Source organism: Vicugna pacos, chromosome 20 (assembly GCF_048564905.1).
Source record: "Vicugna pacos chromosome 20, VicPac4, whole genome shotgun sequence".
Taxonomy (NCBI): domain Eukaryota; kingdom Metazoa; phylum Chordata; class Mammalia; order Artiodactyla; family Camelidae; genus Vicugna; species Vicugna pacos.
In genome coordinates, this window is record NC_133006.1 from 1,630,819 (window position 1) to 1,774,997 (window position 144,179).

At 43.9% G+C, this 144,179-nt stretch overlaps 1 protein-coding gene and 2 long non-coding RNA genes across 3 annotated transcripts; 2 read left to right on the plus strand and 1 right to left on the minus strand.

Moving 5' to 3' along the window:
• Nucleotides 1-5,595: 5,595 nt before the first annotated feature.
• Nucleotides 5,596-9,189, minus strand: LOC140687561 (uncharacterized). The gene is made up of 3 exons (XR_012061946.1): nucleotides 8,939-9,189; nucleotides 8,584-8,791; nucleotides 5,596-5,818 (listed from the first exon to the last, which is right to left on the minus strand). It is a non-coding gene; the product is annotated as an uncharacterized lncRNA (long non-coding RNA).
• A 4,296-nt stretch (nucleotides 9,190-13,485) lies between these two features.
• On the plus strand, nucleotides 13,486-27,978 carry LOC140687549 (uncharacterized). The gene is made up of 13 exons (XR_012061930.1): nucleotides 13,486-13,684; nucleotides 15,277-15,393; nucleotides 15,812-15,990; nucleotides 16,105-16,196; nucleotides 19,421-19,507; nucleotides 19,842-20,001; nucleotides 21,096-21,183; nucleotides 22,914-23,042; nucleotides 23,386-23,518; nucleotides 23,906-23,959; nucleotides 24,234-24,430; nucleotides 26,199-26,308; nucleotides 27,704-27,978. It is a non-coding gene; the product is annotated as an uncharacterized lncRNA (long non-coding RNA).
• Nucleotide 27,979: 1 nt separating this feature from the next.
• On the plus strand, nucleotides 27,980-73,980 carry LOC140687537 (uncharacterized). The gene is made up of 15 exons (XM_072944654.1): nucleotides 27,980-28,256; nucleotides 35,526-35,685; nucleotides 36,090-36,366; nucleotides 38,763-39,043; nucleotides 39,570-39,648; nucleotides 39,889-39,957; nucleotides 62,433-62,491; nucleotides 62,689-62,841; nucleotides 63,378-63,501; nucleotides 64,929-65,041; nucleotides 66,941-67,152; nucleotides 68,074-68,133; nucleotides 68,232-68,389; nucleotides 68,668-68,788; nucleotides 73,885-73,980. Exons 3-8 carry the CDS (start codon nucleotides 36,294-36,296, stop codon nucleotides 62,782-62,784), a joined length of 657 nt encoding a protein of 218 aa, XP_072800755.1. The 5' UTR covers nucleotides 27,980-28,256; nucleotides 35,526-35,685; nucleotides 36,090-36,293; the 3' UTR covers nucleotides 62,785-62,841; nucleotides 63,378-63,501; nucleotides 64,929-65,041; nucleotides 66,941-67,152; nucleotides 68,074-68,133; nucleotides 68,232-68,389; nucleotides 68,668-68,788; nucleotides 73,885-73,980.
• The last annotated feature ends 70,199 nt before the right edge of the window (nucleotides 73,981-144,179 follow it).

Consider the following 144,179-nt stretch of genomic DNA (forward strand, 5'->3'; position numbering starts at 1 on the left):
CCTTGCCTTGCCACCTCAATACCAAGGCTCCTGGGCCTCCTACTGCCATCACAAAGGATGTCCACCAGGAGGCGACATTTCCTTCCTCTGCTCCTACTGCAGAGCCAGTCCTGAGCAGTCCTTTTCCAGGTGTTGGCAGGCAGCTCCCAGAAGTGCTCTCGTGGACCTTGGTCCCTTTTGGCCACCAGCAAAGGGACCAAGGATGAGCAGTGAGCCTCCTTCCTCATCCAAGACCTAGGAAACTATCTGACTTCTGAGCAGCCCTTCACTCTTGTCTGCTGTCTGGTACTCTCCACCCGGCTTCCCGAGTCCCCGGCACGGGCAGCCTGCACACTGGCCATAGCCCATCAGAATCTGTTCCCCCGCCAAGAGGCCACGCATGATCATGAGCAGGGCTCCAGGCCTCTGGAGCAGTGCGGCTTGGACTGGGTCCTGGCCCTGGGCGCGCGAGCTCCATGCCCTTGGTTGAGTCAGTCAACATCTCTAAGCTACAGTTTCCTCATCAGTAAAATGAGGACATAATCAATATGGAAAAAAAAACAGAATCTGAGGGGGACTAAATTTCTGGTGATTGAAGATAATTTTAATTTTGATTTATACAGCAAAGGACATCATACAATTTTTACTACATCGTATTTCTAAAGGACAGCTTCTACTATTAAAAGTAATGCATGCACGTACACACAAACACACGTGCAGACACACTGGCTCTAGTCCACATACATCCCCACGGGCACACACACATGGAGTCATGTACCACCCACACACCCATAACATAAGCACAACCACACACATCCTCAGGCGCACACACACACATAACATACAGAACCACATACATCCCCAGGTGCACGTGAGCACACACAAACACACAGTCATGTACAACACACGTCCCCAGGTGCGCGCGTGCACACACACACGTCTTACACACTTTGGCGTTATTCTAAATCAATTTACAATTGAGGGTCACAGTGTCCATTGTTTTATCCACTCAGAAGGTCCTGACTTTGGAGCGTGAAGCAGGAGCTCTCCTCTCTGGAGATGGTCTTTACCAATTACAGTCTCAGTAGAGCCAACATAACTGCTCTGGACCTTTGGAAGTGCAGGCCAGAGCATACCTGGGAGCTCACATCCTGTACATGTAAACATGTTAAGTGCAGTAGGTTCTAAAGTCCTGCCTTTACAAATATACGTTCATTATAAGGGGGAAGACCAGGTTCAAATTTAGAATTCCAAGACACAGGGGAGTCCGGCAAAGAAAGTGAGCGTGTGGGGAGAGCTGATTCCCAGTCTCTGACCACTAGCCTGATCCTTTTCTTCCCAATGCTGGGTCCATCCCTTGCCACAAGTGGCCTTGGATGTTCACAGGGGGACACTCAAAACTCACATTCGGGATCTGCTCATACCCTCCATACATACAGCTGCCCTTTGGCCTCTCTGTGAGTCCTGGGAATCTGAGCTTCCGGGAGAGCCGGTGCAGGCACTAGGAATGGGTCAGGGGCTGCTGAGACAGGGCATCTGGGGTCCTGGGCTTCTAGAGCATGGGATGGAGCCAATGACCCTGCCCCCTTGGCCCTGCTGACTCCACCCCATGGAGGGCATGGCCAGAGGAAGTGTCAGGGCCAGAGGGACCCTCTGCAGTGCAGGACCCAGGGCAGCGGGCCCCCTTGCCGGGGTCTAAGAGCAGAAGGCCTAAGGAAAGATCTGAAGAGGCTGTAAGGTATCTTCATTCCCATTAATTAAACAAAAATAAAAGCATACCACAGGCGTGAGTGGAAAGGGATTTGTTAGAACAAGGGAAGGCACTTGCCAAGGTCTGGCCATAGAGGGCTGGTGGGTTTGTCAGGTTGATGAGGAACCAAGAGGCTGTTAGTCCCTTCTGGGTCTAAACACCTCTTGAATTCCTCCGGGTGACACTGAAATGCAGTGAGACACGGAACTCTCTTAAGTTGTTAAAATCTTCATGGTGAACCATTCAACTCTCTCCTCATTCTTGGCTGCGAAAGCACGATAAACACAGGCCAGAAACTCATCAGCCTGTTGGTTGGTTCACTATCCGTCTGGCGCCTCCTCTTGTAGGAGCCTTTATCACATCACCCAGGGCTGACCCGGCTCAGGATTATAGCTGATTTTCCGCAGGTGGCATCACTTGCTAGTGACATGAAGCAGGCACATTAGCCACCTCCCAAACACTGAGGCTCCTCCTGGGAGGAGCCTTCAGACCCCCAATCCAGCCTCTGCACCACGATGTTCCTTAGTGTCACTACCGGTTTGCTGCCTTGGCCTCTAGCTTTGACCAGATCCTCGCCAGATTGTCGATAAATATCACCCATATACCACATCTAAGCTTGCGGTCCAGATGTGACCATGGTTCTTATTTTCTTCCCATCGATGGATTGTTTGATCTTTGTGTAATCATGTCGACAGCAAGGCCAGTACAGCCCTCTTGAGGCCTCCCCGAGCCGCCTCTGTGTATAACTGTCCTAGCACCCCAGGGGATCGGGTCTGAAGCCTGGCACTCAGACACGAGGATGTCAGCTGGAGAGACAGGAATCCACTCCTGCTGTGGCTTCTGCTGTGGCTCAATGTGGCCATAAAAACGGATCCCACAGGCCCTGACGTCACTTGACTCACTGCAGGGATGCTCCCACACTGCCGCGTTCCCCAAGAGACTGAGGGCTTTCTGCTTGTTCCGGAAGGCCCCACCCCCGAGGGGACACTGGGTCCAGTGGAGCGTCCAGCCTGCTTCCCCGCCAGCCCTTAGGGCCTTTGTGGGGCCTGGAACATCAACTAACCTCCCCTTAGGGACCCCTTTGTCCTTTGCAGCCAACAGACCTAGGTCATAAGCACTTTAACTCACCTGAGGGTGTTTTCCTCACTTCAGGGGCAGTGAGGACTGGGCTTCTTCACACTCCAAGTGCCCCCGGTCTGGATGCAGACAGTCTGGCTCTCCCCCCAGTCCTGCAGGTTCCGGCCACACCTCCTGCTGGTCACGGAGTCTGTGCTGTATTCTCTTCCAGGACAACAGGTGCACTCTGCCCCCCGCCGTGTCCCCACCAGCAGTGGCAGAGGTGGAGGACAGGCGGGTGAGCTTGGGCCTGAGACACTGCCCTGAAATCAGTGCCCCAGAGGCCGCTGGTGACTAGAGGGACCACGGGGAAGAAGGCAGCATGGGATGGGAGGGGGAGGAAGGTTCAGGATAACGAGATGAAAAGGGGAACAGATAGCACCGTGAGGACCTCGACCATGAAAGGGAAGAAGATAGACAGTGACAGCTGGAGCGGTGTTGGCGTTAAAAGCTGCGGGCATTTTCATTTAATTTTATTAATTACCATTACATATAGTGACATATTTTTATTTGATTAAAGATTAGGTGCCATGTCATATAACAGGATATAGTATATTATTTATTAAATAATACATAATAGTAGATATACTAGCATGTTATGTTCTGTTTATTTATTATCAGATAGTATATAATACATATGTAGTTATTTATATACATAATATATAATTCATGCATCTATATAATATATAACACATAACAATGTAGGATTATGAATATTATATTTTATAACAAGATTACATAACAATAATGATGTAATATTATCCATTGTATATCTTGGCTCATGACACATTCTCACCTTAGGTGCCTGTCAGAAGTATTTATGTATTAAAATTAATATTATAAGAAACAGTTGTGAACCTGTCACCCAGCACCAGAACAGGACTATTGACAGTGACATACTGTGTCCTATCCTGCCCTAGGCCTCTTCTCACAGGAAGTAACCAGCATCCTGAATCCTGGCTTACACTTGCCTTGTGTTACTGTCACACACACAACATTTAAGATCAGTTAAAACAAATGAACTGCAGGTACATGCAACGAAGTGGATGCATCATACACCCTATGTTAAATTGAAAAAGTAAGCCCAAGAAGGTAGCCTATAGTGTGCTAAGCTTTTAACTGTGTATATATATGTCAACTAAACTCACTAAATTAAGAACAACTACAGCTAGAGTCCAGGTGGGAGAGGGACAGATAAAAGGTGAGGTGAGCAGATTTGCTGCAGGTGAGCGAGTTCCCTTCAAGTAACATGTCATTCTCTCTGAAGCAGGAGGCAAGGCCATCTGCTGGGAGTCAGGGAAGAGACAGAGGGAAGCTTAGAGGTGTGCAGAGAGCATAGAATGTTGACACCACTGTGTGGCAAGTGGGGAAATGTGCTCACTAGAGAAATCCTGGAGGATTGCCTGGCAGTGGCAACATGCTGGGCATTGATTTGTAGTCTTAGAAATCTGTGCTGGGAGAGCCTGCTGCCTGCAGGCTCAGAACAAATAGAGCTGGGTGAACCGAGATGGAAGTCATCCTGGTGAGGAAATGAAAAGATCAAGGGTCAAGGGAGTTTTGTTTGTCATAAAGAGAGTGCTGACTGTGGATGCAGAGCTGGAAGGTGGGGAAGTGGAAGTAAGAGGAACGTGGACAGGTAGGAAAGCAGAGGAGTCAGTGCATGATGCCCCAGTGAGGGTGAAGGAGGGCCAACGAGGCTGGTGGAGAAGCAGCTGGATGGCTAGAGTTGGGCACATAAAGGAGAGAGGCTGGACCTGGGGTGGAGACACGCCCGGGTATGAGCCCGGGGGTAGGGTGAATGGGAGGTGTCTGGCTCAGGCTGACGGAGAAGAAGACCCTACAATGACCATACTGGGTGGTGGAGGGAGAATCAACATTGACGTCTTGATGGTAGGCGGTGAGGCAATACAGAGTTGGTGGTCCAGCTGCTCCTGACTGAGGCAGATGAGCAGGGAGGCCAGGGTGGCAGGCACTGCTAGGAATGGACTGGGTTTTCCAGGTGTTCCCAAGAGAGGAGGAGAAATCACCTCATGGGGGAAAGTGAGCACAAGGAGGTCAACCCAGGCTCCTGATCAAACGGAGAGTGTGAGGGGGCAAATCGTCAACTCCAGAGATGGTGGCCTAGGAAGCAGGGACCATGGGTGAAGTGAGGGGACACTCAGAGAAGAGAGAGAGATGAGTCTTCTGGGTGTAGGGGGAAGAGAGGCCCCAGGACAAAGGAGCACAGGGGCACAGTGATGAGGATGGACTGGCTCTGTTGTGACACTGCAGGAATGGCTGGATCTTTGTCCTGAGGGCTTAGTTTGGGGGGGCTACTGGCCTCATGAGGGCCCCCCTCTCAGCAGCCTGGACAGATGCTCCCGCTCCTGATAGCTCTGTGGCCACCACTGTTCCCGGAAGGGCTCTGCCTCCATCTTCTATCAGACATTCCTGCCCAGTCCCCGACTGCCAGTGAGGGAGCCTGGGCCTCAAAGCCGTTTGCCGTGGAGGGACACAGGCTCCTTGGAGAAGCAGGCTGATCTTATTTTTCTCCGTAACCCACGGCCTAGCAAAGCGCCAGCCTATGGGTGGGCCATTCAGGGGCTCGGATACTTCTTAAATTAACTCAAAGCAGTAGAATAGCAGAGCTGGAGGAAGTGACCACTGAGCTCACAGAGTTCACTGCCCACACCCCCATTCTACAGATGAAGAAACAGAGGCCAAGCAGCCAAGGTCATGCTGCTCTTTAATGCTGGCCTCTGTTGGGCATACCAAGTGATGAGCTGCACTGAAGGGCCTGAGAGGGGGCTCTGGGGTCAGACAGCTTGGGTTCAAGTCCCACCCCTGCCATTTACTAGCTGTGTGATTAATGACTGTCCTTCCTGTAAAGTGCCACCTCATTTGTTTGTCATGAACACAGAGTTCCTTGAACAGCAGGACAGAATTCTTTAAAGGTTTGCTGTTGCTTTTGTTACTATTATCACCAAGTGAACCCTGAAATGAAGAACAAAGACAGCAAGATTTTTTATTTTAAAAGATTTTAAAATACGATGATGACTGTTTGATTTAATCTATTCAAGTTTGCATTTGACCATTATTAACAACTGCACAATGGATGACTTTTGAGGAAATGTTACTTCATGTCTTTAATTCTCACTAACTACACAGGCTATTCAACAGGAAGCAATTTTTTTTCCAGGAAGAGGGACAAAAAGTTAACAATATCTCTGTACCTCTCGGTTCCCAGTGAGTTGGTTGTGATCTGTCAACCCAACTTTGGGGAAATGCCCTCTCCTCCTGGGCTCGCTGCACTGCCACGTGGCCTCCAGGGGGCGATTTACCCCCACACGAATCCAGTATCTTGGTTCATATCTTTGCTTCAGATCCCTCAAGGACTGCCCATGCACCAGGGCCCCATCTGCCCCGCCAGTCTCACCTGCTGGCCTCCAGGAAACTATCCTGGGTCTCAACCATCCTCTGTTCCTATGCCCACCCCACTACTCTTCATTTTGTCCTTCAAGTGTGGGCTCCTGTGGCTTGCCACCAAGCAGGGGTCTCCCAGTCCTCCACCTTGGGGAACTGCATCGTCCTGCACAGTGCCTAGCGAAACTGTGTGGAGGCCGGAAGAATACAGAACAACAGGTGCTCAGAGGGGCTGCCTTTCCCACTGCAGGGGCCCTGGAGAGCTTTCTCCCAGCTGGTTATTCACAGGCGCTGAAGCTGTGGAATCTCGATCTTACCAATTTAAAGGGCATCATCACTAATTACAAAAGAAATCATTTTTTCAGTAGCAAAAGGAGAAAAGACTTTGTGCCCCATGCCCCCATCTTTCTTCCTCCGCCTTCAGAGGTGATTCTCACTCTCTGGGCAAGGGTAGAAAGCAACAAACAGAATATTATTTTTCAATGATTCTTCTTTCCCACTCTGAAGATTGCATCCCAAGACTGATGAAGGCTAGGATGGTTTGGCTTCCCTGTACTGAGTATTCAGAGGCTCAGGGTGGAGGGGGTTAGGGAGATAATTCAGCATTATGGAACCAAACAGAGACATTAAAAGGTTCTACTCTAAACAGAAAGGAAGCAGGATGCTATAGAAATGGGAAAACCATCATTGGAAATGAAATAACGAGTTACAATACAATAAACATGAAGATGTAAAAAAGAAAAAGTATATCAAAATACAAAAAGGTGGGAAAGGGAGATGGTAGCAAGAAAAGATAGATTTTTTCTCTTTCTTTTTCCTTTTTCTCATTATTCTTAGGATGTGTTGGAGCCTACGTGATTATCAGTCTAAAGGAAATAGATATGATAATGGGTTGATATACTTGAAAAATAGGGTAACCACAAATCGAAAGCATATAATAGAGTTGAAAAAAAAAAACCAAAAAAGAAACAAACTCTAAATGGCTTAAAGACTTAAACATTAGACAAGACGCTAAAAAACTCTCAGAAGAAAACATAGGCAAAACATTATTTGACATATATCTCAGCAGTGTTTTCCTAGGGCAATCCACCCAAGCAACAGAAAATAAAAGCCAAAATAAACAAATGGGACCTAGTTACACCTATCAGCTATTTCAAAGCAATAGAAACCATAAGCAAAATGAAAAGACAACCTATGGAATGTGAGAAAATATTTGCAAAAGATGAGACTGAACATGGCTTAACTTGTAGACTATAAAAATAGTTCATACAACTTAATAAGAAAAAAAAATAAACAACCCAATCCAAAAATGGGCAGAACAACTAAACAAGCAATTCTCCAATGAAGATATACAAATGGCCAATAGGCATATGAAAAAAAGGCACAATATCGCTAATTATCTTAGAAATGCAAATCAAAACTACAATAAGTTATCATCTCACACTACTCAGAATGGCCACCATTCAAACATCCACTCACCATAGATGCTGGAGAGGCTTGGAGAAAAGGGAACCCTCCTACATTATTGCTGGGAATGTAGTTTGGTGAAGCCAATGTGGAAAACAATATGGAGATACCACAAAAGACTAAAAAAAGACATCATTTGATCCAGCAATCCCACTCCTGGGCATATATCCAGAGGGAACCTTAATTTCAAAATATACCTGCACCCCAATGTTCACAGCAGCATTGTTTTCAATGACCAAGACATAGAAGCAACCTAAACACCCACTGACAAATGACTGGATAAAGATGTAGTATTTAGATATAAAAGAATATTACACAGTTGTAACAAAGAAGGAAATAATGCCATTTACAGCAACATGGATGGACTTGGAGATTATCACACTAAAGTGAAATAACTCAGACAGAGAAAGACAAGTAACATATGATACCACTTATATGTGGAATTTTTAAAAAAGATACAAATAAACTTATTTACCAAACAAAAACAGACTCACAGACTTAGGAAACAAACTTAGGAGTTTGGGATTAACAATTACAAACTACTATATGTAAAACAGACAAACAGCAAGGATTCACTGTAGAACACAGGGGAAAATGTTCAGTATCTTGCAACCTATAATGGAAAAGAACCTGAAAAAGAATAGACTATGTATATGTACAACTGAATCACTATGCTGTATACCTGAAACTAACAAAACAGCTGTATATCTGAAACTAACTAAACATTGTAAATCAACCACATTTCAATTAAAAAAAAGATAAGCTCTAAATAGCTGTATTCAAAGAAAATCTTCAAATCTTACCTCCTACAAAAAGTAAAATGGGAAGCTTGAGCAGGACCAAATTATACTGAATGAGAGGTTACATACCTTCTCCAGCACGTGGCCCATGGTACACATACATCGTGTTTTCCTTCAGGTAAGAATGGCCCTTACTGCCCAGGGAGCGAGTCCTGCTGGGACAAGGCCTCTGTGGCAGTGGCCTCCTTGTCACCGCTCCATCTCACCAGAAGGCCAGGGTTTTCAGAGGGGAGGGAACACAGAGCTCATACACTTCAGATATATTTCCTGAGAAAAACTGTGGAAAGACCAAATTCACCTGCAGTGCAGGAAACATGAGCACGGCCCCTAAGCAGACTGACAAACCCGAAGCAAGACGGCCCGATGTTCACTTCGGAACCAGAACAAAAACCGTCTGGCCCCAGTTAAACGATCACCATCTCACCTGCAATGAACTGTTCGTACTCATTGTCAGGGATGTTTCTGTTGAGACTTGAGAGATCAAAAAAGTCAGACCAGGGAATCCGGACCTGGTGGATGTCCAGGCTCTGCTAATGGTAGAGGCGGCCCCAAGGGGGTATCACCAGCACCGACTCTTCCATTTTCAGCAGGGTCTTCAGGAGGAAGGCGATGTGGATACAGACGCCCCTACGGAGGCTGAAGCCCTCCGGAGGGTTGACATAACACAGAAGGTACCTGGCAGGGAGCAAAGGAGAGCGGGTCTTCAGAGCCAGGTCTCTGCACAGGAATCCCGGCTTAGATAGAACAGATACAATGGGAATCTCTGCACAGCACATGGCCTAGACTCAAGACACGTTCAGCAGCTTCTGGTTTGTATAGTGGAGGCACTGCCCACCGATCTCTGTGTGGCCAATTATTTCGAGTCCGGGAGCACATGCAGAAGACATCTTGGCATCTGTCTATCAACGCTAAGCACCTGACTAGTACCTGAGCACCCGTTCTCCAGGGAATCTCAAACTTCTTGGCCTAAAGACCCCTGTACACTCTTAAATACTGAGGACTTCAAAAGGCTGCTGTTTATGTGGGTTAAATCTATCAATAGTTCCTGTGTTAGAAGTTAAATAAGAACTTTAAAAAATGCTTATGAGTTCACTTAAAAATAATAACAACCTACTACATGATACCATTAATACTCTTAAGCAAAAAATAAGTATATTTTTCTAAACAAAAATCATTAATGAGAGGAATAGCAGTGATTTTAATTTCTGAGAATCTCTTTTGGACTGGTGAGAGCTTAATTCTATCTGCCTCTACATTACCTGTTTTGTGATATCACAGACTAGGTTTTCCCTGGAAAACCCCACAGGAAACTCGGGAGTGCAAGAGTGTGCAAAAGGCAGGTGACTTCCCGGCGTTCCTACGAAAATAGTCTTGCATCTCAGGGGCCTCGGACTCACTTTGATAACTGCTGCCCTACCCTAGGCGAGACTCTCCTACACAAGAGCCAGGCAAGTGTCCTGGCTTCTTTAATGAGTTACCGCAGCAACACCCCTCCCTTCTCTGTGTTAATGTTTCCCACAACCTCCATTACTGCAGATGAGGATGTAATCCTCAACTGAGGCCTCTAATCCCAGAAGACTACCAACCTTGAAAGGGAGGGCCCATCTACCATCTCTACACCCCGCACAGTCTATTTTGAGTCAAGCCCTAGATAACTGCTAATTGACACTGACCCTTGTCTTATTCCTGAGTTTTAGCGAAGGAGCCAACATCTGGATGGAACTGAAATTTCCCTGCTGATATACAAGGCTGATAAACCACCCTATTCCAACATCTGATTCTGGGGCTCTTCAAAACGCGGGTAAGGCCCCGCTTCATAAAAGACGGGTCCTCCACCTGCCCTTCCCAGGGGTTCTGGGAGGCCGCGGCCACGCAGGGCTACCCGGAGTCGCGGTCCAAGCCCCAGAGCCCGAGGGGGAGGAAAGCCGGAGGCTGTGCCCCAGCCCTGTCCCCCCCGCCCCAACCCGCTCCCCGGCACCACAGCCCTCCCCGGCCGCCACACCAACCCGGATCCCACCCCGGTCCATGTCCACTGGCCCCGCCAACGGCGCTGCCGTACGTTTACCGTCTGTGAGACGCCGCCCCAGAAAGGATGTCGGCCGCCGACTGACGCGGCCAGAACTAGTGGCCCGGCCAAGCAAGCCGCCATCCCCAGCAGCAAACACCGCCATGGTCCCGGGCAGCTGCACACTTCCGGAGCCCGCTGCCTGCCCCAGAAGCGCACGCCAGCCCGCGAGGAGCGCGGCGTCTTTATCCATGGCAACGCCGCGGGGCCCTCCCCTAGCGCTTGCGTCTGCGTCCTCCCGAGGTTAGACGTGCGAGAGCAGAACTTTCGGAGCCAATGGGAGCAAGGGCGCGGCCAGGACGGGGGTGGGGGGAGGCTTATGGGGCAGCTGGGTGGGGCCGGGGCGGGCGGGGCCGCGCGGAGGTCCTCAGCTGCAGGTGGCACCGGCCGGAGGCTGGGGCAATGCTGCCAACAGTGGGCGGGGCGGCGGGGTGGGGGCACCCTCACCTGTCCTTGTGCGGGGCTCAGCCAGGGCTCCGCGGCCTCCGCTTGCACCGGAAGTGGACCCAGGCTACCGGTGGGCAAGATAGAGGACTGAGCCCAGGCAGGCACGGCTGGCCAGGTAGGGCACCTGAAGTGCAGATCCGCCAGGCCGGCTGCCGGCCTTGAATACGCGCTGCTAGGCAGTTTCCAAGAAGACGGGATCTGTCCCAAGAGGGGAGGTAGGGCAGGGTGCCAGATGCCTGGTTGGGTGCGGTCTTACAGGAGAGCCACGTTGAGAGGGTGCAGAGCAGCCCCTGTGTTGGCGGGGCTAGGAATTTGGGGTATAGGGTGGGGATGATGTGTGCCATTCCCTGTGGTCTCCCAAAGAACTCGCACCCCCAAGCAAAGGACCCTGCTCCCTCCACCCTTCACTGCATCCCCTGCCTTCCCCAGCACCACCGCCCCTGCCCCCGGAGGGTCCCATGACCTCTCCCCACACCAGGCACCGTCCCTGTTACAGGTACTTATCTCCTGGTGGTTCCAGCCCAAGGGTGGGGGCTGTATCTGACCAGTTAGGATGCCTGGAGCCTTTGTATGAAACCTCAGACTATAATGCAGGCGTGCACAGAGGCCCCTCAAACAGGATTCCCTGCATTCCCTCCCCACCACGCACCCACAGCGCAGCTGCCACACCAGGCCAAGCCTGCTGGAGGACCGCTGTTCCCTCTCCACCTGTCCCTGATCAAGAGTGCACCGCCCACACTGCTGGGTATTTAGTGGGCCTTAGAAGAGCAGCTGGTATTTTCATGGACAAATATTTGCTCTTTTGGGAAGAGTTGAGTGCAAAGGGATGTAGGGTATGCCTTTTCTGTTGTCCTGGAACTGGTGACTAGGATGCAAACTTAAGTCAAAGCAGTTTTTAGAGAGAGCCGCAATATATCTTACCCAAAGATCACTGTTCCCCTACAAAGGCAACACCACCTGGCGGGTGGGGTCCTGGTCCCTCTTTCTGGAGGTTGGGCTTTGCACCCTCCAGCTGGGACAGAGCCCGAAACAGCTCTGAACACGCTCCAACAGGCTTTCCCAGCACAAACTGCCTTTATTTTGAATCTGGCTGAAGGAAGCAGCTGAGAAATCTGGGTAAATCTTCCTGGGTGTAACCATGCCTTTTGTGCTGAATGAAAGAGCGGCTCTCCACATGCTAACAGCTTAGAACTGAATGTGTGTCGAAGCCTTCATGCATGTAGCATGTTGGGAACAGCGTTTCATGGTGAGGGGAACTCTATAACTTACATGTGTATGGGGAAGCCCTCACTCCAACAGGGTTTTCCTGCACAAACTGCCTTTATTTCGAAATTGGCTCTTGCTGAGAAATCTTGGTAAGTGTTCTTAAGTGTAGCCATGCCCATTATGCAGGATGAAAGAGCGGCTCTACACTTTTTCACATCTCAGAAATGAATGTGTGTTGAAGCCGTCATTCATGTAGCGTGTTGGGAACACAGAATTTAGTGGTGAGAACTATGTAAATTACATGTCTATGATGAAGCACTCTCTCGAGCCAGGTATTCCAGTGCATACTGCCTTTATTTCGAAACTGGCTTCTCAGAAGCCTGTGGTCTCCACTGCAGGTCTGTCTCCAAACCCAGGGCCAGCATGGTAACTCTGCTCCCCCTGTCTATTCTGGAAGTTCTAGGTGTCCTCCATGGCCCTTCCACCATTATGTTTTTGGAAAACCCCGCAGATGGAATGGGCCTGAGAACAGGAGAGCTGGATGCCAGAAGCCACTGCCCAGTGTGAGGCTCCTGGGAGGGGCATCTCCTCTCCGTGGGCCCTGATCTAACCTCCCCTCTCCCCCACCCCCACCCCTCTCCTCCTGCATTTCCTGATTGATCCCTGGATAATGGTCCATACCAGGAATGACCTGGGAGAGGTTTTATGAGTCTTTAAGTGGAAAAAAAAAAGAAATCTTTAGACAAGTTACTGAAAGTAACTTCCAGCTTTACCGGGAAAGACCTCATTCCAATGTTTAAGGCTAGTTGACAGGGTGTCAAATTGCTTAACCACTCACATCTGAGCAAGTGCTACCTCTCTCTCCAGCTCCCCGCAGCATCCACCTGTGGCAACTTGGCCAAAAGAAGGCAAGAAAGCTCTTTCCCCTCGCCAGCACCAGCGTGGCTTTGGAGTCAGTGGAGGCTGAGAGAAAGAGCCCCGCCCTGAGGTTTGAGGGGCCTCCAGCCACAGCCAGAGGAGCGGGGGTTTTCAGAGTGGCCCAGCAGGGAAACCAGGCAAGGCCACCTGGCCCAAGTCTTCCCTGCCCAGAGAGCCCCATGAACTGCTTTGGGCCACACTCCCCGTTTGGGCCCCCTGCAAAAAGATACCACGGGAGCCACACCTGAGAAGGCAGAAGGACAGCCCTTTAGCCTGGGGTCCCAGCAGGTGTGTCCTGTGAGACCTGTGGCCACATAAGTTCCTTGTCTCTCCAGGTCACTGAAGGGACTTTGCTGGGCATCTTGGTGGTCAGGGACATGGGAACACCTCTAAACTCTGAAGAAGGACAGAGAGACTCTTCCTGGAAGCAAGGATTCCAGGGAGACACCTTGCCCAGAACTGGGGGACTGTGTCCTGAGTAGACCCCTGGGAGGCAATGTGGGGCTGTGGGGTCCTCTTCTGAGAAGGGAGCAGGTGAGTTTTCCGGGGGTGGGGTCCTGCTTTGTCCAGATATGTCCTTGTGTAAGACTCATTTACAAACACCTCCAAGTCCACCTAGGGGTGGCCCCAGAGGTGGGGGTAGAGGAGGAGAGTGAAGGGTGCAGACTTAGGGCCCCCTGAGCCACCCAGGGAGCCAAGGGTCAGTGGGAACATCTTGGGAGTCTAGTGCAGGGGTGGAGGACGAGCACTAAGAACATGCCAAGTCATGCAATAAAGTGACCCGTGACCACGAGACACAGGTGGCCGTACACCAAAAGAGGCAGATAGAAATTTAGACCCAGGATCTGAGAACCTTGAGAGGGGCTGGAGGGTCCCAGGAACCCTCAGGAACAGCTCTTCTAGGGGCACAGACATCCCAATACACACATTTCTCATGGAAGCTTTTTGGGGTGCAGAGTGAGTTACCAGGATCCTGAACTTAGTATGGAATCCCACCCCCTTGTTCATCACGGTACCTGGCAATAAATTGCTGTCATTTGTCCCTGGACATGCACAGGGGAGCTGACTGCTGTGGGGGTCACTGCAGGACTAGAATCTTCTGGTGTCTGCTCTGTGACCACAGAAACCCAGGGGGATTTCTCAACGGGAGAACCTGGAGACCATGCCTGCAAGGACCACCCTCATGGGATGGCCAAGGAGCTCGTGGTACCCAGGTCACTAAGTGACGAAGTTGTGAGGTTGCCTGGGGTATCCTGGGGGCATGTAAATTTCTGAGGTCAGCACGTGGGCCCAGCACTGCTGGATGGTCTGCATAAAGAGGGGCCTGCCCTCCTGATGATGGCTCTTAACACCTGCAGGGAAACTGCTCCCAGGGCTCCTGGAGGTCCATATTGAGAGTGTCCTGCCAGCCTTGTGGGGTCACCTTCCCCTGATGCAGAAGCAGACCTCTCTCCCTTGAGGCCCAGGGGACACCTGGCTCAGGTGCCACCTGTGTGCCCTGGACACGCAGAGCCCCAGAGCTCTGGCACAGCCTGGGGTGTGGTGGTGTCCGGGCAAGAAAGGCCCTGGGAAGGGGGTCATTCAAGGGCAGAGGCCACTCTGCAGGGATGCTGGACCTGGCAGCAATGCACTGCTTCAGTACTCCCTTGGGTTGGGTCTCCAACCTGTGGGATGGAAGGACCACTCCTTCCTGCGGTGCAGTCGGGGGAACTAGATCCATCGTCAAGGTCAGCCCTGAAAATGGAGGCTGCGCTACCTCCATTCCTGGAAAGAAAATCAGTCCCCTCCAGTCCAGGTGATTCAGAAAGTCATTCAGCAATGTTCGGGGCCTCCACTTTAGGCTTTGAATTAGAGCTGAGCGGCTTAGGAGGCCAGATCCCTGTCCGTGGCTCCAGGAGCAGGCTTTCTGCTGGGGGACAGGATCCTCACAAACACCTGTGTCTTTGTGGGACACTCCCCTCTGACAAGCTGGGAGGCAGGGTGCAGTTGTGGGAAATCGTGTTTACATGAGCAGAGGGCCACCATGTGGTGGGGGCACAGGAGACTGTGAGAATGAGTCCCACAGCCTTTCTGGAATCAAAAAACTGGCAAATGTGAAAAAGTGCATAATTTGTTTTATTGAACAGGCTGCTTATGTACGTTTGGAGGACCAGGTTCAAGGACTCAGCATCCCTCCAGGACAATAGCCTCAAGAGAAGAACAGACAGAGCAGGAGGAGATCTGGGGTTTCTCCCAGGAATGAGGTGGAACAGGGATTTCTGCAGATTTGCAAGGAGTCCCCGACCACTGAGCATGGGGTTACAGCCCCACGAGCCCCTGTCATGTTTGGCTTGGGCTCTGGTTCTGGCCTGCTCATGTATTCTTCCAGCAGAGTTCCAGAAACTCAGAGGGTGGAATTAGAGGGGCTGCGTTTGGAACCTAGTGAGGAGTTGGAGGGTCCTTTATATTGAGTCCCTTCATCCTAATCACCGTAGCTGAAGCCCAACACCCCCCAGGCCCCCATGGTTGCCGTGGAGGGAGAACAAGCCTGGCAGGCGACCTAGGGGTCCCACTACTGTGTCCTTCCCTTGTCTTCGTTCCCTTTCACCCCGGAAGGTGTGATTGTCTCGTGTCATGGTGGCCTCCACAATGTCCCTCCCAGTAATCTCTCTTCTCCATCAGGTGGGGTTCCCAACCCCGCTCAGCCTTCTCTGCATGGATGCTGAAGGACCAGGCCCACCTGAAGTTCTGAGCTCGAGCAGTAAGGTGGAAACAAAGAAACCAATGGAAAAAAGAAGCAAGTGATTGTGGCAAAGCTCCCCACCACAGAGAAGCTGCCCTGAGTGGAAGGGAGAGTGTGGGCATGCCCGTTTGTTTCCTATCTCCCAGTGCTCTTAGCTTTCTTATTGCCTACCTGCATGGTTACAACAAAATGATCTGCAAAACTGAAAATATTTACTCTCTCGCTTTTACAGAAAAGGCTGGCCAGCCTCTGGTCCGGTACCAGGCAAGAGATTGGAGTTCCTTTCCAGTTTGGAAACATCTTGGCAGGCCCAGGTTTGCAAAGGTCTTTAAGAGTAGTTACGGAGTTTTGCTTTTAAACTTTTTTACGGCTCTATATACTTGTGAGATGTGGTTGTGATGTATAATTCTGAGTCGGGATTTTCTCAAACTGTTTCTCACTTCTTATACCAGACATTCCTAAATTCCAAGTGGAACTGCATATTAAGGAAGCCATGGAATTTAGCAAAAGGATACAGATCTCATTTCCTTTTAAGCATCGATGTACCTCCATCATGGCAGTATTTGTTATGTGTTATTGATAGGGGAACTAAGTAGTAAACAGATTAATAGAAAATAGGGGATTTTAGGTACACAGGTTCATCTTTTCAACATTGTTTGTAATATTTGCAGTTTAAGATGACCATTCCTGAGAAACAGGCAGCCTCTTAGAATGAAATAGCATTTCCTCTGAACCATAATTAATTTTTATTTTGTAGACAGCAGGAAGGGTAATAACACGTCACACATTTGGGGACGTCAAAGAGAAAATGTAACTTTCTGGGAGCGCACTCCCCCGCCTCCCCCTGCCCTTTTTACTGTCCCATTCTCCCTGGAAGGCTCTTTCTTATCTTCTGCTCATGGCTCCAGTAACTCTTTCTTCCTCCTTGTTCCTCAGCTGGTAAGGTTAGTTTTCTACTTTGAACAAGCAAACAAGCCAACAGAAGAGAAATTTCACAAGCAACTCCCAGCACATCCGCTCGCCTTCTGATGTCTGTGACCTCACTCTCGGTGCCCCACCGCTTATTAAAAGTGGCATCGAAAGCCAGTTCCTCCAAAAGTCCCCGAGGCCCCATCCCTCCCATCTTCTCTGGGTTGTCACTCCCAAAACCATCCTCTCTTTCACTGCCTCATCTATTTTGTTCTCCTGCTAGTTGGCACCATCAGTATATAAACGTCCATCCTCTTAAACCAACAGCACTCCTTGACCCTAATTCACCCCCACCAATTGCCACCCTGTGTCTTTGCAGCAAATCTTTAAGGAGTTGTTTAAACTCACTGTCTGCATCTTCTCTTGAGCCATCCCCTTTTACACCCATTCTGGCTTTTCGCCTGATCCCTCGCTCTATGGAAACTGCCCTGTCAAGGCCATCAGTGACCCCATGTTGCTAAATATAGTGGTCAATTTTGACTCCTCATCATGCTTGGCCCCTCGGCAGCATTTGACCCAGCTCTTCCATCCCTCCTACCCCGTGTTCCTGCTTCACTCAACCCCCAGCCCATCTCTCTGTCTGTTTCTGCTTTTGGCCTGCTGGCTGGTCCTTTGCCAATGTCTCCTGTTTTTTCCAAACATATACTGTGGGTGTTCCCCAGGGTGGGTTCCTGGGCCTCTCCTCTCTCTCTCTGCTATTCCTTTGGTGGAAGCAACCCAGCCTTGGAAATTGGCATGCCATCAATTTCTCGATTTCTCCAAAATTCCCTGATTTCCCCTTTCCATCTGAGCCTTTATCCCTGAGACTCACATCACATTCTTTTCCTTTCATTCATCTTGCTTTCACATTCATACATATGTTCTACTATGAAATTACTTTTCCAAATTTTGAATCAGTACATATATATCATGTAAAATGCTCAAATATGTATTATTTCCACTAAGATGCTAATTCTACCTTAGAACATTTCTGCACTTCTGTATTTATGTGAATAAAGCGAATAGTATTTCTACAAGCCTCATAGTTAAACACTGTTAGTTTGGGGCTATTATGTAACATGAAATAATGGTACATCAACATAGTCGTTTTTCATTTATTTTTATGTAACACCGAGATGAGGTTTTTGCCCTGAAGACTGGTTTTATTGAAATTTTACCTACGTTACGGACAGTCAGTTTATGTGAAAGCCCTCATTTCTCCCCTTTTTGATATATGCTCCATTTGGCTATATATAACATATAACTTGGCATGAAACAAAATTCCCAAATCATTCACATAATACAATTAATATGTTTAATTATATTTTTTAAATGTTAAAAAGAAAAAGAAAACAGATTCCTCTACCTATTAGGCACTTCTGTGGCAATATGTAACACACCCCTTAACCATGACATTGAAGAACTGAGCTGATACCAGCCCCTTTCCACCTGCTCAGCCCCACCTTTTCCCATCCCCTTTCCCATCCGGAGAGGACATCCCTCCCATTGTCCAGGCCCAGATGTTGGAACCATGTCCTTTCTCTCTCTTTCTTTTACACTCACAGACAGCAAATCCAGCTTGTTAGAAAATTCTGGATATTCTGTCTTAATTAAATACCTGCTCTCTGCTCCCCGCCCTCCTAAGAGCCACCTTCAGCCTTTCCTGGATACCAATAGCCTTCTGTTTCCATCTTTGCTTTCCTACAATCTCTCATCCACACAGAGTCAGAGGGAGCCTGTAAAAACATACATTGGGGGTGGTGGGTGTTGCTCAGTGGTAGGGCGCATGCTTAGCATGCTTGAGATCCTGGGTTCAATCACCAGCACATTCATTAAAATAAATAAATTACTTCCCCCCAAAAAACACAAACACAAAAGCATAATTTGGACTACATCACCCCTCCCCTCAAAACTCACTAAACGGGTCACCATGTCATTAGGAGCCAAAGTCGTCACAAAGGCCTCAGGACCCGGCGTGCTCTGCCTCTCTGCCCACACTCTCCCCCTCACTCTGGGGGCCTCTGGCTCCGGCTCTTCCTTCTTCCTCCGGATCTATTCTGCTTCAAGTTCATTACTCCGTGAGATCTGCCAGGATTGCCTTATTCTCTCCTGCCTGCCTCCCACCCCACCGCCATCACCCGAGTTTGCTCATATCACTCTTTTTTAAAAATTTTTCCAAACTCTTGCTACCCCAACATGCTGCCTGTTTCCTCTGCTAAAATTCTGAGCCCCCAGTGATGGGGAGTCATGTCTATTTTGTTGACTGATAAAGCCCGAGAGCCTTGGGAACGGTCTAGTTAGGAGATTCCCGTATGTAGTAGGAGCTTATACACATTTGCTGAATGAATGTAGATGCCCTGGTCCAATCCGATGGAGCACTTCTGTGACGTGCTCAAAGAATAACTCTCCTTTCCACCTGAGAGGGGGTGACAACTTCCCTGGTGATTAAAGGCAAGAATTTTTTGCTTTATGCTGTTAACCTTAGGCGGGGAGACTGGGGGATCTTCATATATATTTTTAAATTTGGTTCACTCTGCAGTTGGTCTTTGGTCTCTGTATAATTTTGAGAAACTCTTTATGAGTGATCATTCTTTGATCAGATTGAACAGGTTCCAGGGGGAAGGACCAAGCCTGTCCCATCAGCCATTCTATGTGTCTTGTCCTGGGACCCAGTGGATGCTCAGCATGTAAGTGAACCGACAGGAGTGAGTGAAGAGATGGGAGCATCTCATTATTGTGGCGGATCTCTGTCCAATGCCTTGAGATTTGGGGAAGGGTTTACGAGTGCAGAAGGGAGAGCTCAGGTCCTCTGTGCTTTTCCTGAGTGCCCTGGCCTTACCCATTCCCCCAGCCCCCTCTGGGCAGCCAAGACAAGGAGCTGGGCCACCAGGGGTTGTGCTGATCAATAATCCACCTTCACCCCAATTCCGGGGGTAGGTACACATGGTTGTAGACACTGGAGTCAGGTCCTTGGAGGAATTCCTCACCGAACTATGTTTTGGACCTTTTATTTTTCTCTAGAACCTCCAGCTGAAGAAGATTGTTTTAGACACATGAAAGTTGAGGACACCTTCTGTCCCCTCACAACCCAGGTGGGGCTGGGAGTCTGCTGTTTCTATAGCCGATGGGCTCGTGTTGATTTGGGCATCCCTGTGCCTGAATTCCTGCAGTACACTCGGTGGTAAGGTTGGGGGTGCCTGGCAGGGAGGGAAGCGGGTTGGGAGACTGTACAGCTGGGCTGATGTTAACCTGGGGTGAGCGGGAGCTTGCTGATGCATGGCATCTCGGGGCAGGGAACTCTCCACACTCAAGAGGGGTTCCCACTCCCGCAGGGTCCCTTTGATCAGGGTGCTGGGCTGTCAGGGGACCACAGGGGTCCCAGTGAGGATTAGGGTGCCTTCAGGCAATGGGAAGTGTGGGGTCCAGTGGCAATTGAATTAACTGTGCACCCAAACCCAGCCCCCACCTCTTTCAGCCTGTTTCCTAATCTGCAAAACTGGAATGTTATTAAACATCTCGCGGGGTCATTGATGGGCTGGGACAGACTACACAGTCAGGAGCTGGAATTCTTCTGTCCCCTGATTGTTTGCCTTCTTTCTGACTATTTGCTCTCACAAGCTCAGTCTCTCTGTCTCTCGCTCTTTCACTTCTAAGTTTCTCTCATGCTCTGGTTTCATTTGATTTCCAACCACCGCCCCTCCCCTCCGCCAAACTCCAGATGAGTGAACTTGATTTCTATGTGTCAGTTCCAAATTCCCAGGAAAGATGCTCTGTCACCCTCTGGATCTTCTGTCCAACCCATGAGTTGTGGCCAGATGAGCGAGTCCCTCTGGGACCAGCAGAGGGTCTCTGCCCAGCCCCCAGCCACCACTGTGGGAGCACATAGCTCTCCGTGGAGGAAGTACTGGCTGTGACCTTGTGTCACTAAGTGTGAATTTATGTCTTCTCTTGAACCACCTTCATCCTCCTAAACAAAGATGAAAATTAAACACTCCCGGGATTTGTGTCATGGAACACTCAGGGTGGGGGCTAATGGGGCTGGAATTTCTGCTGTATTTAAGGGGCTACAGTGAATCCCCAACGAGAGCCTGCAAAGGGAACAGCACCAGCCCCACCCGGCACTTAGGGCGCTGAGTCTGCGTGACGTTGAGCCAGGCTTCTGACCACAGCTCAGGGGTCTGGTCTGACCAGTTAGCCTTTGAAACCAACCAGCTTTGGATTCCTCAATCCCACCCTGAGGTTTTACCTGAACCATCAGCTTCTGTATCTCTGAAGACAGATGCTGAGGACCCTTCACGTAAGCCGTTCGCACAGCCCTGTTCAGGCCTTTGTGCTGCACGGTCTGCCCGGCGAGCTGACCGAGGTTGGTATTTTACTGATGTTAGAAGTAGTCTGGTTTCCCGATGTACTGTTTCACTGAACAAGCAACAGAAGCCACTTCTCGCTGATAAAAGCAGAAAAGGGACATAATGAAAAGATACTGGGAGGGTGTGTGGAGTGGCCAGGACCGGAGCCAACCCAGGAGCTGTAGGAGGTGTTAGGGAGCCCCAGGCACCAGGCTGGGAGGGGTGCTACCGGGCCCCCTGCCACCCCAGAAGGGACCCCCCTCCACCCGACCCTCCACCTCACTCACTGCAGGTTCATGTCCCGGCAGGGCCAGGTCACACTGAAGCCACCAGCACACACCTCAGTTGGGGAGCTGGCCCCGTCTGAGCTGCGGGCGTGCCTGGTGTGGGGAGAGGCCCAGTTAGAGGAAGGCAGTTCCCCTACTGTTCCGAGTTAAGGTGCAAGTCAGTGCCCATCACTCAGGAGAGCCAGGCTGGACGGACCTCATTGTGGTGACTAGGCTGTCTGAGTTCACTTATTACTTTCTACGTTTGAAGGCCCTGGAGGGAGAAAAAGTGAAGGTTCTAGTACTTATTTTGTGTTTCCCACGTACCAGGTGTGGTAAGCAAGCCACTTCAGACAAGGCCCGGAGCAACCACGTAAATAGGCCACGGAGCAAGTCGTGCAGTCAGGCCTCTGTGGTCCCGAAACCCGTGTCCCCATCTGCTCCATAGTTACCAGTGGAAACTAGGGGGATTTATGGGACTGTGTGCTCCTGTGGGGGCTGGGATATGTGTGTTTAAGTCCACATCTTCAGAAACTCGGCTAGAACCACAGCCACTGATTGCACGGTGGCAGAGGAAGGGAGGATTCCAGCCTCTGGTCCAGCTCGTGTGGAGCTCAGAAGTTCTTCCTCCTGTCCTGAAAATAACACCAAATCTGAGGGAGCTGCAAACCCACTGCTCTTCTTAGATCCCAGAAGACTGAGGGGGAAAGCTGCTTCCAACCCAGAGAGGTTGCAAAGGGAACAGCGGGCAGGCTTGGAGAGTCACAGCTCCCAAGGCAGAACCTGCTTTTGTAAGAACCCCGGGGGCAGGCAGATTTAACAGGTCCCTGAGGCCAGCAGGAGGCTCAGTGTGGGGAAATCAGAGTGTGACAACTCCAGGGGGCCAGTCAGAGGGGCCCCATGCTCTTTTTCATGTATTTTACATCCAGGACCGTGTCCTGTTCTCAGAATGAAGGTCAGAGGATAACTCCTCATGCTTCCTGCCTGGAGAGGAGAAAATAACTGTATTGAAATACACCCAGAACATTCTGTTTCGTTGGGGGAAGTTGTTTTTTGTTTGTTTTTTTAATGAGAAATTATTTTACCAGAGCCTAACCAACCTGGGAGAAGGGAAATCCCTTCTGTGTCACCCAAATTGGGGTGGGGGGAAAGAGACACACTTGTGGAGGTCACAGCTCAGGGCACAGGCTCAATGAGAACTAATCACAGGACTGCAGATGCCCTGCTCTGTCCCGCTCCCCCAACACCTTACCTCCATGTCAGTAGGGCCCGTGTGTAATAACAGGAATAATACTAACAGAAGTAAATGTCTCAGGAGTGTCTAGGGAAAACCCAAAGACAGCGGGGAGATGAAAACAAGGACACACAGGCTGTTTTAGCCTCTCACACCAATAGCTGTAGCAAACTACACACAGCCCAGCCCCAGTAGATAAACAGACAACCTCACAGAAGAAATTATTTATTTTGGTTCTCTTACCCAGTGCATTCCATGGTGCATCCTCGCCTAGAATTGAGTGGAAGCAAGTCCATCTCAGAAGGGACATAACTGAAGAGGGATGGCTTCCCAGACTCTGAGGGGCAGAGAGAGCACCAGCCTGGGTTAGAGAAAGGTGAGGGGTGGGGTAGGGTGTGGGCTGCCTTCTTCCCCATATAAGGAACCTTCCTGAGGCCAGCACAGTAGGAGGGAGGGCCATGGGGTGGAAGCAGCCAGACTTCATCCTGAGAACTGTTGGGATGCCTCAAAGGGACCATTCAGGTGCCCAAACTGGGCCCTGATTGAGGGAGCCAGTCGGTCTGACTCAGAGCCCAGGACTGAGGTGGGCTCACAGCAGGCCGGTATTACTTGGCCGGATCCATTTCACTTCTCCGAAGCCCTGTGTAAAACATGAAGCGTGGACGGCCTGGTGAGCACAGCTCTGCCCTCAAGACCGGTTTCAACTCCTCTCTTCCCAGAGAACAGCATCTCTGAACCCGTCCTGGGTGACCTCACAGAGATCACCCTAGTGGCCCAGGCTAGTGACCGGGAACATGTACCTTCCTGCAGGCAACCCCTGACGTCCACTGATGCATCATATACTGGCAAAGAGTGAGTCACTGTGCATTGGTCTAACAGCAGAGACTCTGCCAAAGGCCCAAGAGGTGGTGTGTGGGACATGCAGGGGTGCAGGAGTGTAAGCAGTGCAAAAGTGTAACTGGTGACAGGGGTGCAGGGGCTGTGGAGGGCGCAGGCATTTCAGGGGATGTGGGGGTGGAGGGATGCAGAATTGCAGAGAGTAGCAGGGGTGCAGAGGTGCAGGGAGTGTAGGGATGCAGGGAGGTGCTCAGGGACCTGGCCAGGATAAGAAGGCAAGTGCACATCCTTGCAGTCAGCCTGACCCCGGTAGGCTATTGCAATGCTTTTGGGCTGCGGCGGCGGCGGTGGCGGTTGGGAGGCTGCCCGGGCAAGCCGATCGATTTCTTCTCTTCCCTGCAGCCTGGCCTGGGGTGGGGCTTGGCCGCCGGAGATTCGCCAGATGTTGCACTCCAGGTAAGCTTGCTCCTGGGAGGTGGGGCGGTTAGGTCAGAGGGCGGTGGCAGCGGCAGAGGGGCGGAGCGGGCCTACCCCTGGCGAACGGGTGGAATAGCTGCCTTGTCCCGGCTGCTGGGCCTGGGAGCGGCCTCTTCTTCCCCAGGTCGCCGGACACTCCTGTCCCACTCAGCTTGCTGAGTGCGGAGTAGGGGCGGGGCCGTTAAGGTGCGGGACCCACGGGGGGAGGGAGGCTGCCGCGGGGGAGCCGATCAATTCGCTCCGCTCTCCCCAGAGGCGGAGCCAGGGGCGGCTTCTGCTGCCCTAGAGGCGGGACGCGGGTCTCCAGATGAGCTTGCTCCTGGGAGGCGGCGGCGGAGGCGGCAGGGGCAGGGGATGTGTTCCAGGGAGTTGCTCCATTTCTTCTCTCCCCCACGGCCTGGCTTGGGGGCGACGTCTGCCGCCGGAGATTTGCCTGAGGTCCGACTCCAGGTGAGCTTGCTCCTGGGAGATGGGTGCGGTGCGGTCAGGGGGCTGGTAAGGTGGTGGCTGCAGGCATAGGGAGGCTGCCCCGGAGGAGACTGTGGATTAGCTCCATGTCTGCACCGCGTGGCCTGAAGGCGGCCTCTGCTGCTCCAGGTCCCGGGACACCCCTGTCCCACTTTGCCTGCTGGGGGCGGGAGGCAGGGTAGTCAGGGTGCAGGGGTGGCGGTGGTCGGGGGCCTGCAGCGGGGGAGCGGACCATTTGCTCCCATCTTCCCCGCGTCTTGTCCTGGGGGCGGTCGCTGTTGCCCTGTGTTATGAGACGCGTGTATCCTAGTCGGCCTGACCCCGGGAGTTGGACTTGGTACTTTGGGGGTGGTGGCAGCAGCGGCAGGTTTTCCCATGGAACTTGTCCATTTGCTCCCACTTCCCCCCATGGTTTGCCCTGGGGGCGGTCCCTGTTGTCCCAAGTTCGTCGGACGTCCATCTCCAGGTCAGCCTGCTCCCTAGAGAAGGCCACTGTGAGGTCATGGGCAAGAGTGGTGGCTGCTGCGGGGGTAGGGGCTGCCTTGGGGAGCTGGTGGATTGGCTCCCTTCTCCCCAATGGCCTGGTGTGGGAGTGGCCTCTCCTGCCCCAGGTCACCAGACTCACGTGTCCTACTCAGCCTGCTGGGGGAGGGGCGCCCTGGGCGGTGCCTTTAAGGTGCGGGGGTGGCGATGGCGGGGGTAGAAGACCTGCAGCGCGGAGCCTGTCAATTTGCTCTCCTTTTCCCCGCGAACAATCCTGGGGGCGTCCTCTGCTGCCCAAGAAGCCGGATGCCCGTCTCCAGGTCAGCTTGCTCCTGGGAGACGGGCCCGATGCGGTCAAGGGGCAGAGGGAGTTGCGACGGCTGGCTGCCCCGCCTAATGGGGCCACTTCTTCTCCTCTCCCCTGACCTGGCCTGGGGACGTCCTCTCTGGCGCAAGATTCGCCTGACACCCCACACCTGGTCTGATTACTCCTGGAAGGTGGGCGCGGTGAGATCAGGAGGTGGAGAGGACAGGGGCTGCCCCTGGAGAGCTGGAGGATAAGCTCCAATCTCTCTGCAGGCCTGACGTGGGGGCGGCCTCTGCTGCCCCTCGTTCCCAGGTCACACTTCTTCGGGTCATATTTCCCCGGGGTTGCGGTAGGGTGCGGGGGCGTCGGGGTGTTGGCGGGGGTATGGAGCCTGTCACTCGGGAGCTGGGGGTTTAGCGCCCATCTTTTCCGCAGATTGGCCTGTGGGCAGCCTCTGTTGCTCCAGATCGCAAAGCAATTTCCCTGACAGCTTAGCCACCAGAGGTGGGCAGGATGGGCTGAGAGGGCTGAGGCAGCCGCCAAGGCAGCGACGGAGGGGGCTGTCCCTGGCCAGCTGGTCAATTTGTTCCCATCTCAACCTTTGCTGCCCCAGTTTCGCAGAACGCCCTTCTCCAGTTTATTCTTCTCCAGGGAGGTGGGCGCAGTGCATGCAGCCCGAGGTCTGGGCTCTCCCTTGGGAGGGGCAGAACTCTCTTGTTCTCCTTTGTCTTTATTCTTCAGCGAAGTGGTTACTGGACGCAATTCTTAATTCTGAGAAAGTGTAGCCTGTGTTATGGAAGAGCTGCTGGACAGTGAGGTTTCTGGGTGGATTTTCACATCAGCTGATGCCCCAGGCAGGCAGGAAAGCTATTACTCAGAGCTTCTTAGTCTGGGGTTGGGGATGGCCCCGCCATCCTCACCATGCTTTTTAAAAATGTGTTACTCCCCTCTTTTTCCTAGGTGACAGTTTAGGTTATTGGGTCTCAGATTGCTGGCACACTCATCCCTGTTCTCAGACATCTTTTAAACTTGGGTGAAGTGATAAGTAGGGGAAGATGATTTACTGAAAGGTAAGAATACTTAAATTCGCATTAAAGCTACATTCTGTCAATCTTTCTAAAATGATTTTCCTCTGATTCTAAATCCACGACCTAGTGAATGTTGTACTCCTGTGTAAATTATTGATCTTCACATCACATTTGTTGAGTGGTCAACGAGATTTATTAATTAGATTATTCCTGAAAGGAAAAGTTCAGGCTTTTCAGAATTCCTTGTCTGATGTCACCCAGGCAGTCACAGTAGAAGACAGAGCTGATATAAAAATCCCTCAGCTGCCTGAACTGCAAAGCTTCTGGGATTACTGATCCCTGAAATGCAGGTGACTCTTGATGATAATCTGGGGGATGGTTTAAATGATCAGATTCTTCCAGTCCTATAAATGGGTTCCGTGGCCCCAGCCCCGGGAGAACTGGACATAAGGGCCATATCGTGTGTGGTGGGATGGGAAGGCAAGGTGTAAGAGCTGGAATCACTGAGATTCCACACTCGCTAAACACAGTCTCCAGAGCCTAATTGTTGTCAGGTTCTGTTCTGGATTTGAGAGTGTGTTCATACATGATTCTTGCCCTTCTGGAGTCACTGCCTGGGTGGAAGTAACCTTTACATAGATCTGTGGAGGATGACATTTAAGTAGATGGGCTGTTATGGTTCTCAATGTGCCCAGGCTTGCTCTTCCAGGCACTCGTGGGACTAACGCGAGTCATGTTATTCACTCATTCACTGATTTATTACCCTTGAATTGATCACTCGTCCCACAGTAAGTGAAACAAGGTAACAGGAAGCTGAGTTTTGTCCCCTCTCCTATCACTGATTGTTTTTCAGTCGGGCGCCCTGCGTATGCATTGTGAAACGGTGGTATTTCGTGCCCAATGGGGCAGCACTGTCAGTTCTGAGAATCAGGGGAGACACATGGGTAGGACAGCACCCTGACACACATGGCACCCCCCATCCCGTGAGACAGAATTGTCGATGCTCAGGTGACCCGATGTAGACTGCGGTGCTAAACCTGAGCATGTTTAGTTATCCTGGTGGCTATGAAAATACAGACTACCAGTCGCTACCTCTGGAGACTCTGAGGGTGTGCACCCCAGGATTCTGCATTTTAAGAAGCACTTTAACGAATCCTGATGAAGAGATCTGAGTGTCCCACGGAGAAACACTGGTGTGCGAGGCACCAATATTGAGGATTCTCAGGGAACGATGTCTTTTTAGGATGGTCCATGGGCCCTCACTTTAGACTTTTGCCTTGAGTTTAATTGTATGTGTTCAGAAGTGATGTCTTTCAATTCCAGTGTATGTCAGCATGCTCTGTGCAGGGATTTACTCTCAGTAGATGGCAAAAACTATGATTCTTCAGGTCACCGAGCTACACTGTGAACGATATTTTATTTTGGTTTTCTTTGTAGCAATGCAGAGTCTCCCGAGAAGAGATTTAGACTCAACAGCTTTGTGTCAGACTTTGGAAGACCGCTGCTGCCCAAGGTGTTCTCTGGCAGTGCAATGACGAATCTAGGTCCCTCTTTCACTGCTACATCAATGAAGTGGACCACTTGGACAAGGCCAAAGCTGGTATCCCTACCATAGCCCTTTACAGTGTTATTCGGCTCCAGGAAGCCATCAGATGCAGCAGGTGGCCAGAGGAGGAGCCGAACAGACTCATGAAATGTGACATCCCCAACTTTATCAACACGGACCAGAACTCTGCCTTTGTGGAAGATGATTTCCTGATTTTGTAACTACCGATTGTTCTAGAAAATAAGCCAGTTGCCCAGAACTCACACAAAGACTTGAATTGAGAAACGTGCTTTCTCAGGTATCTTTCTGAAGATGTGAAGTCTGTCTTTGTATGGAAGGAAGTCCCCTTTCACAAAACTGAATGTGTTTGTGTCTGAGAGAGGGAAATGGAGACAGAAAGACGAAGAAGCAGAAGAGAGCCCCCTCAGAAGAGATCTAGTTAAGGTGAGTTTTTGTGCCTTTAAAAAACATTTGGGGTTTTAGGGGGAACAAAGTATTTACACTGTCTTATTCTCCTCATTGGAAACCTTGGCCCCGTCGTCAGAGTCAGCGGCCTTGAACGGGGGTTGCACGCTGCGTTTCATCTGGCACTGCCACTTCCACGCTCTGCCTTTAGCACGTTGCTTTGCCTGTCAGGGTTGCCACCCTTTTAACTGTAAGGTGAGGAGTCTGGAGTAGATGATCCACCCCAGCTCTGCTGTTTTGCAAATTTCTGATTTCGTATTCGGATGAGTCTGGGATACACCCAGAGCAGTATAAACCAGGCCCTACCTCCTGCCTATTGCTGGGGCATCCCTCAGGTCTGTGCCTTCTACTCAACCCTTTACTGAGCCCAGCTTTTGTCAGGAGCCCAAGTGCCTACCGGGATGGCAGGGGACTTGTCTTTCGTGGTCACGGTGGCCAAGAATTCTATTGGTGTGCTGAAACAACTCTTCTGAGATCCTCCACCCACCCCTGCTCAAACCTAATGACAGCACTACGGTTCCTTTCCTAGGAGGAGGATCAATCCATGGTGCATTTTATGACAATCCTGTCCCCAGGGATGCACGGAAGTTTATCAGCTGAGTGAGGGGAGGTGCCTCTGTGTCCCTGTATCTCTGTCTGCTGACAGTTCGCTGCCACCGGCTACTGAACAAGAAAAGTGCTATTCACCATGTTGTGTGTTTTCCAAATGTGTAGGTGATGGTCTTGTGGCTCGTGCGTGGGCTTTGATTTGGGATGGTGAAGGGCTTATAAATACCTCATCAACATGTATTCGAGGTGGCCTGGTGCCACACAGATTTGATTCATGAAGGCATCAAGCCTGCACACTGGTTTGGAAACAACTTGGTTTTGATCATTCACACTGCGTGCATGACTCGCTGCTAATCTCTGGGTGGTTTTTTCATTTCAGATTTATTCACCCCATGTCTTGCTTAAGCTGAAAAATACATTTATTTCACCAGAATATTCTCTGATTCTTTGTTTACACACATCCAGTTTTTTTAATTCCTTTAAAAATGATTCTGTGTTTATAATGCCTCCTAATTTCTATCATCTCTATGTTGCCAGTGGCCTGAGACATGCACCAGATTTGATGCCGGAACAGTTCCACCAAAAGAAATCCCTTTGCCGTAATATCTTTTGAGGAAAATATTATTCTTTAAGGCTCTAACAGTAAATCGTAGAAGAAAGCATGGAACATTTCTTGTAGTTAATACATGTTCATGCGAAAAGAAATGATATTTTCATTAAACAATGTTGATTTTAATAACTTTTACAAATGTGAACATTATTATTCATAATTTAAGTAACCAGATAAAACCACAGTTATTTATTATGAAGATTGAAAACTATTTACATGGTCTCTTAATTAGAAGTAGCTTTATTAGAAGACTGAAGGGTATTTAAAAGATGGAAAAATACCCATGATGACACCATCATTTTTATTAACTAAATATCAAGAACTGTGCAGGGATAAGATTTAACCCTCTGCAAACTGCCAAGTTAGCATGAGGTAGTTTGTGGATGCTGCCAGAGGACAGGACACTCCCCCAGGATCAGAGACAAAGGACTTCCTGCCAGCACAGCAGGCAGCCTGTGGTTCAAGTTCATATTGGTTCCTGAGTTCCTTTCCTATTGCTGTTGTAACAAAGGACCACAGACTCAGTGGCTTAAAGCAATACACATTCATCTTCTCACTGTTCTAGGGTGCAGTAGTGCAAAGTCAATGTCAGTGGGCTAAAACCAACGAGTGGCCAAGGCTAAGTTCCACACCGAGGCTCTTGGGAGGCATTCGTCATCCTACCTTTCCCAGCTTGCAGAGGTGCTCACACTCCTTGGCCCAGGGCCCTGTGTCACTGTGACCTCTGCTGCCACTTTACATCTCTGTCTCTGACTATATAGATATAGAGGAAGAGTCTTCTACATCTGGTATGGACCCTTTTTCTTACATGGACATTGTATCCCTATTTATGTGCAGATGAAAACCCCTTCCCTCCAGGGTGCGGTGGCATCAGCTCACAAGATGACCACTCTGGGCTTTAAGTGTCCTCTTTGTATTGTCATCAGGGAACTTCTCTCTCCATAGTTAGCTCTGTGTTAATTTGTTGTTATATTTTACCCAGAATTACTGAAAGTTTTACTTAAAAGGGATCCTAATTAGCTCTGTTTACCTGTTTCCAGAGCTGAAAGCTTCAGTTCTAGAGTATCAGTTTGACTTTTCCTAAAAATACATTCCAGTATATTTCTCTGGTGAAAGTCTCTACCCTGTTATCTATTGTCCCATCATTTCCTTATTTTCTTGAATATATTAAAAGTATTTTATAGCCTTTATTGGTAACTCTGATGCCTACATCACCTGGGGTTTGCATCCTTTGTCTAATGCTCCTTATTCTCATGTTATCTGTCATATAGTCTGGACATGTTGCATGTCTAGAAATTCTTTATTACATGGCAGACATTGCAAATGAAAAATCCATGTTATCTTCCGTGAGAGCTTTTCTACCTTCCCGTTAGGCAGACAGTGTGAGGGACTGATCATGTCACTCCAATCAGGCGCTGAGGTGGATCAGGACTAAAGTGCCTTTTTTCTTAAAACAGCTTTGAGGTATACTTGGCAAAATAATTTTCACACGTTTAAAGTGTACAGCTTAATACGTTTTGACTTAAGTATATCCCCAAGGAACCATGACCACACTCAAGACAGTGAACATACCCATCACCCACAAAGCTTCTCTCCTGACTTTTGTTGTCCCTCCCTCCCTCCCCGTCTCTTCCCCTGGGAACCATTGATCTGCTTTCTATCACAACATAGTGGTTTGCATTTTCAAGATCCTTATATGAATGGATTCATGCAGTATCTACTCTATGTTGTCTGACTTCTTTCATTCAGTGTAATTATTTTGAGAATCATCTGTGTTGCTGTATTAATAGCTTGTTTGTCTTATAGTAGAGTATTGTTTAGTGCTGAGTTTTTACTGCAGAGTTTATTGTGAGCAGTGTTTGTATAGACCATCATTTCTTTCTGCATTTACTTCTTGATGGATGCATGGGTTATTTACAACTTGTGCTATTATAAATAAAATAGCAGTGAATGTTTGGTTACAAGTCTTTGTATGGACATATGCTTTTCCTTTCTAAAGCACCAGATGAGGAATGTCTGGATTATATGGTACACAGGTGTTTACCTTTTTAAAAGAATCTGTTAAAGACTTTTCCAAAATGGTTGTACTATTGTAAATTCCTCGTGGTGTGTATCAGTTCTGGTTGCTCTACTTCCTTGCCAGCACCTTGTAAGGTCAGTCTTTCTAACTGTATTCATTCTAGTATGTATGTGAACTAGTATCTCACTGTGGTTTTTAAAAGCATTTCTCTAATGACTAATGACACCTTTAATCAGCATCTTTTCATATGCTTATTATCCATCTGGATATCTTTACTGAAGTGTGTTTTCTGGCCTCATTCATTCAGGTGTTTGAATTATTATTGAATTTTGAGACCTCTTTATTCTGGATCAGATACAAAGAGAGACCTTTATCAGATATATGATCTGCAAATAGCTTCTGTCTATGGCTTGTCTTTTCATTTGCTTAGCAGTGTTTAGAAGAGCATTGAAGAGTCTTCATGTTCATAAAGTTCACTCTATCAGTTTCTTTTTAAAATAGATGATACTTTTGGTGTCATAGCAAAGAAAAATTTGCCAAACCCAAGGCCATAAACCTTAAGCCTATGCTTGTTCTCCTAGCTGTTTTATAGTTTTAGGTTTCCTATTAAGATCTATGATCCATTTTGAGGTAAATTTTGTATATTTTGTGAGGTGTGGATCAAAGTTCATTTTTTTTTTTTTTTTGCGTATCACGATCTAATTGTTCCAGCACTACATGCTGAAAAGATCCTTTCTCCACAGCATCCTTTTTGAGAATCAATTGTCTGTATAAGTCTTGGTTTAGTTCTGAACATTCTATTGTGTTCCATTATTCTATTTTCCTGTTTTACACCAACACCCTAATTTCTGATTACTGTAGCTTTATAAAAAAAGTTTGAAAATCAGATAGTGCAAGTCTTCCAACTTTGTTTTTCTTGTTCAAAGTTGTTTTGGATTTTTGGGATCCTTTGAATTTTTATATGAATTATAGAATAAGTTTTTAAATTCCTTACATCCTGTTCTGCCAAAATTCCACCCATGTCTTTGGCCGTCTCCAAAGCCACATTTTCTGAAGAAGTCTCTCTAGATCCCAGGTGAAAGGAATTTCTCTTTCGTCTGTGCTCAAATCACATTTGATATTATTTGATTACATTTAATCATATTTGCCTGTATGTACTTGTCTGACCTTTCCAGCCATTTAGTAAATCTCAAAAGATTAGGAATCTTGACTTGGTTCCCTCTGTGTGCTGAGAAACTAGTTCTATGCTTTGCAGGAGTGAGCCCTGCAGTAAGAGGTATCTGCAGCACACATCTAGCTCATTGCTTGAATATTGTCAAGGAATTCTGCAGATTTAGAATTGTTTATTGACTGTTGTCTCCAAGACGGCTCAGTCTTTTTTATTTCTATTGCTACTGCTGCAGTTTCAAAGAACAATGGGCTAGTTATTTTGCAAATATCAAATCATACTCTAATTGTGTTGTCACGCAAATTATGTGCTGCTGTGTCTTAACAACCTGCTTAGTGTTCACAGGCTCCTTCACTCATGGAAAATTTGGGAGAATGTCATATCCTTAGAGATAGCAATGCTGTCTTTGGCGACCTGAGCAGCAGTATCTGAATTCACTCCTGCTGTTTTTCCAGTGTCCCCTCTAGACCTCCTCCAGCCCTCCATGGGGGGCCCTGCAGTTCTGCCCTAGAAAAGCCTGTTGCTTCTCAGGAAGACTTCCCTATGAAACATAACCATGTCCTTCTTGTGGGGACATTCAGTCCAGAGACCTGAAAGCAGGGGAAAATATTTAGCCTGCTTTTGGTAGAACCTAAATTCTTCCATACTTGTTAGAAGCAATTTCAATGAGGAAACTGTTTTGGCATCTAACAAATCAGCATAAATGACTGATGAGGAAGATCAGCTTCCCCATCCCACTCAGTCGTCATGTTGATGTGACACACACATTGGCAAACATTTTCTCCTGTGAGCAACATAAAGTTCAAGACGTTAAGAATGGCTTTTTGTTTTTATTTCTTAGTCTTTCCACATTCACTGTGTCTCGTGAGATTATATGAATCCTGCTTATTTTCAGCCCAGCACTAAACTTTTTAAAAGGATCACGTGTTTAAAAGGCTAGTGGACAATTTTTTAGAAGACAGAAATCCTTAGATTTTGGTCCCAGAGTTGAATCTTGGTTAGTGGTGAATGAAAATTCCCGTTAAAATTTTAAATTCAGTGATATAAAGTCTTAAAAATAGTTAAATATTAGTCAATTTCATTAAACACTATAAGAGTTATTTACCTTTAAGCCTGTTTCTGGGGCAATTTTGCAATGATTCCCTCCCTTTATCGATTCCCTCTTTATCAGAATCCTTGAGAGGCCCCTGTCATCATTGTCAGTATCATCATCATCATCATGGAACTGATTCTTCTGGAAGATTCTAGGAAAATAAAGAGATGGACGGGATTATGTGTAGGTCAGTGTGTGCATATACAATAAGAACAGCTGTCAGACATTAGATGCAAGATACCCATTTCATTCAGGGGAGAATGTGGTCATGAAATCCTGATGTGGTGAATGAAGGAAGCGGTGGGAACAGGATAGTCAATGGAAAGGAGGAGGAAGTGAGTGAATTGGAGAGCATAGATCCTTGGTTAGTTGATCAGCACATTGGTGAGAATGAGGGGAGTGTGATGGCAGAATCATGTCCCTCCCCGGCCACAGGGTAGCCACCTGTGACATGTTACTGTACATGGCAAAAGGGATGACAGATATTTTAGGATTAAAAATCTTAGAGGATTTCTGTCTCCTAAATTGTCTATTAGTTAGCCTTTAAACCCATGATACATTATTATAGATTAGTGCAGGGGCACAAATAAAATGGATTCATATAATCTCACCAGACAAACTGAATGTAGAAAGGATAAGGAAGAAAAACAAAAAGTCACTTATAAGTGCCTTGAACCATAAATTGCTCATGAGGAAATGTTACACAAGGTGAATGTCACAGCCACATACATACTGCCTGAGTGGGATGGGACAAGGGGATCCTGAGATGAGACAATAGGGTGAGTAGTCTGGATTGTCCAGGTGGGCTGAATGTAATCACAGGGGTCCTTAAATTGGAGGATATTTCCCAGCTGAGTTTAAAATCAGAGGGAGGTGTAGCGATGGAGCAATGTTCAGAAAGGCTGCTGACCATGAAAATGGAGGAAGTTGAGGGGCACAAGCTAAGGAAGGTGGGTGACCTCTGTAAACTGGAAAAAAAAAAAGGAAACATTCTCTTCTAGACCCTCTAGAAGGAAGGAACCCTGCTGGTATCTTGAATTTATCCCAATGAGAACTGTGTTGGATCTCTGACATCCACAGCCATAAGCTGATAAGTCTGTGCTGGTTTAAGCTATTAAGCTTATGGGAATTTGTTACAGTGGTAATAGGAAAATAACATAGTGAGCGGTAGTGTAAGGGATTAAAGGTCTAGGATGGGGTGTGGAGAGAATTCTGACATTTACACCTGAAAAACAACCAGGTGAAGTGGGAAGGTGTTTTAAGGAAGTCCTACCTGGCAGGGCTGTCAAGCAGACTGGAGTGAGCGAATCCTTGGAGTTAGAGGAATCAGTTAAACCTCTACAAGGAAAATAAGAAATAAAATGTAGCAGGGCTTCAGTGTTAGTAGATGTAGGAATGGAAATGGGCAGAGAGATATAAACATTATTTTGAAATTAGCTACAGGTTTGATGACTGCATGTTTGGGAGAGTTAGCCGATGTGTGGACTGAATGCATCCCCTCAAAATCCATATGTCGAAACCTCATCTCCCAGGTTGATGATATAAGGATATGGGGCCTTTGGGAGGTGATTAGTAGGATAAAATGAGGTCATGAGAGTATTGCCCTCATGAATGGTATTAGTGTTCTTATACAGGGCCCCAAAGTGCTTGCTTCTCTCTCCTCTCTGGGCCATGAAGATAGTGGGAAGACAGCCATCTTCGAGCTGGCAATCCTCTCCCAGATACATTGACCTTGAAAGCCTCAGCCTCCAAACCATAAGGAATATGCTGGTTGTTTAAGCCACCCGACACACGGTAATTTGTTACAGAATCCCAGACTGACGAAGACAGTGGAGAATGCCACTGCGTTTGGCACTGATTGCCTGGAGAATGCTGAAACCCAGGGAAGTGGGCAGCACAGACGTTTACTCATTTAATCCTGCCGACACTGTAGGGGATAGAGTCTACATTTTCCTCGCTATTTAAAAGGTAAGGAAAAAGAGGCACAAATAATAACAATGACAATGACAACAACAACAACAACAGCAACAATAATTTGTCCAAGATTCACACAGAACTCCCTGGAGGGAGAGTGAGAATTAATACTTATGCAGGCTGGCCCCAGAGCCCCTGCTCATAACTACTAAGTCAGATCACCTTGCTTATTTAGATCAGTTTTTTTTCAACTGTGATATGAGTGTACTGTGTCCAGTAACTTATAATTTCAAAATACCTCACTGTAAGGGAAACATTAGTTGCAGGCATTACAACCCACAGAAAGCTAGACATACAAAAATAACTTGTTAGGGCAAGATAACCAATAATGTTTTTAAATATTATACCTGCTGACCCTTTGCAATAAAGTGTTTATTTATAATTCTGTCTGGCTACAGAATAACATCATAATCCTGCATGTGGCTGGTGGCTCCCGTGTTGGACAGCACGGGTCTAGAGAATTTAAATGACTTGCCCAGCCTTGCCCAGGAAGCTCGTGGTGGGATCAGAGCTATAGTCTGGGACTGTTCCTTCCTATCCAACAATTCCCTCATGGAAGTTTAGAAGCTTCTCCTTTGGTGCCCAGCTGTCTATCCGTACTTATGACATCTTGTCAGGTGCCCCGGCCTGCTCCTGAACATCAGCCAGAACCCACTTCTGCTCTTTTTTGGCCAGGTAATACCTTCTAGCAACTTCCATTGCCTTCTTGGCATCAGTTTTTACATGGAAGGGTAGTGGCTAGAGAAGGAAATGTGTCCACATGACAGGTTTTTCATAAATATAGTAGGAGTGGTCAAGAGAAGAAAACCTCAGGAATACGAGTGGAAGCAGGTCATTTAATATACCAAATGCGTACTTTCAATGTATGTTTGTGTTTCCGAGTCCACGCTTGTTCTACTCGTGCATTATAGGCCAACACATCAGGAGACAAGGATTTGGGGCAAGAAATAGCGGCTTTAATTTGTAAAGCCAGCGGAGAAGATGGTAGACCAATGTCCTGGAGAACCATCATCCCAAGTCAGAATTCAGGCTCTTCTTATATTAAAAAGGGGAAGCGGGAATGCTTGGTTGTTGCAAACTTGGTGTATGAATTCTTTGTTGTTAGAATCCTTTGTTCTTGCAGCTCTTCACCTGGGTCAGATCCGTGTAAACCTCCAACAAGCAAATGTTATTTTCTATTCTGTATCTTGTTATCTTTATACGAATGGAAAAGTGATAATATCCTTCAAAGTCAGAGCCTTGAGAATAGGGTCTCCTGTATATTTCAGGATCTAGGCAACATTGTTTCACAAAAGGTGCAGAAACAGCAAGACTAAGCCTAGGAAACAGGGCACATGTTTAAAGTCAAAGGAACAGATCTAATATGGAGTCAGATTTGTTCTTTCCTATTTCAGTAGTGCCATGGAGAAGGCACTGTGGGCAGCTTTCTGTAGGGTCCTGGAGGCTTTCTCTCTCAGCCTCTGTGCGCCTCTATTGAAAACCCGTCATCGCTATCTGGCCTGCTGGAAAACCAGTCCGCCTGTTTTGCCCTGAAGTTGTGTTCTGTTTATAACTCATCTCTACTCCTTGGAAAACAACTCAATAAAAACTCAGTTGGTTTCCCACCAGCCCTGAGCAGGGGTGAGGGATAGCATGTTATTATTTTATTAAAAAAAAATATAAAAGAGTTTTAAAACAGCACTGGGCACATAGGAGAGAGACAATCAATGCTTCCTGGCTTAAATCGAAAATGATGACTCAGTGAGTCTATGGCTGCTGTATTTGCTGAGCTAGTTACTCCTTTGCTCCATTACACATTTATTTTAACTGAAAAAGAAATATATGCATATGGTTAAAAAAATTCAAACAGAGCAAAAAATACTCAAGTGAAAGAAGTTTTCCCTCATCCTCTGTTCTTACACGCCTCCCTGGAGATGCCAATGTTTACAATCCTTTGTGTGCTTTTCCAGATATGCTATGCAAGTTCCCACCAATGTATGTAAATTCCTTTAAAGTTTTACTTATTTTTAACTTTAAGGGATTTAAATCCTCAAGTGGCTTCTGCCACAGTAATAGAAAAGAAGAAATCTGACTCCATATTAGGTCTGTTCCTTTGACTTTAACCCTGTGCTCTGTCTCCTAGGCTTCTTCTTGCTTGTAAAACAATGTTGCCTAGAGCCTAAAATATACAGGAGAGCCTATTCTGAAGGCTCTGACCTTTAAGGGTATTTAACACTTTTCCAATCATATAAAGATAACACGTTGCAGAATAGAAAATAACGTTTGTTTTGTTGGAGGTTTACAGGGATCTGACCCAGGGAGATAGCTGCAAGAACAAAGGATTCTAACAAGAAGGAATTCCTACACCAAGAAGTTTGCAAAAACCAAGCACATAGGAAAGCTGCCTGAATTCTGACTTGGGGAGATGGTTTTCCAGGACATTAGTTTGCCATCTAGGTCTACAGAAACTTGCTATTCCATGCCCCAACACTTGGTCTCCCAACTTACTGGCCTGTCCTGCACTGAGGAGAATGAATTTGGACTCAATAACACTTCTACCTACCTAGCAAGTTGGACACTGGGACTGAGGGCAGCTCTCCCACACACAGGGGCCTACGGTGAGCCCTTGATTATTCCCCGAGGTTGGGGTGTGGTTTACCCAGGAGGGATGGGGACTCTACACCAACACTCAGGCAGTCTGCTCCTTCTGGGGCTCTGACATTTTACCTCCCGCTCCCTGCCAGCCCAACATTTGGGACAGTGGAGCTAAGGCAGAGATCGTGCCTGCCTGTTTCCCAGCGTGTAAAAGGGGAATATGTACTCTTCCCAAGGTAGTTCTGAGAAACAACACCTGCGGGTGCTTGGTTCCCTGAGCAACAGTAAACCTAGCTCCTTGTGGGGGCAACGGGTATGATACCCGTAGGGTTTCTGCAGAGACCTTAGCTGGAGGGCTGGGCCAGGGACGTAAAAGATGAGCTGTGGGCAATGACGGGTAAGAGAAGGGTGTATAGGCAGGACTGCTGCCTCCTTCGGGGTGCCACAAGAGGTAAAACGCTTTCTCCCCATCTCTGTTACTCCCCTCCCAATTCCAGATAACTGCCTTCCCTCTGCTCCTCCTGTCCATGTGTCTCCCTCCACTTTTCCCCGCCTCCCCTCCTGCTCCCCTATTCTCCCTCCCTCGGTTCCCCTTCTCTCTCAGGACCCAGAGCGGATCGCTGGCCCTCCTGCGCATGCGCAGTTGCTGCCAGCTGGACCGCGGGTTGGAAGCTCCAGCTCCGAGCCGGGGATCGGCCCCAATGGCTTCTCAGCTCTGTCGCCCTGTAGGCCTTTGGCTACTGCCTGGGGCCGGGGCCTCTGGCTGTGGAAGTGCAAGGTGAGGGGATATCGGGAAAGGGGTGAGGCGGCTGCGGGAGGGCGGTCGGCGTGTCACAGCCCCCCAGGGCGCCAGTCAGCGTGTGTTCAGCTGGATTGCTCGGGCCAGACCCCTCTGCCCGCGCCACCTGCCCCGGCGCACCGGCCAAAGCTGCCCAGGGCCAGGTGTGCCCCTGCCGCCTCTTGACCCAGCCGGGCTCCCCTCAGTCCGCGGCTGGCATCCGCTTCCCCTCTCCCGCCGGCGAGTCCTCCCCTCCCGGTCTTCCTCTCCTTGGCCGCCGACCCGTCCCCACCACTGGGCGGGCTGTGTCCCGGGCGGGCGGGGTCTGCACACCCGGACGGGGCGGGCGGCTTGGGCTGGGGCTGGGGCTGGCCTCCGAGCGGGGCTGCAGCCCGCGTCCCCCACCCCGCTCTCCCTGCCCCGCGACCCCGGGGCTGCCTTCCTCTCCCTTTCCCGATCCCTGAGGTCCAGATTAGCGGCGTGGGCGCTGCTCCCCAGGCTGAGAGCCCGCGGCTGTAACTCCCAGCTTCTCCTGGTGGAGTCGGGAAAAGGGAGCGGCAGTGCTGAGGGAGCTTCTGTCTCCTTGATCAGGATTTCTGCCCCAGGTAAGTACCTTGAACACTTTCAGGTGTTATGATGGCGGTGCTTGTTGATGTCACATGTTTTTATACTGAGAGGGATTACAGTGGTGAAAGCAGGGCTTGGTTCAGTTAAAAATGAGCTGAAGGCATGAGGCTGTCTCATCCTCCATCATTCACTCTCCCAGGGTGAAACGTGAGACCGTCGATCTTAAAAAGATACTTATAGTCCGTAACTAGTCCAGCCCAGCTATTGTGTGTTAACAGGAACAGCACAACCTGAGGCGTTGGAGACCCAGGGACATTGCACTCCTAAAGAGCTCCTGGCAAAATCTGGTTTGTTTTGGTTTTTTTTGTTTGTTTGTTTTAATTAAATTGTGGGACAGACTAGTAGTATAGAGGGAAAAATAATTGGCAAGAAGGATTTTTTCATATAACAGCTTTATTGTGATATTGTTCACACACCATGAAGTCCACCCACTTGAATGTTACAATTCAGCAGCTTTTAGCATATTCACATTTGTGCAACCATTATTATTCCAGAACGTTTTCATCACATCAGAAAGACCAGTTGAAATGCATGACCTATCCACCCCTTCCCAGTGGTGGTTCTAAAGAAGTTTCTTGGCTGTTCCTGACCATAAATTAACTTGTTACATTCCATGAAATATCTGGGAGGAATTCTAATCAGAATTGCAATGAATCTGTCTATCAAAGCAGGAAGAATTAATGTCTTTATGGCATAAACTTCTTCTACACATGAATATATCTGGGACCCTATCTTTTCATCTGTCCAGAGCCAGGCCTATGGGAAATCTTGGGTTTGTGAATGATGAGATTCAATACATCATTAGATGCAACTGTAGCCTTTCACTGAAGAGAAAAGTAACCTCGTAGAAGCCAAGTGATTCTCTGATGGTTAGAATGAGTGACCGCCAGTGCTGGAGTATTCGAGTGGACTTGGTGCTTGCAGAGTTCTCCACCACCTACAGCTAAGGGGATTACCGTGTTCTTTTACTTTTTTTTTTTATGGCGTTGCTTTTATTTTTACTTATTATATAAAATTATTTTTTATTGAAGTGTTGTAAATTTACCATGTTAGCTTCAGATGTACAGCAGAGATTCAGTTATAAGCTTATGCATATGTATATAAATGTTTTTCAGATTGTTTTTAGTACAACTCATTACAAGAAATTGAAAATAGTACCCTGTGCTATATAGTAGGTCCTTGTCATTTATTTTATATTTATTAATGTGTATCTGTTAATCCTCCCTTTCCTGCCTGCTAACAACAGTTTGCTTTCTATGTCCATGAGTCTATTTCTAGCAGCACCGTTTTTGCTAGCAATATATGCTGGTTGGCTCTTTTCTGTTTCAGTAGTTCCATCTTATGTGTGGGCGTTTTTCTTCTGGTGGGCCTGTGTGTGGTTTGCACACGTGATAATAGAGATCTGTATTTGGGAGAACTCCAGGCCTCGTGTAGTCCCTCGTATGGAGCGCCCACTGAACTGATGCTTGAACTTGGAAAAAAACAGTAAATGTTGGAATTTCCACTATGGTTGAGACTTCCAGGTTTCTATAACCTCTTTAGCCCACCTAAATTTTGGCTGCACCCAATACTGGATAATTTGGTGGAACTTCATGGTATGGTGGTGTAGAGACAGGGCCTTGTATGCTTCTTCTCTTTCCTTTTTCTAACAATCATTTTCCTGGGCCTTCCAGGTACTCCCCCAGAAGGGCCCAGGGCTGGCTTGGTGCTGCACTGAGGCAATATTTGTTAATAAGTCCCTTTCCTCATCTCTTCTGAGCCTCCATTTCCTTCTCTGCACAATGAGGGCTTAGACTAGATAAGTGCTTTTCAGTTTCTTTTAAAGCCATGTTTCCTTTGAGAAACAGAAAATTCAAATCTCTCCTCCCATCACAACCCTTTAGATTTTGACACGTCCTCCAAGGAGTCACATAGCTCTTTGTGGTAAATTGACGTGATTGTGATTCCACGTGGCACAGAAAAGACTCTTCAGAGATTTATTGCAGGGAGAGGGCAGGAAAGGGGCAGTATGTCACACTTCCTTGTGTGAGCACTGGAGCAAAGGCTTGGGTTTAAATACAGTGTCTGATGTGGCATCTCTCTAATTTTGCACAATGTGATAAACCTCTATCCCTAGTTTCTTAATGTGTCAAGTTGGGGTGGTAATGTTTTAAGGCTTTTGTGAAACATTATACACATAAGCCATTTGTGTCTCAGTAGATACAAGACCTGCTAGAGAGTCGGAATTTCTTTAAAAATACATATATATTGTCCACATCACTCTGTCTGTGTGTATTTTGAAGTTCCTGGAGGGTGAGGGTTGAGTGTAATGTCCATCGTGGGACAGGTGGCCCATGGGTCTGTGTGCCTCAGATTGCCCCCTCCTCCCCAGTCCTCTTCCTCTCAGTCCAGGATGAAGTTCCCTAGTAGATTTACACACAGGTCTTGTGGAAATGGCTTTTCATTTTATTGTTTCACCAAGGAGGGTTGCCATCATGATCTCTGTGGTCAGGTTTTGGTGACCTGAAGGCTATGCAATTGGGGATTTCTATTTTATAAAAAGAAAAAAACTTACAAATACAAAATTAGACCTAGGTTGGTATCAGGGGCTTTTGAAAGTGGGGACCATTAGCTTTTTTAGCTTCAGGTGCAGTGGCCTCTGGCCACGAGGACACATCCTCATGCTCTGAATTTGGAGGGACCAGTGGGTTCAGTGGGAATATGTACTGAGTGCATCTCATGGGCTGCGCATTCTCTTATTTGTACTGTGTGTTCCTTATTTGAGATGGTGAGCTGATTTAAACTCAATAGCCTCTTTAAAATAATAGACTTTTTATTTTTAGATGTAATGTAGATTCCCATGTAGTTGTAAGAGATAATATGGAGAGGGCCTATGGACTCTTTGCCCAATTTTCTTTAATAGTTCCATCTTGCAAAGTTGGGGTACTATTCATTCGTGACTCACTAACCCTTTTAGGTTTGTGTTATTGCCCTCATTTCTATTTATGAATAAACTGGTGTTGAGAGAAGCACACAGGTCTGCCCAGGTCACCCACGTGGTTAGTGAAGATTTGGGTGGAACGTGGGCTTGGCATTTCCAAGCAGTACCATTATGATGGTCTGTGGCAGGGAGCAGCATTCACTTTGCTTGTTTATTCATTCATTCAACAAACATTTATTGAATAAACTCTGTGGGTCAGATGCTTTCATAGGGTTATCTGATTCTTCAGCAGTATGGAGAATCAGGTAATGTTTTCTTTTTCTTTTTTTTTTAATATGAGAAAAATATCTCTGAGAGGTTATAATCTCCCCAAAGGAAAAATAGCTCATAAATGAGGGATAGTACATTTGTACAGTTCCTTCTTCTTATGCAGGTGGTACCCTAGGCATTTTACATTTGCAAACTTCCATAATCCAGATATATTCTTGTAAGGCAAGAAGTTTTTTTTTTAATTGAAGTATAGTCAAGTTTACAATGTTGTGTCAATTGCAAGGTGGTTTTTTTTTGAATTTTGAATGGAGAAAATATTTTTTGAGGGGGTTAATTAAGTTTATTTATTTGTTTCATTTTTCTAAAATGAGGTACTGAGGATTGAGCCTAGGTCCTTGAACATGCTAAGCACGTGCTCTACCACTGAACTGTACCCTCCTCCCCAAAGCAAGTTTTCTTACCCATTATTCTGCACCTTAGGAGTTCAAATAAATTGGCGTTGAAATCCAGATATTTTGATCCTACTATGGTTCTTTGCATTATATCCTGCTGAGGGGTGGGGAAGCAGTTCCTTTATTCATTCATTTATTCAGCAGTTTTGAGCACCGACTTTGCATCAGGGCCTGCCTAGGTGCTTGGAAACAGAAAACAAGAAATGATCCTTTTCTGCAGGGGATGGAAGCCTAGACCAAAAGCTGGGTAATGTGATCTGAGCTTCAGTAGCCATGTGCAGATGCTGAGGACAAAATTATCCCCGATTTGCTTGGACTTCCCTTGCCTTCTGGCTGGTGCACACCAGGTCGCCGCATCCCAGTGAGGCCCGCAGCCCACAGCACAGTATGTACATCGATTTACCCTCCCTTCTCGGCAGGGCCTGCAACATGAACACCCCTGACTACGTGCAGTGTGCTGAGGACCACCAGACTCTCCCGATTGTGGTCCAACCTGTGGGGATCATCTTAGAGAATTTCTTTTGCATCTATAATGGAATCTCCTTGGTGAGCCAGATCAGACCGTGCGGCTCCCAGTGGGCACTCTGTATCTACTATAGGTATCTCTATGCGCCCGAGAATGGATGGAGTGACTTCCAGACCCACCGCAATGTCATGGGCCTTGTCACCATTACTGACTGCCTCTTGGCCAAGACCTTCTAGAAGCTCCACGCACAGAGGAGCTGTATGGCACCACGCTCTACGACTCTCAGCTCTTTGTCTTTATGCTGTATGGGGAGGTGGCCGAGCAGCCGCACACCGACGTGGCCTTCAATCTACGAGGACTGCGGGTGGTGGAGAAGAGGATCGAAGACTTCACTGAGTCACTCTTCATCTTGCCCAAGTCCAAGTGGCTGGATGGGGACCCCGAAAATTCTGGGGAGAAGACCCCCCTCCTCTACATCCTATTTGAGAAGGAGGACTTCGTGGGACTGGACACAGACAGCAGGCAAGTCAACCTGAAGGCCGGGCCACCCTGGCTGTGTGACAGATTGCTTCCTTACATCCAGAATGGGATCATCAAGGAGGAGGGCTTTCTTGTAGCCAAGGCGGGAAGGAGGTGTAGCCCGCCGGTTTTCAGACGTTTAAAACTAAATCCGCCTTTGTTTCAGAGAGATCCTTTTAGGGTTAGTGTGGACACTTACTCCCCCTTTTCAGCCAGGACACTTGGGGGGACCCCTGGAGTTGCTGTCCAATAGAGTAGCCACAGCTACTGATGTTAGTAGTGCTGGGGAGGAGGCCGGTCTGAGCTGAGATGTGCTGTAAGTTAAATGCACATCAGACGCTGAAACTTGTCTAGTAAAAAGAATATAAACTATCTTGTTACTTTCTATATTGATTACACGTCAAAATGATAGTATTTTACATACAGTAGAATAAGTAAGGTCTGTTCTTAAAATCAGTTGCTTGGTTTTTTTTTTGTTACATTTTAAACGTGGCAACTGGGAAACGTTATTTACATGACTCTCATTTCATTCCTGTTGGACAGCCTGTCCTGGGACAGTTTCATCCCTTTGCTTATAAATGAGACTCTGAATCCCGAGACGCAGAATGAGGTGCTGGTTGAGCTCAGGGTGGAGCCGATGTCTCCTGCCTCCCAGGCCCAGCACCAGCACGGCTCAGGCCCTCTCCCCTGCCTGACAGCCACCATGCCAAGTTAGGACATCAGAAACACTGCCAGGGGCTTCCGAATTAGCTCCTTACGCAGGGAAAGGCATGTCACGGTGTATGGGACACAGCAGGGAAAAATTCGTCCTCACTTTGTCCCTGTGATTAGGTCAAAGGCCCCACTCTGCCTTGGAAGTGCAGACGATCACTTCTGGGCTGCCTAACCCCTCACCCTCTACTATGTTTCCCTGTGTATCTTTCAAGCTGTCCCTCGGGCAGAAGAGGGTGAGACGTCTTTGCCGAGAGGTGGTCCCCCTTTACTGGGGAGAGTGAGGTGAGCTGTGTCCCCCCGGCCTACGGCCTCGGGCCTTGAGTCTGGAGAGCGCTCATGGCGGTCCCACAGGTGACGGTCGGAGGACATGGTACGTGCTGCCGGGCCCGCTGTGCAGGAGGGGCTCTGTGATTCTCTGTGATTCTAAGGTCAGATTCTACTTTCTTGTTGTTGGTAAGATGGAGGAGAAGATGCCAGAGAATTGATAAAAAGAAAATCCACACCAGTCCTGTGAATGACAGACACAGGGGATCCGTGTCCCACCTGCGTGTGGTGCCTGGCAGGCTCTGGAATAATTTTCACTTCCTCCCCGGACATTCCTCTATGGCTTAAGGAAGGGGAGAGGCATGTCGTGGCCATGATCTGTACTTGTGCTCACAGGGCCCTGTGATCTACATGCCCACACTACACTTCTGCTCCTTGGAGATGAGGTGTCAGGTTTAGGAAACTGGGCACTGCTGAGGGCATAGCTGACAGAACCGTGCTACACCAAGGCTGGCTCCGTTCACCTCACCTGTCACCTCCTGTTGAGTCCTAAGGCGTCATTCAAGGTAGGTGCATCGGTGCAATGAAAGCAGGAACCTCCTTCACCCCCTGGACAGACTGGTGGGTGATCAGTGGAAGCCTGGAGCCCTGCCCCAGCCCCACGCCAGTGCCTCCTATTTTGTCATAGGAGGCACTGGTGACATTTTTGCTCAGCAACTGCTTGGCTCTGATTCTGCAGAGCCAACAGAGAATGCCAGCTTGTTTTTGCCTTTTGAAGTCTGCCCTTGGGATTTGGCGGAGTAGCTGGATGTGTGCTTAGCCCATAGTGGTTGACACTGTCACCATTGTTTACCCAGAACCTTGTGTACCAGGCATGGCTGCCGGCATCAAAATACAGCAGCGCATTAAACCTCCCTCCTGGTGGGTCTGTCTGTTCTGGTACCATAAGGGCTCAGCCAGCATCTGAACGTCAGTGAGATAACGTGGCCAATGAGCTCGGGTCAAGCACGTTCTCCGCCAGTGACTTTTACTCCATTGTTGCTTTTACTATTACACAGTCATTAATTTTTTAAACAATGCTTTGGTTCAGGAGCAGAACCTAATTCTCCCCTGTTCCTCTTGGTGGGAGTGAGTAAAGTTGTCCAGCTTGAAATGCGACCACATTTTGTAGCTCAAAAGCTGTCTACACGCATCTAGGTGAAGTTTTGGTTTGGGGCGCTGACCACGTTGGGGTCCCCCGGCAGCATCGCTCCCCTCAGGCCCCTGCCTTCCCTGGATCAGGAGGTGAGGGTGGGTCTCACCGTCCCTGCGTCCCTGTCCTCATCACACTGACGTAATTTCTTGTAAATGCTGTCAAAGTCATTTTTGTTCTCGTGTGTTTCTAATTTTGGCTGTTCCTCTATTCCTTTTTCTATTTTCCTTTTTCCCTTATACCACCCCGTGAGCATGTTGTTGGGTCTGAAAATGTGGGCTGTGCACACCCTGCATTGGAATAGCCAGATCGCCCTCTGTGCCGTCTCCATCGCTATAAAAAGCAAAAACTTAACAGTTGCCATGATTCGTATATTATCCTAGTCATCTTATTTTCTACTTTTTTGGAATTTTTGCTATGTTAGCACATCACCCACTGGAGTTTGATATCTGTTAAAGTCCTTGCTTTGAGGAACCTGTTAGTTCGTCCTTATATTTGGTAACAAATGCTCTCTTGCTAATTTTGTTTATTTGTTTTGAAGAAGTGAGATGCGAATTGATTTAGGCGGCTGCTGAGGGATTTTTTTCATGGAGTATTTAAACTTGGAAAGTCAAATTCTGCAGCACCTTGCTTGATTCTGGCTTTTACACAAACGTGCTCGGCACGAGGTTCCTGGCTGTCGCTGTGTGACGTGCGTGACGGCGCTTCCTGGCCGGCGGTCACTGGTGAGGAAGTGGCCGGCTCGGGGGTGAGCAGCTGCAGGGGACGCTGTTGGAGGAAGCAGTCACCGGTTTTTTGTTTTTTGGTTTTTTTTTGCATTCACCTTCCCAGTGCCATTTACTTTACTTTGCATTCATAGAGGGGCAGGAGCGGGCCTAAAACCATGCCACTCTTTTGTTCCCTTTATGAGGCTGGTTTTTCTAAGTATCAGGAAAACATTGCCTTGTCCTAAGTAACTGGTTCACTTGGATCTGGTGGACACAGGGACCGCTAAAGGGGACTGTAGCTTCCTCTCTGCTTCAGCCAGTGGGCATTCAGAGCCAGGTCTGTGGTTTGCCTCAGCAGCCGTGCAGGCCTCCCTGCACCGGCCTTTATTTTTACCCCTTTTTGGCAGTAAATATCTGACTCTGTGTCTGTTGCAGCTGATGTCCACCACTGACGGCCGTGTGGTTATTTTGCGGTAGTGAGTCTCCAACACCCCTGTCAGCCGTGAAGGGACCTTGCATTCTCACCCCGACCCTGGTTCATCTCACCCAGGGAAAGGGCTTGGCCACCACCGTCATGCTGGACATGAGGCCTTGTTTCTCCTTTCATGCTCTGGTCCAAATGTGGACACTTCATCCTTCACTGACTTGGTCTCGCTTGAGACAGTCCAGACTTTCTGAAAGAGTCCATCACATTCTGGGGGGGAACAGAACAGAAGTAAGAGTCGCAAGTAGGAGTCTAGGCTGTCTGGGTTGGCAAATGCAGGCTGGGATCTGTGATGGCCGGTCTGTGCCCTGGAAACTGGCCTTTCCCGTGGCTCCCGAGAGAAAAGGGGTCGGAGCGAGAACAGACTTGCCTGGGTTCCTACCATCCTCATCTGCTCACTGACAGGAGTGTCAGCTAACTAGGAGCTCCCCCAGACCTCGGGCCCTTCAAACCTCAGATCACGGGAGATCCTTGAGTCCTTTTTCTGGTCCTTCTTTGTGAGAATCCAGTGCCTTCTGAGGTGACTGGCAGCAGGAGATGCCTCCCCCTCCAGGGAACTCCCTTCGGAGGACTGTGACTCAGTGCACCTTGCTGTGAGCTTGTGGGTTTCCATCGTGCTCCCTGCAGAACCAGACTTGAGACTGGCTTAGCGACAGAAATAACAAGACTGATTCCAGGGCAGGGCCAGGTGGAGGGAACAGTGGAAATTGAATGTGACCTCAAACACCTAGGTGGGTGCTGGGGCTGTTACTAAAATGGGGAGCCTGGGAGGTACCTGCCAGGAATCGAAGTCTAGAGTAAATGGTGGACATAAGGCCTTTTTTTTTGACATATGGCATTTTAAAGATGCCATTTGTCATCCAAGTTAGGACTTCCAAGGGGCACTCGTGTCTATGAGCCTGGGGCTCAGGTGAAGGAGCCGGACTAGAGATACACATTGGGATTCGTCATTCTTAGCTGGTATTCACAGCCGTGCAAGTGGATCAGCTCATCTCAAGAGGTGCAGACTGTGTCTGAGGGGGGGCAGGGCTGTGCCTGGTTTGGAGGAAAGCCCGGACCATGCAGCTTTGGTGTGTCAGTCAGCGGCGTTTGTGATTTTCAGAGCAATGGCATTTATCCTTAAGGTTCTGGGGGGTGGGCAGGGCCACACAGGAAGAAATCTGAAGAGAGGGTTTTGGCCACGTGTGCGCGTCTTGGGACGATCCAGAAGCTGCAGGGTCCAGAAGGGGAAACTCCTCAGAAGCTGGAGTCGGAGTGGGGAGTTGGGAGAATGTAGTCACACTCTCCTGTGATGAAGGGAGGGAGGCCTAGGGAGTCCGCACCCTAGCGGACTCTCTTTCCCACGAACAAAAGGCAATCAGACAGAAGATTTGAGGTAAGAAGGGATGGGCGTTGGGAGGGGAGCCAACCTGGAGAACGGTGGTTGAACAATTCTTGAATAGTCTCCCTGAAACATAGAGTTAAAAAAACCCAGACTCTTAAGAATATTGATAGTGACTGGGGAGGAGGCAGTTGTTTTTCTGACCTCCTAAGGGTAAGGTATGTATCCGGGGATATACAGAAGAATCGGGCAGTCTGTTCCTGGGGCTTCACCCTTACCAGGGGGAACAGTGCAAGTTTAAAGGGGGAGAAGGGCAGCGGAGGGAAACTAGCCAGGCCCCGTGTCACGTACCAGTCGGCCGCCCTACTTGCGTGTTGCATTCACATCCATGCCTCCCAAGTGGGCGGTGGCAGCCCCGTTTTGAAGATTGGGAAGCCTCCTCAGAGGTTTAAGGAATTGGTTCATTTAGCAGCTAGTAAATGCTGTAGCAGGATTCCAGCAGGGCCTTGTCAGACTTCAAGGGCATGTTCTCTCTACTAATTCCGGTTGTACCTGAAATGGTGAAGTGAGTCAGTTTCGGAGCCTTTCAGAGAAAGTACGCTTTAAGTGCCTCAGGACTGTTGCACAAAGCTCAGTGTTCTTTCATGGTTCAGAACCACCGCAGTGCTTTTTGCCCCACAGATGTAAGGTCTTACTCCTTTGACGATGGCGTGGTTGTAAATGACATACAGGTGCAAAACCACACTTAGCAGCTTCTGAAGGGAAACTCTCCTGTTCTCCCTTGATCGGCTTTCTTCCACGGGATGTAACTGTGCTGCAGCTAAGGCCTGAGCTTTCCGTATGGAGTGAGGGTTTGATATCCAAATTTAGCATAAAACAGTCAGATGGAGAAAATCGAAGATGACAATATATTTTGGGGTTTCATTAGACAAGACATACTATCTGTTAATGGCTCATAAAGCTAATGAGATTGAGTACAGAACATTGCATTTCTTACTTTCTACTGAGAGCTGTCTTCCAACATAAGGTTCTCTGCTTTGGAACTTCAGCTCAGCCACTAGGGCGCCTGTCATTGTGTTGGTGTGATTGCATTTACACAGTGCATGTAATCTGGGCTTCCTTAGCCCCAAACACTCCAGTGCAGAATCATAGGCTGTAGCCATCACTTAGTTATACAAATACTTCTAAAACTATATGATACCAAAAAAAATAAATAAATAAAAATAAAGAGAGAGAGGGAGATTGCCTTTATCAAAGTTCCTTTGGATTTTAACTGCAAAGTGTTGTTGAGCAGCTCTGGTTTCCTTTGGATATGAATATATACATTTCTTTGCATGTAACTTGGATTTCAGGCTTGAACACCAAGCTCTTGTTTTCCATGAGCCACAAAAATCATAGCCAAATGACACACGTATGAAACAGTTTATTCTTTTTATCTGAGACAGAATCCTTGAATTTGGGACTTGAGCTGCGACTTTCCTGTTTGCTCTTCCCACCCCTCTTGTCACCTCACTCCTTTTTCCCACGTGGCCTCCAAGAGGTCATGGTCTCATAAGAGCAGGTGGACAAATACCAGTTGGTCGCCAAGCAGTGCTGCTGTAGATGGAGCCCAGCCAAGAGCTAAAGGACATCATCAGGGAGGACTTCCTGGAAGAAATTGGCTCTACATTCAGTTCTGGGGACAGAGTAAGAGTCAGCCAGGGGAAGGAATCAAGAGGGTGACTCAGGTGGCAGGAGCAGCCCGGGTAGAGGCCTGGAGGCTTGTGGGGTGGGGACTCGGGGAGACTGCCCTGTGTGGTCCAGGGTGGTGGGTGACCCTGCTTTGAAGGACACTGGAGAGGGCCTAGGGGTGGAGGGCTTTGGAGGAGCTTGGTTTTTACTAGAACTGACACAGAAGAGGCAGTGAAGGGTGTCAGCAGGAAGTGACCCTTAGGAGAGCAGCTCTGCCTGTCCTTTTGAGTCCCACCCCTTCATTCTTTTATTCACAAAACACGCAATTCTGAGTGTCTAGGGGAGAGGGGGTGGACCCACAGTAGTAAGCAAAATGTACTTGCTTCTTGAGAGCTTAGAAGTGTCAGAAGTTGACTTAGATTAAAATGTTTTATTAACACAGCAGGGCACCTAATCCAAAGTGCGGAGGTTGGAGGGAAGGAAGACTTCCTTGACAAACAGTTAAAATGAGCCTGGAGGCTAGTGGGAAGTAGCAGCAGGTCACGGGGCCCCTGAGGTCACTGGGGACCTGGTACTGAGGTGAGGATGGACAAGCAGGGTCGGGGGTGGGGCTAGAACTCTACCAGGGAGCCTCTGATGGGTTTGAAGTGGGGGAGATGTAATCAAATTTGTGCTTTGGGAAGGCTGCCTTGGCTGTGTGTGTGTGTGTGTGTGTGTGTGTGTAGCGGGGAAGAGGGGGAGGGTGTGACCAACTGGGAGGGTCATTAGAAGACCATTCACAGGCTCGGAGGCCACCAGTGGGAGAGGGGCGTCGGGACTGCTTGGGGACCGCAGGGGCAGAGTGGATGCCGGGTTTCCTTGTGTGGAGGGCTTGTTAGCGGGGTCGCTCTAGCGACACCTTGTGGCTGGAAGTAAACAGATGGAGGCCGCCAGGTGGACTTACCTCTTCTCTCCTTCCCTGCCTTGTGTGATGATCTTAGCTCTGCCAACATATGGAACAGAAGAGCTAAGTTCCAGAGTAGCCCAGGACTTTGCTGGGCTCGTTCAAGTGAGAGCAGATAGGATTTAGGCTTGTGTTGAGATCTGTAAGTTAACTTAGCTAGAAACGTCCTGTCTTTTGGATTTTCATAGGGGTAGTAATTCTTGATAAAGATTGCTTTCTTGGTGAGAGGAAATTTAATACAACTGATGTCTTTCTCAAAAAATATCTTATCTTTAAGAAATTTAATATTCAAAATAATAGGAATATTTTAAAATGATAAACTAAGGCTTTCGTGTAGTTTCTTTGGTTTCTGAGTTGATGTGTAGGTAGACCCTTTGCATTACATAATAGCACATCTTTGACAGTATTTAAAGAGCTGTTAGTGAGCGCCCCCAATTTGAAAGCATCATTAAAGCTTGCTCTGAAATAGTGAAGTCATATAGGTCTTGTTTGCAGAAGCCAGATATTTGGTTTATAATCTGCAGCATAGCTCCCTTTATAAAATAATAATAGATTCAAAATTAACAAAGTGGAAAATAATTGATTTTTTTTAAAAAATGAAACATAAACTTTCTTGTGCTATTGTTGCAACTGGAAATTTTGAAAAGAAAAATCCTATTGTAATATCATCTAAGTGAAATACATATATGTCTGTCACATTTGAATAGTAACTGCACAGTGGTTTTTGAAGTCAGGATCATTCCAGCTCAGATACTGGCAGTGATGGTTGCTGGTTTTCAATGGAAGAGCCTAAATTTGCTTTCTTAGCTTTATTCTTTTCTTTTCTTTTCTTTTCTTTTCTTTTCTTTTCTTTTCTTTTCTTCTCTTTTCTTTTCTTTTCTCTCTCTCTTTTTTTTTTTTTTTTGGGTAGTGCAAGGGTTGAGTAGTGCTGTGCCAGCATGATTTGGGGGCAATTTGTGGGCAGATGTCGTGCAGCAGCAGTGAGATATTTCCATGCATTTTACTTTCCGGACATCACCAGGGAACATGTGTGGTTTGTGCCTGCAGGATGGGATGCTGCAGGACTCCCTGGTCCATCAATGTTATGTCTTGGAGCTGCTCCGGTCAGTGAATGATTTTCTGTGGCTTGGAGCTAATGTGGTCTGATGCAGATGATCAGATGTGTAACTAAAGTACTGTTACTTGAAATAAGAGAAAAGCTAGCAAAAATGTCTCTAAAATACAGGATGAGGGAGGAGAATTGGCTGAGCTGCTTGCAGTGGGGAATATTCTCAGGTGACTCCCTCACTGTGTCTCCTGTCACTATCCCCCACAGCCCTGCATGGCAGTCCTACTGAAGCAACCATGCACTTTCTCAGAAACGTGCTGAATTTCCTTGTGCCTCTGATTGTTCACTTTTTTTTTTGAAAGCACATCTTGCCCTTTGCTTAAATGCCATCCCTGCTAGCCACCACTTACACTCATTCTTCTGGACCTCGTCCATATATAGCTGCTGAATGAAAGAACAAAATGTAGTATCTCCATTTAGTGGAATATTATTCAGACATAAGAGTGAATAAAAAAGAAAAAATAAATAAAGGGGAATATGAAAAAAGCCATCTGCTCTGGGTAGTCCACCCTGATTGCTCAACCCGGCCTTTTCCCTTTGAAACCCCACCCCTTATACCCCACTCTACTATTTTTGATAGTATTTACCACCTTCTAATAAAGTTTAACATTTTCAAAAAAAAAGAGACATGCTGATACCACTTCAACATGGGAAAGCCTTGACAACAGCACGTTAACTGAAAGGAACCAGACACAAACAGCCACATATTGTTGATTTCAGTGATCTTAGAAATGCCCAGAATTGGCTCATGCAGTGGCAGAGAGCAGATGATGGTTGCAAGGGGCTGGGTGGAGGGGGGTTGTGGAGTGACTGCTAGTGACAGGGGTGTTCTATTGGGGTGATGAAGTGTTCTGGAAATAGATGGTGGTGAGGGCTGCACAACCGTGAGTGTGCAGAAGACTGCTGAGCGCTGTCTCTGGGAGTGCTTGTTGTTGGGGCGGCTTTATTTTGTTCTCATCCTGTAATGTGAAGGGTCATCTTGTGCTGAGACCATTCAACTCCTGTGAGTGGTAAGGCTAAGAGACTTTGCAGAGTCATGTTTCTTTTTTCCCCCTTGCTGAGTGTAGGCAAAAATGGTTTAAGCCTGAGAAAGTGCTCCATATGCAGAAATGTCTTTCAGTTTTGGCTGGTGTAAAAATCTTGTGAGCTTTTTAATCATTTAGGACAGTCTGTAGGGGGAAACAGCCTGTGAAGCCTGGGTGAGACTTGGAAGAGCCGCGCTACCCTCCCAGACACGGGTGGGGATTTCACCCCCATTCAGGCAGTGAAGGGCCAAGACCCGTGAGAGGAGTTGACAGTCATGAATATTTATGTGTATCCGCTGCTTCATCTTGGATATTAATTTCTAGCTGAGTCATTTTGTGGCGGCAGCCTCATCCTACATCAGGAATTTATAGTATCTGCTCTTTGAGGTGAAGAGCTGACAGACTTGATTATTTAACAGTCTATCTTGTATTGATATCTCAGATTCCTTTGTCAACCGCAAAACAGCAGAAATACAGACGTCCTTTAATGCCGATGTGACCTGGAGCAGGTTTAGTTTCTGTACCTCAGTGACCTTATCTGCGTGTGGGGAAGATGATAACAGTGCTTCCCTCAGAGGGGCTGGTGAGAGGAGACTGAGAAGCACAAGTGGAAGACTTACACGAGATGCTCATGAATGACAAAATTTAGTGCTCTCAGCCTGGTGAGGCCTCAGGGGCAGAGATGTCAGAACAGAGCAGTCCTAGCCGGAGTTCGATCCGCATTGTCAGGTTTTATGATCACTATCACCACTGTGGGTTATCAGGTAGTTTTAAGACTTGGTAATATGAATTCATGAATAATGTTAAAGACTAGACAACTCAGATCCGGTTTACATAGTTCTCAAGATTTCCTGTGAGAAATGGATATTTTTTCCCCATCTTAAATCTGAGTGGATTCTCTAAAAAAATTCTGTAGTCCTCCATCTTTTTCCTTTAATTCTCCTTTTTTTTAAATAAAAGTTTTTAAATGGAGTTACTGGGGACTGAACTGAGGGCCTCATGCGTGCTGAGCACATACTCTCTCAACTGAGGTATACTCTCCCCCATAATTTTTTTAAACTTTACTTTCTTAGTATTCAGAGGTTAGAGGCCTCTAATTCTTTTTTTGGAGACTTGTCCATAAACCGGTAAATCTAAAATTAATGGACAAAATTTGGTTTATTAAAAAAATCATTAGAACTTTTATCAATTCATTCAAAAGGAAATGCTTATTGAGTTAAAATGTTTCTCCTTTATGGTGATTTCTAATTTTTGGTGTAGCTTAACTTATTAAAAGTAATCCTCATCATCATAATGACCAAGCTTGCTGTGAGTGGACACCTACCAAAGGCTAAACTGTTTTTCTCATGTTTTACTTCAAAGCAGGTGTTTGACGGTAGGTATCAATGTCTCCTTTTTGCAGCTGAGGGATTGAGAGGTGGGCAGCTTGTCCCAAATCAAACGCAGCTGGCGGTGCCTAGCTCGGTGCTGGAATCCAGGCTGCACAGGATGCATTCTCAATTTCTCCTCTGATCAGCCTCCCGTTGAGTGGTTTCCCGAACTCCTGTGAGTCCATAAATGACCGATTTTGGCGATCTCAGCCTGATGAGGCCTTCAAAGGAGAGACACCAGTGAGAATGTGAGACAGAGCGGCATAAATTAAAATTGTACATTTTCACAAATGTTGCATTCTCAGGTAATGACTTAAATAGTTTATGTTTTCTTTATATTAGTGCTATGTAAGCACTAAAAACAAAACATTAAAAATGATTATAGTGCAAAATAGGAGTGGGCTTTGAAAGTCCAATCATTGCTAATGATGTTGCTTGTTTTTCTCTAGTGGTGCTTATTGACAGAATAATTTACAATGACTGAATTTGTTTTATGTATGTAGTCTTAGTATGGAGGAAAAGTTTGTCAGTGCATATTGAAAGTAAAATCTTTACTCTTTTCTTTCCTGATGATAAATATGTACGTTGTTTCCATGGCTTAAGTATATTTCCTCATTTGTGAAATTTGAGTGATGCCGTTTACCATGTCTGACTGTGAGAGGTAGACGCCTTGTATACAAAGCATCCAAGAGCTGCTTAGTAAAAATGTGCTGTCACAATGACAGATAGTTTAGAAGGATCAACTGTGAATACTAAAGAGGGTGGCTTGTTTCTGATGCATATTCAATATGGATATATATGAATATGGCTTAAAGTAACAAGGATTCAGGGTTTTGTGTGTGTGTGTGCTTGCAGTATGAAGTTTTAATGAAATCTGTATCATTCTATTGAGACAGGGACTAGTTAAATTGACTTAAGCAGACGACCTTGAAGATTATTTACACAGAATGTGTATTGTTACAACTCAGTGTTCATGCTGCCGTGTAACTATACACTCAGACATTTAAATTCGTAGGACTCTGACCAGAAGCATTAAGTTTAGAAAAATCCACATTGATCATTTTCAGGGAATAAGCTTCTCTCTTTTGTGATTAAAGAAAATTTTGATTTATTTTTCTGCACTCTTAATAGGTTTTAAAATATCAAAACATTGATTTGACATGTCAGCTTTTTTAATAGAAAAAAGCTCATGCTGTTTTAATATGTAAATAAATGTTTTTGTATTTCAATACACTTCTATGATTTCCTGGCTCTTTGAGAAGTATTTTGCAAGATACTTAGATTACCTCCTGTTGGAAAAATACAGACATGACTTTTATGAATATAGGCCTAGTACAGGTCTGTTGGTTTTTGCTACAGTGCAAGACATGAGGACTAGGAGAGCAGTATGTGCTACATAAGCTTTTAGTTATCTGATTCTTGTTTCTGATCCACAGGCAATTTTTGTGTTGCACCTTTCCAGGCAACCAGGAAGGCCTTTTAAGCCATAGGTGGCGCTGTTACACCTTCTTACAGTCTTAACTTTCCTGTTTGTAAAGGAAGTCTTAAACAACGTTTTTTTGTTTTTTTTTTTTGATTCCTTTGCTTAGTGCTTCAGGGTAGCACAATGTCCATTATGTCTGACTACCTGGAACTATTATTCTGCTTATGTCTTAGTTTTATTCTATCATCTCGCTGTGAACATTTCAGACTTCCTGTGCAAACAGTTGCAACATCGGACTTTTCTTGCAGTGTTAGAAACCAGTGAGCCGGGATTTTATAAAAGAGCTAGAAGCGGCCTCTGGAGCACCTTAAAGCTGAAAAGTGTACTGAGTTCCCTAAGTATTATCCCCACCGCTGTGTGTCAATGGGTGGTAGGAGATTTGGTACATATACAAAGGGGTGTGGTGTTTTGACTTGGGTTTGCGTGCACGCGCTGCCACTGAGCTACGTGATCCTGAGTCAGTTCTTTCTGAGTTTTTCCCTCGTCTGTGAGATGGGGACACTCATTTCTGCTTTGTAGAATTGTGAGAATTAGAAATTATGTAAAGTGTTTAGCACAGTGTGTATGACAAGAGGGCTCATAATCTTAACTGCTGTTTGGTGTGAAGCCATCATTTGATAGTCTTTGGCAATTACTGAGAAACAGGAAAATAAGAAAAGCTGGTTTTATGATGAAAGATATTTGAGGAGGTTCCATAGTTCCTATACACATAATTTAGCATCAGCAGAGTCAGGACAGTTACACAGTCGCCCTGAACCAATGTTAAGCCACAGAATTTTTGTTACTTCATATATGTTGGGGCTTAAGGGGACCCAATACTTATACACATGTTGTGTCCAGCAGCCAACTGAGAGATGACAAAGAAGAACAGGCAGGCGATAAATGTCTCCTTTATTACTGATGAAGCCACGTTCTCCATGAAATTCAGGGCTGTGGGAGAGTGAGTGTCATGACACTATGTCCCAGAATTAGAGACTTACGCAGTCCCAGGTAACTCTGGTCCACAGCGAGCATTCCCTTGAGAGATTCTGACCCATAATGCACAGGACTGTCTTGCCATGGAACTGAGCATCCCGGCTGCTTCCTAAGGGTGGCCAACACTGGAGGGGAAGGAAAGCTTTCATATGCCCTGCTTGTCTCCCCGGACTCACACCTCAATCTGTTAGTGTGAGGAGGGCTAGCCGTGGGCCAGTGGTCAGGGGTGTGAAGGGAGAAGCAGTCTCCCATGGACCAGAGGAGTGGGGAGGAGGGAATCCCCCATCAGATTAAACAGGTGGTGGCTTGAAACAGAAGGGTGCTCCTCAAGAGTTTATAAGAGGGGAAATAAGGATTTCCTTTGGGACTCAGAATAGTCATGAAACACAGAAGATGATTAGATGGGAGACTTGTAAATCACTTTCTTATTAAATTGAAATTTGTTGGGCACCAAAAATGTGCTACATTCTTTTCTGAGAGTTTTACAGAAATGAATCCTCCAATTTTCAGAACAAGTGAGTAAGAAAGATTTGATTGTTATCCCAGGTTTACAGTGTGGAAATTGAGGCACACAGAGGGTAAGTAATTTGGCCAAGGTAACAGAGCTAGTAAGTGGCAGAGCTGGGATTTAAATCCTGGCTATCTGGTTTCCAGGCTCCCAGGGATGGGCTTTGGGTGTTTACAGGTATCTGCATCCCTGGATCTCTGTACCTCTGCATCAGTTAGACCAGAAAGGACAGGGAAAGTGGAGTTATACAGGTACTCACAGTCGTGTTTCAGCCACTGTCCATGGAGTGTGCCCCGTGATTGGCATTAATTGTTTTCCAGGCAGTAGATCTGTTCTTATAACAGAAATTTAGTCCATTGAGTTAATCTAGAAACCCTTCCTGCTCTGCTTCTGTCCACGCTTGCCATGTGACTGCCTGCCCGAGATTGGGCCGTGGAGGAGAATCTGTACTCATGGTTGAACTCTGATATTTCAATCTGGTTTGTAGTTTCACATCTCCTGTTACATTAATAAATTAAATTTCTGGTTTTCTTGCATCAGTGTGTCATAAGTTTGCTTAATGTGAAACCAGTCCATGGGAGCCCAGGGGTGCTGACGGTATAATTTCTGAGCATGTGGCATTTCTACCCGTGCAGAAATGGCTGGAGGATGTCCACCTTCCTCACTGATTTCTCCCAGCAGCAGGGTCCTCTCCCACCCCCGGATGTGAGGATGGGATCTCTCTGAGTAGGCCATTCAGAGGCCGAGTCCACCAATCAGATGAAGTACCTGGAAGTGGGTTTAATAGAAGAAAAGGGCTTCCAGGTAGTCCGATGGGCTGTTTGAGTCCGTTTGGTGAAAAGATGTCCACTGTCTGTGGTTGAGCTGCTTCTTTGCTGTTTAAAAGTCTGTATTACATGAAGGGATTTTAAAAAGCAGAAAGGTGTGATTTCAGGTGGTACATCCGCACCGGTGAGTAGTGCTGGATGACCGCCTGTGTGAGGAATAGACAGAGTCTTACAAACTTCATAAAACAGCTTTTAAAGCTCTTCCATCTGAGTGCACTTCGTATGGGGTCCAGTTCATGACTGGTCGCGCTGAGAGGGCACGTAACTGATGATGGCAGAAAGGACACGGAGGCATCAAAAAGGTCCCAGACATGTTCTGTGTTTAGAGGATGGGGCACAGAGTAACATATTTGAGCTGGTTTTTCATTGAACACTTTTGAGTATTTTCTAGGACTCCCCAATCCCCCATGGTTCCATGCAGCTGGGTGTCCCCTCAGTGCAGCTCTGTCAGCGCTTGCCCTGGGCTGACGCGGTGTCACGGGGAGCAGGACGGTCAGTGTCCCCGGCTCCTCCGAGCTCCGTCTCCTCATCCGCAGAGCCGGGTTTCTCATCCGTGTCTACTTAGTAGGATTGCTGAGAATCACACGTGATGGTTGTCAGGTGTGACTTTTGGTTGTCTCTGTGATTGGCGTATAGTCAATATTTGATAGAAACACTTGTTTTTTATTATAATTGTGGCTCCTAGATTGCAGTGGTTTTTAGTCTGCATTTATTTTTTTATATAAATTTATTCTTATTTTTAAGTAAGCACTTGTATTTATTTATTTTCATGAAGGTACAGGGGATTGAAGCCAGGAACATGTGCGTGCACAAAAGGTGCTCTACAATGGAGTAATACCCACCCTCCTTGTCTGCACTTAAAAATAAATATTTCAATACACAAAATATTTCTTAAACACCATCATGGGTCCTATTTACTGCATAGACAATTGAATACATATGCCATCTCAATAAGAATAAATGTCATGGGGACATACCTTTCTAAATCTGTTTACGTGTTTTAAAACGATCATAGCTAGTGAAAAACACGAGTCTTGGATCCACTACTTCTTAGGGTCTGCTTTGCCATCATGGGGAATTACATTCTACAGAGAAGGCTTATTGGATCTCATTGATATTTGGATGATTTTGCAATGTTCAAGGCTTTCAAAAGCTGACCGTTTTGTATTTTAAACTAACTACAAAGTTATCTTCTAGAAGTTGTAAGTCCTTAGCTTGTGAAGTGCCCAGTAATTCAGTTTGTATATGTCTGTGTCTCTGTGAACGTGTATGTGTGTGATTTCAGGAATATAGCAATAAGTTCCATATAGCCTTCTGAAATCTTTCTCCTCCAGTTCAAGGTGTAGGTATATATTTACACAAATAAATTGATACTCTTTTGTGATTTGGCATATTGGTGGGAATAAGAGGTTCTCATAATTGTTTCAGAAGGGTTGGGGAGCATGAGCTTAGAAAATGGGAGGAGATAGAGGCAGGGAGGTTCCTTAAACTTTGTGCAAGATGAGAAACAGTAGCTTTTCTTTTTTCTTCTAAAGCAAACTGGCACTGAATTGTAACATACTAATACTCAGAATTGCTTTTCTGATCAGAGACAAGTGCCTCAGATTTTTCAAGGCAACATGAATGATGAAATGTGTTTTAGCAGTTATCTTTAAAAGTAGTTTTATTTTTCAAGTATAAGTCTATAGACTGTTCTTTTTTTCCCAGCTGCACAAGAATTTCTCATTGACCCAGGTACGTGATCAATGTGTTTAGTTTCTTTGGGTTATTTATTTTTTTTAAGTGCTTGATTCATTCTGGTGTGAATGAATGTTTAAAATTTCTGGATTTTGATCTTTAAAACTTGCTGATTTATCAGAACTGCAAAAAACCTGATGTTTGTTCCTTGTTTGGTGGGGCAACCTATTGATTTATGTTGTCTGTTATAGAGGGAAATTCTTCCTCTAGCCTGTAGATAATTAAGTGAATGGTTTGCAGTGTGCCTTAAAAATTATTTGAATGCATTGAGCATGTTTGTCCAGTGAATTTTGGATTGAGTCATAATAATGACTTTGCTTTGATTCTGTGGCTTTTGTCCTCTCCACAAGAATTTGAATTCTCTGTTGCATTTTGTATTCGTGTTCTTAACAGGGGAAGGAATTTTGCATTTTTTACAGAGGTGGGTTTTCCTATCCCCTCTGAATTCCTTCTGTAATTGATACAGCGAAAATCTGTTATTGCAGTGCTTAATTATTTCATAAAAAATTTTTTGGCTTAATCAGAAACAATGACAAAGAATGATAATAAAAAATACGAAAACCTTCCTTCCTTTGAAGAATAGAAATGAGGTGGTCAGGCTCACGCATGCTTTGTACCTGACACACTTACTCTCATGTCATTGTGTATCATGAGTCGGAGATGGAGTTGCTTCAGGTTTATAGATTTTTGTTTTAACATTTGTGTTGAATTCATTCTCTAGGCATGATGATTCCTGTTGCCTTTGTGGAAAGTGTAGATGAAGGGAAACAAATGCTTTGTTTTGTTTTCAGGAGGCCTGAGATGCTGATGAGAAAAGAGTAGAGGGTGGGCTGAGGAAAATAGTGATAGACCCTCACCTCCAGGCTGAAATTGATGAACAAAGAAATCAATTAAGTGTATTGGTATTTGACTAATAGAAGTCAGACAGCCCAGACTGTCTAGTTATGCCCAAAGGAAAGTACTGAATTCACCTGCAGAATTAGGTGCTTTACCATGTAGAAGCAGCTTAGAGCAATCAGAAAAATCAGTCTTATGATGAGATATAAAAAGAATATAATATCTTTTATTTCTGAAACTTTTCTACATTAAGTTGTGTAGAGCTAAAATTAAGTTTCAAGCACCAGGAGTTAAGAGTTTAGGTGGTTCTGAGGGATCGTTATTCAGGGATGTGTCTAGACCCTGCTGGAGTGGCCGAAGCTGGCAGGAAAAGATCCAGAGTCAGGATTTGTCATCCTAGGATGTCCTCCATAATGGTTCCATGTGGGAGCCCATGATTGAGTTAACAAGTTGTAACACATCCCAGCCGCCTGTCAACTTTAAGAAAAAAAATGTGCTTATTAACTGCTTTAAAGCAAACACCTGTGCATCCTCACTCCTGTCTCCTTGCCATAAAAAGCAGAGACAATGCCTTGCTTGCATATTTGAGGTTATAGATAGCACACTGCTTATTGCAGAGCAATGACCCAGGCCCTCAGCTATAAACGCCAGGCCTGCGTGGTGTTAGATAGTCTATTATCCCCAAAACAGGGACCAGGCTGGTCTGGTGGTCTGCTTTGTAATGAACATGTCTAAAAAATGTATCTTGTTCCCCTCAGCCCATGACTTCCCTAAAGGTAAACTAAGCCTTAGTACTCATGGTGGAGTCTACAATCTCTGTCTCATCCCTTCTTTCCCCAAGTTCCTGCCTACTATCTCACAACTGTTATTGACTTTTTACTTTGATTATACACAATAAATATGGGAGCATTTGAGAGACTCGTGGATTTGGCTCCCTAATCCCTCTCGCTTTCTTTCCTTTTTCCGCAGTCTTGAGAAATTCATTCCGTGTCGGTAAGACTTCCGCCAGCCAGAACCCACAGTTCCAGGTGAGAAGGATGCAGGCTTTATCCCTCCTACCCGAGGGAGAGAGAGGAGATAATTGAGATATGCTCCCCTGTGGTCCCTTCCTGCCCCAGGGCCACTCCAGTTCACCTGCAGCCTTCTGGCCTCTGCTCACAGGGCCTCTGTCCCAGGATTGACCGCAGCCTTTTATTCCCTTGTCAACATTCCCTGTGCCTTTCAGAGGTTGCTCTCTTCTCTGCAATTCAACCCTGGCACGTGTGATGGTGGTCAGCGTGCTGATGGGCAGTTACTTGGGGACTCCCAGGAGCCATGCTGATTCTCCTGAGTCATTCGGGGTTACAGAACTGTCAAGCACTGCAGGAAGCCCATTCACGTGAGTTCAACACAGCATTACATCACTTTCATTTTATTTTTGAATTTTCAGTGGAGAAATTATTTGTAGCACACTGTTCCAGATTTTAGGCCGCCTGCTTTCCTCACCATCATTTCCTTGTTGGCTCTGGTGCTTGTTTTAAGAACCAGGTTTCTTCTCTGGTCATTTGTAGCAGCTGGGCTTGCCGAATCCTTGATTTGCATTTGAAGCAGAATGCTTCTTCGTGATGTCAAACTGATTTTCCTTGTCATGTCTGAATATTTCTTGTACACTCAGCAACAGTTTCAAGTGAAATGCTCTTGTCCAATTTCGGTTAACTAATATTTGCTGATCTCCTGCTTTCATGCTGAGGGCAGTTTCTTCTTCCTGTAATAAATGTTAGCAATTTGCATTTACTATGGAAGGTACTAATCCGAGGTGCTTTTGTTCTTAACAGTTTTAATACAAATCACCCATTAAAATGTACAGCGGATTTTACTCTATGCCCAGAAATGTGCATCCCAGTCAATCTTAGAATATTTTCTTCCCCCCAACAGGAAACCCAGTACGCATAAGCAGACATTATCAACTTCCCCATCCTCCCCAAGCCCCAGGGAGCCACTCTTCTGTCTCTGTGGATTTGCCTGTGCTGAACATTTCATGCAAATCGAGTCACTTCATGTAAGTGGAACCGTCTATTTTGACTGACTTCTTTCACACTGAGTAACGTTTTCAATGTTTGTCCATGTTGTGGCCTGAGTCAGTACTCTATGCTTTGCTATTGCTGAATAATATTTCACTGTATGGCTGGGCCCCTTTATTTACCCATTCATCACGTGATAGTCATTTGGGTTGTTTCTGTTTTTTGGCTCTGAAAATTAATGGCGAAAAGTAATGGTGAATATTCCTGTAGGAGTTTTTATGTTAACATTTGTTTTCAGTTCTCTTACTTGTGTGCCCAGGAAGCAGAATTGCTGGATCATTCAGAAGCCAAATGTTCAACTCTCTGAGGACGTGCCAGGATGTTTTCCAAAGTGGTCACGCTGTGTTACATCCTCACCAGCAATGGCTGCGGGCTCTGCTTCCTCTGTGTCCTCATTAGTGCTTGTAAAACTTTTTTTGATTTTAACCTATTGTAGTGAATGTGAAGCGGTTTCTCCTAGTTGTTTTGACTTGATTTCCTTTAGAGCTAATGTTATTGAACACCGTTTCATTGTGCTTATTGGCCATTTGTATATTTTCCTTGAAAAATATCTTTTCAGATTCTTTTTTCATTTTTTAATTGAGTTGCCTTTTTATTGTTGAGCTGTGGAATTTTTTTTTTGATACACAAATTCCTTATCAGATAAATGATTTGAAAAAATTTTCTCCTGAGTGTTGTTTTTTCACTTTCTGGATGGTGTCTTTTGAAGGAAAGTTTTAAAGTTTAATGAACTCCAATTTATCTCTGTTTTCATTTTTCCTTGTGCTTTTGGGGTAATATTTAATATCTGATGTATTTTATTAAAACTTGTATATATAAAATAACTTAATTCTTAGGACCGTTCTAGGAGATGGGTGCGGTTGTTGTCCCCAGTCTATGCATCGGAGACTGAGGTGCAGAGAATTTGACTGACATATTAGTGTCAAAGCTACCCAGTGCTGTGGGAATTCAGACCCTCATGTTTTTCCCTAGCATCTGAGCTCAACACCACCATGCTCCAATCTTTCCAGGAAACGTTAATGAAACAATCTTTACTTTTTTGATTTCTTGTTAGATTTTTTTCTTATTGGGGACCTCAAATTCTCATTTTCTTTTCGGATATCAGTGTCGATTTATTTTAGGTCTCATGTAGGGAGAAGCATTGCTATCAGTTAACTTCTTTATTACTCACTCTCCAGTGATGATTGTTGCTAGTTGATCTAATCAAGTCATGCTTAAGTCTTTCCTGCTCATGACACTAACAGCAGAGTCATGACTTATAGAATGCTCAAAGAAGAAAGTACTTGATTGATTTTATTTTGCCAACAAATCAAACCAATCAAATAAAACCCTGGTGTTGACAAAGACTATAAGCCCTCCAGAATAGGGTCACTGTCTTCACTGTGTTTCATTTGTTGGGTCACAGTGTCTGGATAGTGCCTTGCTGTCCAGCAGTTTTGTGAGGATACGGTGCTCGTGAATCATTGTAAGGACAGAATTTTGACAACAGACTGTGTTGTTCATTTCACGACGGAAAAGGTAATATAGAATTACTGTTCAGATCTGTTTTAAAATTAAGCTTTGAATTTTGAGAATAGTTCAAGAAGCCATACAAAGCTCTTTTTCACTAATTTTAGATCTATCGTAGACACATTATGTTTACATAGCAGAGTAACTTATCAAGTAGATTTGACAAAAGTAGTGTTATATTGATTATTTGTTTTAGTTGAAATATTCTACCAGCGATAAAGTCATAAGTGCCCATAAATGAACAAATATATTTGTATTTAAATGCAACATGGGAGCAGACTACATATGTTTCTATATAATATATGTGACTGTGTGTTTTAATCTTTCTGTCAGTGTTTTAATAGTTTTTCAGCAATTTTGTAACTTTAGAATTCTTCTATGGAAATCACCCCCAATTCTAGTGCAGTTTGTACTGTGTATCCTGTCTTATGCATGGGATTCCACTGTCCCCTCAGTGAGGAATTTCCTCTCCTATTGTGTTAGGAGCAGAGTTAAAGGAACTGTGATTTCTAGGCCTTTGCTCTCCATGTGTTTGCAGTTGGCTCTCAGTCACGATTTTCCCTTTCCAGAGTTTTCATTGTTAAATTAGAATTTCTGAAAATAACTATTAATATGTTGCATTGGTCTCCCTAGAAACTTGACGTCTTTGTGCTTTTCAGTTTTCAATTTATGAAAAATGCAAATGCACTCTTGTTTTTAAGTTGTCCTTTTTCAATAGATATTTATCTCTTAATTGATAGAATAATTTTTTCCCAATGAATGAATCGGTGTGCATGTTTTAAAGGATAACTTACTTTTTATTTTTCTTATTGTAACAGTAATATTCATTGTAGAGAATTTAGTAAATAAGGATTAACACAGTAATAACTTCACAATGGCCTCTAATCTCACCTGGAGATACAGTTGTAAGGTTTGAAATTGAGAATTATATGTCCTCTCAAATTTTTCTTTTTCAAGTACGTATTGGTTACTGAGATCCTCGAATTCCCATATGAATTGTAGCAGCAGATAGTCAGTTTCTGCAGAGGAGCCCGCTGGGATTGTGATCGAGACCACGTTGAATATACGGATCGCTCTGGGGAGCACTGCCATTCCAAGAGCACTTTCTTTTGATAGGGGAATGTGTGTGGAGTGTCTGTCCTGGTATTTAGGTCTTCTTTAACTTTTTTTTTCAACAATGCTTTGAGTTTACAGAGTATTATTTTACTTTAATTATCTTTGCCTTTATATTGAGGACAAGTGTGCAAGGTACCGGGATCAGAAGTGTATTTGAGCCCCGCAACTTGCTGCCACCATGGACGCTGCGCTCTTGCTTCACCCGCTGTACAATCTTGCACAGAATACGACCTCAGTAACTCTCTCTTGAATGAATGATTATATGATTGTTGGATGATGCTTGAGAGTCCTTGTGATGATTTTTTTTCCCCAGCCTTTCCCCAGTTCTTAACTATGCCCTTTCTCTTCCTAAACTCCAGCCTGGGTTTCAGCCTGCCTGTGGCATTGATTTTCCTTGTCTGTGGACTCTTCCTTTCACTGGTTCCCGATAATGTTACATGTGGGCTGTGGAAACTTGCTAGATGTCAAGAAAGAGCTAATCCATTGTAGGCCAGTATTTTTAGAGTTTGTTATTGTTTTATTGATTGAAATTAAATGAGGCTGCCCCCTGAGCCCTCCCGTGAGCACTTTTGACCTTCCTACAGCTGATACTGCTCTAGTTGCTGCATGTGCCCTTTCCCCAGCCTTGATTTTGTAATTGAATAAGTCACCATCACTGGAGCCCTCTCTTTAAAAGATAAAGAGAACATTTGCTCCTTTTCCCTGTTTGGAGACTTTGATGAGATGAGATCCCAGATAAAGAATGGAGCCCCACCTCTTTCTGACCCCCGCTGTTTCCGTTCCTTTCTTCAGGGGAAAAGAGTACAATTCAACAGTATAAAGATTGATTGTGAGCTAATGAGATAGACAAGACAACCGATCATTTATTAAATAACCTTTCATGATAGAAACAAATGTATTATACACACAAACAGCACACAAAGCACTGTAGTACCATGGTTACAATCGTGGGTCCGAGTTCGTGTCCTGCTCTGGAGAGACCAGTCCTGTGAGATGGAGAACTGGTAAGTCGGCTTAGCCTCTCCAGAACTGGTTTTCTGTCCTGCAGAGACGGGGCTCGCTAGGTGTCCCCCCCGTAGAGGTGCTGTGGGGTGTAAATGATGCGCATGGGCAGCCTGAGCACAGCTGCTCATTCCTCGTAAGTGCAGGGTAGCATAGCTTTTGCGGTGATGGCTTTATGACCGCCCCATGTAGACTGTCAGTGCTCTGAAGGGATGCCTTGTGGTTTGGAGATGGGATTCTTACTTCTGTAAATACCCAAGTGTAGTGTTATTGGGCCCTGCTGATTTCAGTCTATTCTTTAGAAAGTACATATTGTAGATATATTTTTCAAGCATGCGTGCTTTTTTTCTTTTACTATTTAAAGTTCTACCCTCTCATCTCTTGGTATTACTTTTCATGGAATCCAGGAAACAGTCCTAAGCTACCTGCCTCTTCACACTTTTCCGTGGTGGTTTCCTTCCCTGATTAGAAGAGGGTTTTGCATAGGAAATTTTATTTGTTCCCCTTTTCTTGGAGTCTCTCTCTCTGTCTGCCCATCTCTCACCTCTCAATCTGTCCATTTCTCAACCCACTGCTTCTTCTGACATGTTCCAAAACGCATTTCAGGTAGCTTACAGAAGAACTGATACCAAATAAACAGGTGAGAAAATGGGGCCCAGTTCAGACAGTGAGGCTAGGAGGCGAGCCTGTGTGAGGATTGCAGGCGTGAGACACATGTCTCTGCCATGTGACTTATAAGATCGACAGCAGCAGTGTGCTTCAAGCTCCCAGCAGACACAGGGAAGCAGGATTTGAGGGAGATGCTTACTGGCTGTGAAATAAATAAGTGACTTAGGAGAAGCCCAGCCTTTCCAGCTACTAAGGCTTAGGAGAATATTTTGAGTGTCTTCCAAAATCAGAGTATGGCATCTTTTCTTTTTCAGAGTTCTATGTATAGTTGGTTACATTCTATACCTGGAAATTTCTCCAAAACTGCTTCCCACGTGAGTCCCATGGCTCGGGGATTGGGTGGTTCTGCTCATTGATGGGGGTTGGCCAGAAACAGAAAATGAGAGCCTCAAAGGGGCCTGGGATTTGTCAGTTATGTTTTGTCAGTGCTGTAGGGTTCAAGAAATGCTTTCACCGTTTCTCTCCATCTGAGGCGGCAGCGTAATCTCTTACCAGCATCAGGAGCTCAGGGCCACGGGATGGTGGGGGCTGACTGCACTGCCGTCAAGACAGCTGAGCTAGTCACTGCAGGTGTGGTTCTTTTACATACTGCAGTTCATGCTCTTTACTAGAATGTTTCAACAGGTAGTTAATTAACTGAGTTAATTAACATTTAATAAATATGATCTTTGTTGAAAAGACAGTTATAGGCAGAATATAAGCTGTGAAGTCTTTAAAAACGGTTTCATTACTGAAATTTCATTTGGGGAGATACACGGTTTATCTTATATATGGCTCTCTTTTAAAGTAACAAAGAAACAAGACAGAAAAGGCAGAGGATGATTTCTGTTCTTCCTCTCGGCTTGCAGGTGCCCTCACCCCCAGTAGCATCAATCAAGACACCAGCACTGACACTGGCCGTGCTCAGAACTGCCTCAGCCCTGAAGACACTGCTGACAAATAGAAGGGGGCCACGCCCTGTTACAGCAGGTGCTCTCACTTTGTGGGTCCTTATGTAACTGCGTGGTGTTAATCAGGATCGCCCGTCCTACATTGTGTGATGCTGCTGCTTTGTCTCCTAGTTACTTGTTTCTCTAAGTATTCTTGTATTATTCTCCAATGCATAGTACTACACACCCAAAAATGCTTTTTTCAGATGAAAAAGAATGTGCATTTAAAATAATAACTCTGAAAAGGGGGGCAAAAGAGGCTATCCTTGTCCCGCTATTCAAAGATAATAATTAACACGTTAACGTATATTTTCATCAGTGTGGATCACCTCTGTCATAAAAAACCAGAGAGCACTCTGTGACTGTTTACTGTGTGGACACCTCCATTTTCCATTTGGCTTTTTATATGTTTTTCTACAATATTCTATCTCCTCTGGCATGATTTTTGATGACCAGTATAGCATTCTGTCTTGTGGAGGCATTGTCAATTTTACTTCGGACTTAAATAAACTTTTAAATTCCAAGTATACTTAACTGAAATACTGAAAAGAGAACTGTGGTGGTACAGGAAGGCCCTACCTCCCTTCCCCTTATTTCCGAAGAGTAAAAACTGTTGAAAATTTGATATATATATTTCATGACCTTTATGCCTATGACATACATATATACACACATATGAGAATTCCATGTATACGTGTGTGTATATATGCTTTATTTAAAAATGAGACCATACTATATGTTTTTCTGCAGCTCGCTTTAATCACTCAGGTGTATATCATAGACGTCCTCCCACTCCAGACTCACCCGGTCCTTTCAGATAGAGTGGAGGGGTCTCCTGATTTGCGGGTGTGGTCTCTTTCCCACGCACACCTTTGGTGAGAGAATGCTGTGGACAAGGCCCTGGACCACGGCGAAACGCTGGCTCCCTCATTGCTCGCAGCTCGTCGTGATTTAACGCATCATTGTCTTGATGGTGGACAGTTAAATTTTCTCCATTTTCCACTGTCAGAAAGGATATTTGACTGGCATCCTTCTTGTACAGACATTCCTGTGATCTTTTATGAGTATTCCCTTAGTTAAGGCTTCTGGAAATTTAGTCCCTGGATGTGACATTTTCATTCATCACAGACTCCATTCAAGTAACTCTAGAAATTCCTTCCATAGGGGAATGAAAAGATGCACAATTACTTATGTAACCAATTCTCTATTGCTGGATATGATTTCACTTCAGTTTTTCTTCCCACCATTGTAAACAGTGCTGTGTAAATGCCCTGATGGGTACATCTTTTTGGACCTAATTTGTTTTTTCCTAAAGGAAACGATTCCTAGAAGTGGTGTTGAGTCATTGTGTACGTACGTTTTTCAGAGTTTACATATCCATTGACATGTCATCCTCTGAAAATGTCGCTCATGGTTTCTTCTCCCACAGATGGACACTAGATAGAATATCTTTTAAAAATATTTGCCAATATGATGAGCAAAACTGCTTTTTCATTGTTTTAGTTTGCATTTGATGACCAGTGAGGTATTGAGCATTTTTCACTCATTAGCCATTTGACTTTTTTAAAATGAATGATTCCTTTTATCCTTTGCACACATTTAAGTGGGGGAGCTTCTTGTTGGTTTGTGACAGCTCTTTGTATGTTATGAACATTAACTTCTTGTCTTCAACAACATGTATCACAGAGCTTTTTCTTGTCATTTCTTTCCTTTCATTTTGTTTAGGAGGATTTTTATTTTGGTAGTGTCTCAAAATATTCTTATGATAATAAATGTATTCCTTATGTGTTTTATCTTTGAAATTATTCTTAAAAATAATTTCTTATACTGGAATAAATCTCCTCTGTAGGTTTTTTTTAATCTCTAAGATGGAGATGATAATAGTACTTGTTAATGTAAGGGTAAGTTGAGTTAATAAGAGCAAAGTGTTGTATTTGCTGTTATTAGTACTTTTTTATATTTACATCACTGTCTGTAAATTATCTTGTGGTCCTTATGAGAGGAATAGTATTTATTCTTTCTAGGTGATTGTCTGATTGTCTCAGGACAATTACTGAAGTCATACTTTTCTCTTTGATTTGAAATCCCACCTTTACAAAATACTTGTGTACACTAGAGTCTCTTTTTGAGCTCATGGTTCCCTTCTGTCAATCTGCCTTTCTTACTCCAGCACCATAACTTACATATTGTAAAAATTTATTTAATAATTGGCAGTCTGAATTTTTTTCATTCTTTTCTTCCATCCCAAATTTTCTTGTCTAGTATTATGATTTTATTATTCCTGAAGAATTCCAAAATATTTTGTTCAAGTTAAAAAAAATCAGATTGGAGTTGTCATGGGAGTTTTCAGTAAGTTTTGAATTATTCTGATGAGAACTTACATCTTTACAAAACTGCTTTCCTCCATGTAATTTGTTGATGTCTCTACATTCACACCTCTTACTTTACCCCTCAGTACAGCCCTGAAGTTTCTCCATTTAGAACATGGGCATTATTTTTTAACTTATTCCAGATTATTGTTTATGTTTTTGTCAATTTTGTAAGTGAAAATTTTTTGCTATTATATTTTTAAACGCTTAAAACTGAAATTTAGAAAGGAAGATTCGGTTTGTAAATACTCACTTTGTATTTTGTCATTTAAAATTGTAAGTATTAAGTAGTTGTTCCAGAATCCTTTCTTTTTTGTTTTTAAAAATTTGTGTCGAAGATTCTCAAAATGTTCATAGCTAAGTAGTATAGGTGGGGAGACAGATGGAGAGAGGTAGTGTGGCTCATGTACAAACTGTGAGCAGTTTCATGGCTGCCTTTAGGCTGGAGAAACCACAGAAGAGCCCAGGTTAGACAAGGAATGGCTTTGTATGCACTTGAAAGCCAGCTTTCCTGCCTGTATGGTGAAGCCTGGTGGGCGTGGCAGGTAGATGATCAAGGTCTGATCAAGGTCATTTGCTGCACAGAGCGCTGTGTCTGTGAGAAATGGTGACCATTGCCATGGCAAATGCTTGGTGCCAGGAACAATGCAGGGGAGCTGGGGAGCCTGTGTTAAGGATTTTCCAGTCCTGGGAGTGGGAAGATCAGACTCTGCATTCAGATCTGAGTTTGAATTAATCCTCTTTAGTTTACTGGACCTCTGACTTTTGTCAAGTTATGCATCCTGTTTGAACTCCTGCTTTGTTGTCTCTCAAAACAGAAGAATTACAGCCTGCTGCTAGAGTGTTTGATCAGGGTAAATGATTTGTGTCTATAAGACGCCACGTACAGTCACAAGCTCAGTGAGCAATGAGCTGTCCCCTCTTCTCCTGCAACTCAGTGCTCGATAAGTCATCAGCAGAAAGCGAGTCCCTAATTTGTATGTGGTGCAAGGAAGAACAAAACTAACGTCTTGCCTTTCCCTGGCAGTATTCTTAGTTCTTTGCTTGATGTACCTCTTTCCTCCTTCACTCTCCCCTTTCACCTCCTCCACCAAGAGCCTGAGACTCTCTCAGAACACTAGATTCAAATTATTTAAATGGTGGCTCATTCCCATGAAATGACAGTGACTTAAAAAAACTGTACACATCCCAGAATTCATTGTATTTGATTTACACACACACACACGTGCACACACACACACACACACATCAGGCTACCTCCCATTTGCTGAGGGAGAAGGGCCACTTTTTCTGAGTTTTCATTTACTCAGCGTGAGAGCAGTCTCTTAAGCAGAATTTCACCTGGCTTCGTGCATGGTTTTTTAAATTGGATTTCTGCTTTTTGTCCATAAAAATATTCTCCTATTAGAAGACAGGAAGTGGAGACATAGATATTCTGCTGAGATATTGGTGTTATCATATTTGAGTTTTAATGGACATAAGGCGGCATAGAGTCATACATTATTATGGATGAGAATCCATGATTATGTAACTTAGACAAGAATCTGGGTCTCCTGCCATCGTGTCCACGCGGGTGAAGAGGCAACTGGGTGGGGGATGGCAGGGAACCTTCTTGCTTGAGTTCCAGGTTCTTGTTAGTTTTCATTGCTCAGCTGCCTTTAGTTTATGTCCATGAGGACTCTCATGGGAAGGTCACTATGTCCTGAGAGACTGAGTTACTAATCAGCAGAAAGCTCTGGACCCACTCATATTTTCCAGAGTTTTTCTGCTGACCTGCTGACACTTTATATAAATGAGACCTAACAAACTACTGGATATAAAATCCTTATTGTTATCATTTGCCCTCGAGTTCCATAGGAATGGGGTGCTGTCTCAGGCTGTCTAAGGCTAGATCTGAACAAAGATAGGGTGATAGGCTCCGCTGCTGGACCCTCCCCAGTCGAATGGGATTTCCACCTTAGTTTTTAGAATCAGGCAGATGAGTTCAAATCTTGTCTTTACCAGTTATTAGCTTTGTGACCTTGGGGAAATAACTACTTTTTTGGTTCCAATTTTCTTTATCTGTAAATAAGTTCAGTATTTATTTTAGGGTTTTTGTTTTAGAATTGAATGTGCTAATTCCCTAATTTATTCCTAAAATACTGATCACATGGTTCTATGCTGGTGCCTTAGTAGTTGATTGCTAAGGGACTCAACAGTGAGAATGGGGGTGGAGCCCCCTGGATCATACAGCTTATATTCCAGGATATGCTTGTAAAAGACAAGATTGCAGTGGATTTTTAGTAAATGTCCATTCCTTTCCTAATCCCCATTGATTGTGTATATATCTTTATACTAATATATGAACAATTTTTTGCAGTTTAAATCTCTTTGTAGTATTTAAAGAATGTAGCTATAACAAAAATACGTGAAATAAAATGACTTGACTTTTATTTTCCTTTCAATAAGCAAAACAAAATAAAATAGAAAAGAAAAGAAAAAGTATTGAAGGAGTAGAAATAATTTTATTTCCGTGGAATCAACTCCCTATGTTAGGTTTTTCCATTGTGTTGTTCAACATCATATAAAATTGACAGGTTGTGACTTCAGTGTTGATAGCTAGGTGAGTATAGTTTCTTTTTGTGGTTGTCTTTGATGAATTATTTGCACTAGATCATAAATGATGTGCATGTTACATATTGGAAATGAGGAAACATTGGAGACATACTACCTCCAATGCAGTCATTTTGTTACTGAGTCCAAACTCGTTCTGCTCGCCACATGACAGGCCAATAAACCGGGAGATGAGGTGTTGGAGCAAGGAATAGTGACTTCACTTGCAATGCTGGCAGACCCAGAAGACGGCAGACTGATGTCCTGGAGAACTATCTTCCCCAAGTAAGAATTCAGTCTCCTTTTATACTAAAAAGGGGCGGGGTTGTGGTTGGTTGTTGCATACTTCTTGCTTTATGAATTGTTTGTCCTTTGAATCCGCTGTTCTTGCAGCTGTCCATGTGGATCAAATCATGGTACCCCTGTAAAACCTCCAAAAAAACAAAGGCTATTCTCTATTATGCAACTTGCCATCTCTACAGAAGTGCAGATGAGCTAACATTTTTAAAGATCAGGGCCAGGAGAATAGGCTTTCCTGCAGATTTCAGGCTAAAGGCAACTTTCTTTTTCAAATGGTGCAGAGCTACCAAGTCTGAGCCTAGGAAACAGGGCACAGGTTTAAACTCAAAGGAACAGATTTAACATAGGGTAAAAACTGTACATTTTATTACAATTCCGTTTCCAGCTTCATAGATAATATTAGTAAGAAATACGAGCAATTTTGTATTTTTGCTTCTTAATAACCGATAAGTGTACCAACTATATTTTGTGAGCAGGGATGCTGTGCAGGCATTGGGGTGACAGCAAACTCTTGTAGGGGGTGGCCGACCCTGCAACATCTCTGATGCCCCGTGAGTGTTGGTGAGGGTCCCCGTAGCCAGGGGCTCTCTTCAGGAACCAGCATATGGGCATTGACCTCTGGAGACCTCTTTTTCGGCTGCAGGAATTTTTTTCAGATATTGAGATTGAAAAATCACTCCAGCTGGGAATAATTAGGGAAAAAAACAAAAGGAAAAGGGTTTGGAGTAGAGTAGAAGAGTAGGACATAAGATCACGGAGCCTGAGTGCTTGGCAGCGGGGCCTCGGGAGAGAGGGGAGCAGAGGTGGGGAGGGGCCTGGCTCCAGAACCAGCTCCTGTAATTGCCCCCGCACGCAAGCCACATAGCTTTAAATTGGCCTGGGCCACCTCTCTGGGCTGGATATCACCCTGGGCAGAACCGTGGTATCTGTAAAGTAAAATGACTTCACAACTATTGCACAGAGCTGCAGGTGTAAGAGAGCCTAAGCCTGTCTCAGAGTGCAGGGGACAAGCGGAAAGGAATGGCAAAATTTCCACTGACAATTGAAATTTTGTTAAATAGCCTGCTACAGTTGTTTGCATCACTTGAATGAATGCAGGCATATTTCTGTGGGCATTTATAGGTTCACTGAACCCCACCAGCCCCTCTTGCCCCCATCGGAGATGGGCTTTCTCAAGCACAGTGCCCCTCCTGCTTGGGTGGAAAACGCTGCTGGTCCTTGCCTGGGGCCGGGCTGCTGCAGGGCACTGAATCCCCGAGGCACGGCCTGTGAGACACGACAGGAACATCTCTGCTCTTGACTGGGTGCCTCCGTTTCCCCTGCAGTGTAAAAATGCCGATGACTGAGTTAGAAGCATGCTTCCAAGCTGTCCATGTCCTTGGCATCCAGAAGCGGAGCCTGGAAGCTTTCGAATTTATCCAGAATGCGGTTTACATTCAACTTCAGCAGGTGAGTGTATGTCCTTACACAAGTGGAGGAATTACTGCAGTTTTCCTGGAACTTTCTCACTACAAGTCCATTTGATTTTTCTGTGCTAGGATTCAGTATGGCCTGCTAAAAACTCTGGAGTGAGATCTTGAAACCCTGATGAAGAGCATTATTTATTTCATTTCTCTATATGATACTCTTTTACTTTTAAAATTCAGAATTTTTGGTTGTTTCAAAAATTTTTGGGGGGGTTGGAGAATCATGTTTGCTCTTACCATCTTTGCAACCTGTTGCTTTGTGCCTCTCACCTGTCTTCTGTCACTTGTGAGGCGGTTCCATTTGTGACCCTGTCCGGGTTGTTCATGTTATAAAACATAAAGCCTGTAAAAGTACAGTCCCTTTTCCTCCGAAGACATTCCACAAATACTCCTTTAACCTGGGTGTGGTTTTAAGAAGACAGAATCTTTAGAACATGTCCTTGCAGGTTGCTAGTGCAAAATCCCAAAATCAATAGTCTAGCTCAACATCGAAAATCTTTCTAATTTACCTTGGAATTGTATGGATAATTGAAGCAGTTTGCTAAGAACTCAGACCAGGTTTAGAATACAGGCTGGTGTAGCTCAGCAGGTCCTCCCAAGCTGATGCTCTGCCAGAGGGCGGGGCCGAGGGGAGAGGGCGGGGCCGAGGGGAGAGGGCGGGTCCTGCCCTCCCTGAGGTGACAATTTCATGGCAAAGACTTTCACCTGGTGAAGAACTTGGAGTTTCTTCTAAGAAGAGTGGGTCTGAAATGAGTCCAAAAAGCGCGGGAGTGACAAAGTCCCATTTGTCTCAAGTAGGGGAGAGTGGCTGTGGGGCCACGTAGGAGACTCATGTGTCCAGGTGGGCAGTGTTGGTGGCTTCCACTTGAGCGGTGGGACGGTCAGTGTTTAAAAGCGAACATATTGAAGGCATGTTTAGATGGTAAAAAGGAAAGGATGAAGGCTGTCTGTGAATGTAGGATGGAGTAAGGCCCAGGTTTCTGGGTGGATTAATGAGGTAAATGATGGTCCTTCTGTGCTCTGAGGAGGGAAAGCTGCAGAGGGAGTTCTGCGGAAATCTGATGAGTTCAGCTGTGGGTAAAGTGAAAGGTTGTTAGATGTGTGGTCTGGGAGCTCAGGTGAGAGCCAGTAGTGAGTAGGGGGAGGTGAGAGGGACTTTCAAATAATTTTGTATTGTGAACATACAAATAAGTATGAGTAATGACACATTTAACACCTCTATATTCTGGATTTAAAGCCCAGTAACATTTTGCTATACTGACTGCAGAGGTTCTTAATATTTTTTAATAGAAATAAGTAGAAACAAAATAGTGGAGTTAGTGAGCATCTTAGAGTAGATGTGTGTCCTTGTATGTATTTTTATACCTCATCTGTTTATAACCATAATCTACAAAAAGTTATCTTGCTTAGCATAAGAGTTAAACACAGGGACGTGACACACATTGTTGGGGGTTGAAGCTGATCTTCTCGGGCAAATTATGGACCCTCTCTTTGCCTTAGTTGCATCGTCTGTGACTGCCCCAGGGCCCCTCATCACAGCTGATTTCCTAGAGTAGATGTTGGGAGGGAGGCTGCTGAAGGGAGTAAGAGGTGGCAACTGCTAGGGATATTGAAGAGAGACAAAAACAGATTAAAGCCGATAAACTGAGTACAAATACCCTCTAAATAGAAGGAATCCCGCAGTGTTTTGAGCCGCTTATCATAAGGGAAAGAAAATCACGTGGATCCAAAGCTCTTGAGCATATGAATATTGTGGGTGGGAGGGTGTCATTATAAAAGTGTTGAGAAAAGGCCTCTTTGTTTTCCTTGACATTACCAGTAAGGATGGGGAGCAGAAGCGAAACCCTCTGCTTCACAGTTGAAGGTGCTGTTTTGTGTGAAACTGACCAAAGTTTGGAAACCAGTCATCAGCGATGCTGGCAAATGAAGAGGCTTCTGGATTGGGTGGGGCACTTGCTGTGACTTCCAGGTGACCTGCTGGCTGGGGGACTGTGTGGCGGGCAGTAGTTTTGCAGGGTAGCCCGGGCATAATCCCTGGCTCTGATGCTGCTGGTCTGATTAACAGACCTGGGCGCACACTGTCCTAGTGGGGCAGCTCGGGATGTGGCCCTGCCGTGCTGAGAGCGAGAAGAGGGCTCCCCTGAGGAGGTGTCCCTGCGGAGAGTGGAAATGTACTCCTGCAGGGGAGGAAGAGCCTCTGAGCAGCGGGCCGGATGCACAGGCAAGACCAGCATGAGCACTGATGTTTCCGGGAGCCGGAAGTCATACAGTGGCCCAAACGGCCTTGTTCCTGAGAGACTGGAGGGAATAGATGCTGAAAAGGCAGGCTAGGGTCAGACCCTGTGGTGGGTTATGAGTGACAGGAGAGGATTGTTCAGGCAGGCATGAGACAACCCTGTGGGCGTCCCAGCTGGGGCATCACGCCGAAGGGAAGAGCAGAGTTATAGACTTTGCCACTTATTAGCTGTGTGACTTTAAGCAATATCACCCCACCTCTCTCTATATATATCTTCATCTGTAAAGTGACACAGTGACAAGGTCGTGTCATCAGAAGTATTAGCTTAGCTCTGATCCTCTTTGTCGACTCCTGTCAGTGCTTCCCTGCAAGGTTCTGCAATGGCTGCTTTTACTCTGAGACAGGAGGGCGTAGAGGGACACTGTAATACCCGAGGGCAGGAAGGGGTTGCATTAAAAGCAGACATGTAACAGCCTGCAGCTGCAGACCTGCAGGCAGTTTGGTTGACGGTCCTTGAGAGGACTTTGGAGGCCTTAGCGTCGTCTTAAGTCTTGTTTCCCCTTGGGGACCGGATTTGCCTTTGGGGATTGATGTTGAAGATTTGAGCTTCTGCAAAGCTGTTTTCAGAGATGGGTATATACGTAAAATATCATATAAAATAAAATGATTTATTTAACGAGTGCGAATTTGTAGCTGTTAGGAACAGCTCTGTTGGCCTGGTCTCCACGGGGGACACCAAGGGTCAGCAGAGCGTGCAGGAGGGCAGGCAGCCTGCAGTGCTTCTGCGGGGTGTTCTCCCCAGCAGGGCGCTCTGCTGAGTTGAGTCTTCTACGAGTTTTGTTGCCAGAGGAGCAGACAGCAAATTAATGAGTTCTAGAGGGATTGAATAATGACAGGAAGAAATAGGAACCCGGAGATTTTCCGGACTAAAACACGCTTTGGTTCCTGATTCAGTGTGTTCCATTACAGAATTGATGAGTTGTGTCTATTCTGGAACGTCATTGAAATAAACGTTCAGCCTATATGTTAAGGGCTTTGTTTTATTTGGCTGGAGGACTCGAGCCGGGATGACAGCCTCTCAGATCACTCTGAGGGACTGCTCCCAAGAGGTAGGGGAGGAGCTAGGATATATAGAAGCTTACAACAAAGACCAGGTAATTGGAACAATAAAACATTGCTTGTTATCTAAAGAAAACCAGATATCTCAAGTTCAAGTATTTACTGCTTTTCTATGTATGGTGAGAAGCAAACATTTGGGTCATTGAATTCATTCCTTTGGCAATCCCCTGGCTATCTAGGGCCAGTATCCTGTCCTTTCTTACTCTGAGTCTGCTCAGAGGGCACCACTGTGAGTGGCTGAGAGGCCGGGCTGTAGGCATGTACTCGCTGGGGTTTGGCAGCAGCCGCTGATGACTCGGATTCAGCATTCTTTGTTTACTGTCATGGTTGCAGTATTTTCATGCACATTGTAGTATTTTCATTCACAGTGCTCCCACTTGGTCCTAAATTCGACCAATATTTTGAGAGAAATTTCATGACCAATTTTGTCCCACGGTGCTAGGATGGCTCATTCCTAGTTCAGGTGAAGAATCTTCTGAGTTGCCATTCAAGGTGTTAGTTTTTTTTGTCAGGCCCTGTTGATACTAAAAGTTCTCTGGATCACCTGTCTTACTAGTCTATTATGATACAGAAAGTGTTTACCCATCTTTGCTCATTCCCATACCTAGAATCACACTATTATATTTATTTTATTCAGGGTTATAAATTTTATCTGTTTCTTCAAGATGTTTAGCCATCATCAATCTTGTGGGCCTAGTTACACATTGGGAATTGTAACAGACAACAATTTTATAAAATAGACAGGATATAAGTAATACAGCTAGTAACGTTAATAAAGTCACGAGTAAGAATTTAATAGTCGAGAAGTTGTATTTTTGGGTTAAAATTTTGCTTGTGTTCCTGAGTTTGATCCTATGAGGAAGTTCATATTTATGGTCAGGGTCAGAGCAGGTATTAATTGGCCAGTTGAAATCTCCCACCTTGTAAGATCAACAGTGGCCTAAACAGAACTATAAATTCTTTTTAGAATAACGTTTCTGAGGGCTATCTAGTTAGAGCCTTGGAGTAGGGAAACCCACCAAGGTAACACAGAAGTACTAGACATAGGTAATTTATCATAAACTTAACAAGTGGAGTAGTTCTTAATCAAAGGTTGGAGAAATTATCAAAGTAATTGGTATACAGTCCTGGTCCGGTGTCTTGGGTCAGCTGTCTAGCTCAGATGTCATCTTCTTCTCATCCTGGTCTGGTAGCTTTTTCTCCATTTGGGCATTGTTTTCAGGGGAGCAGCACTCGATAGGCCAGTGCAGTGCAGGGGATGTTTCAGATAGGAAATGAATCGGAGACTCCGTTTCCTTCAGCTTTGGTGTGTATGGTCTGGTAAAGAGTACCTGAAAAAGGGTCCTTCCATTCAGGTTGGAGACAGTTCTTTAAGTCATGCCTGTTGCAGTATGTATAACCCCTGGCTGCAGGTCATGGGGCATTGGAACTTTACCCAAGGATAGATTTCTGAGCTTCAGAAACAAACCTAGAGTATCTTTTTCATAATTCAATTAAACCGTACAGTAATGTGACATAACAGCAAGGAATGATCTGGGAAGTGTCTTAGTAAATATGGACCTCAATTAACAAAACTAGAATTTAATATCCACTAAAATATAATTTATTTTCTCTCTTAAGTTACCCTCAGTTTTCTCAAATATAGCCAAATCAAGATTAATTTTTTACAACTTAAGTCTGATTATTTGATCATATAGGCTTTTTTAAATTGGCTGTGTTGGAAGTTTTAATACGGAGTCTCAGGGTAGAATGTTAAGGTTTGCTAAGGCCAAGAAAGCCACGTCAAGGCTTTTCATGGGTTTCTGCCTTACAGATTTAGGTAAATTCTTTTCTCTTTAAAATCCTTAAAATATCTTTATACTCCTATATCTGTTAGGAGATGATCTCCCTAATTTGTTTGATAGAGCCACTGGGGACCTAAGTGTTTTTAGTCTATTGAGGGATCAGATAGAGAGAAAAGATAAGTGTTCCAAGTGTGATTACATAGGTATAATTTATCAAATTGCTGTGAACCATAACTAGCTTAAGGAGAAGAGATTCTTTACGTCTGGGAAACAGGTTAAAAGCCAGTAGTATTTCAAACAATATCAAAAATTATAACCATATTCAGCAGGTTAACCAGTCCCATGTAACTAATTCTTTTAATGAGAGTTTTCATTAGAACTTTAAAATTTCTTACCCAGTTTAGTTCAGTGCTGTAGTTTGAAATTTATTAGAAATCAGTAAATCTCCTTGAAGAGAAAGCATTTTGCAAAACCATCAGAAGAAAACAATTAACTGTCTATAAATGACAAAAATTTAAAAGCATGGTTAAACACCGTTACACTATAATCAATAAAGAAACCTGTTCACTATACCCATAATTATCACTGGTAACATTTCAGATATGCCAGAATTTTAGGGAGTCCATGTAATTTCTACAATACCTATATTAATAATATTTCTCATTCAATATAACCTTAGAAGTTTTATGATTCATTTGACAATTCCATGTTATTTAAAATGCCAAATGAAACTTTATAGTTAAAAATCTCTCTTTGGGATGTTTCAGGGGCCTTCTGTAGCATCCCAAACTTAACTGGAGATTAAAAGAATTTTAATTAATTAAATTAATTTTTATTTAATTAATTAGAATTTTATATTTGGGGAGCTTTGTGAAAGATTTCAGAACACTTGATCAGATAAACATATAGATCACTGTAAAGTAGTACTAATTCATTAACAAGAAAATATGTCAAATGTAAAGGCAGAACAGATCAGCTAAGTGGTATAAGAAGTTTTACAATCTGTTACTGAAGGTGGATTAATATTTTAAGAAAATTTTTTCCTCTTAACAGAGAGAAAACCAAATCTAATCTTGTTCCAGCTAACTTCTAAGATTCCTTTACGTTGCCCAATTTGTTTCTAAACTTAGCCAATTCTGACCATGTACAAAACTCTTCCCTCAGGGTTCCTTTTCCACAAGCCTTCCACAGCTTTCTATACTTATATTAGTGTGTCCCTTATTTTGTCTTCCATTCAGAGGTAACCAGCTTCAGGAGAAAGTCACTATTTTTCATTAACAAAGTATTATTCCATTCTTACATCTTCCTTTACGCATTTATATTACTTTCCTAGGATACTGAGATCATTCCCTTACTAATAGAGACTATTTCAGTGTGGCACCAACCATTTATTAATATTTCTATATACCTTTAGTTTCACTGTAAGAGGAAGTCAAATGTTAAGTAATTCGTATTTCAATGTTATTTTATCTGAAAATGGCATAGCTATTTAATAAAATCTTGTCATTTAACTTAATTTAGCACACCACTAGAATTTAAAGATACCAAACACTTAGAGATTATCTTAAACATACATTTTAAAAATATATTTTAAATATTTACCCAAAGCTCTCATCTCATTTGCATTTAATTTACTTAAAATTTTACCACAGCACATTACTTTTATTTTTTTTTTGACAAATCTGCAACAGATATAACAGGATCTTATTTGACTTTCATTAAACCTAGGTACAGTAAAGGTATTATACATAATATTGATGACTTTAAAGATGTCTATATTAATTAGAACATACTTAAACTAAACAATATCAAATATTATCTTAATATTGAATATTTTCCATTTCACATGACGCTGAAAGTCAATTTGTTCAGTTGTTATTTTAAAAATACTTAATGTTTAAGCTCTTATATTTTTACGTCAATTAAGCAGAGCTCTATGACTTTGAATTTTTTTTCTTTAGCAGTAGAAATATCTCACTTCTATAATGTGTACACAGGCTTATAATCAGAAAAAAGCTAGAGATCTTATAGCTTCACTTTAAAACTTACTTATAAGATAGGTATAATAATAGTTGGAGTAAGCTGAATTTGCTTGCTCAAATCACTAAGGCTTACTATTTATGAAACAGACAGTTAAAATTTCTTCACAAAGTGAAGGACCCTTCAGAGTTCTGAGTTCTAATATGCCAAAAATTTCTTGGCCTTAAGGTTTATTTCGTTGAGCTAATTAGACTCAGTCCTAGGTCACTGTTTGTTGTATTTATATTTCTGATGTGCAAGACAAAGACACTGTCTTCCAGGTATCCAGAGAACTGCTCTCTCACCCATGCCATATTTTATCTCCTTAAATGGCATTTTTGTATCAGTGAGAAGAGCTGTAAACAAAGAATTCCATGTTTTAAAACATTAAGGCTTACTTAAATATGTCTTCCAAAACTTGCATAAGGCATTTAGTAAGATCTCTTTTCCTTGTGTTATAAGTTAAACCCAGGGTAAACCTGTATTTTTTTATTAGCCACTCAAATTAGTTTTTAGTTTTACATTATATTGGACGGCTTATGTAACTATATTGGTTTATTTTAATTTGTTCAATTAATATTTTCAGAGGGACAGATATGTGCCTAGCCTTATAATACCAAGAAGGGGAAGTGTTTTTCCTCTTAAACATATGTATCCCACAACATAAGCAAAAGTTTTGTATAAAGACCATTTAAATATACCAATTTCACAAACTTTTATCTCAATTTTATTAAATCTTATACCTTTAATTTTTATATTTATTAAGTTTAATCAATAATTCTTATTTCTAGAAGGAGTGCCAGAAACCTTTTTTTGTGTGTGTGTGCATTGTATATAATTTTATAGAAGTCTCTAGGATGCCCAAGTTTCAGCCAAAGAGCTTAGGCACTTCTCAGTTTTTAATTTCATTAATTGGTCTGTTATCCCAATTATTGATCAAGTATTTCAGTCTATATATACATATATTTCAAACTGTGGTAAGTAAAATGGGCTTGTTTGAACTTTAGTCTTGGGGGGGAGTAGGTGAACTCTTTGGCCCTTTTTTTTTTAACTTTACGTTGTGTAGTATCAAAACCCTGTATGTAAATCCAAAAATGTCCATTTTATGTATTTGATTCAAAATAACCATATAAAAATATTTATCCTTTTGGGATAAGCCACTTAATTTTTTTTTCGACATTTTTACAATCATTTTTCCAGTTATTCAACCTAATTAACATTAATAATTCTAAGTTTTTATTAGCATATCTAGAAACATTTATTAGAAAGGAAAAACACAAACGTAGCTTTTCAAACCAGTTTTATTTTTTTAACTAAGTTCTTAGGTTAACCATTAGATATATTTTTCTACATTTAAACTTGATTTTAATAGAAACCATAAAACAACTGTTTATAATGAGATCTCTTTAAACTTTCACCAATTAAAAAGTTTTCCAAATTAAAAAATCCATCATATGGCCGTCAATTTATATACAAATATAATATATATATAGTGATTTTAAACCAATAAGATGAAGAGGCCCTTCCACATGAGAGTCGGGGTGTTGCCTAAATAAAATTCAAAGGTTTACTCTCCAAAAGCTAAAAGCCTTTGTGGTCCAGGCTGATGCAACAAAGTTTAAGACGGCAAAATATCTGAAAATTGGTACTATCAAAGAATTGCTTAGAATCCCAATTTATTTGCGTGGCCAGCATATGTACACAATACTTGAAACTTTTGTATGGTGGAGTCCAAGGTTTCCTTTGAAAAATAAACTAAACATACATATACATACATACACACACTTAAAACACCCAGAGAAAGATAAAACATTTACATTTCAAGGACACAGGAAGAGAAATCCAAGTTACCCCTAAAGGGGATTTTGTTTTTATAAGTTCAGAATGCCAAAAAATGTTTTTTATCAGGCCTGGTTAGTTATTTTCAGAGTGAGTTTTTTTTTTCTTATTCCCAATTAATGTTGTAAATTTTGTATGTACATAAACCTGGCTGGGGTAATAGTTGGAGACTGGCAATCTGTCATTTCTTTTTCTTTTCTTTTCTGTTCTTTATTTTTTTTTTTGAAAGTTGTATTCCCCATTGTAAGGTCGGGTTCTCAGAATAAATTTGCTAGTAAGATTTCCCACAGGGACAACTCTGTGTCATGAAGTCTTTGTGTCTACCACTCCTGGAAGATTCTCTGTCACCCGAGAAAGCTGTTACCAGCCAGGAGGATGGTCCGAATTTTGGAGTTGAAAGTTTCCTCATAAGAGTTTTACTTTTATCCTGAAAAATTCAATGGAGGTAACCAAATTGAGGAAAATATTAGACCAGACTCTTACCTAACCACTCAGTCCTGAACCCAGTGTCTTTCAACTTGGACTCACTCAGGATGTCTCCACTGGGTGAGTATTTTCCTCATATGTTTCCACCAGCCCCACTTTGGACATATCCTCAAGGTGGATATTTCCTGTTATCTTTCAACCAGGCCCCACCCAATATGTCTCCACTGGGTGGGTAATTCACCTCAGGTTCTTTCAACTGGAGGGCCACGTACCTGGATACACCGCCAGATAAACTTAGGATCATCAACCAATATGTGAGATCCGAGAACCAAGAGAGACTCACCCAAATTCATCTGGACTCCCCGAGGAGGTGGATGGGCACAAAGGGCCACTGCTGGTACCAAGGCTCCGGTTACTTGGAGAGTTCAGGTGGAGAGAAATCTGCTGTGGTGCTTCATGATGTCCAAAACTGTTGACTGAAGTACATGTGCAGCCTAAAAGTTAAGAGTTATGTTTCATTTGGCGGGAGGACTCGAGCCGGGATGACAGCCTGTCAGAACTCTCTGAGGGACTGCTCCCAAGAGGTTGAGGCAGAGCTAGGATATATAGGAGCTTTACAACAAAGACCAGGTTGTTGGAACAATAAAAGATTGCTTGTTATCTAAAGAAAGCCAGGTATCTCAAGTTCAAGAATTTAGTACTTTTGTATGTGTGAGAGGAAGCAAATATTTGGACTCACTGAATTCATTTTTTAGACAAGCACCTAGCTATCTCGGGCCAGTAGCCTGTCCTTTCTTATTCTGAGTCTGCTCAGACGACACCATTGTGAGTTGCTGTAGCAGCTGGGCTGCAGGCCTGTCCTAGCTGGGGGGTGGCGGCAGCCTTTAATGACTTGGTTTCAGTATTCTTTGTTTACTGTCATGGTTGCAGTATTCTCATTCACATTGTAGTATTTTCGTTCACAGACTGATTATGGATAATCTGCAACCTTGGAAAGCAACCGAGATGGAATTACTGCAGGTACCTTCTGCTTTAATAAGCCGTGTGCAAACATAAACAGGGAGGAAGCATACACTTGGATTTGGAGGTGTAGGAAAGGGATCCTGCACATTGCAGGAGAACGCAATGCAGAATTCCTTAAGTCCACCTTTCTTTACTGTAGTGGTTTCTGAGAACAGTTTATGGTAATTAACCAACATTGACAAACTGCACAAATTGCATTTAAGAGCTGGCCGGCTGAAACTTGTGTATTGGAGAGGTGGAATTCAAAGGCAAGTGGTCAGGTGGATTGGAGAGAGATGGAGCCAAGGCCTGGGCCCAGATTCCGGTTTAAATTGCCATTTCTCCACCATAGGGCCTTGGAATAGAATTCAAAATCTCTTAACCTGTTGGTGAATCTGTGAAATGAGCATAATATTCGTTTCACCCTGGGATTGTTGTAAGATCTAAAGAGTATTATAGCACACATGAAGCACTTAACCCACTGGCACTTAGCAGTGTTCACTGTGTGGGGCCGCCCCGCTTAGCGTGCGTCAGAGCCGTAAAGGCAGCATTTGTCTGTTGAGGATGCACTTGTAGCCCCTTGGCTAGGTTGTGAATTTGTTGATTTCCTTTAATACTTGTAACTCTGTGTGACATGGGCAGTTATTTTCATGGACAGATGAGGAATCTCAGGGTAAAGAAGACTGTGTAATTTGCCCAAGGTCAGACCATAATTTTGGGTGCAGGGGCCTCAGTTCAGCATGGGCCCCTGGGCCTTCTGCTCTCTCCGTTCAGCACCAGAGCCAGATATGGAGTTGGCTGTTTCCCTGCCCAGAATATCCGGCAGGACCCAAGACACACCTGGCCCTGTGCTGCTTGAGCAAAAACTCCGGAGGAGAGGGAGTTACAAAAGGGATAAACATAAAAACAGACGACAGCAAACTGTGATCAGCTCTGAGAAGGAAAGGAACACGTCTCGCCGTGCAGAGCTGGGAGCTTTCCCGTCTGGGCTGCTCTGGGGGTGTTCATCTCAGCTAAACAAGTTCTGCTGTTGCAGCAAGGCAGGAAGGCAGGGCGCATGTGGGCAGGTAGACAGGGCCTCATTGATCGTACTCATTCCCCATTAAGCGGCAGCTTTCACGGGCACTTACCTAGTAAACATTGGCCATAATCTTCACGCAATTTGCTTGGTAGTTTTATTGACCCCAGCTTTGAGATGAGGTCATTGAAGCTGGGGAGTTTGTTGCATGCCCGTGATTACCTTGCAAATACCCCCACTGGTCTTTCAACCTAGACTGGTGTGGCTGTCATGCCCCATCCCTGTGAATGGCATCGTGTAGCTTCTCCCAAGTGGCCCAAGTGACTGACATTGATATGCTTAATTCGTAGGAAATGGTATGTGGCAATAAGAGAAAAAGATAGTAAGAAATTGTTTGGAAAACAAGAAAAAAACCTATTCTTCCCCAGCTGGGGGAGCGTAACCTGTATCACCCACCCTAATCACTGCCTGTCACCTCCTCCCTGAGGATCCTGTGTTCAGAAGCCACTCTGAGCCTTGGGAGAACATTTTTCCTCATGACACTTTTGACTAGGACCCGCGACATCTCTGTCCCTGGTTAACACTCTCTTCAAAGCCGTTTAAATTTTTTGCAGGTTCCTCCACTCTGATGTAAGAATACCCTGTATAACTTCTTGATGCAGCTCCTTAATGAAGATCTTGTGATGGAAACCTAGCCAAAACTGGGATGTATGCACATAGTGACTGCAACTTCAGCACATTGTGAGTTCATAATCAGAGGGGTGGGTGACTCAGGAAAGGCTTTTTTAAGGTAACAAGGGGAAAGTGAAAGGACGCTTGCTGTGTGAGAAAGAAACATCTCGGTCACAGCCAGCAAGACACCTGTGTTCATGATGGGGTGTGGCGAGTGCAGAGTTCTCACAAAGAAAGAAGTGATGTGATGGGAGGGAGGACAGTTGGGTAATTTATTGGGGAGGAAAAAAGTGGGCTGAACATTTCCTGGTTGAACAAGAGGATTGTGACATGACGTGTTTGTATTTTGGAGAGAAGGGTTTTGTGGGGACAGGCCTAGGAGTACGCTGTATGGCTGGGGAGTCAGCACAACAGAGAAACACAGAGAACCGGGCAGACCCCAAGGCCCAAGCTGGGGGAGAGGCTGCCCGCAAATTGGAACCCTGGAAGCTGGTTCTGTCCCTTAGCTGGGGCCTCAGACGTCACTTCACAGCCCAGTCCTGTTGATACAAGAATAAAAAACGTTGGGCATGAGAAGGGCTGTGTCCCAGGCTTTCGTTGAGCCCCTGGGATGTGCCCCACCAGATTTTGTTCTTTGACTTCATGCAGTAAAGAATTCAAGAGCAAGCCAGTGTTGAGTAAAGGTATATATATTCAGACAGATACATTGAAATGCAAGAGAAACGTCACGAGGTGTGGGGGTTTCATGCACAGATTAGAAGTAGGTACACACCCCACAGACAGAAGGTCTGTCTTCTCCAAAGAGGGAGAGAGAGTGGTGACCGCGAGGTGGCGCTGTGTTGCTTGTTTTCTTGGGCTTGGTGGTTTCATATGCTAAGAAGTAGAAGGACCAGCCTTAGGGCAAGGGGCTAGGATTCCCAGGGAGTTGGCCATTTCCCACCCTTTGACCTTTTGTGGCTATCATTGGGACTGCCATGGTGCCTGGGACATGTTATTCACCAGGTTACTAATACAATGGATGTTTACTGAATCTCAAGATCTGCTAGAAGTTAAATCTCTTCATCCTGAGCCTCAAGGCCTATTGGGGGTTGAATCCTTCACCATTTTGATGTCAATTGCTGCGGCCTTCCTTGAATGGCTGTGCTCTTCCCCCTTCCATCCTGTATCACTGTGATGACACAAAGACAGCAAAGGCCGGGCCCTAACCGTGCTCCTGCATTTAACCGCAGGAGGTGTGGTGTGGGCTTATGATGACTCTGAGTGGTGAGAAGGATGTTTCAAATTTTCCCACGTGAGACATGGCGACTTACCAGCAGCCTCCCCAGATTTATCTCACGGGCATTATCGCTTGTGTTGTTATGGAAACAAAAGGCCAGCCAAGAAATAAGAATCACACAGAGGGTTGGAGTACTGAGACTTATTACGCTGGCGGGCTCAGAGGGGTTTCTTTTCCAAAGCTCTGAGCACCTCCAAGACGTGCACATGAGGTTTTATAGGGTTAATTACAAGTATGGGGCTAATACCCAATAAGGCTCAAACAACAAAAAGCAAGGAATCAGTACACTGAAGCTTATCAATTTGGAACAGATCACGTTACTGACAACTGTTGACCTTGGATTTTCGGGTTAGCTTATTAGCCCAGTAAACTGACACTAAACTTCAGATTTACCAGGTAGCCCAGCAAAACTTAGATCAGGAAACCGACACTTATCACACTTTGATTTGTGACTTAGCTTGTTAGGCCAGCTGTGGTTTTCCTTCAGTGTCACTTATCTTTTGAATTTTTCTTTTTTTCTTTTTTTTAATATTTAATCCAAATTTAATATCAGGGTTCTTTGGGAAAGAAATTTCTCTTTTTCTTTTCTTTGGTGATCTTTTAGGGGGGCAGTTAATTAGATGTATTTACCTGTTAGTGGAAGCCCTGGGGCTTCAACCCAGGACCCCGTGCACGCTAAGCACACGCTCTACCACCCGCCCCATCATCTTTTCTTTTTGGTTTCGCTGCCAAGAATCCTACAGCTGAATTTCTAGTCAGCCTTAACACTTGCCCTGACTTCATGGAATCCATTTTTATGAGTTTACTTCCCCCTGGTTTCATTTAAGTATTGAATCTCCATTTTCTCTTCACTCTCCGTTTTGCCTTTTGTTGTTATGGTTGTTAAGCTGTGTTTAACAGAATTGTTTAAATTCTCTTTTAGCAAGAGGCTGAATGTAAATAAATATGTAAGCAAACAGCACAATTAAATGCTTTTATACATTCTGAGCTGTTTAGTAGTAACTTAAAAACCGAATTGAATATTAAAGTGATAGTATTTTAAAAATATTTTCTAATTTTTCATAAAAATATAGCTGATTTAAAATATGATATTAGTTTCAGGTGTACAATAGATGCTCCATTTATAGTTACTGTAAAACATTGTCTGTATTCCCTGTGTTGTAAGATACATCCCTCTAGCGTGTTTACATTACATGTTGCAGTTTGTATAAGAAAGTTGGGTAACGCAGAGTCTGGAACGTGGCTGTGTATGACTCAGGTTCACGCTCACCCTGCCTGTCAGAGCTCAGGCCTTCACTCCTTTCTGCAGGGGAGTGAGTGGAGGCAGCTCTCATCAGCGCTGTCACCACCCTCTGAGTGGCAGTGACAGCAGTGACTGTGTGTGGACGTGCAAATTGTTTTTCCAAGAGCTTTATATGCGTTTCTGCATTTAATAATTAAAGCCCTCCTGTGAGGAAGCGTTTTAAGTTTTTAATGCATAATACATTTTATTTTGATATTGATAGATTTCAAACCTCTGGAAAATTTACAGGAGTAGTACAATAAACGCTTAGATACAGTTCACTTTAAAGGGCACTATTTGGCTTTCTGTGTCTGGCTTATTTTAGCATGAAGTTTCAAGGTTCATCCATAATTGTAGCCTGAATCAGTACTTTATTCTTTTTGCTTGATAATATCCTTTTCCTTTGTTTTCGTTTTTGGTCTATTTAAAAATATTTTCATTGAAGTCTTGTTAGTTTATAATTTTGTGTTAGTTTCTTGTGTACAGCACAACACTTCAGCTAAATAGGAACCTACCTGTATTCATTTTCATCCTCTTTTTAAACATAAGTTACTATAAGATAATAATAATAATAATATAAAAGAAGTCTTAAAACAGGACTGAGCACATTGGAGAGAGTCAATAAATGTTTCTGGCTTAAATCAATAGTGATGACTTAGTGATTCCATGGCTGCTGTATTTGCTAAGCTAGTTACTCCTTTGCTCCATTACACATTATTTTAACTGAAAAAGAAATGCAAGCAAAAGGTTAAAAAAAAAAACTCAAACAGAGCACAAAAATACACAAGTGAAAGAAGTTTTCCCTCATCCTCTGTTCTTTCAGCCCTGTCTGGAGATGCCACTGTTTACTATCTTTTGGGTGCTTTTCCAGATATGCTTTGCACATTCCCACCTATGTATGTAAATTCCTTTAAAATTTTAGTTATTTTTAACTTAAAGAGATTTAAATCCTCAAGTGGCTTCTGCCCGGGTAATAGAACAGAACAAATCTGACTCCATATTAGATCTGTTCCTTTGAATTTAACCCTATGCTCTGTCTCCTTGGCTTCATCTTGCTTGTAAAAAATTGTTGCCTAGAGCCTGAAATACACAGGAGAGCTTATTCTGAAGCTCTGACCTTTAAGGATATTTAACATTTTTTCATTCATTAAAAGATAGCAAATTGCAGAATAGAAAATACCGTTTGTTTTGTTGGAGATTTACAGGGATCTGACCCACGCAGATAGCTGTAAGAACAAAGGATTCTAACAAGAAGGAATTCCTACACTAAGAAGTTTGCAACAACCAAGCGCGTAGGAAAGGAGCCTGAATTGTGACTTGGGGAGATGGTTTTCCAGAACATTAGTTTGCCAACTAGGTCTACAGAAACTTGCTATTCCAAGCCCCAACATCTGGTTTCCAAACTTATTGGCCTGTCCTGCACTGAGGAGTATGAATTTGGACTTGGTAACACTCCTATCTACCTAGAAAGCAGGGCACTGGAGCTGAGTGTTATGGAAACAGGCCAGCCAAGAAACAAGCACCAATCGGAGTGCTGGAGTACTCAGAATTATTATGCCGGCGGGCTCAGAGGGGCTTCTGCTCCGAATTTCTGAGCACCTCCAAGACGTGCACATGAGGTTTTAAAGACTTCAATACAAGTAAGGGGATATTAGCAATAAGACTCAAAGAACAAAATGCAAGGAATCAGTACACTGGAGCTTATCAATTTGTAATAGTTCACATTACTGACACTTGTTGAGCTTGGAATTACGAGTTAGGTTGTTAGCCCAATAAACTGACACTAAACTTCAGATTTACGAGATAGCCCAGCAGAACTTAGATCAGTAAACCGACACTTATCACACTTAGATTTGTGACTTAGCTTGTTAGCCCAGCTGGACTTTTCCTTCACATGAGGACAGCTCTCCCACCCCCAGGAAACCACTGTGAGCCCTTGATGTTTCCACTAGGTTGGGGTATGGTTTACCCAGGAGGGATGGGGACTATGCACCAACACTCAGGCAGTCTGCTCTGTCTGGGGCTCTGATCTTGTACCACACCACTCCCCGCCAGCCCAACACCTGGGACAGTGGAGCTAAGGCAGTGATCCTTCCTGCCTGTTTCCCAGCGTGTAAAAGGGGAATATGTACTCTTCCCAAGGAAGTTCTGAGCGACAACACCTGCGGGTGCTTGGTTCTCAGAGCAACAGAAAACCCAGCTCGGCATGGGGGCAACGGGTGTGATCCCCGTAGTGTTTCTGCAGAAGCATCTGATGGAGGGCTGGATCAGGGAGGTAAAACATGAGCTGCGGGACTTGAACGGTTACAGAAGGGTACAGAGGTAGGTCTGCCATCTCAGGGTGCCCTAGAGGTAAAGCTTTTTCTCTCCAACTCCGCTACGACACTCCCCTATCCAGACCCATCCCTTCTCTGCTCTTCCTGTCCATCTGTATCCCTCCACTTTTCCCCTCTTCTCCACCCGCTCCCATCTTCTCCCTCCCTCGCTGTCCCACCTTCTCTCGCAGAATCCAGAGGAGCCATGTCCCTCCTGCGCATGCGCTGTCGGTGCCTGGTGGTCCCCTGGTTCGAAGCTCCATGTCCGAGCCGGGGATTGGCCCCAAATGCTTCTCAACTCTGTCGCCCGTTAGGCCTTTGGTTCCTGCCTGGGGCCGGGGCTTCTGGCTGTGGAAGTGCAAGGTGGGGGGCTCCCGGGAAAGGGTTCAGGTGGCTTCGTTAGGGTGATCTGCCTTTCACAGCCCCCAAGGGCGCCAGTCAGCCCCTGTTCAGCTGAATTTCTCTGGCCAGACCCTTCTGACAGCACCACCTGCCCCGGCGCCCCGGCCACAGCTGTCCAGGTCCAGGTGTGCGCCTGCCACCTCTCACGCAGCCGGGATCCCCTCAGTCCACGGCTGGCGTCCCCTTCCCCTCTCCCGCCCGCGAGTCCTCTCCTCCCGGGCTTCCTCTCCTCGGCCGCCTGCCCGTCCCCACCAATGGGCGGGCTGTTTCCCGGGCGGGCGTGGTCTGCGGACCCGGACGGGAGCGGGCGGCTTATGCTGGTGCTGGGGCTGGCCTCCGAGCGGGGCTGCAGCCCGCACCCCCCCTTTCCCTCCCCCCTAGGGCTGCCCTCCTTTCCCTTTCACCCTCCCTCAGGACCAGCTCAGTGGCGTGTGTGCTGCTCCCCGGACTGAGAGCCTCTGGCTGTAGCGCCCAGCTTCACCTGGTGGAGTCGGGAAAAGGGAGCATCAGTGCTGAGCAAGCTTCTGTCTCCTCCCTCAGTGTTTCTGCCGCAGGTAAGTATCTTGAACACTTTCAGGTGTTATGATGGCGGTGCTTGTTGATGTCACGTGTTTTTATAGTGAGAGGGATTAACAGTGGTGAAAGCAGGGCTTGGTTCTGTTAAAAATGAGCTGAAGGCATGAAGCTGTGATATCCTCCTTCCTTCCCTCTCCAAGGGTGAAACGTGTGACAGTCAATTTTAAAAAGATAGTTACAGTCCCTAGCTAGCCCAGCCCAGCTAGTGTGTGTTAACAGGAACAGCATCACCAGAGGCCTTGGAGACCCAGGGATATTGCAGTCCTAAAGAACTCCTGGCACAGTTTTGTTTGTATTGGTTTTTTGTTTTTCTTAAATTGTGGGACAGACTAGTGGTATAAAAAGAAAAATATTTGTCAAGAAATATTTTTTCATATAACAGCGTTATTGTGATATAGTTCACACACCATGAAGTACATCCATTTAAATGGTAAAATTCAGCAGCTTTTAGCATATTCACAGTTGTGCAACCATTATTATTCCAGAACGTTTTTATCACTTCAGAAAGAGCAGTGGAAATTAATGACCTATCCACCCCTCCCCAGTGGTGGTTCTAAAGAAATTTCTTGGCTAATCTTGACCATAAATTCACTTGTTACATTCCAAGAAAAATCTGGTAGGAATTCTAATCAGAATTGCAATGAATCTGTCTATCAAAACAGGAAGAATTAACGTCTTTATGGCACAAACTTCTTCTACCCATGAATATATTTCGGACCCTATATTTTCCTCTGTCCAGAGCCTGGCCCATGGGAAGTCCTCACTACTTGTTGGGCTTGTGAATGATGAGATTCTATACATCGTTAGTTGCAGCTGTAGCCTTTCACAGAAGAGAAAAGAAACCTCAGTGAAGCAAGTGACTCTCTGATGGTCAGAAAGAGTGACAGCCATTGCTGGAGTGATCCAGTGGACTTGGTGTTTACAACCAGAATTCTCCACCACCTACAGCTAAGGGGATTAGAGTGTTCTTTTATTTTTTCTTAATGGCGTTGCTTTTATTTTTACTTATTTTTTAAATTATTTTTTATTTAAGTGTAGTCAATTTACAATGTTAGTTTCAGGTGTACAGCAGAGATTCAGTTATAAACATATGCATATGTATATACATATGTTTTAGATTGTTTTTAGTATAACTCATTACAAGAAATTGAATATAGTTCCCTGTGTTATATAGCAGGTCCTTGTCATTTATTTTATATTTACTAATTTGTATCTGTTAATCCCTCCTTTCCTGCCTGCTAAATACAGTTTGTTTTCTATGTCCATGAGTCCATTTATAGGAGCACCATTTTTCCTAGTAATATATGCTCTTTGGCTGCTTTCAGTTTCAGTAATTCCATCTTATCTGTGGGCGCTTTTCTTCTGGTTGCCTATATGTGGTTTGCACACATGGTAATAGAGATCTTTATTTGGGAGAACTCCAGGTCTCGTGTAGTCCCTGGTACAGAATGCCCACTGAATTGATGATTGAACTGGGAAAAAAGCACAGTAAATGCTGGAATTTCCACTATGGTTGAGAATTCCAGGTTTCAATAACCTGTTTAGACAACCTTACTATTGGCTGCACCCATACTGGGTAATTTGGTGGAAATTCATGGTATGGTGGTGTAGAGACGGGACCTTATATTCTTCTTCTCTTTCTATTTTCTAACACTCATTTTCCTGGGCCTTCCAGATCCTCCCCCAGAAGTGCCCAGGGCTGGCTTAGTGCTGCGCTGAGGCAATATTTGTTAATAACGCCCTTTCCTCTTCTCCTCTGAGCCTCCGTTTCTTTCTGTGCACAATGAGCGCTTAGACTAGATAAATACTTTTCAGTTTCTTTTAAAGCCATGTTTCCTTTGAGAAACAGAAAATGCAAATATCTCCTCTCAACCCAACCCTTTAGATTTTGGTATGTCCTCCAAGGAGTGACATAGCTCTTTGTGAAAAATTGATGTGATTTTGATTGCAGGTGACACAGAAAAGACTCTTCAGAGATTTATTGCAGGGAGAGGGCAGGAAAGAGGCAGTATGTGACACTTTCTAGTGTGAGCAACGGAGCAGGGACTTGGATTTAAATACGGTGTCTGACGTGGCCTCTCTCTAATCTTGTAGAATGTGATAAACTTCTCTACCTCAGTTTCTTGATGTGTCAAGTTGGGGTGATAATATTTTAAGGCTTCTGTGAAACATTATACAAATAAGACATTTGTGTCTCGGTAGAAACAAGATCTGCTAGGGATTCAGGGATTTGTTTAAAAAAAATTCTTGTCCATAGCACTCTGTCTGTGTGTATTTAGAAGTTCCTGGAGGGTGAGGGTGAGTCTAAAGTCCATTGTGGGACAGGTGGCCCATATTTCTCCGTGTCCCAGTTTACCCCCTACTCCCCAGTCCTCTTCCTCAGTCCAGGATGAAGTTCCCTAGTAGATTTGCACAGAGGTCTTGTGGAAATGGCTTTTCATTTTATTGTTTCACCAAGAAGGGCTGCCATCATGATCTCTGTGGTCAGGTTTTGAAGGGCTGCCATCATGATATCTGGTAAGAATTCTATGCAATTTGGAGTTCCAATTTAATGAAAAGAAAAAAATTACAAATAGAAAATTAGAACAAGGGTGGTGACAGGGGCTCTTTTAAGTGGACACCATTAGCTTTGTTAGCTTCAGGTGCTGTGGCCTGTTGCCACGAGGACCCATCCTCTTGCTCTGAAGTTGGAGGGACTAGTGGGCTCAGTGGGAATGTTAACTGAGTGTATCTCATGGGCTGGGCATTGTCCTATTTGTACTGTGTGTTCCTTATTTGAGACAGTGAGCTCACCTAACCTCGATAACCTCTTTAAAATATTAGACTTTTAATTTTGAGATGTAATGTAGATACCCATGTGGTAGTAAGAGATTATATGGAGAGGGCCTATGGGCCCTTTGCCCAGTTTTCTTAATGGTTCCATCTTGCAGTGTTGGGGTACAATTCATTACTGACTCACTAACAATTTGAGGTTTGTGTTATTGCCGTTATTTCTATTCACGATTAAACTGGGGCTTCGAGAAGCACGCAGGCCTGTCCAGGTCACCCACATTGTTAATGCAGAGTCGGGTGAACGTGGACTTGGGATTTCCAGGCAGTACCATTATGATGGTTTGTGGAAGGGAGCAGAATTCACTTTGCTTGTTTATTCATTCATTCAACAAATATTTATTGAGTAAACTCTGTGGGTCAGATGCTTTCATAGAGTTATCTGATTCTTCAGCAGTACTGAGAATCAAGTAATGTTTATATTTTTTAATCTGAGAAAATTAGCTCTGAGAGGTTATAACCCCCCCAAAGGAAGTATAACTCATAAAGGAGGGATAGAACATGTGTACAGTCACCTCCTTTTATGCAGGTGGTACCCTATGCATTTTACATTTTCAAACATCCGTAATCCAGATATATTCTTGTAAGGCAAGGCTTTTTTTTTAATTGAAGTATAGTCAAGTTTACAATGTTGTGTCAATTGCAAGGTGTTTTTTGACTTTTGAATTAAAAAATACTTTTTCAGGAGGGAAATTAGGTGTATTTATTTGTTTGATTTTTTAAAATGAGGTACTGGGGTTTGAACCCAGGACCTCGTACATGCTAAGCATGTGCTCCACCAATGAACAGTACCCTCTACCCCAAGGCAAGTTTTCTTATCCATTATTATGAAGCTTAGGAGTTCAAATAAATTGAATAGGAATCCAGATCTTTTGATCCTACTGTGGTCCTTCTCTTTATATTCTGCTGAAGGGGGTTGGGGAAGCATTTCCTTTGTTCATTTCTTTATTCAGCATTTTTGAGCAGTGACTTTGCATCAGGGCCTTGCTAGGTGCTTGGAAATAGAAAATAAGAAATGACCTTTCTCTGCAGAGGCAGGAAGCCTAGACCAAAAGCTGGGTAATGTGATCCGAGCTACAGTAGCCATATGCAGACTCTGAGGACAAACTGTACCCTTGGATTTGCTTTGGCTTCCCTTGTCTTCTGGCTGGTACACACCAGGTCACCGCAACCCAGATGGGCCCGTAGCACACAGCAGAGAATGTACCTCGATCTCCTCTCCCCTCTCGGCAGGGCCTGCAACATGAGCATCCCTGACTACGTGCAGTGTGCTGAGGACCACCAGACTCGTCCCGTTGTGGTCCAATCCATAGAGATCATCTCAGAGGAGAATTTCTTTTGCATCTATCAGCTACTCACCTCGGTTAGCCATATCAGCCCTTGTGGCTCCCAGTGGACACTCTGTATCCACTACAGGCACCGCTATGTGCCCGAGAATCGGTGGAGCGTCTTCCAGAAACACCCCAAGGTCGTGGGCCTTGTCACCATTACCGAATGTCTCTCTGCCAAGGCCTTCGAGAAGCTCCACATGCAGAGGAGCTGTATGGCACATCGCTTAATGACTCTCAGCTTTTTGTCTTTGTGCAGCATGGGGAGGTAGCCGAGCAGACGCGCACCGACGTTGCCTTCAATCTAAGAGTACTGCAGGGTGGTGGAGAAGAGGATCGAGGACTTCACTGAGTCACTCTTCATCTTGCTCAAGTCCAAGTGGCTGGATGGTGGCCCCAAGAATTCTGGGGACAAGATCCCCCTCCCCTGCATCCCGTTTGAGAAGGAGGACTTCATGGGACTGGACACAGACAGCAGGTAAGTTAACCTGGAAGCCAGTCCACCTTGGCTGTGTGCTGGATTGCTTCCCTACATCCAGAAAGGGATCAGCAAGGAAGAAGTCAATCTTGTAGCCAAGGGGGGAGGGAGGTGCAGCCCGCCGGTTTCCAGACATTTCAAAGTGAATCCGCCTTTATTTCAGAGAGATCCTTTTAGGGTTAGTGTGGACACTTACTCCCGCTTTACAGCCAGGAACATGGTGGGACCCCTGGAGTTGCTGTCCAATAAAGTAGCCAAAGCCACTGATGCTAGGAGCACTGGGGAGAAGGCTAGACTCAGCTGAGATGTACTGTAGGTCAAATGCACATCAGACGCTGAGGCTTGTCTAGTAAAAGTACATAAACTATCTCTCTACTTCCTATATTGATTACATGTCAAAATAATAGTATTTTACATACAGTAGATTAAGTAAGATCTGTTCTTAAAATCACATTCTAGTATTTGTTTTTTGTTTGTTGGTTTGTTTCTTTGTTTCAAATTTTAAACGTGGCAACTGGGAAACTTTCTTTACATGGCTCTCATTTCATTTCTGTTGCGCAGCCTGTCCTGGTACATGCTCATCCCTTTGCTTATAGATGAGATGCTGAGCCCCGAGAGGCAGAACGAGGCGCTGGTTGAGCTGCGGCTGGAGCCGCTGTCACCTGCCTCCCAGGCCCAGCACCTTTTCAGCTCAGGCCGTCTCTTCCTGCCCGACAGCCACCATGCCAAGTTAGGACATCAGAAACACCGCCAGGGACTTCCTAATGAACTCCTTATGCAGGGAAAGGCGTATCACGGTGTATGGGACAGAGCAGGGAAATGTTCATTCCCACTTTGTCCCTGTGATTAAGTCAATGGCCCCACTTTGCCTCGGAAGTACAGATGAGCTCTTCTGGGCTGCCTACCCCCCACCTTCTGCTCTGTTTCCCCGTATATCTATTATGTTTTCCCTCGGGCTGAAGAGGGTGAGATGCCTTTGCCGAGACGTGGTCCCCCTTTGCTGGGGTGAGTGAGGGAAGCTGTGTCCCCCCGGCCTACGGCCTCGGTCCTTGAGTCTGGAGAGGGCTCATGGTGGTCCCACAGGTGGCGGTCAGAAGACCTGGCATGTGCTACCGGGCCCGCTTTGGAGGTGGTGCTCTGTGATTCTTGAACGTACCTAAGATCAGATCCTACTTTCTGGTTGTTGGTAAGTTGGAGGAGAAGATGCTAGGGAATTAATAAAAAGAATGTCTAGACCAGCCCTGTGAGTGAGAAGCACAGGGGACACTAGTCCCACCTGCGAGAGCCCACCTAGCAGGCTCTGGATGAATTTTCTGTTCCTCCCCAGAAATACCTCTATGGCTTAAGGAAGAGGAGAGGCATGTCGTGGCCATGATCTGTACTTGTCCTCACAGGGCCCTGTGATCTACATGCCCGCACTCCCCATCTGCTTCTTGGAGATGAGCTGGCATGTTTAGGAGCCTGGGCACTGCTGAGGGCATAGCTCCCAGCACCGTGCTACACAGAGTCTCGCTCCATTCACCTCATCTGTCAACTCCTGCTGAGGCCCCAGACATTAGTCAAGTAGGTGCATCAGCGAAACCTAAGCAGGGACCACCTTCTCCCCCTGGACAGACTGGTGAGTGAGCAGTGGAAGCCTGGAGCCCTGCCCCAGCCCCCACGCCAGTGCCACTTCTTTTGTCATAGGAGGCACTGGTGACATTTTTGCTCAACAAATGCTTGTCTCTGAGTCTGCAGACCCACCAGAGAATGCCAGCTTGTTTTTGCCTTTTGAAGTCTGCCCTTGGGACTTGGCGGAGTAGCCGGAAGTGTACTTAGCCCACAGTGGTTCAGCGCATTAAACCTGCCTCCTTGTGGGTCTGTCTATTCTGGTACCATAAGGGCTCAGCCAGCATCTGAACGTCATTGAGATAACGCGGCCAGTGAGCTCGGGTCAAGCACATTCTCCTCCAGTCACTTTTACTCCATTGTTTCTTTTACTATTCCACAGTCATTAATTTTTTAAACAATGCTTTGGTGCAGGAGCAGAGCCTCATTCTCTCCTGCTACTCTTGGTGGAAGTGAGTAAAACGGTCCAGACTGAAATGCGACAATAATTTGTAGCTCAAAAGCTGCCTAGTCGCTTGTAGGTCGAATTTTGGTTAGGGGAGCTGAACACGTTGGGGTCCCCCGGCAGCGCCGCTCCCCTCAGGCCCCTGCTTTCCCTTGAGCAGGAGGTGAGGTTGGGCCTCACCATCCCCGCGTCCCTGGCCTCACACACTCACATAAATTCTTGTACATGCAGTCAAAATTATTTTTGTTCTTGTGTGATTCTAATTTTCTCTTGTTCCTCTTTTCCTTTTTCTTTACTCCTTTTTCACTTGTACTGCCCAGTGAGCATGTTGTTGCTTCTGAAAATGTGGGCTGTGCACACCCTGCATTTGAAATAGCCAGATTGCCCTCCGTACAGTCTCCATCGCTTTAAAAAGCAACAACTTAACAGCTGTTTTGATCCATCTATTATCTTAGTCATTTTTTATTTTCTAATTTTTTGGAATATTTGCTTTGTTAGCTCATCACCCACTGGTGTTTGATACCTGTTGAAATCCTTGCTTTTGAGGAACATGTTTGGTCCTCCTTTTATTTGGTGACAAATGCGCCCTTATTAAATTTGTTTCATTGTTTTGAAGAAGTAAGATGTGAATTGATTTAGTCGGCTGCTCAGGGATTCTTTTCATGGAGTATTTAAGCTTGTAAGGTCAAACTCTGCAGCATTTTGCTCGATTCCTGCTTTTACACAAACGTGCTCAGCACGCGGTTCCTGGCTGTCGCTGTGTGACGTGCGTGACGTCGCTTCCTGGCCGGCGGTCACTGGTGAGGATGTGGCCACCACGGAGGTGACAGCTGCAGGGGACGCTGTTGGAGGAAGCGGTCACCGTTTGTTTCTTTAATTTTTTTTTTTTGCATTCAACTTCCCCGTGCCATTTACTTTACTTTGCCTTCATAAAGGGGCAGAATTGGGTCTAAAATCCATGCCACTATTTTTTCCCTTTACGAGGCTGGTTTTTCTGAGTATCAGGACAACATGGCCTTCTCCTAAGTAGCTGGCTTACCTGGATCTGTTGGGCAAAGGGACTGCTAAAAGGGCAGTAGCTTCCTCTCTGCTCCAGCCAGTGGGCATTCAGAGCTGGGTCTGTGGTTTGCCTCAGCAGCCGTGCAGACCTTCCTGCCTCGGCCTTTACTTTTAACCCATGTTGGCAGTAAAGAGCTGAATCCGTTTCTGTTGCAGCTGACGCCCACCACGTGGGCCCCCTAACGTGTCGTTAGTCTGTGGTAGTCAGTCCCCAACACCCCAGTCAACAATGAAGGAAGATGATTTGTCCAACCCAGGACCTTGGATTCTCAACCCTACCCTGGTTCATCTCACCTGGTGGAATTGTTTGGCCACCACCATCATGCTGACCATGAGGCCTTGTTTCTCCTTTCATGCTCTGGTCCAAATGTGGACACTTCATTTTTCACTGAATTTGTCTCGCTTGAGACAGGCCAGAATATCTGAATGAGTCCATCACATTCTGGGTGGGGAACAGAACAGAAGTAAGTGTCGCAAGTAGATGGAGTCTAGGCTGTCCGGGTTGGCAAATGCAGGCTGGGATCTGTGATGGCTGGGCTGTACACTGGACACAGGCCTTTCCCATGGCTCCTGAGAGCCCATGAGTTGAAGTGATAACAGCCTTGCATGGATTCCCCCATCCTCATCTGCTCATTGGCAAGTGTGTCTGCTAATTAGGAGCTCCCCCAGACCTCGGGCCCTTCAAAGCTCAGACCATGGGAGAACCTTGAGTCCCTTCTCCTGGGCCTCCTGTGTGAGAATCCACTGCCTTCTGAGGTGAACAGCGGCAGGAGATGCCTCCCCATCCAGGGAGCACCCTACGGAGGACTGTTAGTGCACCATGCTGTGAGCTTGTGTGTTTCTGGCCATGGTCCCTACAGAACTACACTTGAGATGGGCTTATTGATGGAGATAACAGGACTGATTCCAGGGCAGGGCCTGGGGGAGGGAACAGTGGAAATTGAATGTGACCTCAGACACCTCGGTGGGTGCTGGGGCTGTTACTAAAATGGGGAGTCTGGGAGATACCTGACAGGAATGGAATTCCAGAGTAAATGGTGGACATGAGGCATTTTTAAGATGCCATTTGTCATCCAAATTAGGACTTCAAAGAGGCACTCGGGTCGATGAGCCTGGGGCTCAGGTGAAGGAGCAGGACTAGAGTTACACGTTGGGAGTCGTCATTCTTAGCTGGTGTTCACAGCCTTGCATGTGAATTAGATCATCTCGAGAGCTGCAGACTGAGACTGAGGGGGGCAGGGCTGTGTCTTGGTTGGAGGAAAGCCCAGACCATACAGCTCTGGTGTGTCAGTCAGTGGCGTTTGCCATTTTGAAAGCAATACCAGTTATCCTTAAGGGGCCAGGGGCTGGGCAGGGCCAGCCAGGAAGAAATCTGAAGGGAGGGTCGTGGCCACGTGTGCGTCTTGGGAAGGTGCAGAGGCTGCAGGGTACGGGAGGGTAGACTCCTCAGAAGCTAGAGTTGCAGTGAGGAGTGGGGAGAAGTTAGTCACAATCACCTGTGAGGGAGGGAGGGAGGCCTAGGGAGCCCCACCTTACCGGACTCGCTTTCCCATGAACAGAAGGCAGTCAGACAGAGGATCTGAGGTGAGAAGGGATGGGCACTGGGAGGGGAGCCAACCTGGAGAATGGTGCTTGCAAAATTCTGGAATAGTCTCCCTGAAAAATAGAGTTAAAAATACCCAGACTCTTAAGAACATTGTTAGTGACTTGGGAGGAGGCAGTTGTTTTTCTGGCCTCCTAAGGGTAAGGCATGTATCCAGGGATACACAGAAGATACGGGCAGTCTGTTCCGGGGGCTTGATCGTTACCGGGGGAACAGTGCAAGTTTAAAGGGGGAGAAGGGCAGCGGAGGGAAACTAGCCAGGCCCCGTGTCAGGTACCAGTCGGCCGCCCTACTTGCGTGTTGCATTCACATCCATGCCTCCCAGGTGGGCGGTGGCAGCCCCCTTTTGGGGATTGGGAAGCCTTCTCAGAGGGGTTAAAGAATTGGTCCATTTAGCGACTAGTAAATGCTGTAGCAGGATTCAAGCAGGGCCTTGTCAGAATTCAAGGGCATGTTCTCTCTACTGTTTCCAGTACTTCCCTGTTATACCTGGAATGGTGAAGTGGGTCAGTTTTGGAGCCTTTCAGAAAAAGTATGATTTAAGCGCCTCTGGACTGTTTCACAAAGCTCAGCATTCTTTGATGGTTCTGAAGCACGCAGTGATTTTCGTCCCAGAGAGGTAACGTCTAACTCCTTTGATGATGACGTGGTTGCAAATGGTGTACAGGTGCAAAACCAGACTTTGCAGCTTCTGAAGTGAAACTCTCCAGTTCTCCCTTGGTCAGCTTTCTTCCACGGGATGTAACTGTGCTGCAGCGTAGGCCTGAGCTTTCCATATGGAGTGAGAGTTTAATATCCGATGTTAGCATAAAACGGTCAGATGAAGAAAATCGAAGTTGACAATTTATTTTTGGGTTTCATTAGTCAAGATATACTATCAGTTAATGGCCCATATAGCAAATGAAATTGAGTACAGGACATTGCATTTCTTACTTTCTATTTAGAGTTCTCTTACAGAATAATGTTGCCTGCTTTGGAACATCAGCTCCACCACTCACGGCACCTATCAGTGTGTTGGTGTGATTGCATTTACAGAGTGAATGTAATCTAGGCTTCCTCAGCCTCAAACACTTCAGTGCAGAATCACGGGCTGTAGCCGTCTGTTAGTCACGCAAATACTTCTAAAATTATATGATTCCAGAAAAGAAAGAAGAGAGAGAGAGAGATTGCCTTTATCAAATTTCCTTTCAGTTCTAAATGAAAACTGTTGTTGAGCAGCTCTGGTTTCCTTTGGATAAGAATATATACATTTCTTTGCATGTAACCTGGGTTTTGGGCTAGAACACCAAGTTCTTGCTGTCCACAAGCCACAAAAATAGTAGCCAAATGGCACACGTGTGAAATAGTTTATACTTTTTTCTGAGAATGTATCCTTGAATTTGGGACTTGGGCTGTGATTTCTGCTTTTTGATTCCCCCACCTGTCTTGTAATCTCTCACTCCTTCCCACGTGGTTCCCAAGTGTTCGTGGTCTCAAAGGAGCGGGCAAACACCCAGTTGGTCACCATGTACTGCTGCTATAGATAGAGCCCAGACAAGACCTAAAGGACATTATCAGAGAGGACTTCCTGGAAGAAATGGGCTGTACATTCAGTTGTGAGGACAGAGTAAGAGTCAGCCAAGAGAAGGAGTCAAGAATGTGGCTCAGGTCGCAGGTGCAGCCCGGGCAGAGGCCTGGAGGCTTTTGGCGTGGGGACCCGGGGAGAGTGCCCTGTGCGGTCCAGGGTGGAGGGAGCCCCTGCTGGGGAGGACACTGGAGAGAGTCCGGGGTGTAGGGCTTTGGAAGAAGTTGAGTTTTACTAGAACTGACACAGTAGGCAGTGAAGGGTGTCAACAGAAGTGACCCTCAGGGAAGGTACTTCTGGTTTTGCTTCTGATATACTACAGACAAAAGGGTCGGGACGGGTGAGAGCAGGTATGTCTGTCCCTTTGAGATCCAACCCGTCATTCATTTATTCATAACACGTGCACTTCAGTGAGTCTAGGGGAGAGAGAGTGTAGCCACATAAATAAGCAAAATGTATTTGCTTCTTGAGAGCTTAGCGTTGTCAGTTAGCCTAGAATATTCTAGGAAGAGAGGAACAAATTGTGGAGGTTGGAGGGAGGGAAGGCTTCCTTGGGAAACAGTCAAAATGAACCTGGAGGCAAGTGGGAAGTAGGAGCAGGTCAGGGGGCTCCTGAGGTCACTGGGGACCTATGTACTGAGATGAGGCTGGGCGAGCAGGGTCTGGGGTGGGGCTAGAACTCTACCAGGGAGCCTCTGAACTGTTTGAAGTGGGGTTGATGTAATCAAATTTGTGCTTTGGGAAGGCTGTCGTGGCTTTGTGTGTGTGTGTAGCGGGGAAGAGGTGGAGGGTGCCACCAACTGGGGGATCATTTGAAGACCATTCACAGGCTGGGATATGGGCTTCGGGGCTACTTGGGGACGGCAGGGGCAGTGTGGATGCCGGCTTTTCTTATGGGGGACTTGTTAGCGGGGCTGCCCTAGAGGCACCTTGTGGCTGGAAGAAAACTGATGGAGGCTGCCAGGGGGACATTCCTCTTCTCTCTTTCCATGCCTAGTGTGATTATCTTAGCTCAGCCAACATTTGGAACAAAAGAGCTAATCTCCAGGGTTGCCCAGGCCTTTGTAGAGCTCCTTCGAGTGAGATCTGATAGGATTTAGGTTTGTGTTCAGATCTGGATGTTCACTTAGCTAGAAACGTCCTGTCATTTCGATTTCCATAGGGGTTTTTATTCCTGATAAAGATTGCTTTCTTGGTGAGAGGAAAATTATTACAGCTGTTGTCTTTTTCAAAAAAAATCATATGTTTTAAGAGCTTTAATATTCAAAAGAATAGGAATATATAAAATATTTAAGGAAGTCTTTGGTGTGGTTTCTTTGCTTTCTGAGCTAATGTGGACTTAGAGCCTTTGTATTACTTAATAGCACATCCTTGTCAGTATTTAAAGAGCTGTTAGTGAGCACCCCAGGCCCCATCTCTCAAAGAATCGTTAAAGTTTGCTCTGAAATAGTGAGGTCATAAACGTCTTGTTTTCAGAAATCAAAAGGTTTTAAATACGCACCATAGCTCCATTTATAAAATAATAATAAGTTCAAAATTAAGAAAATGGAGGATAATTGATTTTTTTTAAAGCCTAAACATAAACTTTCTTGTGCTAATTTTGCAACTGGAAATTTTGAAAAGAAAAATCCTACTGCAATATCATCTACGTGGTATATATATATGAGTTTCACGTTTGAAAAGTAACTGCGCAGTGGTTTTCAAAGTCAGGAGCATTCCAGCTCAAATACTGGCAGTGGTGGCTGCTGGTTTTCAATGGAAGAGCCTAAATTTGCCTTCTTAGCTTTTTTTTTTTTTTGTACTGCGAAGGTTGAGTAGTGCTTTGCCAGCATGATTTTCGGGCAATTTGAGGGCAGATGTCGTGTTCCAGCAGTGAGATATTTCCATGCATTTTATTTTCTGGACATCACCAGGGCACATGTGGGGTTTGTGCCTGCAGGCTGGAATGCTGCAGGACTCCCTAATCCATCACCATTATGTCCTGGTGCTGCTCCGGTCAGTGAATGATTTTCTGTGACTTGGAGGTAATGTGGTCTGATGGTGATGATCAGACGTGCAGTTAAATGCTATTAATTGAAATAAGAGTAACCTAGAAACATTGCTCTAACAATACAGGATGAGGGAGGAGGATTGGCTGAGCTGCTTGCAGTGGGATGTCTTCTCAGGTGACTCCCTCACCGTGATTCCTGCCAATATCCGCCCCAGCCCTGCACGGTAGTCCTGCCGAAGCAAGCAAGCACTTTGCTCAGAAACGCACTGAATTTCCTTGCGCCTCTGTTTGTTGGCTTTTTTTTGAAAACACATTTTGCCCTTTGCTTAAATGCCATCCATGCTAGTCACCCCTTACACTCATTCTTCTGGACCTCGTCCATACATAGCTGCTGAATGGATGAACAGAATGTAGTATCTCCATGTAGTGGAACATTATTCACACGTAAGAGTGAATAAAAAAGAAAAAAAAAAGAGGAAAATGAAAAATGCCACCTGTTTTGGGAAGTCCACCCTGACTGTTCAACCCACACTTTTCCCTTTGAAACACAATCACTTATGCTCCACTCTACTCTTTTTGATAGTACTTACCACCTTCTAATAATCTTTAACGTTTCCAAAAAAAATAAAAAATAAAGAGATGCTGATGCCACTTCAAAATATACAAGCCTTGCTAACAGCATGTTAATTGAAAGGAAGCAGACACAAACGGCCAGATATTGTTGATTTCAGTGATCTGAAAAGCCCAGAAAAGGCACATGCAGAGGCAGAGAGCAGGTGATGGTTGGAAGGGGCTGGGTGGAGGGGGATTACGGAGTGAATGCTAGTGATAGGGGGATTCTTTTGGGCTGATGAAGTGTTCTGGAAATAGAAGGTGTTGAGGGCTGCACAACTGTGATTGTGCAGAAGACTGCTGAGTGCTGTGTCTGGGAGTGCCTGTTGTTGGGGCATCTTTATTTTGTTCACATCCTGCAATGTGAAGGGCCATCTTCTGCTGTGGTCATTCTACTCCTGTGAGTGGTGAGGGTCAGGACTTTGTAGAGTCCTGTTTCTTTTCTCCCTCTGGCTGAGTGTAGGCAAAAAAATTTAAGCCTGAGAAAGTGCTCCATCTACAGAAATGTCTTTCAGTTTTGCCTGGTGTAAAAATCTTGAGAGCTTTTAACCGTTGAGGCTAGTCTGTGGGGGTAAATAGCCTATGAAGCCTGGGTGAGCCCGGGAAGAGCCGCGCTTCCCTCCCAGACACGGGTGGGGATTTCACCCCCTTTCAGGCAGTGAAGGGCCCAGACCCGTGGGCAGACTTGACAATCGTGAATATTTACGTGTATCTGCTGCTTCATCTTGGATATTAATTTCAAGCTGAGTCAGTTTGTGACGGCAGCCTCATCCTACATCAGGAATTTATAGTATCTGCTCTTTGAGGTGAAGACCTGACAGACTTGATTATTTAACAGTCTGCTTTGAATTGATATCTCAGATTCCTTTGTCAAAAGCAAAACAGCAGAAATACAGACGTCCTTTAATTCCAATGTGGCCTGGAACGGGTTTAGTGTCTGTGCCTCAGTGGCCTTATCTGCGGGTGGGGAAGATGATAACAGTGCTTCCCTCAGAGGAGCTGGTGAGGGGAGAGTGAGAAGCACAAATGGAGGACTTACACGAGATGCTCATAAATGACCGAATTTAGTGCTCTCCGCCTGGTGAGGCCTTAGGGGTAGAGATGTCAGAACAGAACAGTCCTAGCCGGAGCTCGATACGTGATGGTAGCTGTTATGATCAGTATCACCACTGTGGGTTATCAGGTAGTTTTAAGACTTGGTAATATGATTTCATGAATAATGTTAAAAGACTAGACATCTCAGATCCAGTTTACATAGTCCTCAAGATTTCTTCTGAGAATTGGATGGTTTCTTCCCTATCTTAAATCTGAGATGAGTCTCTAAAAATTTCCGTATTCCTCCATCCTTTTGCTTTAATTCTCTATTTCTTAAAAAACAAAGTTTTTAGATGGAGTTACTGGGGACTGAATTGAGGGCCTCATGCATGCTAAGCACATACTCTCCCAAATGAGGTATAATCTCTTCCCTGATTTTTTTTTTAAATTTACATCTTAATTTTCAGAGGTTAGAGGCCTCTAATTATTTTTCTGGAGACTTGTCCATGAACCTGTAAATCTACAATTAATGGACAAAATTTGGTTTATTAAAAAAAAATCTATAGAATATTCTACAGTCCACCCAAAAGGAAATACTCATGGACTTAAAATGTTTCTCCTTTAAGGTGATTTCTCCTGTTTGGTCGAGCTTAATTTGTTAACAGCCATCCTCATCATCATAATGACCAAACTCGCTGTGAGTGGACGCCTAACTGAGGCTAAAATGCTTTGCTCATATTTTACTTCATAGCAAGTGTTTGATTGTAGGTATCAGTGTCTCCTTTTTTGTAGCTGAGGGATTGAGAGATGGGTCAGCTTGCCCCAAATGACACGCAGCTGGCGGTGGCTAGCTCGATGCTGGAATCCAGGCTGCACAGGATGAATTCTCAATTGCTCCTCTAATCAGCTTCCTGTTGAGTGTTTTCCCGAACTCCTGTGAGCCCATAAATGACCGATTTTAGCTATCTCAGCCTGATGAGGTCTTCAAAGGAGAGACACCAGTGAGAATGAGAGGCAGAGTGGCATAAATTAAAATTGTACATTTTCACAAATGTTTTATTCTCAGGTAATGACTGTAAAGGAAATAGTTTTTTAATTTAGTGCTTTGTGAGAACTAAAAACAAAACATTTAAAATAACTATTGTGCAAGAGAGAAGTGGTCTTTGAAAGTCCAACTGTTGCTAATGATGTTACTTGTTTTTTCTAGTGGTGCTTATTTACTGAAAAATTTCCAAACACTGAATTTGTTTTATGTAGTCTTAGTATGAAAGAAAACTTTGTCAGTGAGTATTGTAAGTAAAATCCTTACTCTTTTCTTTCCTGATGATGAATATCTTAGTTGTTTACATGGCTTAAGTATATTTCGTCATTTGTGAAATTTGAGTAATATGGTTTACCTTGTCTGACTGTGAGAGCTGGACGCCTTGTATACAAAGCACCGTAGAGGTGCTTAATAAAAATGTGCTTTCACAGTGACTGATAGTTTAGAAGTATCAACTCTGAATACTAAAAAGGGTAGCTTATTTCTGATGCATATTCAATATGTGTATATATGATATACATTAATATGGCTTAAAGTAACTAGGATTGTTTTTTTTAAGTGCAGTATGAAGCTTTAATGAAATCTGTGTCATTCTAGTGAGACAGGGACTACTTAAATTGCCTTAAGCAGACGACCTTGAAGATTATTTACACAGAATGTAAGCTCAGAATTCATGTTGCCGTGTAACCATCCATCAGACATTTAATTTCTCGGGATTCTGACCAGAACCATTAAGTTTAGAAAAATCCACATTGATTATTATCAGGGAATAAGCTTCTCTCTTTTGTGACTAAAGAAAATTTTGATTTTTTTCTGCACTCTTTTCAGGTTTTAAAATTTCAAAATTTTGATTTGACATGTCACTTTTTTAATAGAGAGAATAAAGCTCATGCTGTTTTAATATGTAAATAAATGTTTTTGTATTTCAATACCCTTCTATGATTTCCTGGCTCTTTGAGAAGTATTTTGCAAGATACTTAGATTACCTACTGTTGGAAAAATACAGACGTGACTTTTATGAATATAGGCCTAGTACAGTTCTGTTGGTTTTTACTACAGTGCAAGACATGAGACCTAGGAGAGCTTTGCTGCTGATTGCCAGGAGGACAGATCTCAGGTCTCAGTCTCCCCTCGTGTAAAATGAAGTGGCTGGACTGGATTCTTTCCTCTTCTAAGATGAGCTTCCATGAGCCTATGTCTTTTGTTTATATTTAGGAGTATTAGCAATATCAGATTAAATACTGAATACCCCTCCATCCCCCCGAAGCAAAGTGCAGTATATGCTACATAAGCTTCTAGTTATCTGATTCTCGTTTCTCATCTTACAGTCAATTTTTGTGTTGCATGTTTCCCGGCAACCTGGAAGGTCTTTTTAGCCATAGGTGGCGCTGTTGCAACTTTTTACAGTCTTAATTTTTCTGTTTGTAAAATAAGGCTTAAACAATGTGATTTTATTTTGATTCCTTTGCTTAATGCTTCAGAATAGCACAACGTCCATTATGTCTTTCTACCTGGAAAATTTTTTCTGCTTATATCATAGTTTTATTCTTTTATCTCGCTGTGAACATTTCAGACTTGCTGTGCAAACAATGGCAAAATCGGGCTTTTCTTCTAGTGTTAGAAACCAGTGAGCCGGGATATTATAAAACAGCTAGAAGCTGCCTCTGGAGCACCATAAAGCTGAAAGGTGTGTTGAGTTCCCTGAGTATTGACCCCGCCGCTGTGTGTTAATTGGTGGGAGTTGATTTGGTACATATATGATGGGGTGTAGTTTCTTGACTTGGGTTTGCCTGCACGTGCTGACACTGAACCATGTGATCCTGAGTCAGCTCGTTCTGAGTTTTCCCCTCGTCTGTGAGAAGGGGACACTCATATCTGCTTTGTAGAATTGTGAGAATTAGTAATTATGTAACATGTTTACCACAGTGGGTATGTCAAGAGAGCTCATAAACTTTAGCTGCTGTTTTGTGTGCAGCCATCATTTTATAGTCTTTGGTAATTACAAAGAAACAAGAAAATAAGAAAAGCTGATTTTATGATGAAAGATATTTGAGGACGTTCCATAATTCCTACACCCATAATTTAGCATCAGCAGAGTCAGAACTGTTACACGGTCGCCCTGGACCAACGTTAAGCCACAGAAATTTTTGTTACTTCATATATGTTGGGGCCTAAGGGGAACCAATACTTATACACATGTTGTCTCCAGCAGCCAACTGAGAGATGACACAAAAGAGTAGGCAGGCGATAAATGTCTTCTTTGTTACTGATGAAGCCACGTTCTCCATGAACTTCAGGGCTGTGGATAAATGAGTGTCATGATACTGTGTCCCAGAAGTAGAGACTCACCCTGTCCCGGGTATCTCTGGGCCACAGCAAGCCTTCCCTTGAGAGAATGAGCCCCATCATGCACAGGGCTGTTCTGCAATGGAGCTGAGCATCCAGGGTGCTTCCCTAGGGTAGTCAACACTGGAGGGAAAGGAAGGGTTTCACATGCCCTGCTTGTCTCCCCGGAATCACAACTCAATCTGTTAATGTGAGGAGGGCTAGCTGTGGGCCAGGGGTCAGGGCTGTGAAGGGAGTAGCACTCTGCATGGCCCAGAGGAGTGGGGAGGAGGTATCCCTTCCATCAGTTTAAACAGGTGGTGGGATGGAACAGAAGGGTTCATCCCATGAGTTTATAAAAGGAGAAATAAGAATTTCCTTTGGGTATTAGTCTAGCCAGGAAACACAGAAGATGATTAGGAAGGAGACTTGTAAACCACTGTAATATTAATTTGACATTTGTTGAGCACCCAAAATGTGCTACATTCTTTTCTGAGCGTTTTACAGAAATGAATCCTTCAATCTTCTCAACAAGCGAGTAAGGAAGGTTTGATTGTTATCCCAGTTTCACAGTGTGGAAATTGAGGCACACAGAGGGTAAGTTGACCAAGGTCACAGAACTAGTAAGTGGCAGAGCAAGTATTTTAACCCTGGCTGTATGGTATTGTGGCTCCCAGAATGGGCTTTGGGTGTTTAGATGTATCTGCATCCCTCGATTTCTGTACGTCTGTGCATCAATTAGCCCAGAAAGGACAGGGAAAGGAGAGTTACACAGGTGCTCACAGTCGTGTCTCGGCAACTGTCCACGAAGTGTGCACCGTGATTAGAATTAATTGTTTTCCAGGCAGCAGATCTGTTGGTATAACAGAAATTTAGTCCATTGAATTCATCTAGAAATCCTTCCTGCTCTGCTTCTGTCCACACTTGCCATGTGACTGCCTGCCCGTGTTTGGGCCGTGGAGGAGAACATATACTCATGGTTGAACTCTGATATTGCAGTCTGGTTCATAGTTTCACATCTTCTGTTACATTAATAAGTTAAATTTCTGGTTTTCTTGCATCAGTGTCTCATGAGTTTGGTTAATGTGAAACCAGTCCATGGGAGCCCAGGGGTTATGATGGTATAAATTTTTAGCACGTTGTGGCACTTCTAGCCATGCAGACATGACTGGGGGATGTACGCCTTTCTCACTGATTTCTCCCAACAGCAGGGTCCTCTCACGGATGTGAGGCTGGGAGCTCTCTGAGTAGCTCAGTCAGAGGCCAAGTCCACCAATCCGAAAATGATGAAGTACCTGGAAGTGGGTTTAATAAAAGTAAAGGGCTTCCAGGTAGTCCGATGGGCTGTTCAAGAAATTTGGTGAAAAGCTGTCCACTGTCTGTGGTTTAGCTGCTTCTTTGCTATTGAAAAGTCTGGAGTAGATGAAGGGATTTTAAAAAGCAGAAAGGAGTGATTTCAGGTGGTACATCCACACCGGTGAGAAGTGATGGATGACCGCCTGTGTGAGGCACAGACAGAGTCTTACAAACTTCATAAAACAGCTTCAAATGCTCTGCCATCTGAGTGCGCTTCATATGGGGTCCAGTTCATCACTGGTCACGCTGTGAGGGCAAGTAACTGACGATGGCAGAAAGGACACGGAGGCATCAAAAAGGTCTCACTCATGTTCCCTGTTTAAAGAATGTGGCACAGTGTATTATATTTGAGCTGGTTTTTCACTGAACAGTTTTTAGTGTTTTCTGGGACTCCCCAGTGCCCCAAGGTTCCATGCAGCTGGGTGTCCCCTCATTGCAGCTCCGTCAGCGCTTGCCCTGGGCTGATGTGGTGTCACGGGAAGCAGGACGGTCAGCGTCCCCGGCTCCTCTGAGCTCCGTCTCCTCATCTGCAGAGCCTGGTTTCCCATCCGTGTCTACTTAGTAGGGTTGCTGAGAATCACACGTGATGGTTATCAGGTGTGATTTCTGGTTGTCTCTGCGATTGGCAAATAGCCAATAATTGATAGAAACTCTTGTTTTTTTTATTGTAATTGTGTCTCCTAGATTGCAGTGGTTTTTAGTCTGCATTTTTTTATAACTTTACTCATTTTTAAATATGCCCTTATTTTATTTATTTTTTTTTGAGGTACTGGGGACTGAAGCCAGGACATTGTGCATGCTATGCAGGTGCTCTACAACTGAGTAATACCCACCCTCCTTTTCTGCACTTAAAAATAAATATTGCAATACACAAAATAGCTCTTAAACTCCATCATGGGACCTGGTCTCTGTATAGGCAAATGAACACGTATACTATTTCGATAAGAATAAATGCTGTTGAGACATAAGTTTCTGAATCTGTTAATGTGCTTAAAAACGATCATAGCTAGTGATAAACACGAGACTTAGATCCAGGACTTTTTAGGGTATGTTTTGCCATCATGGGAAATTACATTCTACCGAGAAGGCTAATTGGGTCTCTTTGATATTTGGATGGTTTAGCAGGTGATCAAGGCTTTCCAAAGCTGACAGTTTTGTATTTTAAACTAACTACAAAGTTATCTTCTAGAAGATGGAAATCCTAAGCTTGTGAATTTCCCAGTAATCCAGGGGGTATGTGTCTGTGTCTGTGTCTGTGTGAACGTTTGTGTGTGTGATTTCAGGAATGTAGAAATAAGTTCCATATAGACTTCTGATATCTTTCTCTTCCAGTTCAAGGTTTAAGCATATACTTACACAAATAAATTGATTTTCTTTTGTCATTTGGCATATTGGCGGGAATAAGAGGTTCTCATACTTGTTTCAGAAGGGTTGGGAAGCATGAGCTTAGAAAACGGGAGGAGAAAGAGGCAGGGAGACACTTCACACTTTGTGCAGTATATGAGAAACGGTAGCTTTTCTTTTCTCTTTTCTTCTAAAGCAAACTGGCTCTGAATTGTAACACACTATTACTCAGAATTGCTTTTCTAATCAGATACAAGTGCCTCAGATTTTTCAAGGCAACATGAATGATGAAATGTGTTTTAGCATTTATCTTTAAAAGTAGTTTTATTTCTCAAGTAAAAGACTATAGCCTGTTTCTTCCAGCGTCTCAAGAAATTCTCATTGATCTATGTACATGTTCTATGTGCTTCTTTTCTTTTCTTTTTTTTTAAGTGCTTGTTTCATTGTGGTGTGAATCAATGTTTAAAATTTCTGGATTTTGATCTTTAGAAAATGCTGATATATCAGAACTGTTAAAAACCTGATTGTTCTTTGGTCCTTGTTTGGTGGGGCACCCTATTGATTACTCTTGTCTGTTAAAGAGAGAAATTCTTCCTCTAGCCTGCAGATCATTAAGTGTATGGTTTGCAGTATGCCTTTAAATTTCATTGAATGCATTGAACATGATTGTCCAGTGAATTTTGAGTTGACTCATAGTAATGACTTTGCTTTGATTCTGTGGCTTTTGCTCCTCTCCACAAGAGCTTGAATTCTCTGTTGCATTTTGTATACGTGTTCTTCACAGTGGAAGAAATTTTGCATTTTTTACAGAGGTGGTTTTTCCTAACACCTCTGAATGCCTTCTGTAATGGATACAACAAAAATCTGTTATTTCAATGCTTAATTATTTCATAAACTAGTTTTTGGCTTAATCAGAAAGAATGACAGAGTGATAATAAAAAATAGGAAAACTTTCCTTCCTTTGAAGAATAGAAATCAGGTGGTCAGGCTCACCCATGCTTTGGGCCTGACACACTTAATCTCATGTCATTGTGTATCATGATTCGGAGATGGAGTTGCTTCAGGTTTATTGATTTTTGTTTTAACATTTGTGTTGAATTCTTTCTCCAGGCTTATGTATCCTGTTGGGTTTGTTGAAACTGTAGAAGGGAAACAAAAGCTTTTTTTGGTTTCCGGAGGCCTGAGTTGCTGATGATAAGGGTTGAGGGTGGGCTGAGGAACAGAGTGACACTCCCTCTGCTCCCAGCTGAAATTGATGAACAATGAAATCAATTAAGTGTATCGGTATTTGACCAATAGAAGTTAGCGAGCCCAAACTGGCTAGTTATGCCCAAAGAAAGTACTGAATTCACCTGCAGAATTAGGTGCTTTACCAAGAAGAAGCAGCTTAGAGCAATCAGAAAAATCAGTCCTATGATGAGATATAAAGTAAATATAATATCTTTTATTTCTGAAACTTTTCTACGTTAAGTTGTGTAGAGCTAAAATTAAGTTTCAAGCACCAGGAGTTAACAGTGTGGGTGGTTCTGTATGATCATTATTCAGGAATGTGCCTAGACTCTGCTAGAGTGGCTGAAGCTGGCAGGAAAAGACCCAGAGCCAGGATTTGTCACCTTAGGGTGTCCTCCATAATGGTTCCATGTGGGAGCCCATGATTGGGTTAACAAATTGTAACAGACCCCAGCCGCCTGTCAAATTTAAGAAGAAAACGTATGCTTAGTAACTGCTTTGCAAGCAAGTGCCTGTGCATCCTCACTCCTGTCTCCTTGCCTTAAAAAGCAGAGATAATGCTTTGCTTGCGTAGATGATGTTTTAGATAGCACTCTGCTCATCGCAAAGCAATGACCCAGGCCCACAGCTATAAAGGCTGGGCTTGTGTGCAGTTAGATACTCTATTATCCCCCAAGCAAGGACCTAGCTGGTCTGGTGGTCTGCTTTGTAATTCACATGTCTAAAGAATGTATCTTATTCCCCTCACCCCATGACTTACCTAAAGATACACTAAGCCTTTGTACTCATGGTGGATTCTACAATCTCTGTCTCATCCTTCTTTCCCCAAGTTCCTGCTTACTATCACACAACTGTTAATGACGTTTTCCTTTGATTATACACAATAAATATGGGATCATTTGAGAGGCTCGTGGAGTTGGGTCCCTACGCCCTCTCTCTTTCGTGACTTTTTCCACAGAGTCTTGAGTATTCATTCCCTGTACGTAAGACTTCTGCCAGCCAGAACCCACAGTTCCAGGTGAGAAGGATGCAGGCTTTATCTCTCCTACCCGAGGGAGAGAGAGTAGAAAATTGAGATCTGCTCTTCCGTGGTCCCTTCCTGCCCCAGGTCTGCTCCAGTTCACCTGCAGCCTTCTGGCCTCTGCTCACACTGCCTCTGTCCCAGGACTGACAGCAGCCTTTTCTTCCCTGGTAAACATTTCCTGTGCCTTTTAGAAGTTGGTCTCTTCTCTGCAATACAACCCTGGCAGATGTGATGGTGGTAAACGTGCTGGAGGGCAGTCACTTGGGGACTGCCAGGAGCCATGCTGATTCTCCTGAGTCTCTCATTCGGGGTTACAGAACTGTCGAGCAGCAGAGGAAGCCCTTTAACGTGAGGCCAGCTCAGCATTGCATCACTTTCATTTTATTTTTGAATTTTCAGTGGAGAAATTATTTGTAGCAAACTGTTCCAGATTTTTGGCTGCCTGCTTTCCTCACCACCATTTCCTTGTTGGCTCTGGTGCTTGTTGTAAGAACCAGGTTTCTTCTCTGGTTATTTGTAGCAGCTGGGCTTGCCGAATCCTTGATCTGCATTTGAAGCAGAATGCTTCTTCGTGATGTCAAGCTGATTTTCCTATTTCTGAATATTTCGTGTACACTCAGCAACTCTTTCAAGTGAAATGCTCTTGTCCAATTCTGTTAACCCATATTTGCCGATCTCCTGCTTTCATGCTGAGGGCAGTTTCTTCTTCCTGTAATAAAAGTTAGCAATTTGCATTTACTATTTGAAGGTTCTGGCCCTAGGTGCTTTTGTCCTTAACAGTTTTAATACAATTCACCCATTAAAATGTGCAGCGGTTTTTACTCAAAGCCCAGAATTGTGCATCGCAGTCAATCTTAGAATATTTTCATCCCCCAACAGGAAGCCCTGTATGCACAAGCAGTCATTCCCATCTTCCTCATCCTCCCCCAGCCCCAGGCAGCCATTGTTCTCTCTCTATGGATGTGCCTGTGCTGGACATTTCATGTAAAACAAGTTATTTCATGTAAATGGAACTGTCTATTGTGACTGACTTCTTTCACACTGAGTAACTTTTTCAATGTATTTCCAGGTTGTGGCCTGGGTCAGTACTCTATGCTTTGCTATTGCTGAATTATATTCTACTGTATATCTGGGCCCTACTGTTTACCCATTCATCAGGTGATAGTCGTTTGTGTTGTGTCTGCTTTTTGTTTGTGAAGAGTAATGGCGCCGTGAATACTCCTGTAGGAATTTTTATGTGGACATTTGTTTTCAGTTCTCTTACTTGTGTGACCAGAGAGCAGAAATGCTGGGTCATTCATAAACCAAATGTTCAACTCTCTGAGGACCTGCCAGGCTGTTTTCTAAAGTGGCCACCCTGTGTTACATCCTCAAAAGCAAGGGCTGCGCGCTCCGCTTCCTCTGTGTCTTCATTTGTGCTTGTTACACATTTTTTTTATTATAACCTATTGTAGTAAGTGTGAAGCGGTTTCTCCTAGTGGTTTTGACTTGATTTCTTTTACAGCTAATGATATTGAACATCGTTTGATTGTGCTTATTGGCCATTTGTATATTTTCTTTGAAAAATACATTTTCAGATACTTTATACACATTTTAATTGAGTTCTCTTTTTCTTGTTGAGTTGTAGGAGTTTTTTCTTTTATTTGAAGATACAAATACTTAATCAGATAAATAATTTGAAAAAATTTTCTCCTCTCTGATGTTTTTTCACCTTCTGGATGGTGTCCTTTGAAGCAAATTTTTAACATTTGATGAACTCCAATTTATCACTGTTTTCTTTGTTCCTTGAGCTTTTGGGGTAATATTTAAAATCTGAGGTATTTTATTTAAACTTTTATATAAAAAATAACTTAATTCTTAAGACTGTTCTAGGAGATGGGTGCTGTGGCTGTCCCCAGTCTATGGATAGGAGACTGAGGTGCAGAAAATTTCACTGAAATATCAGTGTCACAGCTACCCAGTGCTGTGGGATTTCAGACCCTCATGTTTGTCCCCAGCATTTGTGATCTTCACCACCATGCTCCACTACTGCCTGGAATCATTAATGAAAAAGTTTTCCTTTTTTGATTTCTTGATTGTTTGTTTTCTCATTGGGGAACTCACCTCTTCATTTTCCTTGCAGAGATCTGTGTAGGTTTATTTTAGATCTCATGTACTTATTTATTACACAGGCTCCAGCGATGATTGTGCCTAGTTGATCTAATCAATTCATACTCAAGTCTTTCCTGCTCATGACACTAAAAAGAGAGTCATGATTTACATAATGCTCAAAGAAGAATGTACTTGAGTGATTTTATTTTTCTAACCAATCAAACAAATCAAATAAAAACCCGGTGTTGGAACAGATTATAAGTCCTGCAGAATAGGGTCACTGTCTTCCTTGTGTTTCATTTGATTTGTCACAGTGTCTGGATAGTGCCTTGCTGTCCAACAGTTTTGTGAGTATACGGTGCTCGTGAATCATTGTAAGGAAAGAATTTTGACAACAGACTGTGTTGTTCATTTCACAAGGGAAAAGATCATATAGAAATACTGCTCAGATTTATTTTAAAATTAAGCTTGGTGTTTTGAGAAGGGTTCAAGAAACCATACAAAAATCTTTTTCACTAATTTTAAATCTATCTTAGACACATTATGCATACATAGCAGAGTAACTTATCAACTAGTTTTGACAAGAGGAGTGTATTATTGATTATCTATTTTAGTTGAAATATTCTACCTGGGATAAAGTAATCAGTGCCCATAAATGAACAAATATGTTTGTATTTCTATGCAACATGGGGGCAGACTTCATATGTTTCTATATAATATATATGACTGTGTGTTTTAATCTGTCTGTCAGTGTTTTTATAGTTTTTCAGCAATGTTGTAACTTTAGAATTCTTCTATGGAAATCACCCCCAATTCTAGTGCAGTTTGTACTGTGTATCCTGTCTTATGCATGGGATTCCACTGTCCCCTCTGTGAGGAATTTCTTCTCCTATTGAGTTAGTAGCAGAGTTAAAGGAACTGTGATTTCTAGGCCTTTGCTCTCCATGTGTTTGCAGTTGGCTGTCAATCAAGATTTTCTCTTTCTTGAGTTTTCATTGTTCAATTAGAATTTTGGAAATAACAATTAATATGTTGCAACACTCTCCCTAGAAACTTGATGTGTTTGTGCTTTTCCGTTTCCAATTTACAAAAAATGTAAATTCACTCCTGTTTTTAAATAGTCCTTTTTCACTAGATATTTGTTTACTTCTTTATAGTCAAAATATTTTCTTCCCAATGAATGAATCGGTTTGCATGTTTTAAAAGATACTTTACTTTTTAAATTTCTAATTCTAACAGGTATATTCGTTGTACAGAATTTAGAAAATAAGGATAAACACAATTATAACTTAAAAATGGCCTCTAATCTCACCTGGAGATACAGTTGTAAGGTTTGAAATTGAGAATTACAAGTCCTCTCAAACTCTTCTTCTATTTCAAGTACGGTTTGGTTACTGAGATCCTCGAATTCTCATATGAATTGTAGCAGCAGATAGTCAGTTTCTGCAGAGGAACCCACTGGGATTGTGATCGAGTCCACGTTGAATATATGGATCGCTCTGGGGAGCACTGCCATCCCACGAATGCTGTCATTTGATTCAGGAATGTGCGTGGTGTGTCTGTCCAGGTATTTAGGTATTCTTTAACTTTTTTCAGCATTGCATAGAGTTTACATTGGATTATTTTACTATATATTTTGCCTTTATACTGAGGACAAGTGTGCAAGGTACCGGGATCAGAAGTGTATTGGAGCTCCGCAACTTGCTGCCACCATGGACGCTGTGCTCTTGCTTCGCCCACTGTACAATGTTGCACAAAATAGGACCTAAGTAACTCTCTCTTGAAAGAATGATTATATGATTGCTGGATGATGCTTGAGAGTCCTTGTGATGATGTCTTTTTCCCAGAATTTCCCCTCTTCTTTACTATGCCCTTTCCCTTCCTTTCCTCCAGCCTGTGTTTCAGCCTGCCTGTGGCATTGATTTTCCTTGTCTGTGGACTCTTCCTTTCACTAGTTCGTGATAATGTTACATGTGAGATGTGGAAACTTGCTAGATGTCAAGAAAGAGGAAATCCATTGCATTCTAGTTTTTTTAGAGTGTGCTATTGTATTATCGATTGAAATGAAATCAGGCTGACCCATTGAGCCATCCCCTGAGCTCTTTTTGCCTTCCTACAGGTGATACTGCTCTCGTTGCTGCATGTGCCCTTCCCCCAGACTTGGTTTTGGGGTTGAGTAAGTCACCGTCACTGGAGCCCTCTCTTTAAATGATGAAGAGAACATTTGCTCTTTCTCCCTGTTTGGGGACTTGGATGAGATGAGGCAACAGATAAAGAATGGAGCCCCACCTCATTCTGACCCCCGCTCTTTCCGTTCCTTTCTCCAGGGGAAGAGTACAATTCAAAAATATAAAGATTGTGAACTAATGAGATAGACAAGACAACCGATCATTTATTAAATACCCTTTCATGCCAGAAACAAATGTATTATACACACAAAAAGCACATAAAATACGGTAGTACTGTGGTTACAAACGTGGGTCCGAGTTCGAGTCCTGGTCTGGAGTGACAAGTCCTGTGAGATGGAGAATTGGTAGGTCGGCTTAGCCTCTCTTGGACTTGTTTTCTGTCCTGCAGAGATGGGGCTCGCTAGGCGTCCCTCCCCCGTAGAGGTGCTGAGGGGTGTAAAAGACACGTGTAGGCAGACCGAGCACAGCTGTTCTTTCCTCGTAAGTGCAGGATAGCATCGCTTTTGCGGTGATGGCTTTATGACTGCACCGTGTAGACTCTCAGTGCTCCAAAGGGATGCCTTGCAGATTGGAGATGGGATTCTCACTTCTGTATATACCCAAGGATTGTGTTATTGGGCCTTGCTAATTTGACTCTATTCTTTAGAAAGTACATAATGTAGATATATTTTTCAAACATGCATGATTTTTTCTTTTATTATTTATAGTTCTACCCTCTCATCTCTTGGTGTGACTTTTCATGGAATCCAGGAAACAGTCCTAAGCAACCTGCCTCTTCACACTTCTCCGTGGTGGTTTCCTTCCCTGACTAGAAGAGGGTTTTGCATAGGTAATTTTGATTGCTCCCCTTCTCTTGGAGACTCTCTGTTTTTCTGCCCATCTCTCACCTGTCCATCTGTCCATTTCTCTACCCACTCATTCTTCTGACTTGTTTCAATAAGCATTTCAGGCAGCTTACAGAAGAACAGGTACCAAATAAACAGGTGAGAAAATGGGGCCAAGTTCATACAGTGAGGCTAGGAGTTGAGCCTGTGTGAGAGTTGCCAGCGTGAGACACACGCCTCTGCCTTGTGACTTATAAGATAGACAACATCAATGTGCCTGAAGCTCCCAGCAGACACAGGGAAACAGGGTTTGTGGGAGATGCTCATTGGCTGTGAAATAAATAAGTGGCTTAGTAGAAGCCCAGCCTTTCCAAGTACTAAGGCTTAGGAGAATATTTTAGTGTCTTCCAAAATCAGATTATTGCATCTTTTCTTTTTCAGAGTTTTATGTATAGTTGGTTTACATTCTATACCTGGAAATTTCTCCAAAACTTCTGCCCACGTGAGTCCCATGACTCGGGAATGGGGTGGTTCTGCTCATTGACGGGTGTTGGCCAGAAACGGAAAATGACAGCCTCAAAGGAGCCTGGGATTTATCAGTTATGTTTTGTCAGTGCTGTAGATTTCAGAAAATGCTTTCACCTTTTCTTTCCATCTGAGGCAGCAGCGCGCTCTCTTACCAGCATCAGGAGCTCAGGGCCACGGGATGGTGGGGGCTGACTGCACTGCCGTCAAGACAGCTGAGCTAGTCACTGCAGGTGTGGTTCTTTTACATACTGCAGTTCATGCTCTTTACTAGAATGTTTCAACAGGGAGTTAATTAACTGAGTTAATTAACATTTTATAAATATGATGCTTTGTTGAAAAGACAGTCATAGGCAGAATATAAGTTGTGATCACTTTAAAAATGGTTTCATTACTGAAATTTCAGTAGGAAAGATCCAGTTTATCTTATTTCCGCCTCTCTTTAAAAGTAACAAAGAAACAAGACAGAAAAAGCAGAGGATGATTTCTGTTCTTCCTCTCGGCTTGCAGGTGCCCTCACCTCCAGTGGCATCCATCCAGACACCAGCACTGACACTGGCCGTGCTCAGAACTGCCTCAGCCCTGAAGACACTGCTGACAAATGGAAGGGGGCCGCGCCCTGTTACAGCAGGTGCTCTCACTTTGTGGGTCCTTATGTAACTGCGCGGTGTTATTCAGGATCGCCCTTTCTACACTTTGTGACGCTGCTGCGGTGTCTCCTAGTTATTTGTTTCTGTAAGTACTCGTGTAATTTTCCAATGTGTGGTACTAGACATCTAAAAATGCATTTTTCAGATGAAAAATAGTGTGTATTTAATATAAATGTATGAAAAAAGGGTCAAATGGATCTATCCTGGTGCCAGTACTCAGAGATAATAATTAACACATTAACATCTATTTTCTGTTCTTTTCATCAGTGTGTATTACCTCTGTCATAAAAACCAGCGAGCAATGTGTGCCTGTATACTGTGTGGAGACCTCCATTTTCCATTCGGCTTATTACACATTTTTCTACAATATTCTATCTCCCCTGGCATGATTTTTAATGACTAGTATAGCATTCTGTCTTGTGGAGTCCTCGTCCATTTTACTTTGGACTTAAATAAACTTTTAAATTCCAAGTATACTTAACTGAAATTCTGAAAAGAGATCTGTTGTGGTACCGAAAGTCCCCTACATCCCTTCCCCTTTTTTCCTGAGAGTAAAAACTGCTGACAATGTGGAGTATATATTTCATGACCTTTATGCCTATGTCATATAAATAAACACATACATACACGTATATGAGAAATCTATGTCTATGTGTGTGTATATATGCTTTATTGAAAAATAAGGCCATACTATATGTTTTCTGCAGCTCGGTTTATTCACTCAGGTATATATCACAGACGTCCTCTCTCTCCAGACTCACACGGTCCTTTCAGATAGAGTAGAGGGTTTTCCTGATATGCAGGTTTGGTCTCTTGTGTAAGGACACCTTTCGTGGGAGCGTACTGTGGACAAGGCCTTGGACCACGCCGAAACATCGGAACTTTAGTGCCCACAGCTCACCGTGATTTACCGCATCATTGTCTTGATGGTGGACACTTAAGTTTTCTCCATTTTCCACTGTCAGAAAGGGTGTTTGACTGGCATACTTCTTATACAAACATTCCTGTGATCTTGTATGAGTATTATTTTCGTTAAGTTTTCTGGAAATTTAGTCCTTGGATGTGACAACTACATAAATCACAGGCTCCTTTCAAGTGAATCAAGAAATTCCTTCTCCTGTGGGGCATGAAAAGATGTAGAATAACTTATGTAACCAATTCTCTATCGCTGGATATGATTTCACTTCAGCTTTTCTTCTCACCATTGTAAACAGTGCTGTGTAAATGCTCTGATAAGTACATCTTTTTGAACTGAATTTTTCTAAATGAAACGATTCCAAAATGTGGAGTTCAGCCTGTGTGTACACACGTTTTTCAGAGTTTACATATCCATTGACATGTCATCCTCCAAAAGATCGCTCACAGTTTGTTCTCTCAAAGATGGACACTAGCTAGAATATCTTTTAAAAATATGTGCCAATATGATGAGCAAAAGTACTTTTTCATTGTTTTAATTTGCACTTGATGACCAGTGAGGTATTGAGCATTTTTCACTCATTAGCCATCTGACTTTTAAAAAGTGAATGATCTCTTTTGTCCTTTGCACACATTTAAGTGAGGCAGCTTCTTGTTGCTTTGTGACAGCTCTATGTATATTATGAACATTAACCCCTTGTCTTCATCAACATGTATCAGAGAGCTTTTCCTTGTCATTTTTTGCCTTTCATTTTGTTCAGTAGGTTCATTTTTGTTGTGGCCCAAAATAATCTTAAGATTGTAAATGTCTTCTTTTTGGGTTTTATTCCTGATATTATTCTTAGAAATACTTTCTTATAATGGTATAAATTTCTTCTGTAGGTTTTTTTAATCTCTAAGATGGAGATGATGATGGTACTTGTTATAGTGAAGAGAAGTTGAATTAATATGAGCAAAGAATTATATTCGCTGTTATTAGTACTTTCTAATATTCACATCACATTCTGTAATTTTTCTTGCGGTCATTATGACTGGAATATAATTTGTTTTTTCCAGGGGATTCTCTGATTGTCCCAAGACAATTATTGAATTCCTACTTTGCTTTTTAACTTGAAATCCCACCTGTAAAGAATACTTATGTACACTAGAGTCTCTTTTTGAGCTCATGGTTTATTTTTATCAATCTTACTTTCTTACACTAGCACTATATCTTACATATTGTAAACATTTATTTAATATCTGACAGTGCGATTTTTTGATTCTCTTTTCGATCCCAAATTTTCTTGGTTAGTATTATGACTTTATTATTCCTGAAGAATTCTAATATAATTTTTCAAGTTAAAAAAAAAAAGAAGTGCTCTCGTGGGATTTTTTAGTACTTTTGAATTATCTTTAGGAGAACGTACATTTTTACAAAACTGCTTTCCTGCATACAAAATGTTGATGTCTCTACTTTCACACCTCTTACTTTACCCCACAGTACAGTCCTGTACTTCCTCCATGTACAACATGGGCATTGTTTTTGAGTTTATTCCAGATTATTGTTGATGTTTTTGTTAATTATTTAAGTCAGAATTTTTTGCTATTGTATATTTTAACTGTTAAAACTGACACCTAGGAAGGCAGATTCGGTTTGTAAATACTCACTTTGTAACTTCTCATTTAAAATTGTAAGTATTAAGTACTTGTTACAGAATCCTTTCTTTTCTGTTTTTAAAAATTTGTTTCCAAGATTCTCAAAATGGTCATAGCAAAGTAGTATAGGTGGGGACAGAGATGGAGAGAGGTAGTGTGGCTCATGTACAAACTGTGAGCACTTTCATGGCTGTGTTTACGCTGGAAAAGCCGCTGAAGAGTCCAGGATAAAACAGGGGTGGCTTTGTATGCAGTTGAAAGCCAACTTTCTTGCCTGGTGAAGCCTGGTGGGCGTGACAGGTAGATGATCAAGGTCGAATGGAGGTTATTGGCTGCACAGAGCGCTGTGTCTGAGAACTGGAGAATATCGCCATGGGAAATGCTTGGTGCCAGGAACAAAGCAGAGGAGCTGGGGACCCTGTGTGTTAAGGAATTTCCAGCCCTCGGAGTGGGAAGATCAGACTCTGCATTCAGATCTGAGTTTGAATTCATCCTCTTTAGTTTACTTGTCCTCTGACTTTGGTCAAGCTATATACCCTATTTCACTTCCTGTTTTCTTATCTCTCAAAATAGGAGAATTACAGCCTGCTGCCAGATTGTTTGATCAGGTTAAATAATTAGTGTCTATAAGATGCCACGTACAGTCACAAGCTCAGTGAGAAATGGGCTGTCACCTGTTCTTCTGCAACTCAGTGCTTGACAAGACATGTGGGAAAGCCAGTCCCTAATTTGTGTGTGATGCAAGTAGGAACAAAATTAATGTCTTGCCTTTCCCTAGCAGTATACTTACAGCTTTGCTTCATTTACTTCTTTCCTCCTTTCCTTTCCCCTTTCCCATCCTCCACCAAAAGATCCTGAGACTCTCTCAGAATAGTAGATTCAAATTACTTTAAAGGTTGGCTCATCCTCATGAAATGATAGTAACATAAAAAAAATCTGTGCACATCCCACAATACATTGTATTTGATTTACACACACACGTGTGCACACATACACACACACAATCAGGCTACCTTCCACTTGCAGAGGGATAAGGACCACTTTTTCTGAGTTTTCACTCACTGAGCTTGAGAACAATGTCTCTTACACAGACTTTCACCAGGCTTCGTGCATGGTGTTTTTAATTGAATTTCGGCTTGGTGGCCATAGATATAGTCTCCTAATAGAAGAGAGAAAGTGGAGACATAGACATTCCGCTGAGATATTGGTGTCATCATATTTTAGTTGGAAAGGACTTAAGACAGCATAGAGTCGTAATATTATATGGGTGAGAATCCATGATGTTGTAACTTGGACAAGAACATGGACCTTCTGCCGTCTTGTCCACAAAGGTGAAGAGGCAACTGGGCAGGGGATGGTAGGGATCCTTCTTGCTTGAGTTCCATGTTCTTGCTAGTTTTCATTGCTCAGTTGCCTTTAGTTTATGTCCATGAGGCCTCTCATGGGAAGGTCACTCTGTCCTGATAGATTGAGTTTCTTATCAGCAAAAAGCTCTGGACCCACTCATATTTCCCAGAGTTTTCTGCTGACCTGCTGACACTTTATATAATTGAGACCTAAGAAACTACTGAATATAAAATCCTTATTGTTATTGTTTGCCCTCGAGTTCCATAGGAAGGGGTGCTGTCTCAGGCTGTCTAAAGCCAGATCTGAACAAAGATAGGGTGACAGGCTGTGCTGCTGGTCCTCCACAGTTGAAGGGGATTTCCAACTTAGCTTTATATTCAAGGCAGATGAGTTCAAATCTTGCCTTTACCAGTTATTATCTTTGTGAATTTGGGGAGAAACTGTACTTTTTTGTGTCCAAATTTGTTTATCTGTAAGTAAGTTCAGTATTTATTTTAAGGTTTCTGTTTTAGAAATGAATGAGCTAATACTCTCATTTATACCTAAAATAGTGATCTCATGGTTCTATGCTGGTGCCTTGGTAGTTGATTACTAAGGGACTCCGCAGTGAGATTGGGGGTGGGGGACCCTGGATAATAGAGCTTATATTCCAGGATATGCTTGTAAAAGACTGGATGTGCAGTGGATTTTTAGTAAATATCTACTCCTTTCCTAATCTGCATTGATTGTGTATATATCTTTATACTAATGTATGAACAATTTTTATTGCAATTTAAATATCTTTGTAGTATTTACAATATCTAGTTATAAAAATACGTGAAATAAAAAGATTTGAATTTATTTTCTTTTCAATAAGCAAAACAAAATAAAATAGAAAAGAAAAAAGTTTTGAAGGAGTAGAAATAATTTTATTTCTGTGGAATCAATTCCTTGTAATAGGTTTTTTGTTCATGTTGTTAAAAAGCATATAAAATTGATAGGTGGTGAAATACTGGAAATGAGGAAACAGTGGAGACATACTACCTCTAAGGCAGTCAATTTGTTACCAAGTCCAAACTCGTTCTGCTTGCTGCATGACAGGCCGATTAATCGGGAGATGAGATGTTGGAGTAAGGAAAAGAGACTTTATTTGTAAAGCTGGCAGACCCAGAAAATGGCATATTGTTATCCAGTAGAACTCTCTTCCCCAGGGCAGAATTCAGTCTCCTTTTATACTAAAAAGCGGCGGGGATGTGGCTGGTTGTTGCAAACTTCTTGCTGTATGAATTGTTTGTCCTTGAAATCCTTTGTTCCTGCAGCTGTCCATGTGGGTCAAATTATGGTGCCCCTGTAAAATCTCCAAAAAAAAAAGAAAGGTTATTCACTATTTTACAACTTGCCATCTATACATAAGTGTAGAAGAGCAAATATCCTTAAAGATCAGAGCCCGGAGAATAGGCCCTCCTGGATATTTCAGGCTAAAGGCAACTTTCTTTTACAAAAGGTGCAGAGATAGCAAGTCTGAGCCTAGAAAACAAGGTACAGGATTAAAGCCAAATGAACACATCTAACATGGAGTGAAATTTGTTCTTTCTATTACAATTTCTTTTTCTCCCTCATAAATAATTTTAGTAAGAAACATGAGCAATTTTTTTATTTTTGCTTCTTAATAAAGGACTACAACTACAATTTAGTGAGCAGGGATGCTGTGCGTGCCTTGGTGTCACAGCAAACTCTTGTTGGTGGTGGTCGACCCTGCAACATGCCTGATGCCCCGTGAGTGTTGGTGAGGGTCCCCCTAACCAGGGGCTCTATTCAGGAACCACCATATGCGCGTTGACCTCTGGCACCTCTTTTTCAGCTGCAGGAAATTTTTTCAGATTCTATGATAGAAAAATCACTCCAGCTAGGGATAATCAGGGAATAAAGGAAGAGGAAAAGGGCTTGAAGTAGAGTAGAAGAGAAAGACAGAAGCTCAGGGAGCCTGGGGGCTTGGCAGCGCTGCCTCGGGAGAGAGAGGAGCAGAGGTGTGGATGGGACCGGCTACGGAACCAGCTCCTGCAGCTTTCCCTGCACCCAAGCCACACAGCTTTTAATAGGGCCCAGGACTCTCTCCTGGCTGGATGTCACCCTGGGCAGAACCTTGAGAATCGAAGGTAAGGGGTGGGCAGCACTCACCTAGGGGGTCACTGAGGACTTTGGTCAAGTCCACATTGACTTTTCCAGTCATGTGCCTTCACCTGTTCTTTATCTCAGGATCTGAGAAGCAGGAGCAAGGAACTCAGGGAGAGATCCAGGAAGATATCTGACTGTGTTAAGAGACTACAGTCACAGTGACACTGGGAGCGAAGACACTTGCAGCAAAGTAAAATAACTTCACAACTATTGCATCAGAGCTGCAGTTGTGAGAGAGCCTAAGCCTGTCTCAGAGTGCAGGGGACAAGCGGAATGGAATGGTAAAATTAACACTGACAATTGAAATTTTGTTAAATAGCCTGCTACTTTGAATTTTATCACTTCAATGTATGCAGGTGTATTTCTATGAGCATTTATAGGTTCACACAACCCCACCAGCCCCTCTTGCCCCCATGGGGGATGGGATTTCTCAAGCACAGTGCCCCTCCTGCTTGCTTGGGCCACGCTGCGGGTCCTCACCTGGGGCCGGACTGCTACAGTACACTGAGTCCCCGAGGCACGGCCTGGGATACATGACAGGAACAACTGTGCTCTTGGCTGAGGGCCTCCATTTCCCCCTGCAGTGTAAGAATGCCGGTGACTCAGTTAGAAGCATGCATCCAAGCCGTCCTTCCGTGTCATCACCATCTAGAAGCGGTGCCTGAATCTTCTGAATTTCTGCAGAATGTGGTTTACAATCACCTTGAACAAGTGAGTGTGTGTCCTCTTTCAAGTGGAGGAGTTACTGCCGTTTTCCTGGAACTTACTCATCACTAGTCCATCTGATTTTTCTGTGCTAGGATTCAGTATGGCCTGCTAATAACTCTGCAGTCAGATCTAGAAACCCTGATGAAGAGGATTATTTATTTTCTTTCTTTATATGATAGTATTTTACTTTCAAATTTCTGAGTTTTCAGTTCTTGGAGGAATTTTTTCGGGGGTTGGAGAAACAACTTTGCTCTTACCATCTTTGTGACCTGTTGCTATATGCGTCTCACCTGTCTTCTGTCACTTGTGAGGCGGTACTATTTTTGACCCTGTCCGGGTTGTTCATATTTTAAAACATAAAATCTGTAAAAGTACAGTCCCTTTTACTCCGAAGACATTCCACAAATACTCCTTTAATCTGGGTATGGTTTTAAGAAGACACAATAATTAGAATATATACTTGCAGGTTGCCAGTGCAAAATCCCCAAATTAATATTCGAGCTCAACATCTAAAATCTTTCTAATCTACCATGGATTTGTATGGATAAGTGAAGTAGTTTGCTAAGAACTCAATCCTCCCAAGCTGATGCTCTGCCAGATGGTGGAGCCGAGGGACGAGGGTGGGTCCTGCCCTTCCTGAGCTGACAGTTTCATGGCAAAGACCTCCACCAGGTGAAGAAATTGAAGTTTCTTCTAAGAACAGTGGGTCTGAAATGAGTCCAAAAGCGTGGGAGAGACACAATCACATTTGTCTTAAGTAGGGGAGAGTGGCTGTGGGGCCACTTGGGAGACTCATGAGTCCAGGTGGGCAGTGTTGTTGGCTTCCACTTGAGCGGTGGGACGGTCAGTGGGTAAAAGCAAACAGATTGAAGGCATGTTTAGATGGTAAAGAGGAAAGGATCAATGATTTCTGTGAAGGTAGCATGGAGTAAGGCCCAGGTTTCTGGGTGGATTAATGAGTTAAATAATGGTCCTGCTGTGTTCTGAGGAGGGAAAGCAGCAGAGGGAGTTCTGGGGGAAAACTGATGAGTTCAGCTGTGGGTAAAGTGAAAGGCTGTTAGATGTGTGGTCTGGGAGCTCTGGTGAGAGCCAGTAGTGAGTAGGGGGCGGGGAGAGAGACTTTCAAATCATTTTGTCTTGTGAAAATACATACAAGAATGAGTAATGACACAACCCCTGTATATTCTGGATTTAAAACCCAGTAACATTTTGCTATATTGACTGCAGGGGTTCTTAATTTTTTAATAGAAATAAAATAAATAGAAACAAAATAGTGGAGTTAATGAATATCTTAGAGTTGATGTGTGTCCTTGTATGTATTTTCATACCTCATCTGTTTATAAACATAATCTACAAAAAGTTAACTTGCTTAGCATTAGAGTTAAACAGAGGGACGTGACACACTCTGTTGGTGGTTCAAGGTGATTTCTTGGGCAAATTATGTAGCCTCTCTGTGCCTTAGTTGCATCTTCTGTGACTGCCCCCATGCCCCTCATCACAGCTGATTTCCTAGACTAGATGTTGGGAGGGAGGCTGCTGAAGGGAGTAAGAGGTGGCAACTGCTAGGGTCACTGAAGAGAGAGACAAAAACAGATTAAAGCCGAGAAACTGAGTGCTAATACCCTCAAAGGAGAAAGAATCCCTTAGTTTTTTGAGCCACTAAGCCTAAGAGAAAGAAAATCATGTGGATCCAAAGCTCTTGAGCATATGAGTATTGTGGGTGGGAGGGTTTCATCAGAAAAGGGTTGAGAAAAGGCCTTTTGGTTTCCCTTTACGTTTCCAGTAAGGATGAGGTGCAGAAGAAAAACCGCCCGTTTCACAGTTGAAGGTGCTGTTTTGTGCGAAACTGACCGAAGGTTGGAAACCATTCATCAGTGGTGCTGGCAAAAGAAGAGACGGCTGGATTGGGTGGGGCACTTGCTGTGACTTCCAGGTGACCTGCTGGCTGGGGGCTGTGAGGCGGGCAGTAGGTTTGCAGTGTGACCTGGGTATAATCCCTGGCAGTGAGGCTGCTGATCTGACTAGCAGAGCTGGGCAGACACCGTCCTAATGGGGCTGCTCGGGATGAGGCCTGGGACACCTGCCATGCTGAGGGCGAGAGGAGAGCTCCCCTGAGGTTGTGTCCCTGTGAAGATTAGAAACGTCCTCCTGCAGGGGAGGAAGAGCCTCTGAGCAGCGGGCCGGATGCACAGGCAAGACCAGCCTGAGCACGGAGATTTCAGGAAGCCGGAATTCATACAGGCCCGAACAGCCTTGTTCCTGAGAAACTGGAGGGAAAAGATGCTGCAAATGCAGGCTAAGTTCAGACACTATTGTGTGTCATGAGTGATAGGAAAAGACTGTTCAGGCAGCCACGAGAGAACCCTGTGGTTGTCCCAGTTGGGCGTCACACAGGAGGGAGGAGCAGAGTTATATACTTTGCCACTTATTAGCTGTGTGACTTTGAGCAATATCACCCCACTTCTCTCTATATATATCTACATCTGTAAAGAGACACAGTGACAAGCTCGTGTCATCAGAATGCTTTGTTTAGCTCTTTTCCCCTTTGTCCAGTCCTGTCAGTGCTGCCCTGCAAGGTTCTGCAGCGGCTGCTCTTGCCCTGTGATGGGAGGGCATAAAAGGGCATTGTAGCACCCGAGGGCAGAAAGGGGTTGCTTTAAAAGCAGACATGTAGCCTCCTGCAGCTGCAGACCTGCAGGCAGTTTGGTTCATGGTCGTGGAGAGGACTTTGGAGGCCTTAGCGTCGTCTTAAGACTTGTTTTCCCTTGGGGACCTGATTTGCCTTTGCAGATTAATGTTGAAGATTTGGGCTTCTGGCAAAGCTGTTTTCAGAGATGGGTATATACGTAAAATATCATATAAAATAAAATGATTTATTTAACGTGAGCGACTTTGCAGCTGTTGGGAAGAGCTGTGTTGGCCTGGTCTCCACGGAGGACACCAAGGGTCAGCAGAGCGTGCGGGAGGGAAGGCAGCCTGCAGTGCTTCTGCGGGGTGTTCTCCCCAGCATGGTGCTCTGCTGAGTTGACTCTTCTGTGAGTTTGGTTGCCAGAGGAGCAGACAGCAAAGTAATGAGTTCTGGAGGGATTGTATAATGACAGAAAGAAATAGGAACCTGGAGATTTTCTGGACTAAAACACGCTTTTGGTTCCTGATTCAGTGTGTTCCATTACGGAATTGATGAGTTGTGTCTATTCTGGGACTTCATTGAAATAAACGTTCAGCCTAAATGTTAAGGGATTTAGTTTATTTGGCTGGAGGGCTCAAGCCGGGATGACAGCCTCTCAGATCACTCTGAGGGACTGCTCCCAAGAGGTAGGGGAGGAGCTAGGATAAATAGAATCTTTACAACAAAGATCAGGTAATTGGAACAATAAAATATTGCTTGTTATCTAAAGAAAACCAGATATCTCAAGTTCAAGTATTTACTGCTTTTCTATGTATGGTGGGAAGCAAACATTTGGGTCATTGAATTCATTCCTTTGGCAAGCCCCTGGCTATCTAGGGCCAGTATTCTGTCCTTTCTTGCACTGAGTTTGCTCAGAGGGCACCACTGTGAGTGGCTGAGAGGCCGGGCTGTAGGCATGTACTCGCTGGGGTTTGGCAGCAGCCACTGATGACTCGGATTCAGCATTCTTTGTTTACTGTCATGGTTGCAGTATTTTCATGCACATTGTAGTATTTTCATTCACAGTGTTCCCCCTTGGTCCTAAATTCGACCAATATTTTGAGAGACATTTCATGACCAATTTTGTCCCACGTTTCTAGGATGGCTCATTCCTAGTTCAGGTGAAGAATCTTCTGAGTTGCCATTCAAGGTGTTAGTTTTTTTTATCAGGCCCTGTTGATACTAAAAGTTCTCTGGATCACCTGTCTTACTACTCTATTATGATCCAGGAAGTGTTTAACCTTCTTTGCTCATTCCCATACCTAGAATCACACTATTATATTTATTTTATTCAGGGTTATAAATTTTATCTGTTTCTTCAAGTTGTTTAGCCATCATCAATCTTGTGGGCCTAGTTACACATTGGGAAATGTAACAGACAACAATTTTATAAAATAGACAGGATATAAGTAATACAGCTAGTAACGTTAATAAAGTCACGAGTAAGAATTTAATAGTCGAGAAGTTGTATTTTTGGGTTAAAATTTTGCTTGTGTTTCTGAGTTTGATCCTATGAGAAAGTTCATATTTATGGTCAGGGTCAGAGCAGGTATTAATTGGCCAGTTGAAATCTCCCACCTTGTAAGATCAACAGTGGCCTAAACAGAACTATAATTTCTTTTTAGAATAATGTTTCTGAGGGCTACCTAGAGCCTTGTATTAGGGAAACCCAGCAAGGTAACACAGAAGTACTAGACATAGGTAATTTATCATAAACTTAACAATTGGAGTAGTTCATAATCAAAGGTTGGAGAAATTATCAAAGTAATTGGTATACAGTCCTGGTCCGGTGTCTTGGGTCAGCAGTCTAGCTCAGATGTCGTCTTCTTCTCATCCTGGTATGGAAGCTTTTTCTCCATTTGGGCATTGTTTTAAGGTGAGCAGCGCTCTATAGGCCAGTGCACTGCAGGGGCTGTTTCAGATAGGAAATGAATCCGAGACTCCGTTTCCTTCAGCTTTGGTGTGTATGGTCTAGTTAAGAGTATCTGAAAAAGGGTCTTTCCATTCAGGTTGGAGACAGTTCTTTAAGTCATGCCTGTTGCAGTATGTATAATCCCCTGGCTGCAGGTCATGGGGCATTGGAATTTTACCCAAGGATAGATTACTGAGCTTCAGAATCAAACCTAGAGTATTCTTTTCATAATTCAATTAAACTGTACAGCAGTGTGACATAACAGCAAGGAATGATCTGGGAAGTGTCTTAGTAAATATGGACCTCAATTAACAAAACTAGAATTTAATATCGACTAAAATATAATTTTTTTCTCTCTAAAGTTACCCTCAGTTTTCTCAAATATAGCCAAATCAAGATTAATTTCTTTACAAATTAAATCTGATTATTTGATCATATAGGCTTTTTAAATTGACTGTGTTGGAAGTTTTAATACGGAGTCTCAGGGTAGAATGTTAATAAGCTTTTCTAAGGCCAAGAAAGCCACGTCAAGGCTTTTCATGGATTTTTGCCTTACAGAATTAGGTAAATTCGTTTCTCTTTAAAATCCTTAAAATACCTTTATACTCCTATATCTCTTAGGAGATGCTCTCCATAATTTGTCTGATAGAGCCACTGGGGACCTAAGTATTTTTAGTCTTTTGAGGGATCAGGTAGAGAGAAAAGATAACTGTTCCAAGTCTGTATACATAGTTATAATTTATCAAATTGCTGTGAACCATAACTAGCTTAAGGAGAAGAGATTCTTTATGTCTGGGAAACAGGTTAAAAGGCAGTAGTATTTCAAACAATATCAAAAATTATAACCATATTCAGCTGGTTAATCAGTCCCATGTAACTAATTCTTTTAATGAGAGTTTTCATTAGAACTTTAAAATTTCTTACCCAGTTTAGTTCAGTGCTGTAGTTTGAAATTTATTAGAAATCAGTAAATCTCCTTGAAGAGAAAGCATTTTGCAAAACCATCAGAAGAAAACAATTAACTGTCTATAAATGACAAAAGATTTAAAAGCATGGTTAAACACCATTACACTATAATCAATAAAGAAATCTGTTCACTATACCCATAATTATCACTGGTAACATTTCAGATAAACCAGAATTTTAGGGAGTCCATATAATTTCTACAATACCTATATTAATAATATTTCTCATTCAATATAACCTTAGAAGTTTTATGATTCATTTGACAATTCCATGTTATTTAAAATGCCAAATGAAACTTTATAGTTAAAAATCTCTCTTTGGGATGTTTCAGGGGCCTTCTGTAGCATCCCAAACTTAACTGGAGATTAAAAGAATTTTAATTAATTAAATTAATTTTTATTTAATTAATTAGAATTTTATATTTGGGGAGCTTTTTGAAAGATTTCAGAACACTTGATCAGATAAACATATAGATCACTGTAATGTAGTACTAATTCATTAACAAGAAAATATGTCAAATGTAAAGGCAGAACAGATCAGCTAAGTGGTATAAGAAGTTTTACAATCTGTTACTGAAGGTGGATTAATATTTTAAGAAAATTTTTTCCTCTTAACAGAGAGAAAACCAAATCTAATCTTGTTCCAGCTAACTTCTAAGATTCATTTACGTTGCCCAATTTGTTTCTAAACTTAGCCAATTCTGACCACGTACAAAACTTTCCTCAGGGTTCCTTTTCCACAAGCCTTCCACAGCTTTCTATACTTATATTAGTGTGTCCCTTATTTTGTCTTCCATTCAGAGGTAACCAGCTTCAGGAGAAAGTCACTATTTTTCATTAACAAAGTATTATTCCATTCTTACATCTTCCTTTACGCATTTATATTACTTTCCTAGGATACTGAGATCATTCCCTTACTAATAGAGACTATTTCTGTGTGATACCAACCATTTATTAATATTTCTAAACACCTTTAGTTTCACTGTAAGAGGAAGTTAAATGTTAAGTAATTCATATTTCAATCTTATTTTATCTGAAAATGGCATAGATATTTAATAAAATCTTGTCATTTAACTTAATTTAGCACAACTCTAGAATTTAAAGATATCAAACATTTAGAGATTATTTTAAGCATACATTTTAAAAATATATTTTAAATATTTACCCAAAGCTCTCATCTCATTTGCATTTAATTTACTTAAAATTTTACCACAGCACATTACTGTTATTTTTTTTTTGACAAATCTGCAACAGATATAACAGGATCTTATTTGACTTTCATTAAACCTAGGTACAGTAAAGGTATTATAGTTAAGATGGATGATTTTAAAGATGTCTATATTAGAACATACTTAAACTAAACAATATCAAATATTACCTTAATACTGAATATTTTCCAATTCACATGACACTGAAAGTCAATTTGTTAAGTTTTTATTTTAAAAATACTTAATTTTTAAGCTCTTATATTTTTACATCAATTAAGCAGAGCTCTTTGACTTCGAAATTTTTTTTTTTTAGCAGTAGAAATATCTCACTTCTATAATCTGTATGCAGGCTTATAAACAGACAAAAGCTAGAGATCTCATAGCTTCACTTTAAAACTTACTTATATTTATAATAATAGTTGGAGTAAGCTGAATTTGCTTGCTCAAATCACTAAGGCTTACTATTTATGAAACAGATAATTAAGATTTCCTCACAAAGTCTGAAGGACCCGTCAGAGTTCTGAGTTCTAAAATGCCAAAAATTTCATGGCCTCAAGTTTTATTTCGTTGAGCTAATTAGGCTCAGTCCTAGGTCACTGTTTGTTGTATTTATATTTCTGATCTGCAAGACAAAGACACTCTCTTCCAGGTCCCCAGATAACTGCTCTGTCACCCAGACCCAATTTTATCTCCTTAATTGGCATTTTTGTATCAGTGAGAAGAGCTGTAAACAAAGAATTCCATGTTTTAAAACTAAGGTTTTCTTTATTTTGTCTTCCAAAGCTTGCATAAGACATTTATTAAGGTCTCTTTTCCTTGAGTTATAAGTTAAACCCAGGGTAAACCTGTATTTTTTTTTTAGCTACTCAAATTACTTTTTAGATTTACGTTATATTGGACGTCTCAAGTAACTATATTGGTTTCCTTTAATTTGTTCAATTAATATTTTCAGAGGGACAGACATGTGCCCAGCCTTATAATACCAAGAAGGGGAAGCGTTTTTCCACTGAAACATATCTATCCCACAACATAAGCAAAAGGTTTATATAAAGACCATCTAAATATACCAATTTCACAAACTTTTATCTCAATTTTATTAAATCTTATACCTTTAATTTTTATATTTATTAAGTTTAATCAATAATTCTTATTTCTAGAAGGAGTGACAGAAACCTTTTTTTTGTGGGTGTACATTGTATATAATTTTATAGAAGTCTCTAGGATGCCCAAGTTTCAGCCAAAGAGCTTAGGCCCTTCTCGATTTTTAATTTCATTAATTGGTCTGTTGTCCCAATCCTTGATCAAGTATTTCAGTCAACATATAAATATATTTTAAACTGTGGTAAATAAAACGGACTTGTTTGAACTTTAATGTTGGGGGGGAGTAGGTGAACTCTTTGGCCCTTTTTTTTTAACTTTACGTAGTGTAGTATCAAAACCCTGTATGTAATTCCAAAAATGTCCATTTTATTGATCTCATTCAAAATAACCATATAAAAATATTTATCCTTTTGGGATAAGCCACTTATCTGTTTTTTTGACATTTTTACAATCCTTTTTCCAGTTATTCAACCTAATTAACATTAATTATACTAAGTTTTTATTAGCATCTCTAGAAACATTTATCAGAAAGGAAAAACAAAAATGTAGCTTTTCAAACCAGTTATATTTTTATATCTGAGTTCTTAGGTTAAACATTAGATATATTTTTCTGCATTTAAACTTTATTTTAATAGGTACCAATAAAACAGCCGTTTATAATGAGATCTCTTTAAACTTTCACCAATTAAAAAGTTTTTCCAAATTAAAAAATCCATCATATGGCCATCAATTTATATATATATAAATATATATATATATATATAGTGATTTTAAACCAATAAGATGAAGAGGCCCTTCCACATGAGAGTCGGGGTGTTGCCTAAATAAAATTCAAAGGTTTACTCTCCAAAAGCTTAAAGCCTTCGTGGTCCAGGCTGATGCAACAAAGTTTAAGATGGCAAAATATCTGAAAATTGGTACAATCAAAGAATTGCTTAGAATCCCAATTTATTTGCGTGGCCACCGTATGTACACAATACTTGAACTTTTGTATGGCAGAGTCCAAGGTTTCCTTTAAAAACTAAACTAAACATATATATACTTACATGCACACACTTAAAACATCCAGAGAAAGATAAAACGTTTACATTTCAAGGACACAGGAAGAGAAATCCAAGTTCCCACTAAAGGGGATTTTGTTTTTATAAGTTCAGAATGCCAAAAAATGTTTTTATCAGGCCTGGTTATTTCCAGAGTGAGTTTGTTTTTTTTTTCTTATTCCCGATTAATGTTGTAAGTTTTGTATGTACATAATTCTGGCTGGGGTTTTACTTGGAGACTGGCAATCTGTCATTTCTTTTTCTTTTCTTTTCTGTTCTTTATTTTTTTTTTTTTTGAAAGTTCTATTCCCCATTGTAAGGTCGGGTTCTCAGAATAAATTTGCTAGTAAGATTTCCCACAGGGACAACTCTGTGGCATGAAGTCTTTGTGTCTACCACTCCTGGAAGATTCCCTGTCACCCGAGAATGCTGTTACCAGCCAGGAGGATGGTCCAAAATTTGGAGTTGAAAGTTTCCTCATAAGAGTTTTACTTTTATCCTGAAAAATTCAATGGAGGTAACCAAATTGAGGAAAACATTAGAACAGCCTCTTACCTAACCACTCAGTCCTGAACCCAGTGTCTTTCAACTTGGACCCACTCGGGATGTCTCCACTGGGTGGGTAATTCACCTCAGTTTCTTTCAACTGGAGGGCCACGTACCTGGATACACCGCCAGATAAAACTTAGGATCATCAACCAATATGTGAGATCTGAGAACCAGGAGAGACTCAGCCAAATTCATCTGGACCCCCCGAGGAGGCGGATGAGCACAAAGGGCCACTGCTGGTACCAAGGCTCTGGTTACTTGGAGAGTTCAGGTGGAGAGAAATCTGCTGTGGTGCTTCATGGTGTCCAAAACTGTTGACTGAAATAAACGTGCAGCCTAAAAGTTAAGAGTTATGTTTTATTTGGCGGGAGGACTCGAGCCAGGATGACCGTCTCTCAGAACTCTCTGAGGGACTGCTCCCAAGAGGTTGAGGAAGAGCTAGGATATATAGGAGATTTACAACAAAGACCAGGTTGTTGGAACAATAAAAGATTACTTGTTATCTAAAGAAAGCCAGGTATCTCAAGTTCAAGAATTTAGTGATTTTGTATGAATGGGAGGAAACAAATATTAGGACTCACTGAATTCATTTTTTAGACAAGCACCTAGCTATCTCGGGCCAGTAGCCCGTCCTTTCTTATTCTGAGTCTGCTCAGAGGGCACCATTGTGAGTTGCTGCAGTGGCTGGGCTGCAGGCCTGTCCTCGCCGGGGAGTGGCGGAAGCCTTTAATGAATTGGTATCAGTATTCTTTGTTTACTGATATGGTTGCAGTATTCTCATTCACATTGTAGTATTTTCGTTCACAGACCGAATATGGATAATCTGCAAACTTGGAAAGCAACCGAGATGGAATTACTGCAGATACCTTCTGCTTTAATAAGCCGTGTCCAAACATAAACATGGAGGAAGCATACACTTGGATTTGGAGGTGTAGGAAAGGGATCCTGCACATTGCAGGAGAACGCAATGCAGAATTCCTTAAGTCCACCTTTCTTTACTGTAGTGGTTTCTGAGAACAGTTTATGGTAATTAAACAACATTGACAAACGGTGGCACACATTGCTTTTAAGAGATGGCCGGCTGCAAACTTTTATATTGGACAGGTGGAATTCATAGGCAAGTGGTCAGGTGGATGGGAGAGAGATGGAGCCAAGGCCTGGGCACAGATTCCGGTTTAAATTGCCATTTCTTCACCATAGGGCCTTGGAATAGAATGCATACTCTCAACCTGTTGGTGAATCTGTGAAATGGGCATGATAATATTCATTTCTTCCTGGGATTGTTGTAAGATCTAAAGAGTATTATAGCACACATGAAGCATTTAACACCCTGGCACGTAGCAGTGTTCACTGTGTGGGGCCGCCCCGCTTAGCGTGCGTCAGAGCCGTAAAGGCAGCATTTGTCTGTTGAGGATGCACTTGTAGCCCCTTGGCCAAGTTGTGAATTTGTTGATTTCCTTTAGTACTTGTAACTCTGTGTGACATGGGCAGTTATTTTCATGGACAGAAGAGGTATCTCAGGGTAAAGAAGACTGTGTAATTTGCCCAAGGTCAGACCATAATTTTGAGTGCAGGGGCCTCAGTTCAGCATGGGCCCCTGGGCCTTCTGCTCTCTCCGTTCAGCACCAGAGCCAGATATGGAGTTGGCTGTTTCCCTGCCCAGAATATCCGGCAGGACCCAAGACACACCTGGCCCTGTGCTGCTTGAGCAAAAACTCCGAAGGAGAGACAGTTACAAAAGGGATAAACATAAAAACATACGACAGCAAACTGTGATCAGCTCTGAGAAGGAAAGGAACACGTCTCGCCGTGCAGAGCTGGGAGCTTTCCCGTCTGGGCTGCTCTGGGGGTGTTCATCTCAGCTAAACAAGTTCTGCTGTTGCAGCAAGGCAGGAAGGCAGGGCGCGTGTGGGCAGGTAGACAGGGCCTCATTGATCGTACTCATTCCCCATTAAGCGGCAGCTTTCACGGGTACTTACCTAGTAAACATTGGCCATAATCTTCACGCAATTTGCTTGGTAGTTTTATTGACCCCAGCTTTGAGATGAGGTCATTGAAGCTGGGGAGTTTGCTGCATGCCCGTGATTACCTTGTAAATACCCCCACTGGTCTTTCAACCTAGACTGGTGTGGCTGTCATGCCCCATCCCTGTGAATGGCATCGTGTAGCTTCTCCCAAGTGGCCCAAATGACTGCCATTGATATGCTTAATTCGTAGGAAATGGTATGTGGCAATAAGAGAAAAAGGTAGTAAGAAATTGTTTGGAAAACAAGAAAAAAACCTATTCTTCCCCAGCTGGGGGAGCGTCACCTGTATCACCCACCCTAATCACTGCCTGTCACCTCCTCCCTGAGGATCCTGTGTTCAGAAGCCACTCTGAGCCTTGGGAGAACATTTTTCCTCATGACACTTTTGACTAGAACCCGCGACATCTCTGTCCCTGGTTAACACTCTCTTCAAAGCCGTTTAAATTTTTTGCAGGTTCCTCCACTCTGATGTAAGAATACCCTGTATAACTTCTTGATGCAGCTCCTTAATGAAGATCTTGTGATGGAAACCTAGCCAAAACTGGGATGTATGCACATAGTGACTGCAACTTCAGCACATTGTGAGTTCATAATCAGAGGGGTGGGTGACTCAGGAAAGGCTTTTTTAAGGTAACAAGGGGAAAGTGAAAGGACGCTTGCTGTGTGAGAAAGAAACATCTCGGTCACAGCCAGCAAGACACCTGTGTTCATGATGGGGTGTGGCGAGTGCAGAGTTCTCACAAAGAAAGAAGTGATGTGATGGGAGGGAGGACAGTTGGGTAATTTATTGGGGAGGAAAAAAGTGGGCTGAACATTTCCTGGTTGAACAAGAGGATTGTGACATGACGTGCTTGTATTTTGGAGAGAAGGGTTTTGTGGGGACAGGCCTAGGAGTACGCTGTATGGCTGGGGAGTCAGCACAACAGAGAAACACAGAGAACCGGGCAGACCCCAAGGCCCAAGCTGGGGGAGAGGCTGCCCGCAAATTGGAACCCTGGAAGCTGGTTCTGTCCCTTAGCTGGGGCCTCAGACGTCACTTCACAGCCCAGTCCTGTTGATACAAGAATAAAAAACGTTGGGCATGAGAAGGGCTGTGTCCCAGGATTTCGTTGAGCCCCTGGGATGTGCCCCACCAGATTTTGTTCTTTGACTTCATGCAGTAAAGAATTCAAGAGCAAGCCAGTGTTGAGTAAAGGTATATATATTCAGACAGATACATTGAAATGCAAGAGAAACGTCACGAGGTGTGGGGGTTTCATGCACAGATTAGAAGTAGGTACACACCCCACAGACAGAAGGTCTGTCTTCTCCAAAGAGGGACAGAGAGTGGTGACCGCGAGGTGGCGCTGTGTTGCTTGTTTTCTTGGGCTTGGTGGTTTCATATGCTAATAAGTAGAAGGACCAGCCTTAGGGCAAGGGGCTAGGATTCCCAGGGAGTTGGCCATTTCCCACCCTTTGACCTTTTGTGGCTATCATTGGGACTGCCATGGTGCCTGGGGCATGTTATTCACCAGGTTACTATTACAATGGATGTTTACTGAATCTCAAGATCTGCTAGAAGTTAAATCTCTTCATCCTGAGCCTCAAGGCCTATTGGGGGTTGAATCCTTCACCATTTTGATGTCAATTGCTGCGGCCTTCCTTGAATGGCTGTGCTCTTCCCCCTTCCATCCTGTATCACTGTGATGACACAAAGACAGCAAAGGCCGGGCCCTAACCGTGCTCCTGCATTTAACGGCAGGAGGTGTGGTGTGGGCTTATGATGACTCTGAGTGGTGAGAAGGATGTTTCAGATTTTCCCACGTGAGACATGGCGACTTACCAGCAGCCTCCCCAGATTTATCTCACGGGCATTATCGCTTGTGTTGTTATGGAAACAAAAGGCCAGCCAAGAAATAAGAATCACACAGAGGGTTGGAGTACTGAGATTTATTACGCTGGCGGGCTCAGAGGGGTTTCTTTTCCAAAGCTCTGAGCACCTCCAAGACGTGCACATGAGGTTTTATAGGGTTAATTACAAGTATGGGGCTAATACCCAATAAGGCTCAAACAACAAAAAGCAAGGAATCAGTACACTGAAGCTTATCAATTTGGAACAGATCACGTTACTGACAACTGTTGACCTTGGATTTTCGGGTTAGCTTATTAGCCCAGTAAACTGACACTAAACTTCAGATTTACCAGGTAGCCCAGCAAAACTTAGATCAGGAAACCGACACTTATCACACTTTGATTTGTGACTTAGCTTGTTAGGCCAGCTGTGGTTTTCCTTCAGTGTCACTTATCTTTTGAATTTTTCTTTTTTTCTTTTTTTTAATATTTAATCCAAATTTAATATCAGGGTTCTTTGGGAAAGAAATTTCTCTTTTTCTTTTCTTTGGTGATCTTATAGGGGGGCAGTTAATTAGATGTATTTACCTGTTAGTGGAAGCCCTGGGGCTTCAACCCAGGACCCCGTGCACGCTAAGCACACGCCCTACCACCCGCCCCATCATCTTTTCTTTTTGGTTTCGCTGCCAAGAATCCTACAGCTGAATTTCTAGTCAGCCTTAACACTTGCCCTGACTTCATGGAATCCATTTTTATGAGTTTACTTCCCCCTGGTTTCATTTAAGTATTGAATCTCCATTTTCTCTTCACTCTCCGTTTTGCATTTTTGTTGTTATGGTTGTTAAGCTGTGTTTAACAGAATTGTTTAAATTCTCTTTTAGCAAGAGGCTGAATGTAAATAAATATGTAAGCAAACAGCACAATTAAATGCTTTTATACATTCTGAGCTGTTTAGTAGTAACTTAAAAACCGAATTGAATATTAAAGTGATAACACTTTAAAAATATTTTTTAATTTTTCATAAAAATATAGCTGATTTAAAATATGATATTAGTTTCAGGTGTACAATAGATGCTCCATTTATAGTTACTGTAAAACATTGTCTGTATTCCCTGTGTTTAAGATACATCTCTCTAGCGTGTTTACATTACATGTTGCAGTTTGTATAAGAAAGTTGGGTAACGCAGAGTCTGGAACGTGGCTGTGTATGACTCAGGTTCACGCTCACCCTGCATGGCAGAGCTCAGGCCTTCACTCCTTTCTGCAGGGGAGCGAGTGGAGGCAGCTCTCATCAGCGCTGTCACCACCCTCTGAGTGGCAGTGACAGCAGTGACTGTGTGTGGACGTGCAAATTGTTTTTCCAAGAGCTTTATATGCGTTTCTGCATTTAATAATTAAAGCCCTCCTGTGAGGAAGCGTTTTAAGTTTTTAATGCATAATACATATTATTTTGATATTGATAGATTTCAAACCTCCGGAAAATTTACAGGAGTAGTACAATAAACGCTTAGATACAGTTCACCTTAAA

Coding starts and splice junctions, on each gene's coding strand:
- LOC140687537 (XM_072944654.1), top strand. CDS start 36,294: ATGACATCTTGTCAGGTGCCCCGGCCTGCTCCTGAACATCAGCCAGAA. Junction 39,649..39,888: donor GATCAGGATTTCTGCCCCAG/GTAAGTACCTTG, acceptor GTGTGTTAACAG/GAACAGCACAACCTGAGGCG. Junction 39,958..62,432: donor AGAGCTCCTGGCAAAATCTG/GTTTGTTTTGGT, acceptor CTTTTTCCGCAG/TCTTGAGAAATTCATTCCGT.